The sequence below is a fragment of the Medicago sativa genome, chromosome 6 (genome assembly GCF_051527215.1).
Source record: "Medicago sativa cultivar Bolivia chromosome 6, Bolivia_mono, whole genome shotgun sequence".
Lineage (NCBI taxonomy): Eukaryota > Viridiplantae > Streptophyta > Magnoliopsida > Fabales > Fabaceae > Medicago > Medicago sativa.
In genome coordinates, this window is record NC_140754.1 from 35824341 (window position 1) to 35968519 (window position 144179).

Here is a 144179-nt window from a genome sequence, read left to right on the forward strand (position 1 = left end):
TATTATCATTTGATTGCTTCTATTCATGTGCTTACATTAGCATAAATCTAGTATTACTTGAAAAAGCAATTATTGTCAATTTGGATTTGTCTACAAATCTGACTATGATCTTTACCATCAAAAAAATTTGGTGTGAATGCATATAATTTCTCTATAGAAGACTTCCATGGAGTTGCTTGTGATTGCATTTTTCAAAATTATTTGCAAGTGTGTCTCTTGTAATTCAAGGAAGCGGACACTGAGTGAATGAGAAAGACATACAAGAAGCAGAGGCAAGAAATGGAAATACAATGTGAGTTAATAGCACAATGCTACCACTTGAAAAATGGGTTTGTATTAGTTTTTTTATTAGGGACATGGTTATTATTATCCCTTGGGTTGCTATCATACATGGTCTTCATCTCCTTATAGAAAGTAGTCTTAGGGTCCATATTATCATTTGATTGTTTCTATTCATCTGCTTATTGAGCAAGGGTTTTTTTTTTATTAATTTTTTTTATAGAGCCAATTCTCCCAACTTCCTTATCATCTCTTGCGGCAGAGAGATGTAATTACTATAACTTAGGGTCCATGTTTATATTTCTGATGATATTTTGTTTTCATGCATACAAATCTATTTTATTTATGATTTTGCGTTTAACTATTACGTTAGCAAAAATCCAGTATGTCGCGTCATTTTCCGGAGATCAAGGCTATTTGATTAGCTTTTGACTCACTTGATTATTTCACGACTGAACATTTTAAATTTTTTAAGAAAAGGGGAAAAAAGTTCAAACACCCCATATTTTAAAAAGATTTAGGGTTCGGGGGTTAGTTACACAAAGGGAAGGTGTTAGCACCCTTTATGTCCGTAGTACTCTACGGGAACCTCTTGGTTTTATTTAATTAATGTGCTATAACTTACTTGCTTTTTGAAGAAAAAAAAAGGATTTGAAATGATAAAAAGAAAGGAGACCTAGTTATCTACATTTTATTGATTTGGAAAGACAGATGTCCTTTGCCTACGTACCCGTGAGGGATCAAAATCACGTAGTTCGTGGTAAAAATTGACGTTTGATTGGTTGAGTGTTTTTTAATGTTTTGAAAAAAGGGTTTTAAAATAAAAGAAAGCCAAAGTCGCAAAAACATATTTGTTTGTGTTTTTTAATATTAAAAAAAAAATGGACTCAAAATAAATTAGATTGATCGATATTGGATTAAGAAAAGAAAATAAAAAGACGTCACTTGATTTAGGATCAAGGTTTATTTAAGAAAATATTTTTTTGATTTTTTGGTTATTTGCATGTTTTTGTTGTTTTCAAATAATTGGAATGAAATTAAACTAATGGAGCAGAAAAAATAAAAGCGTAGGTATCTTGTAGTGACGTTGGATCACTACAAGAACCTCTAACCTAAACTAGGAGCATAAGGATAAATCATACACACACACACACACATGCACCTAAGCTATTACAAAAAACCTATTAATACATTCTACGGTCTGCAATAAAAATAAATAAATTACATTGAGGCCTATTTACATTCTAATTTATGTGCAAGAAACAAAAATAAAAATAAATTACCTATTTATACATTTTAGGTTCTATGCGATGAAATAAATGACTAAAAATAAAAATGAGTATGCAATGAATAGAATAATAAACCTAAATGAAAAAGATGCATGGGGATCAAATAAAATGTGATGCTTATGAAAAGGAAAAAAAAAAAAGAACGTGAAAGAAATAAATTTACAGCAGGGGGTGTAAACAACATTCAGGGAGTGCGAAGTAACAGAGAAAGAATTGGGCTTAAAGGAACCGAACCGGGTTGGTTCGCCAAGAGGGTCGGGTCAGCAATAGAGTCGGTTAATTTAAGGAGCTGGGCGGGTCATTGGGTGTATGAATTTGAAATGGGTCGTCTGATTGATCAGACGGCCTGGATTTGACCAGGAGAGAGGCTCCAATGGCCACTGGATCAAAACAAACTATCACGGAGGTGAGGGAACACGCTGTTATCGTACACCCACATGTACGAGATCAACTATGCCTATAAATAGGCTGTGGGTCAATTTTCTTTCATTTTAAACAATTTTCCTCTCTCTTCCCTCAAACCGATCCCCTTTCTCTATGTTCTCTCTCCTAATTTCTTCATCTTCTCCGACGGCATCAACGGTGGTTCCGGCGGTGGTTCACCGGCCGGTACGGCGGCGCTACCAAGCCGGAACCCTAAAACTTAATTTTTTTTACCTTTTCTACTTGTCTTTCCTTCCTCTACTCTTTTATTGACCTAAAATCTCCAAATACTAAATATACAACCCTATATCTACAAAAAAAAAAAAAATCACTACCTTTTTGATTGATGGTGCGATCCCTTGTTGTGGAAATGCCCCTGTGGTGTTCGGTTCTGGACGGATTCGTCACTGTTGTGGTGGTTCGGACTTGATAGCGTCTTTGTGTGGTTTGCGTGATCCTTCTCCTTCTGTATGTGTGTCGGTTTTGTGTTGTACGAATCTGCGTTGGCGTGATGAATGGCTCGGTTGTGTGTGTGAATATAAGTTTGAGATGGGTTCTGATGTTTTGTTTTGCAGGTTTCAAATGACGAGTTTGTACGTCTCTTCTAGCTGGGAAATTGTTGGCTGTTTGTGTGCTTCAGATGAATTTTGGTTTGTGAATTTCCGCCCCCTTTCCTGGTTGTTTTGCAGGTTGTATTTATAGTGTTAGGATTATGAGTTAGGGTTTGTTGACAGATCTTAGAATGAAAACCAGCATGGAAGCAACCATGGAAAAGCTTGAAGCTCCTAACAAAGAAGAAAATAGGGAAAGAGAATTGTATTGATTCATTCATCTGAAAAACGGTTACAAGTTCATCTTTTATAGAAGCTGTGAGATTGTAACTAACTACATGCAAATGAAATGTAAAATGAAATTACAAATGAAATGCATGTGAGTTAACTTGGCGCGCAAGTAATTGGCATTGCTTCTTTATTCTCTAAGTATGCCTCTTATTTCTCTTCTCCTCTTTCCTCTAATACCCCCCACAAGATGGAGGTTGATAAATGTCAAGCATGCCTAGCTTGTTGATGCATTCATAAAACTGGCGTGGTCCTAAAGCCTTTGTAAAAACATCTGCAGTTTGATTTTGGGAAGAAACAGGGAGCAATCTCATAACACCAGCTTGCAGCTTCTCTCGTACAAGATGACAATCAATGTACAAGTGTTTGGTACGTTCATGAAACACTGGGTTAGCTGAAATGTGCAAAGCGTTTTGATTGTCACAGTAAAGTACAGGCAAACGAGATGGAGACTGCTGCAAATCATGCAAAAGAAAACACATCCATTGCAATTCACAGGTTGCAGAGGCCAAAGCTCTATATTATGCTTCTGTAGAGGAACATGAGACAATGTTTTGCTCTTTGATTTCCAAGAGACCAAAGATCTACCAATGAAGAAGCAAGAACTAGAAATAGATTTTCTGCTATCTAGGCAACCCCCCCCAATCAGCATCACTGAACCCTAACAGCTGAAGATCAGATGATTGGGAAAATAACAAGCCACACCCAGGAGATCTTTTGAGGTATCTAAGAACCCTAAGTGCAGCTTGATAATGAAGAGCAGTGGGAGAAGCCATAAACTGACTCAATTGTTGTGTAGCATATGCAATATCAGGTCTGGTGGTAGTGAGATACAACAATCTTCCCACTAACCTTCTATAGGCAAACACATCAGGATGAAGAGAACCTCCATCTTGGTGTAATCTAGTAGCTGGATCAAGAGGAGTGCTTGCAGGTTTACAATTTGTAAGCTTTGCATCCTCTAAGAGCTCCAAACAATACTTCCTTTGGCACAAAGTAATACCTTTGGAGGAACGTGCTACTTCAAGCCCAAGAAAAAATTTAAGCTGCCCTAGATTTTTAATCTTAAAAGTATGATGAAGAGCAAGCTTTAATGTATCAAACATGTCATCTACATACACTAAAAGTGCAGTAAAAGAGGAAGCAGTGGTTTTAATGAATAAAGTATGATCAGAAGCTGCTTGAACAAAACCTTGTGCATGAAGGAATTGAGTGAGCTTCTCAAACCAATGCCTGCTAGCTTGCTTCAGACCATACAATGATTTGAGGAGTTTACAAACCTGACCTGATTTAGGAGCATCTAATCCTTGTGGCACTCTCATGTATACTGCCTCATTCAAATCTCCATGTAGAAAAGCATTATTAACATCCAATTGATGGAGATGCCAGCCATGAATTGATGCTAGAGCCAGAAGTACCCTGATAGTTGACATCTTGGCAACAGGAGAGAATGTCTCAAAGTAATCCAAACCTTCAGTTTGTGTATAACCCTGTGCCACAAGCCTGGCTTTGTACCTTTCAACACTCCCATCTGCATGTCTTTTAATCTTATATACCCATTTACTTCCAATAGCAACAACATTTGGATGTAAATCAACAAATTTCCAAGTATGATTAGCATTGTGTGCCTCTATTTCATTCTGCATTGCTACTAACCATTTGGAATCTTTACATGCTTAATGATAAGTAGTGGGTTCTACATCATGTGTAATAGAGAAAACATAACTTTGATTATGGGGTGCAAGCTGAGAATAACACACATAGTTTGTCATGGGGTAATTATTAGATTGACAAACATAGTCTTGCAAGTAAGATGGAGGCTTGCTGGTTCTTTGTGACCTTCTAACAGATGAAGGTTGAACATCTTCAACATCATTGTTTAAGTGCTCAACTTCATCAGAAACACCATTATTATCACTGACATCTTCAACAAATGAAGTGTCTTCAACTGGTGCATTGGTGACAGCAGGTGCCTTAGCAGACAAGTCATAACTGCTGTCTATGTAAATGTGATTATGTGGAAGAGGATTCAATGATAGAGAATGAAAGGGAAATTCTAAATCAAAGAACTTCACATTTCTAGAAACCAGAATCTCAGTGTTATGAACATCAACTAGAATATAACCTTTCATGCCTGACTTATAACCCAGAAATGCACATTTCTTTGCTCTGGGGTCAAACTTGTGTCTGTTAACAGGTAGTGTGGAAGCATAGCTGAGACATCCAAACACTTTAAGATGACTCAAATCAGGAGCATGTTTATACAAAAGTTCATAAGATGACCTATTTTCTAAAAGTTTGGTTGGTATTCTATTCAAGAGATACACTGCATGCAAGACAACATATGACCAAAACTTTTTTGGCAATTTGGACTGAAACATCAAAGCTCTGCTGATGTTCAATATGTGCTGATGCCTCCTTTCCACTCTTCCATTTTGTTGAGGTGTGTAAACACAACTTCTTTGGTGTAATATCCCTTTCTCTGCATAGTATTCTTGCAACAAGAACTCAGGTCCATTGTCACTTCTAATGGACTTAACTTTCTTTTCAAACTGATTGTCTATCATAGACACAAAACTCTTAACCTTTGATGAAGCTTCTGATTTAGATTTCAACATAGCAACCCACACATGTCTACTATGATCATCCAAAATGGTTAAAAAAATATCTAAAACCATGTATACATTCTGTTGAAAAGGGACCCCAAATATCAACATGCACAAGATCAAACACATGCTGTGCATTATTTTGACTGATAGAATAAGGCAATTTTTTCTGTCTAGACAATTGACAGACATCACAAGCTACATGAGAACTAGTTGAAATGTAACTATACTTTTTATTCATACATTGCATTCTATCATGAGATAGATGCCCAAGTCTAAGATGCCATAAAACTCCAGAAGGGATTGAACTACTTTCTTTATTATGCAAAACAGAAATACTTGAAATTTTGGCTACTCTTTGTTTTTCTTTCTTAGCCTTCAAGTAATAGAGTCCATCCACTTCTTCAGCCAAACCAATCTTCCTCATATCCTTCTTGTCCTGTTTAATACACTGATTAGCTTCAAAATTCAGAACACAATCTTGTTCTTTGCATAACTTTGAGACAAATATGAGTTTCACAGCAAACTGTGGTAAGTATAATACATCATGAATATGTAAAGTATCAGACAACTTCACATTTCCTTTGTAACATGCCTCCGCAACACTCTTATTTGGTAAAGTTACTTTAATAGGGTTAATTTCATAGTAACTAATGAACCAGTTCCAATCATGACAAGTGTGATGTGTTGCTCTTGTGTCAACAATCCAGCTAGTGTCATCAAATTTACAACTAGCATTACTGGTAAAGAATTTACCTGCAGCATTCATAGTTGAGCTGCTTGCCTTCATCAAATTTGCAGAGCCTTTGGCTTCAGTATTGCTCCTTTCTAGGAAAGCAATTAGACTTTGATACTGGTCTTTGGTCAGCAGCATTCCACCTTCTTCATTTTTCACAGTGGAAGCATTCCCTTTAGACTCAGTTTCTTCAACTTCAGCAAAATTAGCATTGGCAAAAGTATTTCCTCCTCCTCTTCCCCAATTGGGAGGATAATCATGCTTCTTGTAACATGTTTCCACAGTGTGATTAGTTCTATTGCAAAAACTGCACATTCTGGGATTTCCTCTTCCTCTACCTTGAGGAGAATATCCTTTACCTCTTCCAAATTGTCTCTGGCCATCCATAGCGTTAACAAGACCAGAAGCTGTATCATCTATAGGAGTAGCAACAACATTATATTGCATCTTCCTTTCTTGCTGCAACACCATAGAGAAAACTCTGTTGATTTGAGGCAAAGGATCCATTAACAACACTTGTGTAGTTACACTCTGATAATCATCATTCAATCCCATCAGAAACTTGATGATTCTATCTTCTGCTCGAAAAACTTTGTTATTTCTCATAGCAAAGCAAGTACGTTGAATTGGACAGGTACACTGTGGCATATGCCTGAACTGATCCAACTCTTCCCACAAACCTCTCAAATCAGTGAAAAACTCAGTAACTTTCTTAGTTCCTTGTTTCAAATTTGCAATTTCTTCTTGCAATTGTGCAACCCTAATTCTATCACCGCTCATGAATCTATCCTTGAGATCATTCCACATATCAACAACATTCTCAATAAACACTACACTTTGAGCAATTGAAGGCGAAATAGAATTGATTATCCAAGTATGAACTAGATTGTTGCACCTTTCCCAAGCTGCGTATAACAAATCATCTTCTTCAGGTATTGGTATGGATCCATCAACAAATTTGAATTTGTTCTTCATCGCAAGAGCTCTTCGCATCTTCATAGACCAAGAGTGATAGTTTTCACCGGTTAGTTGAGGCGTAACCGTAACCGTTGAAGAATTTTCTGAAGGATGAACGTAGTAAGGATCAAGAGCTTAATCCTGATTATTGTTATTGTTATTGTTATTTCTCACCATTGTTGAACCAGAGATTCAATCACAAACTAAGAATCACAAAAGGTTCGAAGAAACAGAATCAAAACGCAATGAAATGAGAAGAAAGAGAAAAGATGAACTGAACAACGTTCTATCTATATCATGCGGAAGCAGAGCAAGATTCACTTGCTCTGATACCATCTTAGAATGAAAACCACCATGGAAGCAGCCATGGAAAAGCTTGAAGCTCCTAACAAAGAAGAAAATAGGGAAAGAGAATTGTATTGATTCATTCATCTGAAAAACGGTTACAAGTGCAGCTTTTATAGAAGCTGTGAGATTGTAACTAACTACATGCAAATGAAATGTAAAATGAAATTACAAATGAAATGCATGTGAGTTAACTTGGTGCGCAAGTAATTGGCTTTGCTTCTTTATTCTCTAAGTATGCCTCTTGTTTCTCTTCTCCTCTTTCCTCTAATAAGAGATGCAGAAAAATTGCACTTTTGATTAGAATGAAAGCTGTTTTCCGCAGATGAGGATGGAAGGGATTGAAAAAAAGGCGTGTGGCTTGTAGCTTGATGGAAAAGTTCCTGAACTTGGACGTTTTTTGACCTATGGACACTATTTGGACTCTCTTTAGATTTTATCAAATAATAACAATAAAAATAATGAAAATAAAAAGGGATAAATATGTGCATTTTGGATTTTTTATATGACATATCAAAAGAATGAAAAAATGAGATAAACAAAATAATGATAAAAATAAAGATTTAAAAAAGTGAAATTAATTAAAAGAATTTAAATAAAAGATGGGAATTAAGAATTAAAATAAAATTGAGAGAAAAGGGCCTGACTCGGAACCAAATATGAGGTATTTTAAAATACCACTTTGCCGAATTTTCATAGAAAAGTCAGAGACTGATCAAGGTCAAAGGACACGTGTCGGTGCATGAATGTAGGATCCTTAGGTCAAAAATTGGGGTATGACACAGTATTACTTGTAAAAGTTACTATTGTCAATTTGAATTTGTCTACAAATCTGACTATGATCTTTACCATCAAAACAATTTGTTGTGAATGTATATAATTTCTCTATAGAAGACTTCCATGGAGTTGTTAGTGATAGCATTTTTCAAAATTATGTGCAAGTGTGTCTCTTGTGATTCAAGGAAGCATACACCTTGTGAATGAGAAAGACATACAGGAAGCAGAGCCAAAAATGGAAATAATATGTGAAAGTTAAAAGCACAATGCTACGACTTGAAAAATGGATTTGTATTAGTTCTTTCTATATCAGAGTCTTGGCAGATATGTAAGCTGGTTTTGAATTACTGGTCACGAAGTATATAGCTTTTTTATTAGGGACATGGTTATTATTGTCCCTTATAACTATATACTCCGTGACCATTTATTCAAAACCAACTTACATATTTGTCATGACTCTGATATAGAAAGAACTAATACAAACCCATTTTTCAAGTGGGAGCATTTTAATTTTCACTTTCACACTTATTGTGAATTCGATGAAAAATCACACCAATAATAAACTTGATGTGTGGAACAAGTTAATCAAGCAACCAAACTCAAAGTGGATAACAATTAAACACAAGCAAAAGTAGAAAACAACTAGAGAAAGAAAGAGAGAACACAAAAAAATTTGTTGACCCAGTTCGGTCCAAATTGACCTAGTCTGGGGGAGAGAGCAGCCCTCTATTTCACTATAATGATGAATAACTTTACAAAAGAGATATCAATGGGTTACAAGAATAAGTCTCCCACCTAATTCTACCCAAAGCCCCAATCTCTTCCCGTGAGACTCAATCCTAATAGTGTTTCCCAAGGTGAATCAAACCAACCCCAGTGTTTGTTGCCAAGAGCAAACTCTATACAAACCCTAGTTTGATTCCTAAACCGTTGTTTTAGCCCCCTCTATCTCAAGGTTTACTCTGATACAAGGTCTATATTTATAGTAAATGTATAGCTCATAAATTTGGAACGAATATCACACTGAAGATACGTTTCGTTTTTTTTTCTCCTTCAGTGAAAGAATATTTGCATCAAAAATATAACATTCCCTTTCAAAATATATTTGCATCAAATCGTCCTTCATACGGTACAACAATATATTTATTGTCCATAAATATATTTTCAGCACAAAATATATTTGAAACAAATCTTTTATATTTTTGGCAACAATATTCTCCATCCATCAAATTTTGAGTTATACTACAACATTCTCCACCTTGACTCTAAATTAGTGATGATGCCAATTTAACATCAACCACCATACTGTTCTTTCCCTTGCTTTCCACTACACCAAGTAGCTCCAAAAGTTTACACCTTACGTCTTCAACCATTGGAATGCCTTCTGCCCTTTTGAAGATCCTTGCTTCCAACTACGCTTGAAATTTTAGGTAGCTCCACAAGTACACACCTTAACCTCTTCAGCCATCGGAATGTCTTCCGCCATCTTGAAGATCCTTGTATCCAAACTACGCTAGGAATTTCAGGTAGTTCTACAATAATATACCACAACCTCTTCAATACTGAACATCTCCCGCTTCCTTGAAGATCTACTTGTGCCCAATCACCCTTGGCCTTTTTTTAGGGTAATCCCGCAAGCCATGCTATACATTCTTCAACCTCCGGAATGCCTTTCCTCTTCATGAAGAAATTCCTTGCTCACCACTAGAGCATAGCACCCAAGGTCCTCCATAGTCGTACCATTACCGGCGTGTTCAACTCCACCTAAAGCTGAGCGTACTCTACCTCAATTAGCAAATGCGTACATCCCACTATGTATTCCACCTTGAAACTCCACCTGAACAGGTCGATCATGAGTATTGTTGCCTCCGCCTCTCCAGACTGATCATGAGTATTCTTACCACCGCCTCTCCAGGATGATGTTGAGTGTTTAACGTCTCTCCAGACGGCCACCGCTCCACTAGGCATCAATCCCAAGGTGAGAGACATCACCTTCATCATCCTCCAAACAACACACCACCAGAACACTTGCATCCTCATAACCCTCAGAGACAATATTCTCCAAGTCATCATGGATTCTGTTGAACCCCATAAGTTGCTCCATGATGGCCTTTGACTCCACCATCTTAAATGAGTAGAGTTGTTGCTTTAGGAATTGCCGATGAGCCAAAAACTTTGTCATATAGAAAGATTCAAACTTTGACCACATCGATGCCGCGGTTAGTTCCTTCGCTACTTCTCTCAAAACTTTATCCCCGAGGCACAAGACAATGGCACTCCTGGCCTTGTCCACCATCTCGGTCTTCTTCGCACGTGACATGGTGACCGGTAACGAACCTTCACCCTTCAAAGCTTTCTCACACTTTTGCTGTATTAACCCCGCTTCCATCTTTACCTTCCATAACCCAAAATCGTTATCTCCAGTAAACATCTCAATATCCCACTTTGAACCCATAGTACTTGATTATCCTTTGACCCTTGCCCCATGGTGGGCGCCAATTGTTGTGAATTCCATGAAAAATCACACCAATAACAAACTTGATGTGTGGAGCAAGTTAATCAAGCAACCAAACTCAAAGTGGATAACAATTAAACACAAGCAAAAGTAGAAAACAGCGAGAGAAAGAAAGAGAGAACACAAAAGAATTTGTTGACCCAGTTCGGTCAAAATTGACCTAGTCTGGGGGGAGAGAGCAACCCTCCGTTTCAATATAATGATGATTAACTTTACAAAAGAGATATCAATGAGTTATAAGAATAAGTCTCCCGCCTAATTCTATCCAAAACCCTAATCTCTTCCCGTGACCAATAGACTCAATCCTAATAGTGTTTCTCAAGGTGAATCAACCAAACCCTAGTGTTTGTTGCCAAGAGCAAACTTTATACAAACCCTAGTTTGATTTCTAAACCCTTGTTTCAGCCCCCTCTATCTCAAGGTTTACTTTGATACAAGGTCTATATTTATAGTAAAAGTATAACTCATAAATTTGAAACGAATATCACACTGAAGATACGTTTCTTTTTTTTTCTCCATCAGTGAAAGAATATTTGCATCAAAAATATAATATTCCCTTTCAAAATAGATTTGCATCAAATCGTCCTTCATACGGTACAAAAATATATTTATTGTCCATAAATATATTTTCAGCACAAAATATATTTGAAACAATTCTTCTATATTTTTGGCAACAATATTCTCCATCCATCAAATTTTGAGTCATACTACAACAACATTGTATTTCCATTTTTTGGCTCTGCTTCCTATATGTCTTTCCCATTCACTCGGTGTCCGCTTCCTTAAATCACAAGAGACACACTTGCACATAATTCTGAAAAATGTAATCACAAACAACTCAATGGAAGTCTTCTATAAAGAAATTGTATGCATTAACAAAAAACTGTTTTGATTGTAAATATAATAGTCAGATTTGTAGAAAAATCCAAATTGACAATAGTTACATTTTCAAGTAATACTGGATTTATGCTAATGTAACAGTTAAATGCAAAGTCATATATTAAATAGATTTGTATGCATGAAAACACAATATACACAAAATTATAAATATGGACCCTAAGCTATACACCCTCCGGTCACTAATATAAGCAAAAATCCAATTCTTAGATACATTCAATTAATGATGCATGTAGTCTTTATTATATGTCATATACATCATTAATTAAATGTATCTAAAAAATTGATTTTTGCTTATATTTGTGACCGGAGGGTGTAGTAGTTACAAATCTATACTCCAAAAGATGATAAGGAAGATGGGTGAATTGGCTCTATAAAAAAAAAAAACTAACTCAATAATTAGGACCCTAAGAGTCGTTTCTACTAGGAAAGGAAGATTGTGTATGACAGCAACAAAAGGAATGATGTTAGTAAAAAATTAACCAAACATATGAAAGATAGAAAGCCTACTAGTTGAGGCTGGCTAGAAATCATGAAGCTTATTTATTGGAACTGTCCTGAGTTGGGATACCCGTGAGAAGTCAGGGCCTTTAAATGGATCTTTTAGTTCATATCCTAGATTTTGTGTACTTAATGGAGTTCGTTTCCCGTGATCCAATTTACTCAATGTTGAAATCTATTGGTTCCTTAACCAATTGTTTTTCTGTTGACTGCAATACTACCCGTGGTGGTAAATCCACTACACATTTAAATCCTTCTAATATACTTAAAGAAAATGTTAACCGATGCCCCTGGGGAACTGGTTAAGGAAGCAAATGTAGAAGCTTTTGCATTGAAAATTGTGTAATTAAGGATTTAAAAGTCAAAAAAGTGTCTTTTTTTATTTAATATTTCCTTTTTTAGATACCTTAACCAGTGCTCCGGGGCACAGGTTAACACAACCTTTTACTTAAAACACAATAATTCATTTGTAAAATTATACTTCATGTCAATCCTGAAAAAACAGAATAAAAATCATTTGTAAATTTAATACTTTCAAACTTCCCATAAAAATTGAAACTAAATAGGTAAATGGTTCCACATTGAATCATACCATATGTAACTAATTAGTGAAAATTTTAATACTATGAACGTTTCTTGATTTCACAGCATCAATGCTAGTACATGGCTGATTGTTTTCCACTTTTGAAATCAAAAACTTAATGCATATAAACTTGAAAAAGATTATATTTTGTATATAGGAAAAAAATACGCTTTTAACTGTTCCAACATTCCTTCAAAAAAAAAAAAAAAAACTGTTCCAACATACGTTCTTTTACTGATAATTATTATAATTACGTTTGTTGCTTTCAACTCTTTGTAAGATCTATTGAATTTGAAGGTCACTAGCTAAGAGTTGAAGAACACGTCTAAGGATGAAAAGGTGTTGTAGGTATGTTACGTGGAAATCCTTTTTCTCCCTTGGAAACTATTTAGTAAAAAACTAAGAGATTCATTTTTGAAACAATTACTATACGGTCAAAATTCGAAATTTTGTTTTTGGGTTTGTTTACTGACTATTTGTTGCCCTGTAATTGATATTGAAATTGTAAAAGAAAATTTATACATTTCAATATCAGAAGTCATAATGAAACAAAATATACATTGACGATGTGGAATGTTTATTTTTTAACAATCTTATAACCCATTTAATAGGGTCTTTCAGCTTGTTTGACTCATGGAGAAAAAAAAATATCCTCTTCAAATGCAGACACACAATCACAAAACTGCCATGTCATTAAAATATCCACATTACAGTAGTCATGTAGCAAGATTCTCTGTCACATCATCGCCTTCTATGTGACTGAACTGTTGAAAGATAAACAACAGGTAGAATCTAAAATTTCAATGATAGAATATGCGTTTATTTTTGGCTAAATTGAATTTTCGGCCCTTAAGTATTTAATTAGTATCGCTTTGGTCCCTTAATTAAAATTTGATTTATTTTAGTATCTTAACTTTCTCTCCGTTACACATTTTGGTCCTATACGTTAGTTTTATTTCAAAAACGTTAGGGTTTCTTCATCTCCTTCTCCTCTTCTTCATCTTCATATCCTCTCCATCAACCTTCAACTACAAAAATCCTAGAAAAAATCCAGAAGAAAATGAAGAAACCCTAACGTTTTTGATGATGAAATTGTTTTTTTATTTATTTGATATTATGGAAAACTTTTATCCCTAAAAAAAATGGAAAACTTTTAGAATCGTAATTTATTCTTTTTGTAGAAGCTTAATTGTATGAAATGAGGTGAAATATGGGTGAATAATTATTTGATATAAGCACGTAAAATCTCAAATTTCGTTCGGCAATATGTCCGTACTAAAAATTCCAACATAAGTAGACGAATGAGTTTGGAAATTGGAGTTTAAAAATGTCCGTATTATAATAATCTCAAATTATTTGATATAGCTTTTGGTGTATGAGTTTGGAAAATGGATTTTCAAAAAACGTGAAAAAAAATTGGAGTTTTTAGGATATGGGTGAAGAGTTTAGTTATAGATGAATATGAAAAAAATTCTGCGTTTGTTTGGAATTTTTGATGAATGTATGAAGATGATGATGAAGATAAGGAGGGAAGAAGATGAAGAAATGTTTAAAAAATTAGATGTTGGCGATGCAGCGTTAGATACAATCGACCTTCATAATCTATCCGTCCTCTTTTTGAAAAAAAGATCAAAGGGCTGAAATTACAAAATTGATAAGGTGTACGGTGGACCACCTACAATGTTGGTCCACCTAATACATTTTGGGTTAAAGTAAACTGACATGGTTTAAACTGATTGATGGAGCATATTTGAGGGACCAAACGGAAAATTTTTAGAGTTAAGGGACCAAATAGAAAACAACAAATAAATTAAGGGACCATTTATGTAATTAAGCCTATTATATTTTTAGCGAAAAGATTTTAATACTCTTTCATGGTATTATATTTTTAGTGATTTAATATTTTCAATACCCCTAAAAAAACAAATATTGAGAAATCATTTAATTGATATGTTTTTATACTGCAATATCCTCATTTTTATCATTGACTTTTTTCTTTGACCTGATCGTTGACTATTTTTATTTTTTGGAAACTTTCTTTAAGGGGGTATTTTTTTTATCTGGTTGTTGACTATTTTTTTTGGGAACTTATTCATTGACTATGAATAACTACTTTATAAATCTCATTCTTTTATTTTTTAAGAGAAATTCTCTAAATGTACATATAAATAATTTACAAAGAATGATTTTATGAAAACAAATCATAATAATTATTGATAAAAAAGAATGCTAATTATGTGTGAGGGTAAATGGGCTTCATATGAGAATGAATTTGTTCTTTGTTGCAGAGAATTTAGTAGGGTTGTGCATGATATCCGAACCCACCCACAACCCGAAATAGAGAAAGTATTGCTTAGGTACAAACTCAAATGCAAAAAGTTTGGGCACATTCACACAAATGCTTCTTTTTTTTTTTTTTTTATAAAAAAAATTGGTGTAATAATGTTGAAAGATGTGATTAATTTATTTATCATTAATTTTCTTCATTGTTGTGTGTGTGCCCAAATAATTTTATTTGTGTTTGTATCTACGTAAGACTTTCTCCCCGAAATAACCGAGTCACCCGCGGGTCCTTCGGGGCAGGTTAAAATCGGTCTCGGTTGAATAGATAATAAAAAATGGGTTTGTCTGGGCTTAAATTGTCGAGCCCGGTTTTATTAAATCCAAAACCGGCCTAGTCGAAACCGACCGAAGATTCAACTAAGCCCAATATTTTTTTTTGTTACTTTCAGGCCCAAAACTAAAAGTCCAGTCCAACTGAATTATCCAACATATATATAGCCCTAGAAACCCTAGAAAGTAGAAAGATGAACTCACCACCAAACCTCCAGCGTCCCTCTCTACCTCTAAGCAGCCACCACACTCAGCAGTTCTCACACACAAAAAACTCTGCAACACAACACTCACCACAGTTTGATCATCTCTCTTTGATTCTCTTCTCCGATCTTGTCCGAAAAATCTCTGTTTTTTTCTCAATTTTTTTTGTCTAAATCTCACTTTTCGGATTGTTCAACAAGAGAAGAAAAAACTCAGTTTCAAGAATACTGGATTTAGATTCAAAAACATAAAAATACATGACTTAAGTAAAGAACTTGATTTACTGCTTCTTTGTTTTATTGTCAATATCTTCATCTCTTCTTTCGGAGCCCTCAAAACCCTCTATTCTCTCCATCTTTCAGAGCCATCATTTTTGTGAACTAAGATTTGATCTCCAGTGAGTCAGTGTTTTGTTTTCTGCCAATACAATTTTCTGCCAGCTCTATGTATTTAAATTTCTTATCATTTGTGTTTGTTAATTTACATATTTTCTTGGTTGCAGATCTGGTGTTTGTGTGAATTTCCATTAAATTTTAAGCTTGAATATTTCAGTCATCTTCAAAGATGGAATGATATTGTGAGTATCTTCTAGTTTTTTGATGTATAGATTATGTTTTTTTTTTGTGTGATTAAATTTGCTTCTTTAACTGTGTTTTGAAAATATTTTTGTTGTTGTTAACCATTAACGCATTCAAAAATCTATTCTTCATATCTAGATGAGAATTAATTTCAATCTAGATATTTTTATAAATTGGTTTGCTTAAATGGAAAAAGGAGGTTCTAAAAGACAATAATGAAATCATACCAAAACACATTTAGGCAAGAAATTATAAAGGATCTTAGAAGAATCATTCAAATCAGTGAGTATGAAATTGAGTGAACGGCAATAAGAGAGATCCCAAAAAAATGGAGTTACTCACAAATTATAGAAGAGAAGAGCTTCTTCACCATGTCTTGTCGCTACTTTTCTTTCATTTTTATTTTATTTAATTAAATATGTTTTATATATTTAAATTAATTTGTAACTAGGAATTATTCATAAAGCCAAAGAGTAGTTCTAAAAGTAATAGTTGATTGATAAAATACGTATGAGAACATAAAAAGGACTCTTAGGGTTTTTAACATCATTCCTTGGGTTGCTGTCATACATGGTCTTCATCTACCTATAGAAAGGACTCTTAGGGTCAATATTATCATTTGATTGCTTCTATTCATGTGCTTATTGAGCAGTTTTTTTTATAGAGCCAATTCTCCCATCTTCCTTATCATCTCTAGGGGCAGAGAGAGTTGTAACTACTATAGCTTAGAGTCCATGTTTATATTTCTGTTGATATTTTGTTTTCATGCATACAAATCTATTTTATTTATGATTTTCCGTTTAACTATTACATTAGCATAAATCCAGTATTACTTGAAAAAGTAACTATTGTCAATTTGTATTTGACTACAAATCTGACTATGATCTATACCATCAAAACAATTTGCTGCGAATGCATATAATTTCTCTATAGAATACTTCCAAGGAGTTGTTTGTGATTGCATTTTTCCAAATTATGTGCAAGTGTTTCTCTTGTGATTCAAGGAAGCGGACACTGGGTGAATGAGAAAGACATACAGGAAGCAGAGCCAAAAAATGGAAATACAGTGTGAAAGTTAAAATAACAATGCTACCACTTGAAAAATGGGTTTGTATTAGTTCTTTCTATATCATAGTCGTGGCAGATATGTATGTTCGTTTGAATTAATGGTAACCAAGTATATAGTTTTTATTTGGGTCATGGTTATTATTGTCCCTTATAAATGACTATATAATTCATGTCCATTAATTCAAAACCAACATACATATTTGTCATGCCTCTGATATAGAAAGAACTAATACAAACCCATTTTTCAAGTGGTAGCATTTTGATTTTAACTTTCACATTGTATTTCCATTTTTTGGCTCTGCTTCCTGTATGTCTTTCCCATTCACTCGGTGTCCGCTTCCTTGAATCACAAGAGACTCACTTTGCACATAATTTTGAAAAATGCAATCACAAACAACTCAATGGAAGTCTTCTATAAAGAAATTATATGCATTCACAACAAACTGTTTTGATTGTAAATATAGTCAGATTTGTAGAAAAATCCAGATTGACAATAGTTACTTTTTCAAGTATTAGTGGATTTATGCTAATGTAACAGTTAAATGCAAAATCATAAATTAAATAGATTTGTATGCATCAAAACAGAATATACACAAATATATAAATATGTACATTAAGTTATAGTAGTTACAAATCTCTACCCCAAAAGATGATAAGGAAGATGGGAGAATTGGCTCTATAGAAAAAAACCAACTCAATAATATGGACCCTAAGATTCTTTTATATAAGGTGAGGAAGATCCTGTATGACAGCAACACAAGGAATGATGTTGGTCAAAAATTCACAAACATACAAAAGATGGAAAGCCTCCTAGGAGAGGCTGGCAACCAATCATGAATCTTATTTCTTGGAACTGTCCTGGGTTAGGGTACCCGTGAGAAGTCAGGGCCGTTAATTAGATCTTGTTAATTCAAAACCTAGATTTTGTGTACTTATTGGAGACTAAGTTAGCTTCACGTGATCGAACTTACTCAACGTTGAAATCTATTGGTTCCTTAACCAATTGTTTTTCTATTGACTGCAATACTATACTAGTGGTGGTAAATCCACTACACATGTAAATCCTTCTAATTTACTTAAAACACAATAATTCATTTGTAAAATTATACTTCAAGTCCATCCTGGAAAAACATAGAATAAAAATCATTTGAAACTAAACAGGTAAATGGTTCCACATTGAATCAAACCATATGTAACTAGTTGGTTCAAATTTTAATACTATGAACGTTTCTTTATTTCACAATATCAAATCTAGTACATGACTCCTTGTTTTCCACTTTTTAAATCAAAAACATTATGCTTTTAAGTGTTCCAACTCTTTTAATTATAACTATTATATATAGGTTTGTTGCTCTCAACTCTTTGAAAGATCTATTGAATTTGAAGGTTACTAGCAAAGAGTTGAAGAACTTGTCTAAGGATGAAAAGGTGCTGCATGTTTGTTACGTGAAAATTCTTTTTCTCCCTTGGAAACTATTTAGTAAAAAACAAAGCGATTCATTTTTTAAACACATATTATACAGTCAAAATTCGAAATTTTGTTTTTGGGTTTGTTTACCGAATATTTGTTGCCCTAGACCCGATATTGAGATTGCCAAAGATTATTTATACATTTCAAATTTCATGTATATTATCGGAACAATTTGAACAATTAATCATTCTTTAATCAATCAACCATGTTTTTAAGGTCGTTAATAAAATATGTTTTTCATTATATATTGCTAAGATTCAACATAATAATGATTTATGGAGAAATAATTCATACATTTTTTTCAAAGGAATGGAGAGATAAATCATACACAATAGTATTTTTTGGGAAGTTTCTTTAAGGGGGTATTTTTTTTACCAGATCGTTGACTATTTTATTTTGGGTACTTATTCATTGAATAGTAATAACTACTTTATAAATCTCATTCTTTTAATATTTATGACAAATTCTCGTTCTTTTCTAAAAGTATATATAAATAGTGCACAATGAATCATATTATGAAAGCAAATCATGATAATTATTGATAAAAAAAAAAATCATGCTAACTATGTGTAATGGTAAATCGGCTTCATATGATGAGTTTTTTCTTTGTTGCATAGATTTTAGTAAGGCTGAGAATGATATCCGAACTCGTCCACAACCCGAAATAGAGAAAGTCTTGATTAGGGACAAACCTAAATGCAAAAAGTTTGGGCACACTCACATAAATCCTTATTTTTTAAAAGATAAATAGGTTTAATGATGTGATTAATTTATTTATCATTTAATTTTCTTTATTGTTGTGTGTGTACCCAAATAATTCTATCTGTGTTTGTATCTACGTAAGACTTTCTCCCCGAAATAACCGAGTCACCTGTGGGTCCATTGGTGGCGGGTTAAAACCGGTCTCAGGTGAAGAAATAAAAAAAAAAAGGGTTGTTTTAGCTTAAATAGTCGTGCCCAGTTCTATTAAATCCAAGTCCGGCCTATACTAAACCGACCGAAGATCCAACTAGGACCAGTATTTTTTTGTTACTTGCAAGCCCAAAACTAAAATTAAAGTCCAGTCCAATTGAATTATCCAACATATATATAACCTTAGACACTCTAGAGAGTAGAACAATGAACTCACCACCACACCTCCATCGTCTCCCTCAACCCCTCAACAGCCGCCACACTCAGCAGTTCCTACTCACAAAAAACTCTGCAACACAACACTCACCACACCTTCATCATCTCTCTCTGATTCTCTTCTTTGATCTTGTCCGAAAAATCTCAGTTTTTTTTCTCAATTTTTTTGTCTATATGTCACTTTTTGGATTGTTCAACAAGATAAGAAAAAACTCAGTGTCAAGAATATTGGATCTAGATTCAAAAACATAAAAATTCATGACTTAGGTAAAGAACTTGATTTATTGCATCTTTGAATTATTTTCAATATCTTCGTCTCTTCTTTCAGAGACCTCAAGACCCTCCATTCTCACCATCTTTCAGAGCCATCTTTTTTGTTAACTGAGGTTCGATCTCGAATGAGTTACTGTTTTGTTTTTCCCCAATACTTTTTTGCCACCTCTATGTATTTAAATTTTTATTATTTGCGTTTGTTAATTTACATATTTTCTTGGTTTCAGATCTAATGTTTGTGTGAATTTCCATTAACTTTTAAGCTTGAATATTTCAGTCTTATTCAAAGATGGAATGATATTGTGAGTATCTTCTACTTTTCTGATGTATGGATTTTTTTTCTTCTGATTAGATTTGCTTCTTTAATTGTATTTTTAAAATATTTTTGTTGTTGTTAACCATTAACATATTCAAAAATCTATTCTTCATATCTAGGTGAGAATTAATTTCAATCTAGATCATTTTATAAATTGGTTTGCTGAAATGGAAATAGAAGGTTCTAAAAGAAAATAATGAAATCATTCCAAAACACAGTTAGGTAAGAAAGTACAAAGAATCTTATATGAATCATTCAAATCCGTGAGTATAAAATTGAGTGATTGGCAATAAGAGAGATCTCAAAAGAATGGAGTTACTCACAAATTCAAGAAGAGAAGAGTTTCTTCACCATGTCTGGTCGCTACTTTTCCCCTCTAAAAATAACATTGGTGAATGAATGAAAGTGCGGTTTTTTTATATAACAATGAAAATACCGTTTTCTTTCATTTTTATATTATTTAATTAAATATGCTCTATTTATTTAAATGAATTTTTAACTAGGGATTATTCATAAGGCAAAAGAGTAGTTCTAAAAGTAATAATTGATTGAGAAAATATATATTAATGAGTACATAAGTCAGTATCCTTGTTCATACAAGTGGCAACATCAAGATTCAAGTCTTCTTACTGTCTGAAAAAAAAAATCAAGTTTTTATTGTTAGATTCGAGTCTTCTTTTATTAAGTGAGTTTTGAAAGTTATAATTAAATCTATTTGTTTACCAATTAAGTGAGTCTTCTTTCAACAATGACTAAATTGGATAACGAGAAACGAACTTAGTCTCCATTAAGTACACCAAATCTAGGAAGTGAGTTAACAAGAGCCATTTAAGGGCCCTGACTTCTCATCGGTGTCCCAACCCATGATAGCTCCAAGAAATAAGCTTTATTGCTAGCCAGCCCCTCCTAGGAGGCTTTCTATCTTTTGTATGTTTGATGGATTTTTGACTAACCTCATTCCTTGTGTTGCTGTCATACATGGTCTTCCTCTCCTCATAGAAAGGACTCTTAGTGTCCATATTATCATCTGATTGCTTCTATTCATGTGCTTATTGAGTTTTTTTTTTTTTTTTTTTTTTTGATAGAGCCAATTCTCCCATCTTCCTTATCATCTCTTGGGGCAGAGGGTTGTAACTACTATAGCTTAGGGTCCATGTTTATATTTTGTTTTCATGCATACAAATATATTTTATTTATGATTTTGTGTTTAACTATTACATTATCATAAATCCAGTATTACTTGAAAACGTAACTATTGTCATTTTGGAATTGTCTACAAATATGACTATGATCTTTACCATCAAAACAATTTGCTGTGAATGCATATAATTTCTCTATAGAAGTCTTCCATGGAATTTTTTGTGATTGCATTTTTCAAAATTATGTGCAAGTATTTCTCTTGACAACAATTATTTAATAAAAAACTTATATATTTAATGTTAAATGCAAAAATTACGTTTTAAACATACTATTTTAAACTTCTTAATATGTAGAAGCTTATACATGATAAAAAAAAATTATTCCATGGCTACTCATGATAAACAAAATGAGGAATCTAAGGAAACACTATGTCTCAATTATTGAGGTTGTTTAGCTATTAGCTTAAAAAATCGATTCCTTGGCTACTCATGATAAAGTTATTGAAGCCCAAATTTCCCAACATGTGGCTTTATCCTAAAAAAATCTCCGGAGGTGAAGGAAAATAAGGTAGTTGACTATGAAAGAAGTGAAAAACCAAACAAGTAGGATAGGATCATTTGGAATATACTTCTTGAAATGATGATCATATGAGGAAAATGCAAAAACTTTTTATATTTTTGAAATAATATTCAAAGAACAATGAGTCAATGCTCCTTCCATTAAAAGCTAGATGACATAGAGACGTCGGCATTGAGAGATGACATTGAGATCACCTCTTAACACACATATTTTAAAAACCACATTGGGTATAAGAAAATGATTAAAAAAACATAGCTTAGGATTGCTCTTTTTTTTTTTTTGAACAAGGATTTCTCATGTTCATAGATGAAATTACAAAATACATTTGAATCTCACACATAACTATGAGATACCGGAATGAAGATATTTAATCAAACAATATCAACATAGAAAATTGAGCTAGCACTTATTGACCGGACACAAATAAGCTTTATCTAGATGGCTTACTTCGTGTTTACAACATTGCACTTAGCACGAATTTCACCTTGATTACCCGTCAACACACCCAACTGACTCATCTTAGTAATAGCAATAGAAAACTTCTCAAAAAACAGCTTCTGATTATTGGCAAATGAAGTGACTAATCCCTTTGTTCTCTGATCATTAAACAAATCCTGGTCAGAAGTGAACAAACCACGACCATTCATTAATTCAAGGTAGTATTTATTATCAAACAATGGTGTTATCAAATCCAAGTTTGCTGTATTGTTTGAGGTTTCATTTGGACATATAGTTTTATTGGAGAATGTGCTACAGTGTGCACGACCAAATGTGTGTGCACCTGATAAGGCAACAACATCTGTGACATCAAAGCTTTGTGCTGCAAAAACTTTGAGTGTCACACTTGTTTTTTTAGAGGGTTGTGGAATATTTGATGTTGCAGTTGTGTTGAAGGGTAGACTATCTCTTCTTCCAAGTGGCACTTTGATAAAAGGGCCTCCAGACTGAAATATTCAAACATTAATTTTTATATGTTAAAGAAGAAAAACATACTATAAAGTTAAAAGTAAATTAACGACCAACATTTATAGATGAAATATGTAGAATCTGTTATAATTTCTTACTAATCAATTTGTTATGAAAAAACTTGTGACAATTAAATTTTTCTTTCTCATATATGTATGTATTCAACGATTAGATCTCTTTAAGGTTTTATATTTTTGTTAACTTATCTTTCTAAATAGGCTTGTAAGGTGAGTGACTCGTATGAGTCTTCTATTTTTTATGTGGGGACTTGAGTTTTTTCTAATAAGATAATTTACAACATCTACACAATGAAGCTTCTAAAATGAAGATTGTTTATACTTATAAATCTGTTTAGTTTATCTAATCCAACACATGACTCTTTAACTTATCCCCTCGTGCTTGAGATTAAACATCTATAAAGTGACCCTTTTTATTTTTTTTATTAAATCTATAATGTGACTTGAGTGGGCCAATAGTTGTGACCTCATAGTTGGCGGGTCATCTGATCTTGCATATACTTTAATGTCAACTTAAATTTTTTATTTGATTTAACTCAACCTTATAAAACCAATTTGTAAATAAAAATGGGTCTTTCTAATTTGTACCTAAGGGCACAAAATAAGAAATTAAATAAAGAAATTTAACTTTGAGAATTATGCATTTATAACCTTCAAAAGCTTAAAAACTTATCTTTTCAATACAATATTTATTGTTTAATTCTATTTTAAGATCATTATCTTGTGCCCTAAGGGTACAAGTTAACATTTCCCTACAAACAAAGGAGAATTTAGTAATATTAACAAACACAATAGACACGTTAATTGCACTAACAACTTTTCTTAAAAAATGTGAAAAATGAAATGGGTGCTTGCATACAGGGACAGGGACAGAGGGAGTATTAGCTAAGATGAAAGTATAGTTTAAAAAACAATTACTATCACTAGCAGCTCCCACGTGGCTAAAGTCACACATCCGGTCACGATTTTAGATTTTGGGTCGCTGTTTCACATCCATTCTCTAGAGTTATTTTTTATTTTTTTTTATAAATAAAACACACAATTATATGAAAAGACTTCTCTGTCGTGCAAAACAAATAAGTACAACACAATTGTTATGTTTATATGCTTTTGAAGTTGGTTTTGCTCTTTTGAGTAGCAACTACAAATGTTGTCCGTGTTTTTTCAGCTACGAAAGTTACGAAGAGTCAACTGTGTAACAAAATGAGTGATCGGTGGCTAAATAACCGTTTTGGAACTTATTTAGAAAAAAAAAATGTTCTTTTATTTTAGCTCATGTTCAACAAATTTTTAGGAGACAGTTTTTACTATAATTATATTACATCAAACAATGTTATTTATTTTCTTTAAAAATTCAGCCACACATATACCTTATGTTAGATCCGTCCCTTCTTTGAGTAGAAAAAAGAGAGCTAATTCTATATTAGTACTGTTAAATATATTTGAATATCAATCCTAATGTTAGTTCATAAGATAAATATGTCCAATTCAAACTCTTTAAAATTGTTCTTACTAGGAAAACAGCTTCACGAGCAGCTAAGACAGTGATATCAGCACATGAGACTATCCTTCCACACTTGTTGTGCACAATACCACGAATGTCATCAATGGTTTGCAATGCTTCCGTTCTTATTCCTCCATTTGCTATTTCATCCTTTTCATCTTTGCCTCCTTTTGCATCCAACAAAACTGACCCATCACATCCCTACACATATCAAATTTTATCACTCATGCATGGAACACGTTTCTATATATATATAGGGTTATGATAGAAGACACCTTTTATGAAGGTGTCTTTTATCAAGTTACTCTATGAGCATTTGTTAAAAGACACCAACTACTTTTTATGAAGGTGTCTTTTATCAAAGTTATAACTAAAAAGTGAAAATCACACCTTGAGGTGTGACTTGATAAAAGACACCACCAAAGGGTGGCTTGTAACATAACCCATATATATATATATATATATATATATATATATATATATATATATATATATATATATATATATATATTTTACACAAAGTATGTCCAATTTTCGTCAAACAAATCATTGTCTATCAAGCAATGAAATCACCCGTTATGTTTTTCTATATATATACTACCTCCATCCCTAATTACAAGATCCTTTTGAGATTTTTTTTTGTCCCTATCTTCAATTACATTAATTATTTCTTTACCATCATACCCCTATTTATTTTGTATCTTTTTCTTCAATCAACAATAATAAATATTATGTTGAAAACATAAATTAACTCTCTCTATTAAGGATAAAATTGTAAAAACAATAGTAATTATAAACAAATTTAATACTATTTCCAACTTTCTTAATTCCCGTGATTTTAGTAAAAGAGTCTTATATTTAGGGACGGAGGTAATATATTTTTTTTATATATATCTTCTTCCCTTTCTCACTAAATAAGACATAACTATAACTTTTTTTTTGTTTATTTTTTCATTTTCATTAAAAGTAATCTTATTCCCTCTCATGTTAGTGTTTTTTTTTTTGGAAACCGGTTGAGCTACCTCTCAAACCTCAAATCAACGACTGCAAAAGTTGAACTTAGGTTAATTTTTTGTGAGACTAATGTTACAAACTCTACCGTTGGTTATATTAGGTCTAATGTTGATTATTAGTAAGTCTAGTGTTTTTATTGAGAGCTATATAGTATAGGGATACAAGATACATATAACTTGGAAGTATGGTATATTTAGAACTAGATGGTTACAATTACTAACAGTTACAAAGCAATCATGAAAGAATATACGGAGCAAGCCAGGGACTTGGCCATTGTCCTTCTTCAACACCTTTGTAAGATGGTCTCTCACTACAGTTTCAAGGTTGGGACAGGTTTTGGAGAAGAAAGAAAATGAAAGTCCCTTGACTACTTGTGGCTGAGCTTGCGCCTCAGAGACATGAAAGTGAGAAGCTAATACAAGAGAAGAAATTAAAAACAAAACATATAAAGGAAAAGAGTCAAGGCAACAAAACCTTGCCATATTTTTACTCATTTAGTGGATGGCGACTTTAGATTACCAGTTGAGGAAACTTAGTGCATTTCATTCATAATAATAGTTTCGATACAAGATGAAATTCTAATAAAAAAACGGAAACTAGCATAACGTTGAGCTTCCCAAGCTAGGCTATGAGCAGCTTCATTGACCTGTCTCCTAATAAACCTCACATCAGAGGTTGCTAAATCTGAGCTAAGCAAGTCCCTACATTCATTAATAATTGCATTGAAATCTGACACCCATTGCTTATTCCCGTAGATGCTATCAACAACAGTTTTGGAGTCCGTTTCAAAGTCCATATTGAGCAATTGAAGATCACGAACCCATTGGAGTGCAAATAGCATGCCTAGCGCCTCTCCCATATCCACCTCAACCAACGGCGAGAACCATTATGTCTTGGCCAGGACGTAGCAACCTCCCTCGTCTTGGATACAGATTCCAATTCCTACCCTATTCAACGAACTCGAGAACGAAGCATCAAAAAAAGTGTATCCAAGACGAGGAATTCCATTTCTTACAAGAGCATTGAATTATCAGGATGAGCTTTGGAGGGAAAAAGCAAGAGATCAAAGGTTTATCCATGGGGATAGAAATACCGCTTATTTTCATAGAATATCCAAAATCCGTGCCGCAAGAAATTCCATTTCTTTTCTCCAAGATGGTGATATGATTCTAACCGACCCTGATCAGATTGAGGTACATGTTCTAAATTATTTTCAGGCCATCTTTAGTGTTGATAACAACTGCATTAATAATAACATGGTGGTATATACTATCCCTTCATTGGTGACTAATGAGGATAATATTGCTCTTCTTCGGCTACCTCAATGGGAGGAGATTAAAAATGCTGTGTTCGCTCTTAATGGTGACGGTGCCCCTGGACCTGATGGGTTTGGGGATCATTTTTATCAGACATATTGGGACATTGTTGATGCAGATGTCATTCAATCAGTGCAGGATTTTTTTATTTCCGGTCTGCTCACTCCAAACATTAACTCTAATCTGATTGTGTTAATTCCGAAGGTACCGGGGGCGCGGGTTATGGGGGACTACCGCCCTATAGCACTTGCCAACTTTCAGTTCAAAATAGTCACTAAAATTATTGCGGATAGATTGGCTGCCATTACTACGCGTATTATTTCTGTTGAGCAACGTGGTTTCATCCGTGATCGTAATATATCTGAATGTGTCATTTTGGCATCTGAAGCCATCAACTTACTTGAGAAGCGTCAGTACGGAGGTAATATAGCTTTAAAAGTTGATATCGCAAAGGCCTTCGATACTTTACACTGGAATTTTCTTATGGCAGTGCTTCGACAGTTTGGTTTTGATGGAAAATTTGTGAATTGGATCTTGGCGATTTTGCATTCTGCTCGTTTATCTGTGTTGGTTAATGGGAAAGCTGTGGGATTTTTCTCTTGCTCGCGTGGAGTTAGACAAGGAGACCCTTTATCACCGCTTCTTTTTTGTTTGGCTGAAGAAGTGCTAAGTCGGGCTCTCACCATGGCTTCGACAAGCGGCCATTTGACACCAATGTCTTACTGTCGTGGGGTCTCTCTTCCCACGCATATTTTATACGCTGACGATGTTTTGATTTTTTGTACAGGAACGAAGCGTAATGTTCGCAAGCTTCTGAATATTTTTAATAAGTACTCCGAGGTTTCTGGCCAAATCATTAATAATTCAAAAAGTCGCTTCTTCACTGGAGCCATGACTGGCTCTCGTGTTCAGATGATTGCCTCCCTCTTGGGTTTTAATGTTGGAACATTGCCTTTTACCTATTTGGGGTGTCCAATTTTTCGTGGAAAGCCGAAGGTGTCTCATTTTCAAGGTATTACTGACAGGATAAAAACAAAGCTTTCCACTTGGAAGGGTACCAGTCTGTCCATCATGGGTCGTGTGCAGCTCGTAAAATCAATTATACATGGTATGCTACTTTATTCTTTTCATGTTTATTTGTGGCCACGAAGGCTGCTCCGGTCTTTGGATACTTGGATAAAAAAAATTATATGGAGCGGAGATATTCTTACTAGAAAGGTTTGTACGGTATCTTGGAAAACGCTTTGCCGTCCGTGGTCGGAAGGTGGTCTTGATATAAAATCCACGCGGTTGCTTAATGATGCTTTAATGTTGAAGCTAGCTTGGAAGCTTTTTACCTCTAATTCTCAATGGGCAGTCCTGTTCAAAAGTCGGTTCTTTTCTCATGGGCAACCTCTTCGGTATTTTTTCCAATCTTCAGTTTGGCATGGTGCTAAGACTCATATAGACACCATTATTCAAAACTCTTTATGGATTGTAGGAACGGGAGAGCAGATTAAACTTTGGACGGACAACTGGCTTGGTGAACCGTTGGTGCAATTACTTAATATTGATTCATTCTTCCATTCTAGTTTTATTGGCACAGTTTCGGATATCATTGCAGATGGAGATTGGAACCTTCCTACTTCTCTTTTAGTCACTGATGTAACGTCCAGGTTGGCTGATATTACACTTCCGCTAACCCCACTTAAGGATTCTCTTATTTGGAAGCATTCTGGAGACGGACAGCTCACATCAAAGCATGCTATATCATTTCTTAGGCCAACTGCTCCGTTGTTATTTTGGGCAGAATGCATCTGGAAGAGTTGTATACCTCCATCTCATTCCTTCTCTTATTGGCGGCTGATGCACGGTAAGATGCCCACGGACGAAAACCTTCGGACTAAGGGCTGTGTTATTGTTTCTGTCTGCTGTTTCTGTTTTAAAGATGCTGAAACATCTGACTACTTATTCCTCCATTGTCCTTTTGCGGTTGAGTTGTGGACCTGGCTTGGAGGAAAACTTCACTTTGTGCTTGATTTTTCTTCGATTGCGTCTCTTCTTACTAGCATTCCTACCAATTGTTCATCACAAATGTCGGATATCTATGTGTCAGCAGTCATTCATACGGTGCATTCAATTTGGTTAGCTAGAAATGCTTTTCGCTTTCAGTCTAAGTTGCAATCAGTTCACTCCACAAAAGTTCGTATTCACTCTATGATTGCAATGTCCGGCAATGCCTCGAAAGGTAAATGTTTATCCTCAGACTCGGCTCTTCTTGTTGATTTTTCAATTGCTACTCACCACCGTAAATACAAGGAGATTATTTCGGTGATTTGGAAACCTCCCACTTCCCCTTGGCTGAAAGTGAATACCGATGGCTCCGTTATTGGCGGTTTAGTGGCTTGTGGCGGTCTATTTCGGGATTCATTAGGCACTTTCCTCGGTGCCTATTCTTGCAACATTGGAATTGCCTCGGTTTTTCACGCGGAAGTAATGGCTTTCATTTTAGCTATAGAACATGCGGCACAACATGGGTGGAGGAATCTTTGGTTGGAAAGCGACTCAACTTCTGCTTTGATGATTTTTTCGAATCCTTCCTTGGTTCCGTGGCTGCTTAGGAACAGATGGCATAATGCACGGAGACTAGGTGTTCAGGTTATTAGTTCTCATATTTTCCGTGAAGGTAACAGCTGTGCGGACAAATTGGCGAATATGGGTCATGGCATTCAAGGTTCCATCTGGTTAGAAACTCTTCCAGCCGAATTGCATCTGGATTTCTTCCGAGACAGAATTGGTCTTCCCAATTATAGATTTCCTTAGGCTGCATTTTATTTTTCTTTGTCTGCTTTTATTTTATTTTATTTTTATAGGGTTTTGGCCTAGTCCCCCCTCTCTCTTTGTACAGATTTTTTCCCCTTTTTATTGAATTTCAGAGTTTGATAGGCATAGGACGGAGGCTTCCCAGGGTGCCAACCTAGTTGGGATGTCGGTGTTGTCTCCTGATGTCGGTCTCTCTCCCTGCTTAGCAAAAAAAAAAAGACGAGGAATTGGAATCTGATTTGTATCTGCCTGGCTTGTACTATGTTCTAAAAAAAGTGTTTTTAATTTTTTTGGTACAAATTAAAAAATTATTAATTAATTTCATATGGTTAGTTCTTGGTTAACCCGTGTAATGCACAGACTGATAACTATTATTTTTCAATTTACGAAAAATGTATTATGTTTTATTTTGTTATTTGTCGAAGAAAATAATTTAGTTCGTGTTTTCTTTTTAAATTTGTCTGTGGTTTCTTATGCCGCAATGACACTTATGTCTTTTTATTTCTAGATTTATCAATGACAAATATTTTTCCTACATTTTTTTATGTATCAATGACTAATATTTTAATAGTGTTTTATTATTAGTAATAAGTATTCAACTCATAATATTTTTATGTATCAATGATAAATAATTGTCCTATGGTTTTTTATATTTATAATGACAAATATATGTTATATGTTTATTATTACCAAATATTTGTGTCATTTTGTTTTACATATTTATTAGAGATAAAACAATGTTATTGATTAAATAGGGACCAGAGTACTATGTCTCCATATCGAGCAATTATATTAAATTAGGACGAGAATGTTTTGGATAGGTTAAAGAGTTTATGATTGTGATAGTGTGTGAATAAAGTAAAGGTAAAAAGATCACACAAAAGATTTATAATGGTTCACCTAAAACATACTACTTCCGGTCTGCACACCCGACGATAATTTTATATAACAATAATCATGGTTTTAACGAAAAAGGATGTCACACCCATTCATTTATCTTTCACATAATAAAATAATAGAGAATCAGATAAAACAGCGGAAGATACTTCATAAAATTTCATAATTATAAATATATTGTCTTTAACATCATTTAGGAAAAATAGCATAAAACATCATAGTGCTTAAACTTCATAATTTAAGGACATTCAACATTTAACCCAACCCTAATGTTACATTTCAGAGTATGTATTTATTCGACTAATTAATATCACAAATAATAGCTACGGGAGTATATCCATGTCGCCACCTTCTAAGCTTCCCGCAAAGCTAAAGCTCCTCGTTCTGAGTAGTTGTACCCCAAGAGTACAAACACCAAAATACACAAACAACAGCAAAGGGGTGAGAATTCACATCATTACATATATTGGGATATATAAATAATAAAGTAGATAATCATATCGTCATTGGTCCTTCATCACATCATCATCAATCATTCATCATATCATCATCAATCATCCATCATCATATTCATACAATATATTTCATAAACATCATTAACACATACATCTAATATGACAGAAAAAGTCTTTTTTTTTATAGTGGAGGAGTGAGACTATTTGAAATGATGGATGTGTAGCTGTTGGTCAATGGTTATAGACGATGTGATCTGCAACTGTCAAGTGTTACGTAATAAAGACAATTGGAGGTGTTATGTTTCTGATGGAATCTGTTGTCACTAGCTATTTGCGAGCATACCTCCCTTATTAGGCGAGGGTGTAGGTAAATATAGTTTGGCCTAAGTGCATTGTGCCTGATTATTGGACCTTGGACGACTGATGATCGGTCATCTTACTTTATTTTTAATACGTTTATCAGTCATTTTATCAGATATTTTAATCATTATCTAGGAGATTTAAAGAAGTTGACCAAGATTTAAGGGATATTTTGTATTGGTTTCGATTGAATCTTGTAATTTTGTTTTTTTCCTTAAACGAGACAATTTCGTAGGTGGTTTGAGTATTTTATTGGAAAATCATGTAATTCAGCAAACAAGACGCCTCATGGAAGTTTTGGAAAATATTCAAGAAAGATTTAAAGACATTAAAAATTGGGGAAATGTAGCCATCTCTAGGGATATGCATCTTTCATCTATGTTAGGAAGAGGATATGCATCTTTAACAGCGAAGCTAGCAAAAAAATTACGCAGGAGCGAACTATAAAGCAACAATAAATATTGTTAAGATCAATATATTAATTTTAAGGATAAAATTTGTTTTTAGTCTCATAGATTATAATTTTTTAGGTTTAGTCCTTACAAAAAATGTATTCAATTTTTGTCTCGATTATTTAAAATTTTACAAAAAAAAAAAAGTGTTTTTAGTCTTGCATTTAATCTTTAACAAAAATTTAAGGACTAAAATCAAACAAAATCTTAGGAACTTAACTTAAAAACCACAAGTGTTGTAGTGACTAAAAACAAATTTAATCCAAAAATTAACCAATACATTAAAAAAAATCACAATAATTTTTGCTTATATGAAATGTAAATTAAAGCAACAACAAAGGATAAAAATTGACAATAGTTATTTAGAAATGTTATGAAAAATGCATTTCAAAAAGTCAAATTTATCCATAATTGACCGTTTACTAAATCGATTAATAATGTATTTTCCAATGTAAGCAAATAGGTTATTTGCAAGAAACTATTGTCCATTTAATTTGTTTATGACTATTGTCTTAATAATTTTTACTGTTGAAAAGTTTTCTCTATAACTATTATTGAGACCGGAAGCATCAAACCAATATAAATAAATCTATCAATCATATATTAATATCTTTACTTTCTTATTTATGTTAATTTTTGACAACTAAATTTGTTTGGGGTAGCTCAATATTTATTATTTGAGGTAGCCGGATACAATTATATACTAGCCAATTAAAGAATGGTGTATATTTTGGGATAGCCAAGGCTACCCGTTGGTCATGAAGGGCTACGCCCCTGTGCATCTTTATGGTAGTCACTCTTAAGATCGGTATAGTCAATACACATACATTATTTTCCATTAGAGTTTTTGACAAGTACAACACTGGAAAAGCCAAGTTGTGCACTTGGCCATGTAAATGAAATTTGCCTCTAGGAGGTTTTTAAATCTTTTTCTTCAACCTCTTCTTTTTCGGGATAATACTTCCTACATTGCTGAGTTACAACTCTAACCCTAGGGTTCACTGTCAACTTGTGTTCATATCCTCTTAGATTACGGCAAAATGTGTTAAGAGTCTCATATTAAATGAGACAACGTTTGAAAATGAGTATAGATACCGGACGATCTTTACTTTACAAACCAGTTTTTTAAGGATCGAGTCTAATGTGGCTGATGTGGGGACTAATTTGGGGTTGCAATACAGTAGGGAGGACTTTAAAATTTGTTATATTAATGCCGCAATTTAAAACCAATGCTAAGTATCTCATAATTAAATATTTGACACAGTAGTGATTTTAAGCACCTTTTGGGTAGACTTGTCTAAGCCATCGTAGCCACAGTAAGATCCAGGGCCAGGTTTCAAATCTTCATCAGAGCGCAATAATGTATGTGTCAATGGATTCCCATTATAATCTTCATCAGACCGCAAGTGTTTTCAAACACTTGGTCCATCCTGTCACAGCAACCACAGTCTCTATGTCTTGGAATCTCATTCAACTTAAAGCATAATGTACAGCAGTAACCTGCTCAACATTTCATTCAGAAGATAGACCGTGGGAGGTCCCAACTTTCACCTGCAAAATCAAATGCTACAATATTTTCTTCTTACTAATTAATTATTACAACAAAAAATTATTTGCCAAATTCACTATCGTCCAGTTTTACTTTATTCAATGTACTAAAATCATGATTTAATTAGTTAATGTTAGGTTATATTTTTAGGTGCTAAGATTCATGTGCGGATTGGGAATCACCCGCCTTTATATTTTTGCAATTCAAACCAACTGCTTGGCGCAATCAAATTATACATGTAAAGGTGCCATGTCTCTTGTGATCCATGCTAGGTTGGGATCTCAAGGGGGGCCCGCATGTCACTGAGTAAGCAAGATGTAGGTGTTGTGAACACGGGATAAGCTCCGCAAGGGGGGCCCGCATGTCACTGAGTAAGCAAGATGTAGGTGTTGTGAACACGGGATAAGCTCCGCAAGGGGGGCCCGCACGTCACTGAGGGAGTCCGATGTGCCTTAGCTAGGTTTTCATCGGTTATGTATGGGATTGCACTCGGGGTTACTCCACCCGGGGCACTCCGTAAAATGAATCAAGATAATAATGTTTGTTCAACGCTAACATAATGAATGTATGAATGAATGAATATGACACTACAAGAAAATCTGCATTTTGCGACACTTCATCTGCGACCCTTAGTTTGTAACTGCCTCAAATGCATTTTTGCAACAGTTGTTGCGACTGTTTGGGTCAACCGTCGCAGCTTTTCTTTGTGAAATTTATTAGAAGGCCTGCGTTCTACCAATTTTTTATTCTTTCATTCTCACTATCTCACTCTTACTTTCCCAAATTTTTCATTCCCAACTCTCATCTCCCGCTTTCTCCCCCAATTTTTTTCATCTCACACTCAAATTTTTCCAATCAGTCTAAACCTAACCCCCAAAATATTCATCTCGCACTCAATCTTCTCAATCGCACTTGCTTCTGTCTCTGCTTCCGTCTCCGCCGTCATCTCAATCGCTTCCATCTCCGTCGAGTTCAGTTTCCGCCGTCATTCTACTCCATCGATCTCCACCGCTTTACTCCTCCGACGTCTCCTCCATCACGGATCTGAACTTTTAACGAACACTTCCTGTACCAGCCGCCACTTCGTCTCCTCCGGCAACGAGGCCCTAACTCCGGCAACGAGGATCTTCTCACAGGTTCATCTCTCTCTCTCTCTCTCTAATTTCTTTTGTATGAAGTCCACACATGCTGATTAGGTTCATTTCACCTTTATGCTACGATAATGAACCTCTTAACCTCTTTCTCGTTCTTCAATTCCAATTGGGTTGAAACAAACAAGGGAACTTTTGTTGATCGAAATCAGATTGTGTTTGAAGGGTGAGTAGAGACTTTACTACCATTGCTACTTGTTTTTGCTGTGAAACATGGCCTGAATTGAATTGAAATTTGAGGTTGGTCTTGATATAACTAGTTTAGTGTTGAAGGGAAAGGGAAAATGCTTCCGTATTTAGCAATCCTATTAGGGGTGTGTCTACTGTCTAGGAAAGAACTTGTGGGTATAAACACGAAACTTAACTGCACTTTTTATATGTTAATATGTTATTATTCTTTATCTAAAAAAATTAATTTCAAACCATGATAATTGTAAAACCTAATTTTCAGCATTAATGTTTGTGTGTTTTTATATATTTTGTTCTTATGAAAAGTTGAAATAGTGATGAATGTCATATTGCATTCGCTAGATGAATAGTGATGGTAATATGTCTATCATTCATTACCTATTAGTGCTGTTTTTAGCTTGTGTGTCTTGTGTTGATGTAGTACCCCAGTATGGCTCTCCATTGAATGTGTTTTATTTTCTTTGTTTTATGTTGGTGTAGTACTTTAATTTTATAGTTATATCTAAGTTGATTTGTATTATAGCCGTCTTAAAATCTTTTGGGGTCATTGACAGAATGTGGAGGGCGAAACCTATGGTAGTTCCTTGACAAACAAACATGTTTTTGAAGCACAATCTGGTAATGAAGATTTACCAAAGGAGGATCTAGCAGCGTCAAATTGGTTCTCAGGTGAGAGTCCCATTCACTTTAAACCCTGATTTCTTAAGCTGTTTTTTTTTTTGTGTTATATTGTGGACTGATATAGAATGTGAATTAGTTCTCTATTCCTTCTAATTTTTGTTTTTACCACTTCGACAGGAGATGCAAACACTTTTGCGAAGCATGCCAACAGGTTGTTGGCCAACATACCTGCTCCACCTACATTTGCATCAGAGTTTCCTGCTAAGAGTTGGCTTGTGAGATACACCCTGCAGCTGAGTCATCCAATTCAGCTCATATAACTGCAGGTATGATCTGCATTACAGACATTACTTTTAGAGGCAATGCGATGGATTGGATGGTGGGCAAGAATGGAGGTTTTAACACCGTTATGTCTATTTTACTTTATGCATGTTAGCTTTGTTTTGCATATTGGGCGAAAATTAATTAGCCTCATTTCTTTTTCTGCTTACAGCTTCACCTTGGGTTCTGTATCTTAGCTGTTGTTGCCCCTCCTATAGTTTTCAAAGGAAAATCCTTGACGTAAGTTGACTTCATTTATACATACCTCATTTAACATTCCACTGTTGTTTATTCTTTATTGCTTATACATATGGCTTTATATGTATAACCTGGAGATTGAGAAATTTAAATTTGTCTTTCCACAGACTTGGTTTTTAAAATAATGGGGCTATTTGATCCATGTACTCAACCCTATTTAGCTGACGATGCATAAGAAAACATCAGGCTGAAACTATTCTCACCTGAAATTTGATATGTGTACATCTAGGTAAGGATAAACAACATGACAGAATAGGATAAGGGTTAAGATCTGGATAATGTTATGCAGTTCAAAAATCATATGATGAATGAAACTGGTTAGAATATACCGTATTGACTTGAGGCTAAGACTAGCATAAGGGTTAAGATCTGTCTGTCACAGACACGACACCAATCCGTTCTGTTCTATTCTGTTTCGTGTATTCTAAATTTGTAACTCATCTTACGACAGTAGAGGAGATGAAAAGTATAACCTGTGGTTTCTGTTCTGTTATCCAACCTTTTGGGAAGGAGTTATTATTAGTTTTATGTGAGAGTTTAGCATTGAAAAAGTAAATTGGACTCTGCAGCAAGCTACCTAACTACAACTTTAGTTTTTGCTAAAAGTCATGTGTTGTAAGGATATATGTTTTGCGCATTGATGTATGGATAACTCTTGTTATTCACTGCCTGAAAATGCTCTTTCTGTTATTCAGGTTGGGTTTTCTCATACGAACATCCTTAGGAGCATTGTTCACCATGCTTGCTTGCGGTTTCCAAATCCTGCTTCAGTCAGTGGCATATCAAGTCAGATTCCAAGTAGATCAAAATCTTCGGAGCCTAACAAGTCATTTCCCCATCGTGAAGGAGCTCAAAAAGTTTTTATCGACACATCAGAACGGCAAGTATCTCTCATGAGTGGTACAAATGTTTGGCTCAATTTGCTAGGCTTCAATGATGTAAGTATCCACAATCAAGAAAACCTTCAAATTTTTACAACTTTAGTTATGTCCATTCAATGGAAGTGTAATTATGTCCTCCAACTTCAATTCTCTTATTTTTACAAAGTTTTAAGGAAATAGATGTGTAAGTATAAATCTAACAATTTTTTCACTCATTTGTAAGTTGTAACCAAATATCAGAAACTTACCAATTATCTATTATTTTTGTAGTGTAAGTAGAGCATGGTTATTTTAGACTAAAAATGTTTTCATAAATATGAGATTTTGGTTTATATTTAGCCGTTAATAAAAAAAAAAACTCAAGATAATTTGCATGTCTTTGCCAATGACTAAGACATAAGTACTGTTTCATTCTGTCAACTTATGGCATCAATATGATTCAGCAACAATATAGATTGAATTAGAATGGAATGGAATGGATTATGTGACTGGTCCAAAGGAAACAGATACAATAACACAGTATTCAGTATTGAATCCTTAGTCATTACCTCGTCATCGTGTCTCGCTACTCTTCTCCAATTTTATATTTCTCTGTAGCTTACTACATAATTTTCACATATGGCATTACTGTTATCCAGTCATGCTCGATGCCCTTGTTCATTTGGGCTCTGATCTCTTACAGTTATTCATAATGCAAGGTTTCCTAACATTCTGAGGGATTATGTTTTGTATGTTTTGACCAATATTGCTTAAGTATCATTTTCACAGCATGTAGTTCGTTTGATAGTTAATAGCTCAATCCGTTTAAGCTCTGGAATGCAATGTTGTTGTGTTTTTCTAGTTTTGATTTCATTGTATTTTAATTTCAATTTCATTGCTTATTGATGTGTTGTTGTGGTTTGTGTTGATGATTACATGATTATATAGCTATAGTCCCTTCATTGCATCTAATGTTGGCTTGTTATTTTGCTTTTCAGTCTTTGTTGAGATTGATAACAGGAAATTCTGCTTACAACTTGAATGAGGAGACTGATGTAGCACCTTTTGAGGTGAGCATAATGAAAATTGAATTTTGATGTTGTTTGCTTTGGGCCCTGTTTGGCTAAACAGGTGTTTATAACATAAATGCTCCTTTTATGCTTATGTATAAATGCGCATTATATGATGACTGGACTGACCCCATTTCTCTATAATGGTAATTTTCATAAAACTTCAAAAATGATGCAAGCCTCTAACATAGTTGCTATAAACTTAATTGCTAGGTTGGAGCAAGTTGAATTAACTACACCTTTTCTTTGTTTTACGCAGCATCTTTACCTACCTAATTGAAGTTTGCTATCTTTGGTTGATTTAATATCATTCCTTTTCATCAAGTACACTTGTCTCTGAAAAGGTGAGATAATATTTCTAAATTTTAATCCATGTTATTTATTTTTTTCTTAAGGTATTGTGCTGGAGTTTGTGTCTAACTGCCAATGGAATTCCTTGTTATTCGTTTTGCTGGTGTAGCATGAGTATTTACTCTATCGTAATGTGAAAAGGTGATAAGAAATGTATGTAGTGACACCAAGGTGATTTATTAGGTTTAACATTTATTTGTTGATTTGAATGCTTGCTGCTTGTGAGAATTTTTTTGTTTATATAGCATATTCATAATTAACTGAATACTATCGACGTTTCAGGTTATGTGAAGGGGGAGAGCTATTAGACATGATATTGTCAAGGTAATTATTATGTTGTCAATAGCATGAAATAGAGCCGCTATCGGCGCAGTGCCGTGGGTGACCTCCCCCACATGCACCGTCTCACCCCAGAAGTGAGTAGCGGCCATCATAGCCGCGTTAGCGGCGTTATTTCAATAATAAAATTTGACTTAGTAATTGCACCTTGCCACTTACTTACTAGCCACATGATTTATTGCTTCTTCAGAGGAGGGAAATACTCAGAAGATGATGCCAAGGCTGTCATGGTACAAATACTAAATGTTGTTGCATTTTGTCATCTTCAGAGTGTGGTGCACAGAGATCTTAAGCCTGAGGTGAGCATATTCTTTCATTTGTCTTTCAGATGGTTAATGTCTTAGAGTCTGCTATAGTAAATCATATTTAAATATCTTAGGGTCATATTTCTCTGTTCTTGATGCCTATGCTTACCAAAGTTTCAGTCTGTTGTTGAGGATAGCAGCAGATGCGGTACCGATAGAAGTGCATGGATCGTGTTTGTGCAGTCAGATATATCTATTGTAATGAGGCTCTTCAACTTTTCCGGCCAACAATATTTAGGAATATTACTTAATCTAATTATTGGTAATGTTATTTTGAATGATTACCCACTAGTGTATTGGTTTTTCAATGTTTAAACTATGTACTTTATCTATTGTTTTGATTGTTACTCTTGAAAGAATTATATGAATGAGATTTTGATATTTTTAGTTATATATTTATGTATTTTAAGTATTTAATAATATATTTATTTAAATTGGCAACAAAAACTGCCCCATTCAATGTTATTTTTTTTTAAAAAAACTTAACATTTGCGACTGTTGGTGAAGGGTCGCAAGCCCCTTCAAAACCATTTTTTTTTTAAAAATTCAACATTTGCGACTGTTGGTGAAGGGTTGCAAGCCCCTTCAAAACCATTTTTTTTTAAAAAAAAATTTAACATTTGCGACTGTTGTGAAGGGTCGCAAGCCCCTTCAAAACCAAGTGAAAACTCTTCATTTGCGACTGTTGGGAACTGTCGCAACACCTTTTGCGGCAGTTGGAGCGGCTGTTCCACGAAGGGTCGCAAATGATAGTTGCGACCCCAACAAACGTGACTGTTGGGGAACAGTCGCAAATGTACATTTGCGACCCTTCTAACAGTCGCAATCAGCGTTTTTAAAAGTCGCAAAATGCAGTTTTTCTTGTAGTGTGACTATGTATAATACGATATGATTAGATTATGATATGATGGTAGCCATGAACAAGTCGTGCAATAGAGCAAGATACGAATGTATACCGATGACGATCTTAATCGTCCGGTTTAGGACCGTGTCATGAATATGTTATGATTAGGCCTCGATGCGTTTAGCAAGTCTTGGCATAGCGATCTTAGGTTCCCTTAAACCGCCATGACACGTATTATGTTAGTAAAGACCTATGACAAGTAAGATGAACCTATGACGGATCTAGTATGCACGACCGTCTAGGAAAGCATGACCACACACGTATAATCAACTGTCAGGTTGTATTGTAGACACGTGGTGACCGTAGGTTTCCCCCGTGGTTACCTATAGCCAAGGAGTAGGAAGAACTCGCTGAGACATTATGTCTCATCCCAATCCTTGTTTGTTTTAGATAAGCAAGATGGTTTGCAAGCTTGTAGCCGGATGAATATTTCAGCAAGTGCACGTTCGTAATCGCTACAGGATGTCATGGATTTCAAGGATGTATTTTCTAAATTTTGGACTAGTAGTAGAGTATTATTGATTGTACGAACGTTCATTGTTGTATACTCATTCGAAGTATTTATGTTGTAAATTTTAATGTATCCCGTACCAAAGATAACACATGCTAAATTTTCTAGATACGTTTAGTATGAGTGTTACACTTTTCATAGGTGCTTTGGTTTGTATCAGATTTAGGGTGATTCATCACTTTAACACATCTTGTGCGGGGTGAATCACTTTTCCGTTTGAGCAATATATTCCATTATGATTTGTAAAAAAAAAAAATTGTCAAAATATAAACATGAATATTGCGTTTCTATCAAATATATTTTTATTTTATATGCAAAACACCGTTCAATGATTGCACCGTACCCGTTGCAGATTTTATGTGTTTATGTATGCATAAATAAATTTTTATGTACTTATATGACAAAATCGATATAATAAAATTTTGGAAACTCTTGACTATTTTCAAAATATCAACATCAATATAGTGTTTCTATTAAATACTTTTTTATTTTATATGCAAAACATCATTCAATGTTTGCACCACACTCGTTGCAGATTTTATGTGCTTTATCTGCATAAACAAATTTTTATGTAAATATATGAGAAATTTGATATGATAAAATCGTGGAAACTCATTGATGTCAAAATATAAACATTAATATAGTGTTTCTATTGAATAACTTATTATTTTATATGCAAACTAGATTGTTGACCCGTGCGTCGCAAGAGTTTATTGTTAAGGTATTGACATACGAATAATAAAATGCAATATATAATTGGTAACTTTGAAAAAAAAAGAACAGGTGATAATCCATAGTAGACAAAATAAAACACTTCATAAAATGTATAAAATCTGAAAAATATTATAAAAGAAAATTCGGTGATCCTATCAATATTTCGGTAATCCTATCAAATATTAAATTGGTGCGCTGCATTTTAGATGGAATTTGTTAGGTTAAATTGCTGCTAACCTATTGCAGCATTTTAGAGGGAAATTATTCGCTTAAGTTGTTGCAGACCTAATAAAATTAATAAATAAGGATAATAAAAGTATGCATAGGAAATAAAGGCTAAAGAAACAAAATTCAGATTAAGTTCAAAAAACATGACATTACAAGACACAATCTGAATCCTTAGATAATAGACCAAGAAATTGCGACAAAACTAAATAGGAAGATTGCCAAAATTGGTGTAAACATCTCAAACTAAAACCAAAAAACGCAAAAAGGATATTCCAATTCTAAAAAAAAAATATGCATATCGATAAAATGCATGTTAAATTAGAATACCAGTTAAGCAGTGGTATGAGAGGAAAAAACAGTCGACAGAAACAATAGATATATACAAACGATGACACAACATGATAGGAATGAAAAGCTCATCAGTGAGGAGAAATATTAGGGATCGCTGCATTTTAGAGAGAATTTGTTAGGTTAAATTTATGCGCTGCATTTTAGATGGAATTTGTAAGGTTAAATTGTTGCTAACCTCATGCAGCATTTTAGAGGGAAATTATTAGGTTAAGTTGTTGCAGACCTAATAAAATTAATAAATAAGGATTACCGTTCAATGTTTGTACCGGACCCGTTGCAGATTTTATGTGTTTTATCTGCATAAACAAATTTTTATGTAAATATATGAGAAATTTGATATGATAAAATCGTGGAAACTCATTATTATTGTCAAAATATAAACATTAATATAGTGTTTCTATTGAATAACTTCTTATTTTATATGCAAATTACTGTTCAATGTTTGTACCGCACCCGTTGCAGATTTTCAAAATTGAGGAAACTAATTTTAGACTTGGAAGTGATAAAGCAAAAGAATTAGTTAGGCTTGGAAGTGCTAACTGTACAAAATGATGATACAGAGGTTCAAAGTTGATAACTACACAAAAGAACGATGTAGATAATTAGTTAGGCTTGGAAAAGATAAATCTGAAACAACGACGATGCATAAGGAATTAGTTCAGCTAGTAAAATAAACATAAATATATATAATAATTTTGTTATATCCACATATCTGTGGAAGTGCAGATTAATTACATTTTTTTAGAGAAAAAATTGGCTACACCTTTTTGTTTTTAATTAAAAAACAAATAATGTTTTAAAAGTATTCCATAAACTTATTAATTTTGCATCCCAAAAAACAAATATGCGTGGAATTTTTTTATATCCGTGGATAATTCTATAGTATTTGTTTTTAATTCATTTTTTAAAAGAACAAATAAATTGTTTCTATATTTATCCGTGAAAATTTGTTAGACTTGTGATAACCATTATCCATAATTTTTTTTAATAAATTAATTAATTTCATAGTCATCCATGGAAATTTGTTACAACTGTGATAAGCATTATCCATAATTAATTTTAAAAAATAAAAAACAATTAAATTAAATTTTGCAAAATGACCATTATGCACATAAAATTAAGGAGATTATGAGTTTTAAAGAGGACGATTATGAAATTTTGTTGTACTTCAACTTTCATATATTGTTAGTAGACATATATTGTTAGTAGATTATTATTTAGAATTTAATTGTTTATTTGATGTGATTGGTTTGAGTGGTTAGTGGATTATTATTAGAAATTAGGGAATGAAGGGAATTTTTTAGAAGTTATTAGAAAATAAGAGTTTTTGAGGAATTAAGAGAATATGTGTGTATGGTTAAAAAATTGTGTTGTATTTTCTTTATGAGAAATGAATAGAAACGAAGTCCATTAAGAGTTGTGAGAACTAAGCCCAACACAAGTGGATATAAATAAGTTGTAGTCTTTGTGAATTAGGGTTAGAATTTTTTTTGTATAATTTTGAGAAAGAGGCAAGAGTGGGGAAAAGAGGCAAGGGTAGAGAAAAGTGGCAAGAGGTGAAGAAAAGATGAGATCTCAAAGAATCGAAGAGAAAAGGAAGATCCAAGCTTGAGGGAGGCTAGCCTTGAAGTTGGGGTAGGGGGTGGGGGGTGGGGGGGGGGGGGGGGGGGGGGTTGGTTGAGAGTTTTATGATCATACATGTTGTTGTAATTATGGGTGTTTTGAATGTGTTGTTGTGGTGTTTTGAGTTTTATGTGAAATTGGTGAGATTCATGAAAGTTGTGTTAGAACAAGAATGATTCATACAAGTCCTCTAGGGTTTTGATGATAACAAAGTATTAAAGAACAATTGATATACTAACATATATGTTCACGTATGCAGATCAAAGGATGAACATATGAAGAGCATCAGAAGGAACATGAGAAGCTTAGAAGACTATGGTAGAAAATCTAAAGGAAGGTCAACCAAAAATCAACGTCCTTAGAAGAAGGATGTCTTACTGAAGCTGGAGAGTTATCTCAACAGAATATGTGTAGGACATCAGACTTAGAAGCTGACTTGCATACTTGGATGACCCTTAGATTGAGAAAATCCTAATGGACCTATAATCCACGTAAGCTTTGTCTTATTATGTGAAAATTCCAATGTGTTTTGAGCCTTTTATTTAAAAATCATGTAATTAGGCAAGCAAGACACCTCATAGATGTATTGGAAATTATTGAATGAAGATTATCAATATTAAAGAAAACTTTGAAGACATTAAAAATTGGGGAAATTTTATCTCAAGTCTGAAGAACAAGTCGAAGGAATAAAACGCTTAAAGAATAAATAAAAAGGGCAAAATTTGCACTTGAGGATGAAGCCACGTGCCCTGCACCCTAACACATGGGTTAGAGATGGACTACTCTATTTGATACTACCATGCACCTCACGCGCAACCTAATATTAGTGTGCGGTGTGGTTTCTTTATATGTCTATTTTGAAATTTCAACATTTGTCTCGTTTCAAGTACCTGCGAGAGTGTAAGTTTCCGCGTTAAATAATGATACCAATGTTTAAGGAACCCAATAGTATTGACAATTCTTTACTCTATTGCACATATGACCTTTTGGATGATGAGGAGAAACACGACATTTGGAGGGATAATATCCCACAAACCGAACAACATAAATATGATCCTTAGTTCATAACTGCTAATCGTATCTATCTATTGTTATAATAAAATTGTGAATAGTGTGCAAACCCTATTCCCAACCCTACTTACCTAAAATGACTATTTTGCCCTCAATTTTTGTCATGTCATTCCAATTGTCCTCATATTCTAATCTGGCATATGTGTTACAATTAGGCTTTAACATCATGTCTTTAATGCCATGTTTTGATTTCCATTTAATTATATATATATATATATATATATATATATATATATATATATATATATATATATATATATATATTTTGTAACAATCACTCAACTCATGGTTGACCGACAGTTTATTGCATCCATTCATTCTCCAATCCAATAGCCTAAATTTTATTTATGAAAAATTTAAGAAAGGTATATAATAATCCAATAAAAGATAAGTTACTATTTTTATTTTTTTTATATATTTATATTTATAAATTAGTACAATACAAACCTTCTCAATCTTTCTTATTTCCCTCCATTATAGTAGCAACGCTTTTAATTACATATGCAATTTATCATGAGACCACTGTTGTTTTGGCTATGCTTTATTATATACGATGTGTATTGTCACCAATCTAATATGGATTTGACATTGTAAAAAAAATTCAAGGAAGGATCAATAGTTTTTTTTATATTATTTCTCTAATACGCATTTGTCACGAAGAAAGAAGGAAAAAAACGGACCAGAAACCTATAGTGATATATAAGTGCTTTTATGCTTTGGTAATAGAAAACTATTTTTATTTTTATTCATCCAAGAGTTACATATGTTTGAACAATGTTAAACCATATTTTGTGTCTTGAATGCACTTATAGTTATTGTGTGAGTATATATATATGGGTTCATTCCAAGTTGTTTTTCTGGTGGTGGGTGATGTGTAGTCAATCTTACGTTTCAATGATCTAAGTGACTCAATGATTAAAAATTTCTTCTACATATGAAATCATTGGATCTGTAAATCGTAATTGTTTGGTTGCTTCCATGACCTTAATGATTCATTGCGAATTGAGAGAAAAATTATGTTGGAGGGAATTGAGCAAAGGAAAACAAGAAACAAAGTGAGAAATGAATTATGGGAAGTTGTTAGCCATGTGATGTGGTAGTTATTAATCACACATAATTAATTTTTGGAAGTTGTTAGTAATGTTATGTGGTTGTTGTAATCTATTTATATTATTTATCTATCTTTGCTATATTTCAAACTAAGCTTGAATTTTTCTTATGCAAGTATTGTTATGAGGTGACATGTCTAGATGAGCTCCAATTTCTCATTCTCTATTGAAACTTGAACTATTACCTCTAATTCATTACCTATTCTTCACTAAATCAATTTAATGATTATTGGGTTATATTATAGTTGATAAGACCTCTGCATCGCACGGGTCGAACGTATAGCTTACCTTAATCCCAACAAATAGGTAGAGGGGATTTGAGAAGACTATTCGCCACTAATAATCTGAAGTAACCCCTTTATATTTTAGAAAGTTATATCAATTGGTTGACCTCATCAAATCATACTTGTAAACTCCCGCCAATGTGACTGATTTAATAGGTTTAACTAATTGCCTTGTCGAAACGAAAATTCATATGGAGATGCTTTTACTTAATTTTTAAGAGCAATGATATTTGTACATCCATTTATTGACAACTTTAGAGACAACCTTGCTTTTCTATCTTTTTATTGGTTAAAAACAATGGAGAGAGAAAAAGGAAGAGAGGATAACATCATGTGAGTATGAGAGAGAAAGTTGTTCAAAAGTTGTTAGAAAATGGTTGTACAAATATCATTTCTCAATTTTTAATTCCTTAGAATCGATTCGGTGCACTTACAAAATTTTGTCATCAACTGCTTGTTGGGAGTCAAATCAATTTAGAACAGTTTCCTCGGATTTTGGTATATTCCAGTAAGTTGTATTCTTTTTATTTTTATCTTAATTTATTAATTAGATGCTCCAAGTGATATGTGGTGGCCTTGGATGACCATCTTAACAACTATTCCATTTTGTCATGTAATGTCTTTGTACTGTAATTTTTGCAACAAAATAATTGATATTTTGCCTTTCTTTGTCATAAAAGCGTATAAAATAATGGGAATTTAGTATAAAAATATGAATTCCTATTATTGGTGAGTTTTTAGATTACCTCTTTCTTGAGTATGCTAAAGGAACAAACATAAGACATTGATATATTTAAGCGACAATTAATGATGATTTTAATATTAGGAAAAAAATTACAAACCCAAAAGAGCCAAACACTATTTAATAATTGGTTGATTTAAGGAAAATTTTTGCATTATAAATTACAGTACTCAGTGATAAAACTATTTGTTACATGCAAATAGTGTCATGCAAAAGTATGGCTGAAATTGTTAAGTTTGTTTACTTTATGATTTTCTTTTTTTATGTATTTCTTGTTTCAATAAACGTTGATGGTAATACATTTTTTATCCATTTCAAATTTCATTATTTACTTTGTAAATAACATATCATGTCGTTTTAATTATATTCTTTTATTCTCTTTTTTTATTGCAGCATTTGCTGAATGTATAGAAGATTCTGATTGTCCACCTTCTATATATTGTGAACCTAGTTTTTTTTGGTGGTGGCCGGGGTTTGAACCTGGTTTTAAACTAGTTTGTTTTAATGGTGAATGTAGATGTTATATAATATTATCAATTTCTATTCCCACATGATTATACATTTAAGGCTAGACTTAATAGTGTACAGAAACACCCTACTAAAATATTTTACAAGCTGTCATTTAGTTATAATGTTGGCACTGAATAAGTTTTTGTACTCTAAGATAATGGTAACGAAATAAATAAGGCAGAGAATAATAAATAGTTTTTACGATTTTTTTTTTTGTTGATAAAGATAGAAAATGGTATAAATGAAAAGTCATGAGCTGCATGGACCTCTTACATAAATGAGTTCATATATACCCTTGAGTAAGGGTGACCTAAAGAATCTCTAGAAAGAAAAGAATTAACAAAAGAAGGTATGGAGTCCCACCAGTGAGAAGAAAATAGAGCAAGGCTTTGACCATTTTTGGCCAAAACATCAACCACCAAATTCTCTTCTCTAAGCACATGGGTGCAAACACTTCTGATTTGAGAGAAGAAAACCATACAATCATGCCCTCATTCTAGCCTTGAGATGGAAGCCAAACAGTAACTTCTTAAACCCTTAAAGAGATAAATCACAGAAATAATACAAATCATACAGAGGATTTAGATGCTACTTCTTCTATAACTCCGAAACATGCCTAAATAATTTTTCAAAACATCGCAACGAATTAATATCATATATCTCAACAATAGATAATAAAAATCTCCAAGTAGCCATGCAACATAATCATAATACATCTCCAAAATAAATATGACATCTCAACATACTGAGTGAATAAAAATCTAAACAATCTTAAAATGTAAATAGCAGACAAACACCCCTAATCAGAGCCCGACTCTAAGACTCCAAAAGCAACAGACGAGGTAGCTCCAAAGCTAGCCTCCAGCATACTCACCAAGCAAAGAAACTACTACTCCTGCACGCCGTCTACCCACCCATACGAATAAGGTAGACGGTCAACCAAACGACTACTGGGGGTTAGTTCACATTTCACAATTAAAGTATAATCAAATGAAAGTAAACAACATAATTAATTACAAATGGTTGAACAATACTTAATCAAATTATTCACGACAACTCAATATCATTAATAATCATCAAGCATACAAGTACAATAATCCACAAGCACACTTTCACATCATCATATATTCACCATATTTCACCAAGTTCACCAATGCACATAAGTCACCAAGGTTCACCAAGCACATAATCAAATATGACACACTTAACCAATTATCAACTGTATGTAATACGCCTAGACAAGACTTTATATGCATGTGGTACCAGTCATCGTCAAGGTCGTCACCTCAAGATACAACTGTATCATAAACATTGCCTCCAAATATGAAACCGTATCATAAATATCGCCTCTTGAATACAAAGTATTCTAAACATCGTCTCTGGACATATATGAATGCATGAACATATGACTCAACAATGCATACGTTCATACAACAAATCACCAACATAAACACCGACACCTTTATACATGCAATCACCAACAATTCACCTTCATTTTTGCATGTAAGAATTCATCACCAAAAATAAATCATCAAGATTAAAATCATCATCATAATCATCATCAACAACAATCACCTCAAAGAAATAACAAGGTTTCAATTTCACATTCCATAGAAAAGACGAACAACTATCCACATCATGATATTCATCATATTAAACAGCCAACCAACATTGATTCATTCTTATTCTATCATATCATCATGAATAAAAAGCCAATTGCATGTTATCCGATCATGAAACCGCATTTTAACAAAGTTCATCTATTTTCACAACTTTCTACATTTTCTAAGTAAATAAACAAAACAAGGTATACATGTTCAAACACCTCAACAAAGCATATACACTCCTCACATATGATCACAGTAGCATATGCATATATGCATCATCGGCCAATTCCGATTAATTCCAAAGTTTAACTAAGTTCGTCCCATTTTATCATTTTTCAAAAGAAATCCATTTCAAAGCAAAACCAAGTTAAAGCTCATGTAAACCATCGAAAACCATTTCATAAATCATAGTTACAATAAACAACCCTAACCCCACCCTTTTCTTTTAAGAAAAATGAGTTTCGTAAAATTATGCGTTCTTGAACATTTTTCAAAAAGTTTGATTCGATTCACAAAACCAAGTTCAATCCAATTAATTTTATGTTTCCAAAGGTTTATAAAGCATAACAACAGTTAAATACAACAAAAGAATCAATTTGGAAAGTCTGGATCGACCCCAAAGTACCCGGAACAACCCAAATCAAGGGTGTTGAATTGGGCAACTCGGCACTAGCTCGCCTGGCGAGTTGCACCAGAACAGGGAACCCTATTCTTGGGTTTCCTCTCGGGAACCCACTCTATTTTCCCCAAATATCTCACTTTTGATCCCATTTGACCCAAAGTCGTCCCCCAAACTTGTTTACTTTTTAACATACATCAAAAGGCAATCAAAACAACAACAAACTTAGAATCATAACATCAATTCTCTTCAAAATCATCATTATGTTAATTTTTCACCAAAACCCACATTTTTCTCATTTTTTTATTAAAACTTGACAAACAATCACACGAATTCAACACCCATCAACATACAAACATGTATAAATATTTATGAAGTGAATTTAAACATGTTTCAACAATAATCACTCATCAATTCATGATTTACACTCAAATAAGAAAAAAATCATCAAAACAACTTATCAACAACAACAACTATCAATTTTAAGCACATAACATAGCAAATTCATGAAGTTTAACATACCCATACATTCACATAAATTAAGAGCACTAAATTCATCATAAAAAATCACAAAAGTCACAATTAACAGAAAAACACTTAAACCCATAGTTGAAAATACGAGATTATAGCTTAATTATGAAAAGGAATCTATCCCCCTTTCCTCTAGCTTAAAAAATCCTAGCTATGGCTTCAATTTAGCTCCTAGTTCTTCAAACCCCAAGCTCTCCCTCTAGCTTCCTCTTCTTTCCTCTTGTGATCTACTTTCTCTCTCTACCTCTTATGTTTTTGTGAAATGAAATAATGAGTGGCTTAACCTTATTTCTCATAAGAGTTATGCTTATATAGTCACCTCATAATTGGGCTAGGTTTCTGAAATTCTAGCGCACTTGTTTTAATATGTTTTGTAAGATGTTTTAATGTTCGCATTGTTCGGATCAATGTTCCAATAAAGAAAGTAAAACAAGAAAATAAATGACAAGAAAGTAAAGAACACAGTGAGTTTGTTGACCCAGTTCGGTGACAAACACACCTTGGGGGCTACCAAGCCAGGAAGGAAATCCACTAGTGTAGTCCTTATTCTATAGCTCTCAGCAAACTCCTCGTTTACACTAAAGACCTAGGACCTACCCGTATAGACTTCATCCTAGGAACTCCTAGATCTGAGATCCCATTTCACTATCCTAATGGTCAGTCAGAGCCCCTGTGACTTATCTGACCTAAACACAAACTCAAAGATGAAGTTACCTTCAAACAAACAACTAACACCTTATTTCACAACTTTGGTGTAGTACACAAGAGTATCAAACTCAACCCACATACCTAAACAAGTATCACAAACGATACAAGAAAGGCTCACAATAAAGGTTCTAAACTTGCATCAGCATGATACAAGAGTAGAGCACATGTAGACTCAAAACCCTAAAAATCAAAACTTTTTAGTATGACTGCTTGAATGATCAATTAGGTCTTGAAGTCTTGTTTATATACTGAAGCAGCTTGGGCCAAATACTTTAGTCGGGCTTTAGAACAAAGCAGATCGGTTCTGCTAATCTGCAAAACAGAAATCAGAAACAAATATGGAAAGTCCTAAAATGTCGGAACATCTTTAGGATCATCCAAAACAATAACTAATATTTCCTAAAATATAAATACTACTTTAGGAATATTTCAAAACTGAATTTGTATGGATATGCACGTTGTTTCGTCAATAAGATAAGGAAATATTGTTTCCTTAAACAATAAAGGGTGCACGTACAAATAGGCATGAACCCATGCACACTGAACCGTGTCAGGATGTGGGAACATTGTATCCAACATCTTACAGGGATGCCTAAACACATGTTGGAACATTGGTTCCAACAAATCAGACAAGAATATTTGTTTTAGCAATAATGCAGCCAATACAAATACCCAACAATCTCACTCTTTGGCAAATTTTTGTGTAAAACAAATTAAGGCCAAATGCAAAGAGTAAAGAGGGATACAAAAGACAACCATTTCCCCAAGAGCATGAACACATATTCAAGAAGAAGAAGAAGAAGTAGCAGGGAGTATCACTACAAACATGTTAGAAGTGTGCATACAAGAATACCTCACATATTCTTCAATCACAGCTTCAGCTGTAGAGGTATTACACTTATCAAAGACATGCAACAGCGGATCAGATAAATAGCATAGTCTCCCAAAAGCAAAGGAAAAATAAATTCCTAAGCTACAAACAGGGGAAAATAAATTCCCACACAAAAATAGAGAGAAATAAACTCTCTCAAGAGTAGAGGAAAAATAAATTCCTATGCTACAATCAGGGAAAATGAATTCCCACATAGGATAGGATGTTTCAACATCCTTCATAACAACATACAGGAGTACTGGCACACATAGAGGCAAGGAAAAAATAAATTTCCCATACCTACAGAGTACTGTCACCAACCAACCAAAGAAGCAAGGGAAAAATAAATTCCCATACTTACACGTGACAAACATGGATGTCTACAGAGTACTGCTGTAACACCCATACTAGACGTATCTAGAAAGTCTAGCAAGTGCGTTAATTTAGTACTTGATACATTAAAATTTTACAACAGTAAAACTTCGAATGAATATAAAAGACAACAAGGGAATTCATACAATGATAATTCAACTTAACTTTCTAAGCATAATAAAAGCATCCTTTAAAATCCACACCATCCATCTGCAAGTACGAACAAACACTTGTCGCATCATCCATTCGGCTACTAGCTTGCTAATCCACCTGATATCTGAAACAAAAAAGGATTGGGATGAGACATAATGTCTCAGTGAGTTCCACCTAATCCTCGGCTATAGGCAACCTCAAGGGAACCTACGGTCACCACGTGTCTACTTTACAACCTGACGGTTGATTATACGTGTGTGGGGACTTGCATGATTAGACGGTTGTGCATACTAGGACCGTCTTAACTTCATCTTACTTGTTATAGGCTTACTATAATCTTATGTGTCATGGCGGCCAAGGGAACCTAAGACCACTACGCCAAGATACGGTAAACGCATTGAGGTCTTTATGTAATCATGTTCATGACACAATCCTAAGCCGGACGATTAGGGAAACCTAAGATCGTCTTCGGCATCACATTCTTTACTTGTCCTAGTCATTCGAAATCATAATCATATCATATCATATTCGCATCTAAGTTCATTAATCATTATGTTAGCGTTGAACAAACATCATTATCTTGATTCATTTTTTACGGAGAGTCCTGGGTGGAGTAACCCCGAGTACAATCCCATACATGACCGATGTACGTACATCGGACTCCCTCAGTGTCGTGCGGGTCCCTTACGGCTTAAACCGTTCCCCTTGAGTCGAGAACCTCCCGTATCCCCTTGATGTGGATAACAAGAGACATGAACACCTACGTCTTGTTACTCGGTGACATGCGGGTCCCTTACGGATTGAATCGTTCTCATATTGAGAACCCCTTGTATCCCCCTGATGTGGATAGCAAGAGACATGCCACCTACTTATACATATCATGATATTGTCGTCAATTTAAGTTAAACCTATTCATACATACATGTTTACCTCGGATCCTAGATCGATCCGATTAACGGTAAACGTTCTTACTTGTCATTCATATCATGGTGGAGAAATATCTATCCTATCCACAAATTAATGCTTGTTATATCGATCATAATCATGTGCGAAGATAACATACTTCACTCCTAATCACCCTAGTGATTCTTGCTATTATTCTAGTTCTCGACTACTATGTCGAGGCTCTAGTTTCCTTTTACTTAAGAAGTATCATGCTACCCGATTCTTATCGTATCATCTCTCGTGTACCATGCTTGAATACACTTGTCAAACAATTGCTTCATCTATAAGGGAGTTTTCTTTCAAAGATTAACATTTAGGATCTTGGTTTGAGGGGTTCACCTTTGTAAAAAGATACTACGGAGAAAACGCCTCGCGAAACGCCAAGCCTGCAAAAAGCAAGCAAAACAGTGAGTTTGCTCACTGTCTTACTCGCCATGGCGAGTAGATTTGCTGGGGAGGCGAGCAGCAGCTCGCAGCTGCGAGTTGGGGGCGAGCAGGACCCCCTGTTCGGCCCTCTAACTCGCCGTGGCGAGTTGTGACAGTCCAGCAGCCTCAAAATTGATAATGATGTTTGTTCAACGCTAACATAATGATTAATGAACTTAGATGCGAATATGATATGATATGATTATGATTTCGAATGAAACCATGTATGATATGCTAAGTACAAGACATGACTAGGACAAGTAAAGAATGTGATGCCAAAGACGATCTTAGGTTTCCCTAATCGTCCGGCTTAGGATTGTGTCATGAACATAATTACATGAAGACCTCGATGCGTTTACCGTATCTTGGCGTAGTGGTCTTAGGTTCCCTTGGCCGCCATGACACATAAGATTATAGTAAGCCTATAACAAGTAAGATGAAGTTAAGACGGTCCTAGTATGCACAACCGTCTAAGCATGCAAGTCCCCACACACGTATAATCAACCGTCAGGTTGTAAAGTAGACACGTGGTGACCGTAGGTTCCCTTGAGGTTGCCTATAGCCGAGGATTAGGTGGAACTCACTGAGACATTATGTCTCATCCCAATCCTTTTTTGTGTAACATCCCAGACTGCTGACAGGATTGCCGACTAACCCCACAAACCAACACGAGTCTTTTCAGCATGCTTTGTCCTCACTCACATGCTTACCGGGAAACTTCCCGGTAGGTCACCCATCCTAGTACTACTCCAAGCCAAGCACGCTTAACTGTGGAGTTCCTATGGATTGAGCTCCCGAAAAGAAGATGCATCTTGTTGATATAGGTAGTACCTAACAATTCTTATAAGCCTTCCTTCAACCATGTAGTCCCATACCTACACGGCCTCCGGATCCCTCTCATTCCGATGTGATTCGGTTCCTCCTATCAACGTGGGGTCATCCTGTAACAGCCTGGTGGTCCGACTCATCCCGCTTAAGTCCGGGGCCGGCCTGGCTCCGCCACTGTTACTGGGCCACGTTGTGGGTGTTACATGCCCACCAGCTTCCGCCTGGTTCGTCCCCGAACCACACTGTACTGGGAGAGGTCTGCTCTGATACCAAGTGTAACATCCCAGACTGCTTACAGGATTGCCGACTAACCCCACAAACCAACACGAGTCTTTTCAGCATGCTTTGTCCTCACTCACATGCTTACCGGGAAACTTCCCGGTAGGTCACCCATCCTAGTACAACTCCAAGCCAAGCACGCTTAACTGTGGAGTTCCTATGGATTGAGCTCCCGAAAAGAAGATGCATCTTGTTGATATGGGTAGTACCTAACAATTCTTATAAGCCTTCCTTCAACCATGTAGTCCCATACCTACACGGCCTTCGGATCCCTCTCATTCCGATGTGATTCGGTTCCTCCTATCAACGTGGGGTCATCCTGTAACAGCCCGGTGGTCCGACTCATCCCGCTTAAGTCCGAGGCCGGCCTGGCTCCGCCACTGTTACTGGGCCACGTTGTGGGTGTTACAACTGCCACCAACCACATATAGAAGCAAGGGAAAAATAAATTCACATACTTACAAGTGACAGACATGGATGTCTACACATCTGACTCAACATCCTGTTAACCAGCTTGATCTAATACAAACACACATAGAAGTATCACCCCCCCCCCCCCCTGAATATAAGAATCTATGAGTGACTACTTACAGAAATATTCCATTAATCCCCCTGAATATATGCACGATAAGAATCTTGAAACCCAAAACTCTCAACGCATAGAATAAGGGAAAACTTCAGGGCTGGGTCAACCAAAACTTCAAGGATTACTCACAAACTAGCAGACCTAATCTAGCAGACCTATCAAGGTCACACAAAAAGACATGTTCCATTTTCTTATAGCAACAACAGGGAACATGTACACCAAGATGTTGCAGCATTAGTGCCAACATCTACACAAGTCTTCACATACATGTTCCAACATTCTAGTGAACATCAACAAGGAACATGTACAAAATAAAAATTTTGAGAACATATTCTTATAACAGATTCTCAGATCATCATTAAGAACATCAAGATGTTGTAACATCCATGACAACATCTACGTAAAACCTGCAACAACATAACACATGTATACAATTCAGGTATACATAGAAATAGCTGCAGGAAGGCACACATACAAATAGCTGCAAAATAAATGCAGATAGACAAGCATATAGAGAGTATAGATATACATTTTTTCTCCCCCTTTTTAGCCACAAAATATGCCAAACAGAAGAAAGATAGAGGAATTCAGGAGTACTTCATTGCATGTATACCCCACAATTCAAAGACGTTCAAATAGGAGAAAATTGACAGCACGTCTCACAACACAGATGATCAAGCTTCCTCATGCAGGCAAATTCCCAACTTGCCCCTTAGCTTTTCAAATTGCTTAGCATATAAGGCCTTGGTGAAAATGTATGCCAGTTGCTCCTCTATATCAACATGCTCAAGTGTTACCACCTTCTCCTTCACAAGATCTCTGATGAAGTGATGTCATATATCAATGTGCTTCGTCCTAATATGTTGAATAGGGTTTTTGGAAATATTGATAGCACTCAAATTATCACAGTACCACGTTAGAACATTTTGTTCAACATCATACTCTTTCTGCATCTGCTTCATCCACACAAGTTGTGAGCAACTACTTCCAGCTGCTATGTACTCAACTTCAGCAGTAGATAGAGATACACAGTTCTGTTTCTTACTAAACTAGGAAATTAGATTATTTCCTAGGAAGAAACATCCTTTTTTCTGTCATCTGCACTCCCAGCCCAGTTAGCATCACAATAACCAATCAACATTGAGTTCTCACTGTGTGAGTATAAAATTCCATAGTTACTGGTGTTATTGATGTACTTTAGTATTCTCTTCACTTGAGTAAGATTACTCATATTTGGGTTAGCTTGATCATAGCACATACACCTACATCAAAAGTGATATCTGGTCTGCTTGCAGTAAGATATAACAAACTCCCAATCATGCTTATGTACATATTTTGATCAACAAATATACCATTTTTATCCTTTGTCAGCTTCAAGTGAGTAGCAGCTGGAGTTCTCTTGTGACCACCATTATCCATGCCAAATTTTTTCACAATGTTCTTGGCATATTTACTCTAGGAAATAAAGATAGTATCCTTCATTTGTTTGACCTGAAGGCCAAGAAAATATGTCAACTCAACAACTAGTCTCATCTCAAACTCAGACTGCATTTGCTGAATGAAATGTTGGACCATCTTGTTCGACATTCCACCAAAAACAATGTCATCAACATATATCTGGGAAATCATCAGTCTTCCATTATCATCTTTCACACGACAACAGTTAAATACATCAAAAGAATCATTTAAGAAAGTAGCAACTCGCCACCGCGTGCCATGAGCTCGCCAGGCGAGCTGCACCAGAACACGAAGCCTAGTTTTTGGGTTTCCTCTCGGGAACTCATCCAATTTCACTCCAAAAACCCCGATTTTGATCCCCCTTTGTCCCACATTCGTCCCCCATACTTGTTTATTAGTTAACATACATCCAAAGGCAATCAAAACAACTACAAGCATGGAATCAAAATCATCATCTAGTTCATTTTCCACTAAAAGTTCACATTTTCTCAATTTCCTTCAAATTTCACAATCAACCACACCAATTCAAACCCCATCAACATACAAACATATATAATCATTTATGAAGTGAATTTAAATATGTTCCAACAATAATCACTCATCAATTAATGGTTTACAATTAATTAAGCAAAAATCACCAAAAGAACTTATCACCAACAACAACTATGAGTTTAAGCACATAAACATATCTATTCCATGAAGTTTAACATACCCATGATTACACACAAATTAAGAACACGAAATTCATCATCAAAAATCACAAAAAGTCATAATTCACAATAAGCACTTATGACCCATAATCAAAAGAAGAAATTATATCTTAATTGATGATAGGAATCTATCCCCCTTACCTCAAAGTCTTGAATCCACTAACTTAAGCTTCAGTCTCCCCTCTAGCACTCAAATCCCTAACTTTCTCTAGCTTCCTCTTCTTTCCTCTTATCCAAGTTTGTGAATTTCTCTCTCTCTCTCTCTCTCAATCTCTCTCTCTCTCTCTCTCTCTCTCTCTCTCTCTCTCTCTCTCTCTCTCTCTCTCTCTCTCTCTCTCTCTCTCTCTCTCTCTCTCTCTCTCTCTCTCTCTCTAAGTTTGTGAAATGAAATGAGTGAATGATTTAACATAGTTTTTCTTCTAAGAGTTATGAATATATACTCCTCTTAACTGGGCTCAATCACTACACACCATAATGGGCTTACAACTCGCATTAATAGGTTCTAAAAAGTTTCTACTCATTAATCCGCTAAAAAACCGAATAATTATCATCTCTAACTAATTATGCCAACTCACTAGTAACTTAGTAAAAATAAATATTCTAAATGACTAATTTACTCTTGCTCATCAAATGACCAAAATACCCCTTAGTTTAAAAATAACTAAAATACCCTTCTAGACCAAAAATCCACTAATCCCAAATCAAATACACACAAAGAGAAATAAGCACATATAAACACACATAAACACGTATAGAGCCCGTTTGTTATGCCTTTTTTTAAAATAGATGTTGATAGTGTAATGTGGTTTTGTTATAATTTTTTTAACAAAGAAATTTTTCAACGAAAGCTTCAAATGAAAAATCCGTTTGAATAGTTTATCTTAAAATGTCATTCTAAGTATTTCATCATTTTGTTAATATTTTTTTTTGAATACCAAATTTTGAAAAAATCTCTAAAAAAATAGCTATTTCAAATAGCTTTTCATAAAAATCATTTTTGAAAAATTTCATTTTGAAAAAATATGCGATTTTTAGTATGTAAAATCTCGAACAGTGAATATTTAAGTTAGTGAATGTCAAAATCTCTTTTTTAACTTATACCAAATGTGTTTGAAATAACTTATACTATTTTTGACTAAATTTAAAAAAAAATCTATTTTTAGAAATACAAAGAACAATCCATTTTTTTAGAATCTAATACAAACGGGTCCATAATAAATAATTAAAATAATTCTAGTTAGAAACTTAAACACGGGCTGTGACAACAACTCTAACCTTAGGGTTCACTGTCAACTGGGATAATGTTTGAAAATGAGTTTAGATACCACACGGTTTTTACTCTACAAACATGTTTTGTAAGGGTTGAGTCTAATGTGGCTGATGTGGGGACTAAATTGCAGTTACAATAAAATAGTGAGGACTTCAAAATTCGTTATATTAATGTCGCAATTGCAGACCACAATTTAAAACCAATGCTAAGTATCTCATAATTAAATATTCTACGTACACAACATATATTAAAAAAAATATTCTACACAACATATACTAATGTTAGGGCTGGAAATGAGTCGAGTCGAATCGAACCTGTCTGAGCTCGACTTGACTCGTTTAGAATTAGCTTGGTTCAAACCTTGGTTCGAGTTTAACACGAACTTTTTTTTCAGCTCAAGTTCGGCTCGTTTAAAGTTCACAAACAGTTTGGTTCAACTCATTAGGTTCATTTCGTTTGTTCAAAACACATAACTTTAGGTATGAAAATGAGTAAAACCACTTAAACCACGTAACTCAAAAGTCAAAGAATATAAATTTTTGACACATAAATATATTGGAATTTATAACAATTTTTAATGGACTCGATGAGGCTATTATTACATTTAGTAATAAACACCGGTATGCAACCACCAAATCCTGTTTTGCCTCCTTGTGTTATGTGTTTCTCTTATTATCGTATCCTCCATTTTTCATGCATGTGCTGATGTGAGACTATTTTAGTTTTGAAATCCCAACACTACGCATAGCGTTGTCTCTCAGTTTTAATGTGGTTTATTTATATCCTTTTATTGCTAAGTGTATTTCTTAATTTTTAAAGTATTATATACATAATCAATTATCTAATTGTGTAAAATCAATTATATATATATATATATATATATATATATATATATATATATATATATATATATGTATGTATATGTATGTATGTATAATCGATTCATCTTGTGAACCAAACGAGTCAAACTACATATAGTTCAAGTTTAGCTCAATTAGTTGACGAACTTAATTTTCAGCTCAAGTTCGGCTCATTTGGTTCATGAACCAAGTTCGACGAATCAATTATCGAATCGAATTATGAACTTTAATCGAGTTGGTTCAGTTCATTGTCAGCCATAATTAATGTTAAAGAAGAGTGATTTTGTTCACCTTTTGGATAGACTTGTCTAAGCCAACATCATATGCCACAGTAAGATCAGTTTTGTAAAGACCAAACGCACGTTCAGATGCAGGGCCAGGTTTCAAATCTTCATCATAGAGCGGAAGAATGTATGTGTCAATGGATTCCCATTATAGGATTTGGCATTTTCAACACTTGGTCCATCCTGTCACAGCAACCACAGTCTCTATGTCTTGGAATCCCATTCCACTTAAAGCTGAATGTACAACAACAACCTGCTCAACATTTGATTCAAACCCAGATAGACCGTGGGGAGGTCCCAACTTTCACCTGCAAAATCAAATGCTACAATATTTTCTTCTTAGTAATTAATTATTACAACAAAAAATTATTTGCCAAATTCACTATCTTCCATTTTTACTTTATTCAATGTACTACAACAATAAATCATGGCCTGTCATAACATGCAATGATATTCTTATGACTAAAATAAAAAGAAGTGACCGCTGGCTAAATACCTATGTAATTATGTATTATTAAACTTTCAAATTGTTCACAAATCTTGCTGAATATATTAACCTTAAAGGTACATGTCTAGATGAGCTCCAATTTCTCATTCTCTATTGAAACCTGAACTATTACCTCTAATTCATTATCTATTCTTAACTAAATCAATTTAATGATTATTGGGCTATACTATAGTCGATAAGACCCCTGCGTCGCACCGGTCGAACGTCTAGCTTGCCTTAATCCCAACAAATAGGTGGAGGGGATTCGAGAAGCCTAATCGCCACTACTAATCTGAATTAACCCCTTTATATTTTAGCAATTCATACCAACTGGTTGACCCCATCAAATCCTACTTGTAAACTCCCCACAATGTGACTGATTTAATAGGTTTAACTAATTGCCTTGTCGAAACGAAAATCCATATAGAGATAATTTTACTTTTTAATTATTTAGTATCAGTTCGGTGCACTTGCAAAATTTTGTCATCAACAACTAGTAGGGAGTCAAAGCAATTTAGAACAGTTTCCTCGGGTTTTGGTATAATCCAGTAAGTTGTAATCTTTTTATTATGACATGTGGTGGTCTTGGATGACCATCTTATCTGCTATTCCATTTTGTCATGTAATGTCTTTGTACTCTAGTTTTTGCAACAAAATAATTGATATTTTGCCTTTCCTTGTCATAAAAGCGTATAAAATAATGGAAATTTAGTATAAAAAATTAATTCCTATTATTGGCGAGTTTTTAGATTACCTCTTACTTGAGTATGCTAAAGGAACAAACATAAAACGTTGATATACTTAAGAGACAATTAACAATGATTTTAATATTAGGATAAGTGTTTTACAAACCCAAAAGAGCCAAACACTATTTAATAATTGGTTGATTTAAGGAAAATTTTTGCTTTATAAATTACAATAATAAGTGATAAAACTATTTGTTACATGCGAAGAGTGTCGTCGAAGAGTATGGCTAAAATTGTGAAGTTAGTTTATTTTATGATTATCTTTTTGTATGTACTTCTTGTTTCAATAAACGTTGATGGTAATACATTTTTTATCCATTTCAAATTTCGTTCTTTACTTTGTAAAAAATATTTCATCTCATTTTAATTATATTCTTTTATTCTCTATTTTTTTTTGTGCAGCACTTGCTGAATGTATTGAAGATTCTGATTGTCCACCGTCTATGTATTGTGAACCTAGTTTTTATTGGTGGTGGCCGGGGTTTGAACCTAGATTTAAATTAGTTTGTGTTAAATGGTGAATGCAGATGTTATATAATATTGTCAAATTCTATTCCCACGTGATTATGCATTTAGGGCTGGACTTAAGGGTGTACAGAAATACCCTACCAAAATATTTTACAAGCCGTCATTTAGTCATAATGTTGGCATGGAAAAGTTTTCCTACTCTAAGATAATGGTAATGAAATAAATAAGGCAGAGAATAATAAATAGTTTTTACTCTCTAATTGTATAGTTTAATTAATATCGTAGTATTGTTATCATTGTGATTCTTTCTCGGTATTTCATATGCTATAGATGAATGTGTGATTAATATACTTTGATGTTGTAAAATCAAATATTTTATGATAAGAATAAGAAGTTTTTTTTTGAACAAACTAAAATGAGATACATTAATAACAACGGCGTTTCACCCCGCACAAGATAATCCAGAAAATTAAAAGAAAACAAAAACTGTAAGTTTAACTGGTGCCAAAAAGTTGATTAATATCACTAACTCCCCAACAATGGCGCCAAAAACTTTATAGGCCTGCAAGTGCACAATTCTACTGAGTAGTAAAAGTATTCGATCACACACAGAATTTAAGTGATTGCCAATCTAATATTTAGTTTTGATAAGGTGAAAGGGAATAATTTGATTATGAGGAATGTTTTGATTGATTAAAATCCATGAATTATTAAGTGTCTCAGGATCGTGGTTTTAATCATAATGATAAATCTTTGACATTCTTAATCCATTTCTCTATTTTTTAAATAATTTCTTTCCTGCGGACAAGGTGTTCATTTGGTATTTATTGTTTCCGCTCAGAATACATGATTATATCTCAAAACAATAATCAAATATATTTTTATGGTTGAATATCATTGAGACCCTTTGAGTGCAACCATACTGTCTCAAAACTCTCAAAACTATTCTCCATAACTCTTTAAAACCTGAGTTTTGTTCTGCTTGGACGTAACCATTGAATGATCCAGTGGCTCAGTATGGTTTAAGACAGATAACAATCAAACTGACCAAATAACCATTTATAATAACTGAGGGAAGTAGAAGAATAAATTCAAGGCTTAATTAATGATTTGGTCTCTTAAGTTATTTGTTGGTTACATTTTGGTCCCATAAGTTATTAACGTTACAATTTGGTCCCTTAAGTTATTTGTTGGTTACATTTTGGTCTCATAAGTTATTAACGTTACAATTTGGTCCCTTAACTTATTTTTTGGTTTCGTTTTGGTACCTTAACTCTTCCTCCGTCAACCACTCTGGTCCTTTATGTTATTAGAGTTAAGGGATCAAAACGAAACCAAAAAATAAGTTAAGGGACCAAAACGAAACCAACAAATAACTTAAGGGACCAAATTGTAGCGTTAATAACTTATGGGACCAAAATGTAACCAACAAATAACTTAAGGGACCAAATTGTAACATTAATAACTTATGGGACCAAAATGTAACCAACAAATAACTTAAGGGACCAAATCATTAATTAAGCCTAAATTCAAATATTTGAGAAACTGTGGTAACTCTTACCACATAGCTTGTCAATGTTTCATAACTTGAGAGCCAATCCTTCTAAGTATTCGGGAAAATTGCTAGAAGGGTAGTTAAATGTTTTAAAGTGATAAAATCCATAACTTTTATCAAGTTGGAAAGATCATCAAGCTGGAAAGAGAAAGATATCATTTTGGACAGCTAAGACTTAACGCTAAAATTTTGATGTTTAAGAGCTTGAGAGATTTGAGCTTGTATGTATTTGCAAGAAATATGTAATTACGGGACTAAATATGGTCAAAATCAATCTGATAAAAGAATGATAAAATTTGTCAATTGATTTTCTTTCTAGTTTCTAGTTTTGATTTTGTGTTACAGATAGGTAATCAAGTTCGACAGTGCCTCTCCCGTCGAGGATAAGCACATATTTCGGTTCAATATCTATCAAGTATCATTGTTTTGGATTTTGGAGATTTTCCTATACATGCTAAATGGTACACCTTAACAGATTGCAAGGAAAACAAAAATTAAATGAAGGATGATAATGGAAGAGCTAAGACAAACCTTGAAGAGCGAAGATTGAATGATTTCAGTGATGAAGAGTGAAGTTCCAACAAATTCAGTTATGACGAGTGAATATGAACAATATTGATCGCAATGAAGAGTGAAGATTGAACAATTTCACTAATTAAAAGTGATGATGAACCTTAATTAGTGGTGATCAAACAATTTCAGTGATAGAGTGAAGACGGATTTGGTGATTCTCGGCGATGAAAAGAATTTCAAATTCAAATGTAAAAGATCAATTCATTCAAAATAATTTTTTATCACCTTGTAATATAACATACACTTTTTCTATTTAACTTATGTTAAGATCATAACAACTTTATTTCACTTGCTCTTAGTTTCTTAGAGTTAGAGGTTGGTTATCCACACAAACTAAGCAAGACATGAGCAAGATCTCAGGAGATAGCTCTCCTAGCAGTAGCACCAAGGTATAATTTTGATTTCTTATTTTTGTTCTTTATCTAAGCTCTATTGAACTCTACTTATTTGCCATTTGGTGATAACAGTCTACAGCCAGAATCTGCCTCCACGAGGAGACAAACATGGTGAAAATATCTGCTGAAATAACTGAGAAAACCTCGAAGTGGAAGAATTTCAACGTCGAAATAGCGGTGGATGAGTACAATCGGAAGGAGCAAGAGATTAAGGATTTGGAAGAAGAAACATCGTTGTTAGAAGTTGAGCTAGACCGTCTCCGGATGGAGTTGAAAGGAATAAAAAAAAAAAAATAGCTGTGTTGTGTCTTGTTTGATTTCATTTATTCAGCTTTAACTTGTATTACCAGCTTCATGATGAATATGAAGATTATTAATGCCATGGTGGCACTCCAATGTGAGCATTTTTATCATAAAGATTTGCGTAACAAAGTGGCTTCAACTTAGGAAGGTCTGCTCAAATGAAAACAAACAAAATTATTCTTTTTTTTCCTTTCCTTCATAAATTACCTTTTTAACTTAACTTTTTCGTAATTCAATTGCTTTTCATGGCTCTTCGTCACCGAGAATCACCAAAACACTCTTCATTGTTGAATCATTCTTCATGCTTTTAGTTAAAAGTTAGCCAGCTATCAACGCATGTTTGGTTCTATTTTTAGAGGGGTCATAATTGAATATGGAGATGTAAAATTAGTTTTGAAATGTTTGGTTGCTTTCAAATAGAATTGATTTTCGCTACACATTGATTCTACTTGTAGTTAGGATTTGTAGTTTTACCTTTAGTGGGAAACAACTTTCAAGAATCAATTCACTCAAAATTAATTTTTTCCCAGCAAAACACCAAGCATACACGAAGATGGTTTATAAGTGGATTAAACAATAATTTTAGGTGTAAAAATCATATTTAAAATTAAAAGTGACAAATCCTAACTTCAAATTAAAATCAACATGCGAAGTTATGGGTTCAACTCTCGTCACTGGTGTCGGGTCGGTTTGGTTCTGGTTGGTTATGGGTCTTTGGAGCACGGTTGGGTCTGGTTGTTATGGATCTGGCTGTTGTCTCCTTCAACCATCTCTAGCCATCTAAACCTGTTTGTGTTTGGGTCTTTCCCAAACTGTTCGGGTAGGTTTGTTTCACGAGGTACCAGGTTGTGTTACTATTTATTGGATCTATGATAGTTGTCCAGGTATGCTGAAGTTCTGCAGGGTTCGTGATTCAAGTTCCACTAACGGCGCCGCTATATCTATATCAGTCTTTTACTGATTTCATATTGATTTCAGTTTTTTGCTGTTGTTTTTCCATGATGTGGTGGTGGTGTGGTGATGCGTAGTGGTGGTGATGTGTGGAGTTGTGGTGGTGGTGATGTGTGGTGGTGGTGTCTTTTCCTTGTCACCGACGACCACCTTTATACGATTGGGGTTGTGCTTCCGCTTCAAACCGGCGTCGCTGCTCGTGTTTTGTTGTTCGGTTTCGTCTTCCTCTAGATTCGTGTTTGTGTCGCCGTTTGTTTCTTGGTGAGGCGGTTTGGCAGGGTATTTTTTGTGGTGGTGGTGGGAAGGTGTGGTGGTGGTGGTGGTGGTGTCGGCGATGATGTGTGGTCATGGTGGTGATTCTGTTTGTGTGGGTGTACGTGGGGTTGTTTCGGTGTGGTTTGGATGGGGGGTCGCGGATCTAGTATCGAAACGCTTGGCAGATGGGAGCTTTTTCAGGGGGTGGTTGGTGTTGCTTGGTTTGGAGGAGGCTGCTTTTGTTGTGGTTGTTGTGGGAGATTCCTTGTGGAGATCGCCTATGTTTTTTGGGTGCTAACTCGTTATCGCTTTTTGTTCGCTTTTTTCAGGAGCTTTTTGGGATTTTGTTCGTGTTCTTTCGCTGGACCGGAGGCTGTGCAGTGGTGGAGGCATATATGTTTCATGGAATATTTTGTTGTAGGAGAATGTTTCATGGACACCCTTTTCTCCATACACATATTGTACCACCCCCATATGAGAGTGTGAGAGATACAAAAGGTGAGTTTTTTGTGTGTGTGTGTGTGTGTGTGTGTGTGTGTGTGTGTGTGTGTGTTGGGACCACGTGAACACATGTCACAATTGATGCGAGTGTACAAGTGGTATATGTCACCTAAGGTGGTCTATGTATCACTCCCCGTTTTTGTGTGGTGATGCTTGCATATCTGGGATTTGCGAGTAGACATTAGACAAAAAAAACAATTTTTTTGTTATAGTTGATGATTGCGACGAAAATTGTGATTGCATCCTAGTTTTTAGATCAGAACACTTCAAAATTGGAGGACAGTGGAAGTATATCATTGTTGCGCGCATAATTCATGAGCGAGTGAATGTCATAGTTGGTGCTCCAATGACAAGGATGAATAAGACACTGGAAGTAGACATGGCAACAAAATCCGCCCCCTCTAGACCCAACCGCCCCCGCCCCTAGTTAATGGGGAAAAAGCCGATTTAACTGGGTGTGGGTGCGGGTTTGGGGGGAAATTTGAGTTTTTAGTACGGAGTCGGGGCCGGGGCTGGGGGAGGCTTACACCCTCCCCGTACCCACCCCTGCCCCGCAGCCGCTTTTTGAATTTACTTTATTAAATTTTATAATCTTATTTTCGTAAGCACCAACCTATTTTAATATATTATTACTCTTTAGAAACATAATTATTAATAATTATTTTGCTCTTGTGAAAAAAGTTTATTAGATCTTTAATTATTAATATAATTATTGTTTTTTAATGCTATGAAAAAATATGCATTTTTTTTAAATATTTTAAGGAAAGATAGTTTTCACGGGTGGGGGTGGGGGCGGGGCCGGGAGACCCGTCCCCAATGGGGGCGGGGGTTGGGTTTTTGATTTTTATCCCCGATATGGTTTGGGGATGGGGGCGGGTGCATGGAAGCGGGGGCGGGGATGGGGATGCTTAAACCCGCCCTCGAACCACCCCGTTGCCATGTCTAATTATTTGTGAGTTTTCAGATTACCTCTTTCTTGCGTATGCTGAAGGGACAAACATAAGACATTGATATACTGAAGAGACAATTAATGATGATTTTAATACTAGGAAAAGTTTTTTACAAACCTAAAAGAGCCAAACACTATTTAATAATTGGTTGATTTAAGGACAAATTTTGCTTTATAAATTATAGTAATAAGTGATAAAACTATTTCTTACTGCAACGATTGTGGTGGACGAGTATGGCTCAAACTATTAAGTTGGTTTATGTTATGATTATCTTTTTTTCTATATTTCTTGTTTCATTGAACACTGATGGTAATACATTTTTTACACATTTCAAATTTTGTTCTATACTTTATAAATATCATTTCATCTCCTTTTAATTATATTCTTTTACTCTCTTTTTTTATTGCAGCATTACCTGCATGTATAGAAGATTCTGATTGTCCACTTTCTATGAATTGTGATCCTGGTTTTACACCACAATGTTCAAGTGGCGAATGCATATGTTTTATAGATATCACAATTCCTAAACCCAAGTGATTATGCATTTAGGGTTGGACTTAAGAGTGTACTAAACTATTTTACAAGCTGTCATTTAATTACAATGTTGGCATCGAATAAGTTTTTGTACTCTAAGATAATGGTAATGAAATAAAATGAGGCAGAGAATAATAAATAGTTTTCACTCTACTTCTAATTATATAGTTTAATAAATATCGTAGTATTGTTATCATTGTAATTTTTCTCGGTATTTCATATGCTACAGACTAATTTGTGACTAATATACTTTGATATTGTAAAATCAAGTAGTTTATCATATGAATAACAAGTTTTTTTTTTAAACAAATCAAAATGAGATATATTAAACCAACATGCTACCCCTCCGTCACAAGGTTTGTCAAAGGAGATAGCAAATAATACATTAGTGTCTGAAACAGTAGTAAAGCATTAGCCAGCACCCAAGCACAACATGTTATTTTAAACAAACTTATATTATTATTTGTTAAAGGATAAGAATGACAAAAGAGCTAAATTTCCAAGTTCAACTACAAATTTTGAGTATTATTGTAATCATATGTACTTAAGACTTTAAATGGAAACATAAAGTCATTTTTTATGCATGTTTATACTGACTTTTTTATAATTTAAGGATCCATGGACTTTAAGATCACACCCAAATAAATGCATAAGAATCCTTTTCGATTATAATCCACAATAGACAGTTGACAAGAAATATGAATATACTTTTCTATTTCCAATGTCAATTTTAAACTTAGTAACATAGAAAATGTAAAATAGTTTACACATAATTCCAGCCATTCCAACTGTACTATGTTTGAAAAAAATCATCTCAATTATATATACATTTCCTATAGTACAACATCTATGTTATGACGTAGTAACTATATACTGCCTCTATCAGGGTCGTCCCTATGAAATTGGAAGCTCAACTCTCATAAAATAAAAACACAATTCTGCGAAAAAGAAGGGATTGTTGTGATTCTTTGAATTTGCTTTAGATGGTTTGATATCATTCAATTCTTGTCAGAAAATAAGAACTAGAGTCTAGAGGATTAATGGATGTTGGATTGGTGGTGGTTACCCGTGTGTGTGGCGTTGCGCGGCTGAGAGATTGAAATCAGGAGTGAACGCGAGAAAGGTTGAGAAGAAGAAAGAAGTAGTGTGATGTCAGAAGAAACTGATATAACCATAAGATGGAAGGGAGTGTAATTGTCTTCATTTGTGTAATTGTCTTCATTCTTCAGGAGCAATTTGTTTTGATTGGCTTTGGTGTTTCTCTGTTGGATCGGGGGTGATGCGGCCTTCTGATATAGTCCTGAAGACTGGTTAGCTGATCACTTTCGATTCGAGATCGGGAGTCAGTTCTTTGTTCAAGTTTGGTTTTGGGATTTTGTTCGTGTTCTTTCGGTGGACCGGAGGCTGTGCAGTGGTGGAGGCATATATGTTTCATGGAATATTTTGTTGTAGGACAATGTTTCATGGACACCCTTTTCTCCATACACACATTGTACGACCCCCATATGAGAGTGTGAGAGATACAAAAGGTGAGTTTTTTGTGTGTGTTGGGACCACGTGAACACATGTCACAGTTGATGCGAGTGTACAAGTGGTATATGCCACCTAAGGTGGTCTATGTATCACTCCCTGTTTTTGTGTGGTGATGCTTGCATATCTGGGATTTGCGAGTTGACATTAGACAAAAAAACAATTTTTTTGTTATAGTTGATGATTGCGACAGAAAGTGTGATTGCATCCTAATTTTTAGATCATTGTTGTGCTCATAGTTCATGAGCGAGTGAATGTCATAGTTGGTGCTCCAATGAGAAGGATGAATAAGACACTGGAAGTAGACATGGCAACAAAACCCGCCCCCTCCAAGCCCAACTGCCCCCGCCCCGTAGTTAATGGGGAAAAGCCGATTTAACTAGGTGCGGGTGCGGGTCTAGGGGGAAATTTGAGTTTTTAATACGGAGACGGGGCCGGGGCTGGGGGAGGCTTACACCCGCCCCGCACCCACCCTTGCCCCGCACCCGCTTTTTGAAATTTACTTTATTAAATTTTATAATCTTATTTTCATAAGCACCAACCTATTTTAATATATTATTACTCTTTAGAAACATAATTATTAATAATTATTTTGCTCTTGTGAAAAAAGTTTATTACTCTTACACTCAGATCCGCCGCCCTTCCTCACCCTCCAAATCCTTTACGATGTAGCTACAAATATTGGTGGTGCGACGAGCTTCGCCTCCGCCTCGCCGGCTAGACCCCGTTTCTCTCCAGTCTTGGTGAATTCGGGTGCAGAGAAGTAGAGATTCAAGAACTGCCGGCGGCTTTCCGGTGGTTTTGCGTATGGTTTCCGAAACGTGTTGGTGGTTGGGTTAAACCACCATCTTTGCGTCTGTTACGGCCGGTCCTTTCACCGTGCCGCTGCAGTACACGGTGGTGCTGTTCAAGTTCCGCTCCAAAACTCGTCGTGGTTGCACCGTTTCTGTTTTTCCAGATCCAGTGTTGTTTCGTGTGGGGTTCGATAGGCTCGAAAGGGCTTTTAATGCTTGCTGTGATTTATCCAGGGGGCTTACATGGTTCGTGAACTTTTCCGTGTTGGCGGTAGTATCATACACCATACATAATAAAAACAAAAGTTCCATTGGTATAAGGTTGAATTTTACCTCGGTTGTGCTTGTATGATCTCTTGTTGTAGGCCAGAAATGGTTGATTTGCTGATCAGTTGGTGCACGTGGATTCGCTAATTACCATGTTGGCGGTCGAATTCACCCCATTTTCAAGCATTAGTCGATGGTTATCTACCTACCAATTAACATGGGACTGTATGGACTCGAAAGAGTCGTCAATGCTTGCTGTCGTTGTTGCGGCGAGTTGCTGGTACGTGATCCGATTCGTGTTGACGAGCGGTTCATTCACCAAACTTTAGACCCGCGCTTAATGTTAGAATTGTTTAGGGTTGGATCCACCTTGTGGATTTTTATTTTTTTTCTTTTATTTGCCCGTTAGGGTTGCTGACTGGGTCAGGTTTTATGTCCCCCCAGTTTTTATGTAATTTTTCCCTTTTTTTAATAATATATATGAGCAATTGGCAACAAATTAGAATAGGGTTCCAACTTAGTTGGACACTATTCTTTTTGATGTCATATCGCTATTGGCTTAAAAAAAAAGTCTATTAGATCTTTAATTATTAATATAATTATTGTTTTTTAATGCTATGAAAAAATAAGCATTTTTTAAATATTTTAAGAAAAGAGAGTTTTCACGGGTGGGGATGGGGGCGGGGCCGGGAGACCCGTCCCCAATGGGGCGGGGTTGGGTGTTTGATTTTTATCCCCGATATGGTTTGGGGACGGGGGCGGGTGCATGGAAGCGGGGGCGGGAATGGAGATGCTTAAACCCGCCCTCGAACCACCGCGTTGCCATGTCTAATTATTTGTGAGTTTTTAGATTACCTCTTTCTTGCGTTGCTGAAGGGACAAACATAAGACATTGATATATTGAAGAGACAATTAATGATGATTTTAATACTAGGAAAAGTTTTTTACAAACCTAAAAGAGCCAAACACTATTTAATAATTGGTTGATTTAAGGACAAATTTTGATTTATAAATTATAGTAATAAGTGATAAAACTATTTCTTACCGCAACGAGTGTGGTGGACGAGTATGGCTCAAACTATTAAGTTGGTTTATGTTATTATTATCTTTTTTTCTATATTTCTAGTTTCATTGAACACTGATGGTAATACATTTTTTACACATTTCAAATTTTGTTCTATACTTTATAAATATTATTTCATCTCCTTTTAATTATATTCTTTTACTCTCTTTTTTTATTGCAGCATTACCTGCATGTACAGAAGATTCTGATTGTCCACTTTCTATTAATTGTGATCCTGGTTTTACACTAGGCTGTTTAAGTGGCGAATGCAAATGTTTTATAAATATCAGAATTCCTAAACCCAAGTGATTATGCATTTAGGGTTGGACTTAAGAGTGTACTAAACTATTTTACAAGCTGTCATTTAATTACAATGTTGGCATCGAATAAGTTTTTGTACTCTAAGATAATGGTAATGAAATAAAACGAGGAAGAGAATAATAAATAGTTTTCACTCTACTTCTAATTATATAGTTTAATAAAGGGTTAATTATGTTTCTAGTCCCTATAAAATAGCGACCTTGTAAGTTTAGTCCCTACTTAATTTTAATAGCATTTTTAGTCCCTATAAACAAAATTTACTTATAATTTTAGTCCCTGCTAAAACAAAGTTTGATTAATTATCCTTAAACTCTTAAATTTTTGAACGATTTTTTTGAGACAAGATTAGAACACTATGAAAGGTTCGTTTACTAAAATTTAGAATTTTCTGACATGAAATGAATTAAATATGAATTTTTTAAAACGACAAAAGTTAAAGATAAAAAGTAATAAAATCTGGATGTAGAAATCAAATTTTGCGATAATTTTTTGCGGACGAACTTTTAGTAATGTTCTAAACATGTCTGCAAAAAATTGTTCAAAAATTTAAGAGTTTAAGCATAAATTAAACAAATTTGAATTGAGTAGGGACTAATACTCAGTGTAGAAAAACAAAATTAGGGACTAAAAATGCTATTAAAATTAAGTAGGGACTAAACTTACAAGGTTGCTATTTTATAGGGACTAGAAACATAATTAACCCTTTAATAAATATCGTAGTATTGTTATCATTGTGATTTTTCTCCGTATTTCATATGCTACAGACTAATGTGTGACTAATATACTTTGATATTGTAAAATCAAATAGTTTATCATATGAATTACAAGTTTTTTTTTTTAAACAAATCAAAATGAGATATATTAAACCAACATGCTACCCCTCCGTCACAGGGTTTGTCAAAGAGGAAAGCCAATAATACATTAGTGTCTGAAACAGTAGTGAAGCATTAGCCAGCACCCAAGCACAAGAAGTTATTTTAAACAAACTTATATTATTATTTGTTAAAGGATAAGAAAGACAAAAGAGCTAAATTTCCAAGTTCAACTACAAATTTTGAGTATTATTGTTATCATATATACTTAAGACTTTAAATGGAAACATAAAGTCATTTTTTATGCATGTTTATACTGACTTTTTTATAATTTAAGGATCCATGGACTTTAAGATCACACTCAAATAAATGCATAAGAATCCTTTTCGATTATAATCCATATTAGGCAGTTGACAAGAAATATAAATATACTTTTTTTTTTTTGAGGGATACTTTTCTATTTTTCAATGTCCATTTTAAACTTAGTAATAACATAGAAAATGTAAAATAGTTTACAAATGATTCCAGCCATTTCAACTGAACTATGTTTGAAAAAAATCATCTCAATTATATATACATTTCCTATGGTACAACATTTATGTTATGATGTAGTAACTATACTGCCTCTATCAGGGTCGTCTCTATGAAATTGGAAGCTCAACTCTCATAATAAGAAGGGATTGTTGTGATTCTTTGAATTTGCTTTACGAATTGATTGATTAAATGATTATACAAATCAGATGGTTTGATAGCATTGAATTCTTGTCAAAAAAGGAGAACTAGAGTCTAGAGCATTGATGGATGTTGGATTGGTGGTAGTTATCGGTGTGTGTGGAAGTGCGCGGCTGGGAGGTGGAGGTCAGGCATGAATGCGAGAAAGGTTGAAAAGAAGAAAGAAGCGGCGTTATGTCGGAAGAAACAGATATAACCATAATATGGAAGAGAGTGTAATTTACTTAAAACAAGGAATAATTTTTTTTGTCTTCGTTTGAACAGACTCCTAACTTGAAGCCACTTTGTTATGCAAATCTTTATGAAAAAAATGCTCACGTTGGAGTGCCACCATGGCATTAATAATCTTCATATTCATCATGAAGAAGCACACAATATGTTGAATGTTATATGAGAAATCCCACCATATGTCTTTTAAATTAAAACAACAAATGCACTGATTTTAGCCTCTTAAAAAAAAAAAAACAACAAATGCACTGGTAATAACAAGTTAAAGCTGAATCAACGAAATCAAGCAAGATACAACACAACTAATGTTTCTTTATTCCTTTCAACTCCATCGGGAGACGGTCTATCTCAACTTCTAATAACAAGGTTTCTTCTTCCAAAGCCTTAATCTCTTCCTCCCTCCTATTGTACTCATCCAGCGCTATTTCGACCAGAGCATTCTCAGCCGGCGTTGCAACTCAACCGTTCTCACCGGACATGTCAGAATGAATATCATTATCTTGTCAAAAAAAAAAAAAAATTAATGTTACCATAACTTGCGCATTTTTCATCTGCATTTTCTTTTTCAATTATTTGCATTCTCATTATAGAATTATTCTAACTTTTAACTTCATCTATGCGAATTCCTATTACGTAATTTCTGCATTTTAATGTCATTTAAGCGTCTTTTTAGTACATCATTTCTTCATTTTAATGTTGTTTGAGCGCATTCCTAATTAATACCAGAAAATTGTATTTTTGAATGTCATTTATGCGTCTTTCTGACACAAGTTTTTATTCTTTTAATGTTATTTAAGCGTCTTCCCATTATAAAAAATTTACATTTTAATGTCATTTACGTGTCTTAATATTATATAACAATTTTTTCTTTTTAAATTCATATATATGTCTTTCCATTATATAATTCATTCATTACTTAAACAAACAAAGTATGATAATTGTCGCGTCATTTTTCGGAGATCAAGGCTATTTGATTAGCTTTTGACTCACTAAATTTATTTCACGACTGAACATTTAATTTTTAAGAAAAGGGGAAAAAAGTTCAAACACCCCACATTTTGAAAAGATTTAGGGTTCGGGGGTTAGTTACATAAAGGGAAGGTGTTAGCACCCTTTATGTCCGTAGTACTCTACAGGAACCTCTTGATTTTATTTAATTAATGTGCTATAACTTGCTTATTTTTTTTGAAAAAAAGAATTTGAAATGATTAAAAAAGGGAAGACCTAATTATCTACATTTTATTGATTTGGAAGGACAAGGTCCTCTGCCTACGTACCCGTGAGGGATTAAAACCTCGTAGTTCGGGGTAAAAATTGACGTTTGATTGGTTGTGTGTTTTTTTTATTAGTTTGAAAAAGGTTTTAAAAATGAAAAGCCAAGTGGCAAACTAAATTTGTTTGTGTTTTTTAATATTGACAAAAAGAGACTTGAAGTAAGATTAAATTGATTGAAGTTTAATTAAGGAAAGAAAATAAAAAGAGACGTCACTTGATTTAAGATCAAGGTTTATTTAAAAAATATTTTTGTGTTCTGTTTTTGCTGTTTTTTGAATGATAATACTAAAAACTAAAACTATCGGAGCATAAATAAATAAAAGCGTAGGGACCCCATGGTGGCGTTGGACCACCACAAGGACCTTTTACCTAAACTAACAAGTATAAAAGTAAACATACACCCACACACGCACACCTGCACCTGAACTATTACATAAAAACCTATGATACATGCTATGGTCTGCGAGAAAATAAATAAATCACATTAAGCCTATATTTACATTCTAATTCCATGCAACGACATAAAAATAAAATTAAAATGCATGATAAACTGGACTAAAAATGCATGAGTTATTTACATTCAAACCTAATGTACACACTATGTCCATGTGATAGAATAAATAACGAAGAATAAATAACAAAGAGTTAAGTATGCATGATAATAAACCTAAACTAAAGATGCATGAATGAATTTATATTAACCTAATATGCATTCTAAGTCTATGTAATAAAATTAAATGCCAAAAGAAAATGCAAAATAATACAACGAACCTAGCTTAATTAAAAAATGGAATGTAAAAGAAATAAGTAATATGCAATGTAAATTAAATATGTATGCAATAGATAAATGAATTTTGAATATGCAGCCTAAACTAACACATATGAAAATAATAAAGTGCAAAATAAAAAAAAATGCAAGAGAAATTGAAATGTATGAATAAAAAAACAAAAACGATGTGATGCAAGGCAGGGGGTGCGGTCAGTATTCTGGAGGGTGTGGGAAATAAAAATGCATACTGGGCCTGAAGCAAACCGAACCGGGTCGGTTGGGTAAAGGAACTGGGTCGGGTTGGAATGGATATATATAGGGTATAAGACCCTTTCTTCAATCATTTCCACAAAAATTCCTCTCTCTTCCTTCTATCTTAACCGGTCTCTCTCTCTTCTTTCAATGTTTCTTCTCCGTCGAGATGGGGCGGTCCGACGCGGCGGGCCGACCACTTTAGGTGGCAGCGCCGCCGCTAAAAACTTATTTTTATTATTTTTTCAAGTTTTTTTTTTGTTCAATCTCCTCTACTCTTCTTCCTATACTCGTTTCTAACCTTAAAATTTCTCACAAACCTACCAACGCACCTAGATCTAAAAAGACAATTTAAACATAAAAACTCACCTTCGGACCGATTCTGTTTGTCTACTGCTTCGTGGCTTGACCCCTGATCCGTTGTCGTTGATTTGCGGCTAGCCTGGGCGGTTCGTGGTTGTGCCTTTGGTATTTGTACCTTTGTGGTTGTGATTCGTGAATGGATGCTGGGAACTGTTTGTTGTGATGCTTGCTGTTGTTGAAATCCGCCTGGATGTTGATTGCAAGGCTGTGGTTTTATGTACGGATTTGATATGGGCTAGGCTTGTGTTGGCCGATTGATGATTGGGTCTGTGGTTCGTGATGTGTCAAACGATTGTAGTTTGGATGTTTGGATTTGATGCGTGTAAATGGTGTTGGGGTGTGCGACGGTTTGGCAGTGGTGATGTTATGGGTTTTTGAATGGCTTGAGAGTGATTTTGTTACTGGTGTTTGTATTCGGTGTAGAGTGAATTGATTTTGCCATTTGTTTGAGCATGCAATTGGTTTTTTTTTGAGCTGCAGATTGTGAATTCCCCCCCCCCCCCCCCCCCCCTTGTTGTGTTCTGCAGATGTGTATTTATAATGCTGGATGTGGACTTAGGGTTTTGTTGAGAAGATGCGCAAAAGTTGTGCTTCTGGATTGGGATGAGAGGAACGAATTGTGTTTCTGTTCCTGAGTTTGTGTTGCAGACGACGTGTGCACTGGAACTTAATGAACGCCAGCATGTAGCTTGAATTTGGACTGTTTTTTGGACTTATGGACAAAAATAAAGCTAAAACCGAAGATAAAGACTAAAACAAATAATAAAAATAAATAATAAAAAAATGACAAGATATTTTAAAGTTTAATTAAAAGAAAGTAAAGATTTTTTTTAAACAAAATTAAAGTTAATTAAAAAACTTAAATAAAAGATGGAATTAAAAATAAGAAATTAAAATAAAAGAAAAGAGGGTCTGACACGGAACCAAAAATGAGGTATTTTAAAGTACCTCTCTGACGAATTTTTTACTGAAAAGTCAGAGACTAATCAGGGTTAAACGACATGTGTCAGTGTATGAATGTAGGATCTTAGGTCAAAAATTGGGGTATGACAGATGCCCCTATTTAAGTTTCTTCGTCCGGAGATTTAAAGATGGAATCTTTAATTCGATCGGAGCGAAGAGACTTAAATACAAAGTACACCAATTTTGGACCTAAGATGCTATGAATGCTCGTGAAATGCTTGTATGAATGCAGGACGACAAAGATGACTTGACTGAGATTAGAAACAACGACGGGATACCCAAATTCGTTGAAGAATGGGATCCGACTCCGCTAGGGAATGTAGTTTCACTGGGGAAAAGATTGTCTACTACCGTATCGGTTTGGAACGATAGCTTAATGAAGACGAAACTTTTTAGTGACATCACTTGAACAACTAAACTGGGGATGACAGTGAAGAAAATAAAATGTGATTCCAAACTGAAACATGACGCAAGGTAAACTCAAGCGGTCCGTTGTTTAGGACTGGCAGCTTGAAACAAGATAAAAAAGATTCAAGCTGTCCGTTGTTTAGGACTTGCCACTTGAAACAAGATAAAGGTGAAATCAAGTTGTCCGTTGTTTAGGAATTGCCACTTGACACAAGATAAAGTGTAGACTCAAGCTGTCCGTTGTTTAGGACTTGCCACTTGAAACAAGATAAAGGTAGACTCAAGCTGTCCGTTGTTTAGGACTTGCCACTTGAAACAAGATAAAATGTAGACTCAAGTTGTCCGTTGTTTAGGACTTGCCACTTGAAACAAGATAAAGGTAGACTCAAGCTGTCCGTTGTTTAGGACTTGCCACTTGACACAAGATAAAATGTAGACTCAAGTTGTCCGTTGTTTAGGACTTGCCACTTGAAACAAGATAAAGGTAGACTCAAGCTGTCCGTTGTTTAGGACTTGCCACTTGAAACAATATAAAGGTAGACTCAAGCTGTCCGTTGTTTAGGACTTGCCACTTGAAACAAGATAAAGGTAGACTCAAGCTGTCCGTTGTTTAGGACTTGCCACTTGACACAAGATAAAGTGTAGACTCAAGTTGTCCGTTGTTTAGGACTTGCCACTTGAAACAAGATAAAGGTAGACTCAAGCTGTCCGTTGTTTAGGACTTGCCACTTGAAACAAGATAAAGGTAGACTCAAGCTGTCCGTTGTTTGGGACTTGCCACTTGACACTGACGGGTGACATCTCTTGACCAGACACACTGGGGATGACACTTTTGATGATGAGAAGGTAAATGTCAGATGCTCATGCGTAGAAACTTGCAGCTTGACACAATGATAAGTAGAGACCAAATTGAAAAGACATAACCGAAATAAGATTTTGGTGACTAATGCAATCATGTATGAATTGATATCGCGTATATAATATGTATGAATGCATGAATAAGTGAAAGTATTTACGTATGATTGTATGAATGTATGATTGTATGGATGTATGAATGTAACTTGTATGATTGTATGAACTGTATATGACAGACGACTCGATGAAACGAGACAAGATATGTAGGATGGGAGGCGGACTGACATCGCAGTACAAACACTCGGCAAACTTCCTTGGAGATGATATTATTGTGAACAAATTGAGCCATTGATGGTATAAAACCCGGCACAAGGTAGCAACTGATGCCTCTTGGGGATAAGGCCCATTGTTGACCAAAAGTCTGGAAGAAGTCGCCATTTGTAAACTGGCGCAGAGTGTACTTCCATCCGCATGCTTCAACAGTCATCATTTTTTTTTGTATATATTTTTGAAAATCCCTAACTTTTGCCTGGACCGCTCTTTCGGGTTTTCAGTCCACCGGGAGTATCTTCCTTTTTTGTGCCCCTAATTTTTGCCTGGACCGCCTTTCGGGTTTTTAGTCCACCGGGACGCTCTCTATTGCCTAAGCCGCCTTTTCAGGTTTTCAACTTAGCGAGCATTTATTTTTGTATATTTTTTTTGTATATATATTTTTTTTGACTGTGAAAGCATCTTGCTCGAAGCGAAGGTCCTCTTCATTGTGCTTAGCCATGTTTCTCTTTCGGAATGTGACCTTTTTCGAGGGTGATGTTGATGTACGCTTCAACTACTCACGAGTTCAAAGAGAGTGTGTTTGTTGTTCACACTTTTCAAAAGATGTAAAAAAAAAGTTTTGTATTTTGAAAATTTTTGCTTCAAGTATTACCATCAAAAAGAAGAAATTTTGCAAATAGAATAAACGGGAGTTCCAAATAAATGGGCACAGGCTCAAATTTGATGAATTGAGTGGCGACCTGCCAATGGCATGGCTCCACGGATCTTTGAAAAACTTGGAAAATGGTAAATATATGGAAAGGTACATTGAACACAATAACCGTTATATTCCCTGACAACTTTGAATGCCCCAGTTCTGAGTCTTTGATATGCAGATGCTTCGAATCGGAGGTCTTTTGATAGTTGGATGCCCCAAATGGACTGTGCTGACTGATGCAGTTACTTGTCATGATCCTTAACTTTTGCATAGATCGCCCTTTTCGGGTTTCAACCTATCAGGATAATCATCATTTTTGTCTCTAATTTTTGCCTGGACCGCCCTTTCGGGTTTTCAGTCCACCGAGACGCTCATTTTTGCCTAAGCCGCCTTTTCTGGTTTGCGACTTATCGAGCTTCTATTTTTTGACAGAGTATTTCTTGACTGCACCGGCATTCATGGGGCGCGTGAGTTTGTCACCATCCATAGTTGCAAAAGTCATTGTATATGGGCCTTCATAGTTAAGCATCCACTTGCCCCTGAAGTCTGATTGAAAAGTATTACCTTTTTTAGGCATGAAGTCTTTTTCTTGAAATTCATGGGGACGAACCTTTTTGTTAGAAGCTTGTTTCAAACCTCTTTTGATATGTTTGCACAACGTCGTCATGTGTTTAAATTCGATCAAGCTTGGACTTTAGCAGAACTCCTATTGACGGGACTTCGACCTTCACGGAAAGCACGACCTCCATGTTGCATATTGGGGAAGGAGGGGGGCTGCCCCTATTGAAATGTGTACTGAAGTACGATATTTGAGCAAAGTGAATGGTAGCACGCCGAGCCAGTCTTTGTAATTGAATGTCATCTTCTGGACAAGCTCCTTGACATTTTGTTTGCAGCTTCAATGACTAAAATGCCCCAGTATGTGAGAGATCTCGTCGGGAATCTCTTCATTCTCTTATTCAGCTTCGGATACAAGGAACTCAAAGTTGGAAGAGAGTACATGATTAATGTGTTCAACGGGTTTATTAATGCATGATTTGATGATTGATTTTGACAATTGAGTATAAATTATGATTATGCGGATATTTGAGAATGATTATTTTTGGTTTTTTTGTATTACCATTTTTCCAGAATAAGCACAAAATAAAATCAAAGTCAGGATCAAAACGACCTTTTTATTAATGATGGAAAATACATGAAGCAAAAAGCCCTAAACAAGTTCACTTTCGTCTCGGGCGGGACGAGGATGTTTTTGAAAAGCGAAAAGCAACAAGCAAACATTATTTGAACAAATAAGCAGTAGAAGGAACATCAAAACGACCCCATTGCAGCTATCCACTCCATGTGTCACAATATTAGGCAATATAATTTGGCAGTGGATTAATTTGCACATCCGAATTCAACCTTCAAAGAGCAACATATTGGCTTCAATCAGCTTCTGGACTTCAATCTTTAAAGATAAACAGTGCTCGATGTCATGGTCGGGTGCCCCTTGATGAAAGGCACATGAGAGGTTAGGTTGATACCCAACTGGTAACTCGTTAGGCACTCGAGGGGGCTTTCTAGTTTTGACAAGGTTCTTCATGAGCAAGATGGGAAGCAGCTCCGCATACGTCATTGGGATTGGGTCAAACTGCATCTTTGGAGCCTGTTGTCGAGGCTGTTGTTGATGTTGGCGTTCGGGCCCCTGCTGGAACTGCGGCTGCTTTGACTCGGCCTGAAGCGTTGTGATCTCTTGTCCACTCCTCTCTTTTGTTTGCACTAGTGTTGTAGGTGCGAGTCGACTTTGGACGAGGACAGTCGGACTAATTTTGAAACAGATTGACCTTTTATGGAAAAGAAATTTGGTGTGAGACTCTGGATTTGAGACTATGAAATGCAAAATGATGCATGATGTTATGCAAAAATAGACACATTTTTTGTCATCGAAGGACTTATGAAAGCAAATTTGTAAACATCATAATTGAAAATTTCATTTACTAATTAAAGTACTACAAGATAATTCCCTTTTAACAAAACTGAGCCAAGGGATAGACTCCTAAGTACATCACAAAAAGCTAGAAAATAACATAAAGTAGTGAAACATCTGGGAAACTCTTGAGCTCTTATAGTAGACTACTCCTCGAAATCTGGGTGCGGACCGTCAAACAAATCCATCGAATTCATGCGCTGCTTCTTAGTGATATGCTTTTTAAGCAGCCTGTCCTTCTCTTGGAGTAGATCATCTCTCTCGATCATTTGTTGCCCTAATTTGAGAATCACACTTTCCTGCTTCCTTATTTCCTCATTTTTATCTTCCATCATGAGCATAGCCTCGTCATATTTCCTTTTCCAAGTGGCAATTTCTCGGTCTTTATCAGCCAATCGTTCTTGGTGCTCTCCCAGAGTCTTAGAGGGTAAAGGTAATGATGAAGATGGGATTGTTGCGGATACGAGCCTCGGTACCGTGTAAGGCATTTGATTCTGGATAGCTTTACTGATGACCCACTGAATGTAAGATCCATGCAGAAAATTGTCCCTTTTTCCCAGTTGGTTCCTGTTAAGCCTGTGAATACTCCGCCACGCTTGCACAAATTCCTCCCTTTTGCCCAGGTGATTTCTGTCATTGTAGTAAAACTCATTGGTTAAAGCAAGGTTACTTGGTTGGGTCTTCATTGGGTATCCCAATTGATGGCGGGCAAGGACGGGATTGTAGCTAATTCCTCCCTCCATACCAATGAGAGGTACATTGGGGTAGTCACCACACCTGATAATAATTGTCCCGTCATCCCAAGTTGGATGGTACCAAACTATATCAGTTGTTGTCAAGGCCATGATTTTTTTAGACCAGGGGGTACCTTCAAGGTTGGCTATGAAAGAGCGGGGTTAAGGTAGATGAGAGACAAACCATTTGTAGAGTAAAGGTGCACAACAAAGGATAGCTCCACGAGTTGCAAGAGTTCGATCATGGATGGAATGGTAGGTGTTTGCTAGAAGAGTAGGGACGGGGTTTTTGGTAAGAAAAACTTGGATGGCACGGATGTCAACAAAATTAGGAATGTTCGGGAAAAGCACAAGACCATAGATAAGTAGGGCCAAGACAGAGTAAAAGGCATGGGTGGCGCCAGCCTTCTCAAAAATGGAGGCCCGATCGTAAAGGAAATCGATGGAGAAACCTGAGGGACCCCCTTTGGTTTGGACAATAAGATTATCTCTTACAATGGAGGCTTCAAGATGGAGGGCTTTAGCAATGGTTGAGGCTTTAGGATTGGGTTCAAGGCCGCTGAAAGGTACTTTGTTAAGCACGGTTATACCGATCAAATGAGAGTACTCTTCTAGTGTAGGGACAAGCTGATAATCTGGGAAAGTAAAACAGTGACAATGACAGTCATAAAATTGAACCAAAGTCTCCAAGACACCTTTTGTAACATCTACCTTGAGGATATCCAGCAGTTTCCCATGAAGTTCGCGAAAATCATCCTGACTAGCTACCTTCCTCCCTAGCTCCCTTAATTTAGCCACATCTGGCTTATTCAAAGTATAATTCCTAGTGTTTCTTGTAGGAATTTCCATCTACGATGTTTACAAAAGAAAAAATTTCATATAAGTCCTTCGACATTTTGATGATGAAAAAGAAAAGTTTTATGAATGAATGCATGTATGCATGATTATGCTAAAATACGGAGAAAACATAGTGAGGTTAGGTCCACAATGTTGGAGTTAAGGGTAATAACGTCATTTGGTAAGGACTATGGTTTTCAAACGTACCTGTATCACGGGTTCTACCAAGTTCCCAGAGTTATCAACTACTTCCAAACACTATCAGGTTACGGAAATACTTCCGTTCCAATAATGTTCGTAAGAAAGTCTCGTCTGAGTGTGGTATCGCTTGTCAACTAAACCAAGATTACTCATGATTTGCCACCGCACCACATCCTAAAAGGCCAAGAGGGGTTAAAGGTAACTAAAGGTCCTCAACTTTCGACAGTCACTTAAAAATAACATGCCAAACACGAATACTCATGCCAACATAGTATACTTCCAAGATCCCTCAGCTGAGTGGGGTTATCACATGTGTCGCAGACCAAAATTCACTCTTGGCAAGGCACTATGATTATACCACCGTCCTATCTTAAATTTCTCTCAAGTCCGGGCGTAGGACTTATCTCACCACTCACGTTAGAAGAAGGAAGGAAGAAGAAGGGAGAACATATATACAGATATTTCCATCTTTTATTTTTGTTTTTTAAGCAAGTTATAGCACAAAAATTAAATAAAGCCAAGTTAGGCTCAACCCTCTTAGGGGGTCCCCAGCAGAGTCGCCATTTCCGTCGCGTCATTTTTCGAAGATCAAGACTATTTGATTAGCTTTTGACTCACTAAATTTATTTCACGACTGAACATTTAATTTTTAAGAAAAGGGGAAAAAAGTTCAAACACCCCACATTTTGAAAAGATTTAGGGTTCGGGGGTTAGTTACATAAAGGGAAGGTGTTAGCACCCTTTATGTCCGTAGTACTCTACAGGAACCTCTTGATTTTATTTAATTAATGTGCTATAACTTGCTTATTTTTTTTTGCAAAAAAAGAATTTGAAATGATTAAAAAAGGGAAGACCTAATTATCTACATTTTATTGATTTGGAAGGACAAGGTCCTCTGCCTACGTACCCGTGAGGGATCAAAACCTCGTAGTTCGGGGTAAAAATTGACGTTTGATTGGTTGTGTGTTTTTTTTATTAGTTTGAAAAAAGTTTTAAAAATGAAAAGCCAAGTGGCAAACTAAATTTGTTTGTGTTTTTTAATATTGACAAAAAGAGACTTGAAGTAAGATTAAATTGATTGAAGTTTAATTAAGGAAAGAAAATAAAAAGAGACGTCACTTGATTTAAGATCAAGGTTTATTTAAAAAATATTTTTGTGTTCTGTTTTTGCTGTTTTTTGAATGATAATACTAAAAACTAAAACTATCGGAGCATAAAGAAATAAAAGCGTAGGGACCCCATGGTGGCGTTGGACCACCACAAGGACCTTTTACCTAAACTAACAAGTATAAAAGTAAACATACACCCACACACGCACACCTGCACCTAAACTATTACATAAAAACCTATGATACATGCTATGGTCTGCGAGAAAATAAATAAATCACATTAAGCCTATATTTACATTCTAATTCCATGCAACGACATAAAAATAAAATTAAAATGCATGATAAACTGGACTAAAAATGCATGAGTTATTTACATTCAAACCTAATGTACACACTATGTCCATGTGATAGAATAAATAACGAAGAATAAATAACGAAGAGTTAAGTATGGATGATAATAAACCTAAACTAAAGATGCATGAATGAATTTATATTAACCTAATATGCATTCTAAGTCTATGTAATAAAATTAAATGCCAAAAGAAAATGCAAAATAATACAACGAACCTAGCTTAATTAAAAAATGGAATGTAAAAGAAATAAGTAATATGCAATGTAAATTAAATATGTATGCAATAGATAAATGAATTTTGAATATGCAGCCTAAACTAACACATATGAAAATAATAAAGTGCAAAATAAAAAAAAATGCAAGAGAAATTGAAATGTATGAATAAAAAAACAAAAACGATGTGATGCAAGGCAGGGGGTGCGGTCAGTATTCTGGAGGGTGTGGGAAATAAAAATGCATACTGGACCTGAAGCAAACCGAACCGGGTCGGTTGGGTAAAGGAACTGGGTCAGGTTGGAATGGATATATATAGGGTATAAGACCCTTTTTTCAATCATTTCCACAAAAATTCCTCTCTCTTCCTTCTATCTTAACCGGTCTCTCTCTCTTCTTTCAATGTTTCTTCTCCGTCGAGATGGGGCGGTCCGACGCGGCGGGCCGACCACTTTAGGTGACGGCGCCGCCGCTAAAAACTTATTTTTATTATTTTTTCAAGTTTTTTTTTTGTTCAATCTCCTCTACTCTTCTTCCTATACTCGTTTCTAACCTTAAAATTTCTCACAAACCTACCAACACACCTAGATCTAAAAAGACAATTTAAACATAAAAACTCACCTTCGGACCGATTCTGTTTGTCTACTGCTTCGTGGCTTGACCCCTGATCCGTTGTCGTTGATTTGCGGCTAGCCTGGGCGGTTCGTGGTTGTGCCTCTGGTATTTGTACCTTTGTGGTTGTGATTCGTGAATGGATGCTGGGAATTGTTTGTTGTGATGCTTGCTGTTGTTGAAATCCGCCTGGATGTTGATTGCTAGGCTGTGGTTTTATGTACGGATTTGATATGGGCTAGGCTTGTGTTGGCCGATTGATGATTGGGTCTGTGGTTCGTGATGTGTGAAACGATTGTAGTTTGGATGTTTGGATTTGATGCGTGTAAATGGTGTTGGGGTGTGCGACGGTTTGGCAGTGGTGATGTTATGGGTTTTTGAATGGCTTGAGAGTGATTTTGTTACTGGTGTTTGTATTCGGTGTAGAGTGAATTGATTTTGCAGTTTGTTTGAGCATGCAATTGGTTTTTTTTTTTGAGCTGCAGGTTGTGAATTTCCGCCCCCCTTTGTTGTGTTATGCAGATGTGTATTTATAATGCTGGATGTGGACTTAGGGTTTCGTTGAGAAGATGCGCAAAAGCTGTGCTTCTGGATTGGGATGAGAGGAACGAATTGTGTTTCTGTTCCTGAGATTGTGTTGCAGACGACGTGTGCACTGGAACTTAATGAACGCCAGCCTGTAGCTTGAATTTGGACTGTTTTTTGGACTTATGGACAAAAATAAAGCTAAAACCGAAGATAAAGACTAAAACAAATAATAAAAATAAATAATAAAAAAATGACAAGATATTTTAAAGTTTAATTAAAAGAAAGTAAAGATTTTTTTTAAACAAAATTAAAGTTAATTAAAAAACTTAAATAAAAGATGGAATTAAAAATAAGAAATTAAAATAAAAGAAAAGAGGGTCTGACACGGAACCAAAAATGAGGTATTTTAAAATACCTCTCTGACGAATTTTTTACTGAAAAGTCAGAGACTAATCAGGGTTAAACGACACGTGTCAGTGTATGAATGTAGGATCTTAGGTCAAAAATTGGGGTATGACAATAATATTCACTAGAACCATGACCCGTGCTGACGCAAGGGTCTTATTTTAATGTAGAATAAGTCATAATAAATTTAACAATAAGCCGTAAAACATAAAGAGTACAAAATTTATGATACATTCCAAGCTATGAATCATAGGAATAGTAGAACTTTCATTCTGTTAAATAATAGAAAGTACACAATCTAGGGAAAATTGTCAGGCATAAATAGTTTACAATGAAGAATATTAATTTCGGTCAATCCTTCCAAGTACACAATTTAGGATACATTGCGAAAAACTTCGTGATAAACTACATTAGAAGTTACATCAGTGTTTTCACCATCATCATCAGATATTAATATCTTCAAACCTTCTTTTGAAGTAACCCTCGACAAAGCCACATACAATTGTCCATGAGAGAAGATAGGCGATGGCAAATATACGCCAACAAGTTTCAAAGATTGACCTTGGCTTTTGTTTATAGTCATTGCAAAAGAAACGGTAAGCAGAAACTGCTTTCGTTGAAACTTGAGAGGAATTCTAGTATCAGACGGTATCAAAGATATCCTTGTTATAAAAACTTTATCACCTATGTTAGAGTCGGATATGACTTGTCCTTCAAGCACAAACTTACCCATCCTTGTAATGACCAACCTAGTTCTGTTGCACAATCCCAAACTCTGGTCTATATTTCTCAATAACATCACTGGAACTCCTACTTTTAAGCGCAACTTGTGATTTGGAAGTCCAGACGCAACTACTGTGTTGAGAAATTTAGGTGTGTGAACATCGTCCACTGCATCGGTACCTGTTTTATTTGCTAATGGGCTATCATAACTCAAATATATTTTTTCTTCTCCTGGCAGCAAGTCCAACACATACTCGTTTATCCGATCAACAATGGAATTTTTAGGGGCTAATATAGCTCTATTTTGGAAGTAATCTATATTGCTCATATCTTCTTAAAGATTTGGGTAAGTGTTAGAAACAATTGAAGCAAGAGGATCACCTGATGTTATAAAAAGTAAGTCAGATGGAATACTAACAGTAATATCCACATCATTGATTTCCCCAACTGTACCATCACCAATACTCAATACCCAATCTGAAAATAGCTTTCTTTCTTCAATGTCTGACTCACGTGCACCGTGTAGAATTCTCATATTTTTGGTGAGAGTGAGAACCTCACAAAATCTCCAAAGATGAGAAGAATTAATTGTCGCATGTACAACTTCTGGTTTGATACTTTTGGGTATTACTGGTAATATCTGTCTGAAGTCACCACCAAATGGAATGTCTTTATTTCGCGCGTCCACCTTTTTAAGAATATCTCTAAAAGAGCGATCAACTGCCTCAAAACAATGTATGTGCATCATCGGTGCATCATCCCAAATTATGAGCTTTGCCTTAGCAATTAATATCGCCAATGGTGAATCTGGTTCAATGGTACATGTTGAACACTCGTCAACACTTAAAGGAATACAAAACCTAGAATGCACAGTTCTACCACCTGGTATCAGCAATGCAGTAATTCCACTCGATGCAACCGCCAACACTATTTCACCTTGAAATCTCAGTGCAGCGCACATAGCCCTCCATATGAATGTTTTTCTTGTGCCACCGTAACCGTAAAGAAAGAACAGACCAGGCCTACCCTCACCAACCCTTGTCATTACCCTATCATAAACATTTCGTTGTTTTGCAGTTATGGTTGACATCATTCTTTTGCGTTCATCAACTAATGCAGGCCTGTTATAGCTCATCTCATCTTGTATCAATTTATTTTGCACGTCAGGAACTAATGAATGATCTGCTGTTGGCATTGGAGGTTATTTAGACAGAGTCTTCCCAAAACTTTGCAACAACATTTCAATTTCTGCTAGAGCGTACGCCTTCAACTGTTCATCGTTTAGCACCAAATCTGAAATACATATGCATATAAAATCGAAAGTATGAATAACCAACATTTAATAAAATATAAATATTATCACAAAATACAAATGATAGAAGGAAATTTTCTCACTTCAGTGCTCAGCTTAAACGGCTAAATAAACACTAAAATAATGTGTTAACGGGAGTAACATTAGAATGAAAGAAAGAAATCACAGCAATATGAACATTTAAATAATGTGTATATCAGTACCTAATAAGCAACATGTTCTGCAAATAGCTTTAATAATTGCATCAACATGATGCTTTAATTGTGTTAAACTTAAGTGATGTGTCATGAATCAGATGTAACTATTGTGTTAGTTTAATCACTTGAGACATGCCTAGTGAATATATGAGTTGTATACTAATCCAGAATTCATGTGTATCAATTCAATATAGACTACTGAACTAAATAGAATATAAGACTTAAAGCAATTGACACATGAATGACATACATTGATTCATATTATAATTACTTTTTTTCCCTGAGATACCTAATTTAATTTCTATATTGGCTGCTGTTAGGACATGAAAATAAATAAATATCCATACAATTCACCGAAATATAGAGTGAAGTGCATTGCATTATCCAATTATCTAAGCATGAAAAGCGGATTTGTATATACGTTGAGTTAAACGGTACACTACAAGAAATGTTGCATATTGCCAAGGAACAATGCCAGGAGCAAGAACTCCTGGCAAATTTGCCAGGAGCAATGCCAGGGATGCCCCTGGGAAAATGTCATAGGAAAATACTGGACCACCTTTTCATGAACCAGGGGTGAGCCCCTCACAAATTTCAATAACCCCTGGCAAAATTTAAGGCCCAAAATCAAATTCAAAGAGGGAACAGGAAAATGCAGGCATTGCAGTGAAAAAAACATGGGGTTGCCCTTGTTTATTATTATTATTATTACCATTGTTGTCAAAAAAACTCTTTCCTTATACTCTTCTCCCTGCTGCTGCCGCTGCCTTGCGACTTTTCTTCTTCTTTTTGCTTGAACCCCACTTCCCAATTCTTTCAGCCACCACAACTTCACCGTCATACCTCCTTCCACCAAACCACAACCACCATTGAGACCCTCTCCTCCCCCTCTTCAAAAACTAACCATTTATTTTATCGATTGGTTAGATTTGAAAAACCCAATCATCACCTTCTCTCTTAATTTCTAGTCACTATGATCCTTTTTTTGAGAAACCAAACCCACCATCTTCTTCCTCATGATGTTAGCAACAAAACCCCTTGGTTTATTTCATGATCGGAGAACTTTAACCCGCAACCACCGTGCCGGAAATCACTGCCACCGCGTCGGAAAAATCATTTGCGGCCATTTCATCCCTTTCTATTCTTCTTCTTGGTGAGTTCTCTCTTCTTTCTCTTCTCTACACTATATTTTAGAAGTTTTATATTTATTTTCAGATTTTTGCTTAGATACACTGATTGAACATGTTATTTTTGTTAAATTGATGATTTTTAAGCTTCCTAATAAGGCCCAAGGGGATATAATAGAATTGGTTGTTGTTTGGGTTTTGTTTGGTACTATTGTATCATTGAAAATCATAATTTAAGAGTAACTTAGACATAAACAATTTTCTTTGGAATTTGATAACTTGTAGACTTTGATGTGGATTGAACTTTAATCCTTGAATTGATGCTTTTGTTGGGATAACTTGTTGGAAATTAGTAATGGTGACTAATCGTATTAGTAAAATCACATTTAAAGTGATGTGGATTCAAAGTAATATGAAGAATTCAATATCTGATGTATTGATTCTTGTACTTTGTTCTAGTTTTCGTGTCTTTGTTAAGTTGTGTACGACTTACCGTCGTTTGAATTACAAGAAAAGAGAATCCATCCTTTGATGAGGAGGATTCATATGTAAACCAATTATATAGATCTTAGATTATACAGAGCAAGGTAATTAGTAAATGTTGTCATTGAGGGTTTGGATCCATGACAGCAAAACAGATTTACTCTGTTGCCACTCTGACAGAAGTGTGCTTTCATATTCAGTGGCATAATGTTTGGTTAGATTATGTTTTTCAGTAAAGAATAGTGTTGTAACTTGTTTGTAATGTACCTCTTTGAGGGTATGCAATAACCATTCAACAATATTGTTGTAATGAAAGTAGGATGTGTGATTTGCAATATAAGGAAGGAAGAAAAAGAAGAGAGATTGGTACATGTTATTCATTCCTTACCTACTGAGGTTGAATTTCAGGCTCCCACACCTAATCCTTTTTAGGCCTAACTATATTTCTAATCCATCAAATGTGGTAATTTTAGCTTTTGGCCTAACTATGTTATTATTCCATCAGTCACTGAATTTTGAGTTTGAGTTTGGTTCGCTTACATTATACTTTCACTTAATCATCTTCATCAAAACCTTAGGCACACAAGTCTTTGAAGCATAGGGCTCCAAATTCTTTATAATAAACTTATAGGTTTCATAGTGATGTAACATGGTAGGCACGTTTCAATATTGCAGAGATAGGATCTGAGATTATATCAGATTGTGCTAACTTCTAAATAATGCACTGCTATGTACAAAACTGAATTTTTGTGAATGTCTTGTGTCTTATCTTGTATTTTGATGCTCATGAATCACTGAACTTGTGTAATTTTGCATTGTTTCATGTCATTTATCTATGTGTACCTGAATTTCCTGTGTTAAACTTGAACTAAACCTTAAGTTAGATATTTTTTCATGTCATTTATCTATGTGTACCTGAATTTCATTCTAATTTGGTTTTGTTGGCACAGGAGGATACGCTACAAGATCTTAATTTAAGTGGATCTTCCTAAACATATGTTATACCATCCTCCCGCATAGAACACATCGCAACACAGTTATGCACCACTGATGCACCACAGTTATGAGGATTCGAAGAGTTTTCGTATGCAATTGGACTGATACGGACATCTAATACTCAAGAGTTGAAGCACTTGATTTGGTACACATCCAAGTTAATATTTTCTTCCTTTTTCTGTAGCTATTTCAATTAATAAATCAACTTTGTTATTTACCAATGGCGTTCTATAGTCCCCATACATTTGTGTTGTTGCAATCATATAGAAAAAAAATTGAATATGTTTGATGTCTCCGTTATCCATAATTTATTTTATTCATAAATGAATGATGTTATACTCATAGTTGTCAAAGCGGAAACGCGGCGCGACGCGGCCACCCCCAAAAATTGACGAGACCCGGTATGCGGGCGCGACGCGGGGGCTTTTACATGACGCGGACCCTAAAACTAAAAATTATATTATTAATAAAGGACCAAGAAATTATGGAAAAAATTATATTTGGTATTAGTATAAATGAAAAATTAAAGATTATTAATTGTTTTTAGTATTAAATACTATTATACTTAAATACTTTTAATGTTAAAATATCATATTGTTCAAAAAGAACCACTACTAGAAAACTGCCATTTAGTGACCGAATTAGAGACCCATAATATTTGGTCACTACAGAGGCCGATTTAGAGCCTATATTTACAAAACAATTGGTCAAGGACAAATTCGTCTTTAAATCGGTCACAAAATTATTTTTGTGACTGATTTAGAATCTGATTAATACCAGTTGCTACATAACATTAAAATTAAAATAAAAAATATATAATATATAGACTGATTTAGGGATATTCGCTTATTTTTTTATTTTTTCACTTTCCTCTCTCTTCGTTACTTTTCACTTTCTATGGAAAGTACGTAACCTAACCTCTCTCTCACAGCCACCACCGTTCAACAACTTTCTCTACCAGATCCAGCCACCACATGATGAGATCGGAGAAAAAGAGACGTTATTCGAGATCCCCATCACGAGATCTATTTTCTGGTCTGATTAGTTTTTGAAGAGTATTAATTTCATGGTCGTCCTCCTCCTCTTCTCCTTCGTGGTAAGGCCATTGACGATCACTTCTCCTCATTTTATTCGTTCTATTTCATGTTGGTTGTTGCACTGAGTTTTTTTCTCTTTCAATTTCTTTCAGATTCAGATTTTTTTTTTACAGGACCACCATGTCGGAACTCTACTTCCGCCGCCGCCGTGATTTTCTCTCCTTCAAGGGTTAGTCTTCAATTCTTATTTTGATCAGCTTATTCTTCAAACAGAAAAGCCCCAATTTTGTTTAAAACCTAATTTCCTTTTTTTTTTTATACAAAAGCTACTAGTTTTTAAGAGAGCTATGTTTGATACATGTTCTTTGTTGAATCCCTTCTCTATCTGAGTGTGTTTATTCATTTATTGCTTGCCAAGGTTTGTATATGAAATCTAATTTTAATTATAATTGGACCATACTCTCTTTTTTACAATGTTTGGAAAATATATATACTACAATTATTATGTAACTATAACATTCACTTTTTGAGCGTAAATTCACATTCCTCATCCATGTATACATGATTTTGAACTAATGGCTATTACTCATTATCTTTTAAAAAAAAAACTCATTATCTTTAAATGCATATTTTGTTTAAGAATGATATTTTATATCCTGTTGATTCCAATGAATAACCTTATTTGATCTATGCAATATTTAACTGAATATCACCAGTTTGTTTTGTACTTTAAGCTTTATGGTTTGTTAGTTTATCTTCTAGTTTCAGTGTGGTGTATCGGTTTTTGTTTTGCTTCAGTTCTTGTGTTCGGTAGTGTTGGGATTTGTTGGCTTATGTTGCTTGTGGTTACTTATTATAATTTTCAGATGCCTTTCTGCTATGTATCTCTAAAGTTCAAGATGCGTTTTTCCTTTGGGTTTGATGCATTTTACCGGTTGTGTTGTTCAGATCTGCTATGCTTCTAATTGTCCAACTAAATTGTCATTTTTGGGTTCAATTGGTGTCATTCGAGGGTTTGCTATCTGTCAAGGCTGAAGGAGTTTTGGAGCTTTGTTTTGCGGCTGTTTGAATAGGATTTTAAGTATGTTGTATATGATAATTACTTATTAATTTTTATTGTATTAACGTTGTGCAGACTGCAGATCTACAATAAAAAAGACATGCGTGTAATGGTGAGGTTCTTTTGTCAACTTTAATAAAGAGAAACTATGTGAATGATGAAGGAAAAGTCATCACTGTAAGGAAAAGCCGGCACCATTTGAGGTAATATGATGACAAAATATAATCTTCTTATTGTAACTCTGCTTATTGATTGATACATCTACCTACTTTTCAATCTTTGCACTAACTTGATGAAAACATGATTTTTATTCTTTCATTTATTTTACTTCATTGTTTTCAATCCATGTTTTAGCTTTTCTTATTTGAGTAGCACCCAATGATATTGTTGTCACTAGTCTTTGATTTCAAATTAATAGGAAAAAACTATAGGCGAAGTTGATCAATGCTAAAGAGGATTAAAAATGATTTGTTATAGAGAACAATAGGCTTTTTTGATCAGGATGGTAACAGAATCAATTTGCATTGTTTGCCTGTTAATTAAACTTTGATTAGACTTAGGTAACATTCATGTACTTAGGTGGGCGTGAGATGGAAATAAGACCCATGTTTTGAAGTAGTGTTTGTTTGTCTACTTGTGTAGGATTTGATCGATAAAGTTTGGCAAAGTCAAGTTTATTGCAGTGTATGGAAGGCATTTTTATGATTGTGATGTTCAGGTTTAGTTGGTGTGACATCTTGGGGATATTGTTGCGGATATTTCAGCTGCTAAAGCTTTTAATCCTTCCACAACTAATATATTGGATCCTTCCATACATCTAGAAACAGATCAGGTATTGTACTGATTCCTCTCCTAATTTAACATTAATATATATCTTTTCTCTTACACAAGTTGACCATGGTTTCAACCATATATTCACTAGTTTTCCTTTAAATTTTAAGTTTGTGTTTCTTCTTCCTTGCTTCTTTGTGGCTCCTGTTTTTTTTGTAGCATATTTTCTTCTGGAGTTTGGCTTTTTTGTTTTGGTTTTCAACCCCTATGAAGGGTGTTTTCCTGCTGGTGTAGGAGCCTGTATGCTACAAAAGTTGAATAAATATGACAAAAAAGTAGTACTTAAAAAGCCTAATAATATTGTTTTAAAAAGTAGTACTTAAAAAGCCTAATAATATGACAAAGACGTAACTGCAATTAATACGACAACGTACTACAAAACCATGAATGTTACAATCAATGATGAACTATATATAATGAAGTTTTACAAAGGGAACAAAGTAGTTGAATAAAAGTTTTTTTAATGGAAAATCGATAGTAGTACTTAAAACTTGAATAAATATGGCTTGTGCTTAAAAAATGAACAAATATAATTTGTTGAGTTTACCGATGCATATCTTGTACAAACATTCAAATCAACCTTATGTTTGTGTTTGTACATTATATTGAGTCTTTCATATATACAAGTATCTTGAATGTATTCTGTTATGATACTAAGTTACTTGATATTGGCAGGTGGTGCTTAAGAATAACATTGAAGTTATGGATGCAAGTAAAAAATAGAGATACAAGCTTTCCAACCATTTAAGAATATGCAGTTCATGGTTCCCGCTTTTCTTCTTTATTTCTTGATGAAGTTAGTTTATTGTGTTAATGTAATATTGTACTTTACAGTTGGTATTTGAATTATAATACATAAATGCATATTTTGTTGTGTATGATTTTATTATACATTTAGAGGTAAAATCATATTATGGCAGGTTAATTTTTTTTTTTTTGGCACAACATAAATTAGAGACTGGTTTAGTGACTTATTTCGTTTATTACTAATAAATTCAGTCACAAACTCGGTCTCCAAAATTGGTGAGAAAATCCGTCTCTGATGCAAGTCTCTAGTTCGGTCACTAAACTCAGTCACTAAATCAGTATCTAATCTTGGGAGCTCTTAATCAGTCGCAAATTACGTTTCTAATTTCTGTTTCAATTTCGGTCACTGAATTTCAGTCACTATTTTGGTCACTGAGGATCAGCGACCAGCATATCAACGACTGATATTTTTACTCGCTATTTCAGTCACAAACTGCGTTAGTGACCGATTTTTATGATATAGCAACCGAATAATCGGTCTCTAAAACGCTGATTTCTTGTACTATTAAAGTACCTTAAATAATATACTTAAACAATATACTTAAATACCATAATGCTAAAAAAAAAACTAAAATACCTTAAACAATGTACTTAAGAAACAAATTAATTGTATATACTTATTAATTTAAAAACTATATATCATACTATATTTATTTAAATACTATATATCACACTATATTTTTTTATAAAGAGAAAAATAATATATCATGTCATAATTTAAAAATAATATACTATACTATGTATTATTTATTATTCCTTTTAAAAAAAGTACTATTACTATTAATTTAGTAAAACAAATTATTATTATTATTATTATTATTATTATTATTATTATTATTATTATTATTATTATTATTATTATTATTATTATTATTATATGAGCGTGACTTTTTTAAAATCACATTGGCAATTAATTATAAATATTTATTGATAAATATTATGAAAAACATAACTGAATGCCTACAAAACTTTACCGCATATAATAATAATAACCTAAGGAAAAAGAACAGTGTAAAAAAAATTAAAACTGAATGCAAAAGTAATACAGCTGTGTGTTACCCACTGTATTAGAAGGAAAAGTACAGCTGACAGTTGCATTCTACCACAAAACCAAAACACAACACAAATCTACGCAGATCTTCTTTCTCTTTCCTCTTCCTTCACTTTTCTCTTTCTCTTTCTCTTTCCTCCCTTCTCTTTCCTCTTCCTCGCGTCATCTCTCTCCTGCAGATCTAACCGGAAACAACCAAAACACAGCTGTTTTGTGCTCCGACCCAGAAAAGCGGGCGATTTGACCCGCTACCGCTCCATGTAAAGCGGCCGCGAAACCCGCTTTTGATCCGTTTTTCCCTAACGCGCGACTCGGTCGAGCTCTGACGCGCTAAGCTGTTTTCGGCCGCGCCGCTCCGCGATTGCGCCGCGTTTGGCCGCTATTGACAACAGAGGTTATACTATTGTTTATATCTTGTAATTTTGTAATATGTATTTAGGTTTGTGTTTTTGTTTTGTTGAAGTTAATTTTAAAATGTTTTTTAAAATTATTTTAATTATTAAATTTTAATATTTTGATTTTTTAAACATTTAAAAAACTGATTTTTTAAAGAAAATTCGTACACATTTTGCCAGGGGTTAACCCATGGCAATTTCCCTGGCATGGTTTGAAAATGACTGATGTGATCATCTGCAAAAGCCTGCATTGACCAGAATACGTCAGAAAAGCCTGCAATCATGCAGACACAGTTTGCCAGGGGTTGAGCCAGGGCCTGTGCCAGGAGCGCATTTGCCAGGAGCTAAAGCCCAGGCAGGGTCATTTGCGATGAGCAGATTTGCTGGGCATTTTTCTCCTGGCAAAACTCCTGGGAAACGTCCACTTGCCAAGGCTTTCTGCATTTTTCCAGGGCTTCTGCCCCTGGCAAAATGCAACATTTCTTGTAGTGGTAATTCCATTTAAATAATGGTCCCATCGAAAAAAAGAAAATTGTGTTACAGTGCGAAGCCAATAATTCTTACGGCGGTATATTTATTTTTAACGTTAACCAAGCAGAAAGACACGGACGTTACTCTGTTCACAGTGCTTACAGGTTATGTGTAACAAAATTAACCGTGTGGTTTTAACCGTGTGGCTCAACCCCTTGCTTTATTAAAGAACTACGTTTTTTGCTTGCTTGGTTACGACAAACCTTTGTTCCCGTAAGAGGACCTCTGGTCTCTGCGTCTCTGATAAGCGATGATAGACCCTCTGCACTAATAATAAATAAATAAGGGGAGAGAGGATCCCCCTGGCGGAGACCACGGCCTGGAATAATAGGGCCAACCTACTCGCCATTAACAAGCACAAAGTAATCAACCGACTCTACACACATACGCATCCAATGAATCCAACGATGATGAAAGCCCATTTTACTTAAAACAGCCATTAAATACTTCCAATCCATGCGATCATAGGCTTTGCTAATATCAAGTTTGAGAGCAACATACCTATCCGGCCCACGTGTCTTAGCTTTCATAAAATGTAGAATCTCAATTGCGACCATGGCATTGTCGAGGATGGAACGACCCGGGACAAATGCGGATTGGTTGTCAGAGATGCACTGAGACAACACACACTTCAACCTGTTTGCTAGAAATTTAGAAACAATTTTGTATAGCATGTTGCCCAAAGCTATTGGACGCCAATCTTTCATGCTAACCTGCGTAGATCCTTTTGGAATAAGGGCAATGTTAGTAATATTTAAGTCAGGGGGAAACTGTCCCGTATCTAACCAATTACAACATTCCTTTAAGATGTCATCACTACATAAATTCCAAAAGTCGCTATCCTGTTGTTGAAAAATATTCACAAAATAATTGTGTGCTACTTCTCGCAAACCTTGTTCACTAGTAATTGTATTCCCTACATCATCTTCAAGAGAGATTATACGGTTTACCTTTTTTCGAGCAGTTGCCGATGCATGAAAAAATCTTGTGTTTCTGTCACCATCCTTGTACCAGTGATTTTTTGCACGTTGACGCCAATAGGCATCGTCTTGGGACAGCAGCCATTGCATTCATTTCCGGAGTTCAAACATGCGAGTTTGGTCTTCACCTGAAGCTTGCAGCCGCATTTCTTGCATTTGTTTTTGACAATTATCAATGTCACGCTTTAGGTTCTGGCAATGGGCTTTTTTCCATGCTGACATGTCCTCCGCACATGATGACAACTTAGGTATAATAGAATTAGTGGAATGTACCTGCCAAGAGTTAGTAACTAAATCCTTAAACCCCGGTTCCAATTGCCAAGCATTTTCATAGAGAAAATGTCTTTTATGATGAGTATGCCGAGGTTTAGGAGAGCATTGTAACCATATGGGATAATGATCAGATGCGGGTGCTACAAGATTTTCCACAGAAGCATTGGGAAACATGTGAAACCATAAATTATTAGCAAGAGCTCGATCTAACCTTTCTTCAATTGCAAGTGGTGTGCCAAGACTCTTGAACCAGGTGAAAGGGTATTCTTCGAAAGGTACATCTGACAAACCGGAATCAAGTACCGCATGACGAAAACCATTAATGAGCCACTGAGGCCTGATGTTGCGCCCCCTCTTTTCGTTTGCATCCAAAATATCGTTAAAGTCCCCAAAAATGCACCACGGACCTGCAAAACTATTAGAAAGTTGACGAAGAAAATTCCAAGCAGCGGTTCTACGACCATTATTCGGATAACCATAATAACCAGTAACTCGCCAAGTACCAAGCACAGTGTCAGTAATTTCAACAGTAATATGATTGTTGGAAAAATCAATTAATTGACAATTAAAAGAATTCCTCCAAAATAAAGCAAGACCCCCGCCTCTACCGGTGCGGTCTACATGAACACAAGAATCGTAACCAAGCAAAAAACGTAGTTCTTTAATTTTATTTCGGTGAGCTAGTGTCTCACTTAAAAATAAAAGATCCGGATTGAAGTGTCGGACTAGGTATTTTAAATCAGGAATTGTACTCGGGCTACCCACACCCCGACAATTCCATGCCACAAAACTCATTCACCTAGGCAGGCCTGATCAACAGGTCCTGCGTTTACAGCATTATCATCAAACAGAGGATTAAAAATTACATTCATTTCTACATCCCCCCCATGACTAACATCAGTTCATATTACATTGTTTCCCAAGTCCCCGTCAGCAGCAAATGATTTGTCACCATTCTGAAGGGCCAGCGTACGTTTCATTTTCTTCAATTCAGAGCCTGTGTCATCAAAAGACTCATCACAACCAGTTTGTGTAAAAGTAGCAGCTGGCAGGCCAAGCACAAAAGGCCGATTGGGCAGCAAGCTTGAGGACGAGTCCCCTGTTGAAGAAGAAGGCAGGAAGTTCATTTGGCAAGACAAACTAGCACCAGTACCTTGTTTTGCTTCGGCAGCGATCTGGGCAGCAAGCACATCATGTTTGATTGCAGTTATCTAGCTCTGGACAGCAAGCATTCTGTCATTAAAATTCGGTACAGTTTCAGCATCAACAGCAGTAACATTTTGAGCAGCAAAGCCGCCTGCAGCAGTGTTGTTTTGGCTCGGCATAACTACTGGGATCGGGTCTTGTAGCCAACGGTTGGTTGCAGCAGTACCAAACATTTGAGCAGCAGGCTTTAGGTAGGCACCCCAGTTTCTAACACCATCATCAGAGTCCAATTCGTACAGCTCCAGACACACCTTGTCCGTATGACCAAGCAAGCCGCACCTGGGACAAAAAACACCCAATTTCTCATATTTAAAATTAACTCTCACAAAAGAACCGTTACTAGCACGTACACGTCATTCTTTTTTCAGAGGAACTGTGACATCAATAGCCACTTTGATGCGCATATAGGCGCTATGGATTGTGTTACGACCATCGTATGCCTTAAGAGTACCTAGAAAACTTCCTATACCTTGACCTACTTTGGGTTGGATGAAACCAAATGGAAGACCATGGACTTGCACCCAAAAATCGATGTGATTCAAGGGCACAAAGCTGGGAACCACACCAGGGTTGATTCGATCCATAGCAATATGAAAATTATCATACAACCACGGACCTTCGTCGAGAACACGAGACGCATCCACCTTGTGGTGAAACTGAAACAAGAAACGATCATCGACGGACTTTGTGATCGTAACCCGTTTGACTGGCTTCCAGGCACGCGACATGTGCTCACTGAAATAGGCAAACTGGATTTCATGATCAGCAAGGACACGACCGATCAAACAGTGTTCAAGGATAGCAGTAGTTTCAGACTCGGTTTCAAGGTTTAAGGTTAGACCCTCTTCAAACAAAGTCAGACCAGCAAGGTTAAGGTTTGTGGGATCCATGGGATTAGCTTGCAGGAAGGAACGATGGAGGAAAACAGCAAGAAAACAAGTGGGCTCAATTTAGAAACAGTAAACACGTACAGACTCAAGGAGGCTAGGGTTTGGATGTGATGATCAGAATACAGGAGAAGAGACGGTATAAAAAGACTGTAAAGAATCATCTAGATCATGGATCAGATGTGGATCAACTTCTCACTAAGATGGATCCAGCCCAAGGTGCGGCGGCAGCCCAAGAAAGGGGAGGCTCTAGAAACCCTAGCTTTGGAAACCCTAGGAGAGAAAAAAAATATCGATAACAAGTGGTCATATTGTTTTAAAAAAAAAGTAAAATATATATAAATTCAGAAATTTAAAGTGAAATATATATAATTTTGGCACATTGTAATTGAGACTATTATTTATCAAATAAAACTTAACCATATCATAAAAAATGTATGTATATATAGCATAAAAGTCAGAAATGTATAGCCTCTAATGTGGTAACATGGATATCTCTAAGAGTTACAACTAATTAGTTAACATAAAGATCAAAATCTTCTACGGTAGCATGCAGTCTTCATCTATCTTCTTGGTCCTCTCAACATTTTTATCCAAAACAAGCAGGCAAATCATCATTCATTTTCAAATTTCGTTCACTCTCCTCCACCTGAATATATACCAGAAAACATCATTAGGCAATAACACTATATTATATTAGAGATAAATTCAAAGTACTACTGATCATGAGTACAGATTAAAGCAAGATTATAAATTAAAACCACTACCACTTCTAGCAAATATATTTAGAAACATGAAACTCACTTTATAATTAAAAAAATATATAACTTTTAGTCTGATCATGAACCGACACCATTCTTCTTGGATTTCTATTAGTTTATCTTTTGAGTATGCCACACACTTGAAACCATCAATGTACTGCATATATTATAACATAAAAGATTAATCATTATTAAAAAAAAATCATGGATTAACCATTATCAAAATCATCAATGGTAGCATGCAATCTTCATCTATCTTCTTGGTTGTCTCAACATTTTTCTCCATAACAAGCAGATATAGATCATGATGCATTTCCAAATTTTGGTAACTTTCCTTCCCCTGAATACAACAAAAAACGCATTAAGCAATAAACAACAAATACTTTATTAGAGGAAAATTCAAAACAAAGACTCGTGAGTATAAAGCCCGAGAGTAGTCCACACATTTTATTGCTTTAAAATTAAAGAAAACAAGTGAAACAACCATAAATAACAAGGATTCAATAGAGAGATTTCATTTCTAGTTTTTTCTTTCCAAAGAGAACACCAAACACTTGGCTCAATGGCTAAAGGATAAGATTGATATCAACACACACCTCTTATTCTTCTTATCATATTTCTTCTTTGTTCTTTTTTCAATTCATGTTAAATTCACCCATCAGACACAAAGCTCTCTTAACACTACATACCTCCCCGTGTAACACGGAAGGTGTGTTCTCTGAGAGAAGACCAACAATAATTAGCTACTGATCTTGATTGCTACAGATGTGCCTTAATAATTTGTATTTGAAAAACATATGTAATTCCCAATTCCTTTGCTCTTTGCATTCTTTAAGTACCTCTCCCTTACATTGTAACTTTGAGATGTTCTGATATCTCATTGAAATATTTTTTCTCAATCATAAAATAATGTACACTAATAATCATATATATATGCTTTGTTGTATATTTTTATTTGTAATTGTTGAAGAATGAACCAATGGTGTTAGGGTGGTGACAATTTATTGGATTTACTTAGCATCCGTTCTATAGGTACAATTATTGAAATTCATGCAAGGAAGCTTATGAGGATAATAATTTACAAGGACAGCCAGTATGGTATTTCTATATATACACACACACATAAAAGCATCAATTAATCATCAAAGTTAACCACTACTAAGAAAATTGTCCCAAGAAAACCATTTTAAGGAAATACTATTTCACTTATCAATAAAAATATCACCGCATAAATTCCGACTCTAAAGTTTGAAGACCAAAATCAACCCAACACCTAATACTACTACTAATAATTTTGCAGCTATAACATTATAAACTTCAACTACACGTCAAATAATTAGATAGTTTCCACAAAATTACAATTGAATTAAAATTGAACCTAATAAAAGGCAAACAACAATAAAACCTAAAATTTAATTAAATCAATTAAAATTTAAAATCATATCCAACATACTTAAACCTAAGATCAGTTCAACAAAGAGCTTACACGTTTGAAGAGTGAAGTTTTGAAGGGAAGGTCAAAACAAAGCTTTGTTGTGTTTGCTTCGATTCGACTACCACAGCGGCGGCTCCACGTCGGTTCGCAAGATGAACGGTTTGTGGATGAATAGATGGCTTGTGAATGGATTTGTGGTTGATATCGTACAAAGAACTGGTTTTGGTGATGAATCGTGCTGGTTTGGTGATGAAACCTGTAACTGGGTTGTGTGGAATCGTGTAGGTTGTTTTTGGAGATGGGTGATGAAGTATCACGTTTGGGTTTGGGGGGAAGTAAGAGATAAGCCTAATTTATTTATTTTTTTGACCAAAGAGAAAAGCCTAATCCCTTGTTTTATGGATAAAAAAACGTTAGGGGAATCTGATTTATTCTTTTCATTAAAAAAAAAAATTTCGAACACGCGACATCCAGATTTTTTTTTTTAGGGGGCGTTTTTCTATTGATAAAGAATAACAAAAATCCCCTAGTGGGGTTCGAACACGCGACATCCAGCTTAGAATGGATAAAAAAACGTTAGGGGAATCTGGTTTATTCTTTTCATTAAAAAAAAAAAATTTCGAACACGCGACATCCAGATTTTTTTTTTTTAGGGGGCGTTTTTCTATTGAAGAATTTTTTTTTTTTAGGGGGCGTTTTTCTATTGATAAATAGGGGGCGTTTTTCTATTGAAGAATTTTTTTTTTTAGGGGGCGTTTTTCTATTGATAAAGAATAACAAAAATCCCCTAGTGGGGTTCGAACACGCGACATCCAGCTTAGAACAAAGAACAAGCAATTAATGCCACTCGGCTAAATTGTATATTTTAATACATAGCGCTTTCTCTAGAAATATAAACGCTATTTGTTGTAATACCTAGTAATGGCGCTTTTAAGCGCTATTAATGATTAAGCCATAAATAGCGCTCCCTAAATAAAACGCTATCTTAAATTAAGCCATTTTTTTTTAATATTCATTATATTTTTATGAACCTAGGCTAACGCTTTTAGCTCAAAATGCTATATAAAGAAAGGTTCATATATAGCGCTTTTATGAAAAAGTGTTATCTAAGGCTTCCATGTTTTCATTTATAGAGCTTTTGGGGTAAAAACGCTGGTAAAGGGGCGCTATTTTTTCCACATTTTGTAGTAGTGATTGATTGGTTCTAATACTAAAGAAATTGTGTTATACAATTGATTGTGTGTTATTTTATTTCCATTATACAATTTTCTGTGTTATTTTCAAATTTGGGATGACAATTAATATGCAATCGTCTTATAAATGGAAGTTTTCAACCGTGAATTGTTATAGCTAATAAATATACAGTTGATTGTGTGTTATTTTATTTCCATTATACAATTTTGTACGTAATTCACGGGTCTAATTTTCAAGCTAGTGTTTTTTTTTCGTTTTAATGGTATCGTGTGCTATACTATTTTCAATGTACCTAATTCACATTTCAAATTTGGGATGGCAATTAATACGCAATCGTGTGTTATTTTTATAGACTTAAATTATAATAATATGCAATCGTGTTATAAATGGCAGTTAAAATTTTCTGCAATGAAATAAAATAATATGCAATCGTGTTATAATGGCGTGTATTAAAGGTGAGGAGGTCAAACCTACACATAAATGCTTGAGAAAGAGCGGGAAAAATCTAGGTTAGTTTTAGGGTTAGGGTTAGCTTGACCTGACAAGCTTTAGTAAGTAAGGTAATTTATGCAAATAAAATAAAGCAAAAATCAAATGAAACAGACATTTATAGTCGAAATTCGTTGCATTACTTAAACAAAGGAAGTATGATAATAGAAGAAATTGTTCTGAATACATCACCAAATAATGAAAAAATGATGAAGAAGAACAACGAACAAAGTACGTTTGACATTAAAATACAAAGTTTCATTCATCTTCACTCTTAGGGCACCAACTATGACTTTTTAGACCTCATGAATTATGCGTGCAATAATCATACACTTCCACACTATCCTCCAATTTTGAAGTGCTCATATAGAAGTGATCCAAAAATCACGATGCAATCCCATTTATTGTTGTAATCATCAACCATAACCAAAATAATATTCAGTTATCCAATGTGAACTCGCAAAACCTTGGATATGCATCTACACACAACATAAAAAAGTTCAATACAAATTAGGAAGATATATGATTTTATCTGATATATCTATAAGAGTTAAACAACTCACCAATAATTTGGAGACAATTTATTTTTTATAGGAAAATTGAAAATTAATCTCACCATGTTGATATGACAATGGTCCAAATTAGTTACCGGATGTGGATCTAGAGGTGGTAATGCATAAAAACATATAAGGTTACACATTATCAACATTAGAACAAATTAAAATACGAAGATAATAGAATAAAAATAGTGTTAAATGATGTTTACCCTATGTCATTTATACGGGTTTTGCAATAGCATGATTTTCAAAACAAGAGTGCACTTTTTTTTTCTTTTTAAAACAACTCAAAACCTTGCACTAATGGATTCATGACCGTCTTTAATTTAAAATCAGAGTAAGTAAATCAGTTTGAAAGGATTTCCCATATTACGATCTGAATCAAATGCCATTTTTTATAAACAATTTTAGGCAATTAGCTTTTTAAATCAAATCATGCACTACGAAATACATAAAATAATGTTTGAGTATTCATTTCTCATGGCAGTATCATTTACAACTAAGTCAATACAAAAGTACAGAAAATACACAAGACTCTGCAAGTAAACCTCTAAGTTGATCTTTAACTCTCAACTGAGATGACAGGGTACAAGAACCCATCAATGGCATCAAGCTTGGCTGTCATACTACTACACCTTCAAAGCCTTTGCCATTCCCACAAAGCACACTCCCTATTTGGATGTGGGGCAAAGCTCGATTCAGGGATTAAACTAAAGGGTCACGATCTAAAAACAACATAATTACAAAAATACAACATGCAAAAGCATACATGCTTGGTAAATGGCATCATCATAAACATTCCTCAAACAAAATATATTGATGCACGATTAGTCTAGCAAATGTAGACTCAAAATTTATGACACAACCTCCAATGACTTATCACATTTAAATGATTCCAGAATAATCCACTCTGCAGAGGGTCGTAGGCAAAAACTAAGAAGTTCATGATTGTCATACTGACACATCTGAGGTAAACCCCCCTCCCCCACAATGGTCGAATAATCACGTGGTCCTCATTCTGACACATCAATCCTCCACAATGCTCGAGCAACCAAGACTCAATAAATCTCATAGATTTAAGGCAGAATCCTTCATGACAGTCCACACCCCACGCGTCTCAACTGACTAACGCATACAATAAAATTTGTGCGTCTCAACTGAATAACATGTACTATGAAATGCATGTGCATATATTGTCCACTCAATATGTGGAAATGCAACTATTACATATAATTAAACATATGCATTAATATTAAGATGCCTCACCTGGCAGTTCACATATTTTTAACACGCTTTAACTGACATTTCACATATTTTTAACTTGCCTCAACTGACAGTTCACATATTTTCTTTCAATTCATATCAAACAACATTTCATAAATCAGAAGAGATTTCATATATTTATTCACAAATCACATGAAGCAACTAAGATTTGTTGGAACAAAATGTGTTTAACATTACCCTTTGAGTTTTGATGATAACAAGGTATTAAAAATTGTCAATTGGATATGCTAATATTTGTTCAAGTGTGCAGGACCATAGAAAAAATTTTTTGTCTCTTTAAAAGCCTAGGTTCTAGAAGAACAAATGAGAGCAGTTGGAATCAACAAAAAGGAAACTTGAAGCATCTTAAGAAAAGAGGTTCTAAAGACAAGCTCATCAGAAGCACCTCATCAGAAGCAAAATCACCAGAAGCACATTCTCATCAGAAGCACCTGAAGATCATCAGAAGCTGAGAAGAATTAAAGCTTCAAATGATGTTCAAAAGGATTTAATCATGCCTAGTACTGCAGAAGACCAGAAGAGTGAAGAAACGACTAATTCTAAAGGATTTGAAGGCATTTGATACTTTTTCATTGAAGAGCGTTGAAAAAGGACAATTGTACGAAGTGTACAACCACTACGTACGAATATGTCTATGATAGCTTTTCAAAGGATGAAGAAAAGATGAAGATTCAATGCCTAGATCCATGATGTCTCAACAAATCTTGGGTTGAATCTGCGCCTAACTACCTTGCTTTGTGTTTCTCTCTCTAGAAAAGCCCTAGTCTCTCTTTAAAACTAGAAAATAAAACAATAAAACAGTAATGGAATGGTTGGAAAGAGAAGAGAAAACTATTTATATGGGCTGAATTCGTGCCTGCACACTTAAGCGTGCAGTGGTCACTTAAGCGTGCCAGCAAAATATCTTCCATTGACCATTGATTAGTTGCCACGTGTGCCTTATCTTCTGCAGATGAAAGACTTCGCTTAAGCATTCTAGAAGCGCACAAAAGAGTTGCTCTCTGGAACTTGCACGCTTAAGCGATCTGAGGTCGCTTAAGCGTGCTCTCTGAATCTGGGAAGCGTACCAACAGCGTCCAAAAGGCTGCTCACGACATTTTGTACGCTTAAGCGTGTTGAGGACGCTTAAGCGTACTGACCTTGGTTCACGAGCTTCCTTCTTTGGTCCTTGCTTGTCATTTCCTGCATAAATTGGGTAGAATCAGGCATGTAAAACATAAATGGTACAAATACAATCAAATGGTAGTTTTTCCTTAGATAACTTTCAGAACAAATCACTAAAATGCCTAGATTAACACATAAAATATGTTACTATTGAGCACTTATCAAGACCATACAAAGACTTAGTGAGCTTGAAAACTTGATTTGGTTTAGAATGAGGAACACCTTGAGATATGGTCATGTAAACATCTTCCTGCAACTCACCATGCAGAAATGCATTATTTACATCAAGTTGATGTAAATGCAGTGATCAATGGAAACTGGATCAATGATGAATCTTACAGTTGTGAGTTTAGCTACATATGAGTAAGTGTCAAAATATTCCAAACCCTCAACCTGGTTATATCCTTTTGCTACCAAACATGCTTTGTATCTTTCTATGGATCCATCAGCATTGTGTTTGATTTTGAAGATCCACATGCCCCCTATAGGTTTGTCTGCAGGAGGTAAATCAACTATTTACCAAGTACCAGACTGGTTACGAGCAGTGAGTTCATTTTTCATAGCTTGCTTCCAACAATCATGTTTAATAGTCTCAACATATGTTTTTGGTTCAATATGAGTGGCAATAGACAAAGCAAACAAGGAATGAAAGTTAGATAAATGTGAATAAGAATGATAAGCATATAAAGGATATTTATTGGTTAAATGATTAGTGTGATTAGTATGGGAAGGTGGACAAATGAAATCCTGCAGGTAAGCAGGGTTTTTGTTTAGTTCTAAATGAAATGCCAATAGGTGGAGGGTTAGGAGTTTGAGGTAAAATAGGTGCAGTATGGCGTGAAGGTGGGGAAACGGATGGTTTGGGAATATCAACAAAAGGTGTTTGAATAGAGGAAGGTGTAAAATACTGCTAATGTGAAATAAAGTGAGGATTATGGGAAGTATAAGGTAAGATAGACTCATGAAAAGTAACATTTCTGTAAATGAACATTTCTTTGGTGTTAAGATCATATAGAACAAAACCTTTATATCTTGACTGGTACCCTAAGAAAAAAAATTTCTAGCTCTTGACTGTAACTTAGTTCTAGGAGCTTGGAGAGTTGAAGCATAACATACACAACCAAATACTTTGAATGAGTTGATGTCAGGTAATGAATCATACAAAACATGATAAGGGGATTTTTTTTTAAGAATAGTAGTGGGAACTCTGTTAATAAGGAAAACTGCATGTAAAACTGCATAAGGCAAAAATAAATTGGGAAGTTTAGACTGATAAAAGACAACCCTAGAAACATTGTCTCAACGCAATACTTTTGATGAATAATTCCCTTAGAAGCATAGAAATCTGACAATAAGAATTCAGGACCATTATTAGATCTTATGAATTTAGGTGTAACATTGTGTTAAGTTTGAATAAAGTGGACAAAATTTTGAATGTGAGATGGAACTTCAGATTTGGTTTTGAGTAATATCGTCCATAAAAATCTAGTGTGATCATCAACAATAGTGATAAAATATCTATGACCATGTATGGAATCTTTAGTAATAGGACCCAAAATATCAAAATGAAGTAATTCAAATTTAGAAGAAGCAATAGAAGTGCTTGAGGGATAAGGTAATTTTCTTTGTTTGGCAAAGTGGCATATGTCACATATGGATTTATTATCACCTTGAATGTTAGGATACAAGTGATTCATCTGAGATAGTCTTTGATTGGACAAATGTCCAAATCTAAAGTGCCAAAGAGCATTGGAGGTTATATGAATATTGAGATTACAAGAAATAGAATTACATGACTGAGATTGAAGTTTATTACAAGGAAAATTAACATCAAAAACTGAAGAATGACTAGAACTTGAAGTAGCAATTCTCAATCTATAGAGGCCATCACAAAGATAACCCAAAGCAATCATCTTCTGTGATTTCACATCCTCTACGGTGTATTGATCATTCACAAAATTGATACTGTAAGTCATGAGCTGGCATAATTTAGATACAGAAATGATATTGACTTGAAAGTGAGGTGAATATAAAACATTAGTGATGTGAAAATTAGGGGGGAAATGGCAGTACCAGCATGATGAACTAATTTAGACAGATATATCATTTGGAAAAGTTACACATGAATATGCTTAATTTTGTAAAATGAATGAAGTAAATTCATACAAGAACAAATGTGTGCTCATTAGCACCTAAGTCTATGAGCCAATGATGAGACTTAACATGCAAGGAACAAGAGATTATAGTGTTTATACCTGCAAAAGTAGTCATGGATGATGGTGTGGGAATAAGATGATTAGTGTTGGCTAAGGTGGTGGAAGATGATGGTGGAATCAAAGATCATTGTTGGAGCAAGGATGCAAGATAAACATATTGATCTTAAGTCAAACCAATCTGAGAAAATAGATGAAGAACCTGCACCCACGCTTTGAGAATCAGGGACACCATCTGAATTCACAGCATTGGTTGAAGAACTCCCTTTGTTAGCATTAGGGAAACCATGTTTTTTTATAACAAAAATCAACTGTATGATTGGTTTTAAGACAAAATGTGATGTGTCTGGAATTGTTCTTAGGTGGAAATGAACCAAAATTAGGTTTTCCACGCCCAAAAGGTTTTCTTGCATCAGAAGCATTCACCAAAATGTTAGAATCGTCAGTTGAAGAAGGAGTAGAAACACCATGATTGTTGTTTTCTTCTTGAACAATAAGTGAGTAGACTTTGTTAATTGAAGGAAGAGGATCCATGAGTAAAACCTGAGTTTTCTCAACTCCAAAATTATCATTCAAACTAGTGAGAAACTGAATGACTTGGACCTCCAAACGAAAATTGCTAGCTGATCTCATAAGCATTGGGCGATGATAATTAAGTTCTTCCCAAAGAGATTTCAGCTCAGTGAAGTAATCAAGTACAAACTTTGTTCCTTGTTTCAAGTTGTTAATAGCATAACGTAAAGAAGCAATTCTTACTCTCAACCTTGGAGAAGCGTTCTTGAAGCTCAATACAGACATCAATGGCGTATTCATGAAATATTATAGTCTGAGCAATCTGAAGAGAAACAGAATTCAAAGCCAAGAATGAATCAAATAGTTACAATGTTCCCATTGTAACACCCCGTTTTCCCAACATAAAAATTTGATAATAAATCAGAGTATTTTTCAATCATAAACGAAATGCTACACTTCTTAAAATCGTAAAATAGAATAGATAACAATTTATCCTTTCAAATTATTCAACTTAATCTTTAAAACTTCGCAGCGGAATTAGTTCAATATCATAAAAGTCTTTGGCACGCAGGCCTCATCACAAAAATCTCATAAAATCTTTGTTCATCATTTATTTCATGAAAATTCAAAAGCAATACGTAAGGAACAGAAAACAGTAGCATAATTCCCATCCCGTTACGTATCAGAGCACCTAAGACACACGTGTGAGGAGTCCACTCAAGACCGCAGCTAAACTTGATTACCTGCAAGTTACCCATACGAAGAGCAACATTTTCAAGCAGAAGGGGTGAGATTTCTCAAACAATAATATTAAGCAGGTAACTCATTAATTACATTTAACAACTTAAGCTCCATATAATTCGAAAATTATATTCAAATACATAGTTAGTCATCAATTCATATTAGCAATATATGTCATCACATTCATAAACATCTTCAAAATCGCCATCATATATCAACATAATACAATCACAACATCATCATACATCTTCATAAATGTAATCATAAAACATCAACTTATATCATCATATCATCATAAATACAATCATAAACGTCATCAAATAACATCAAATATTAATCATAAAAACATGATCGTATGTCATCAAATAATAGTCACAAACAATCATCTCCTAGCATCAATATTAATTACAACAATCATCACATTTCATCAAACTATCAAACTATATTTATAGCAACATCATAAATCATCGTCATATTAATCATAAGCATCATCATCTAACATCATTAACAATCATAAACATCGTCATGTAATTCACATAAGTATCATTATCAAAACATAGCATTATCGAAAACAACTTCATAATCAAATTCATAATCAACTTCATATGTCAACATAATCATAAACATCTTATCATGAATCACATAACATCATATCATCAACTTTTCATAATAATAATCGTGTGGCATTGTAGCATCAACATAAATATCATAATCATTCATCATAGCACTTCATTAATAACTCATCAACTTGACATCTTAACATCTTAAATCATCTTAAATCATCTTAGACATCTTGATAATGTAAATGCATGTGGTACCAATACAGGGCATCAAGCCCCCAACTTATATGAGCGTAAATAGGCTCTTTAGAGCATCAATCCCCCCACAAAAGTGAGCAAAAGATCCAGGGCATCAAGCCCTCACCAATCGTGTGAATGACTAAGCATTCCAGGGCATCAAGCCCTCACCAATCGTGTGAATGACTAAGCATTCCAGGGCATCAAGCCCCCAACTTTGAATGAGTACGCAATGGACTCAACTTCCTACAACTTAGACAACTTCATGAACATCTCTTATAATTCCATTATTATGGACCACTTCTCAAATCTTTACAACTTAGACCGACTTATACAACTTCACTAAGATTCAACAGCAACATATGACAGTCTTATATATCATATCATCATTGAAGAATGAATCACGTCAACATAAACATCATAACAATACATATAGTGCATATATAACAATATCTCATCACTAATAATCTTAGTCATCATGATCAAGGTTCAACAGCAACAAACAACAACAAATGCAGCATATAACAGTGCTTGAATATCATATCATAACTAAAGAATGAATTCGCATCAACTTAATCATCAAGAAGAACCACATAAAGCATATTTATCAATATCACATTAATCACAAACTATATCATCTTAGTTCATGCATTAATCACAAAAACTTAACAAGGTTGTCTGTCTTTTAGGTACTCGCGAGGCGAGCTCTTCTACTCGCCGTTGTGAGTTCATATTTCTGGGTTACTCGCCGTTGCGAGTTGGTTTGCTCGCGAGGCGAGCAAACTTCTGGGTGCTCTCGGGTTCCTGACATTTTTCACCAAAAAGTTCTATTTTTAACTTCCCTAGGTCCAATCTTGACCCCAAAACTTGTCTAATCATTCTTAGAACTTTTAAGGCACTCAAAACCATATAAAACTTTGCCTAAAATGTCAAAATTACAAAATCTGAATTTCTCACTGAGTTGCTCGCAGTGGCGAGCTCGTTCTGGGTTTACTCGCCGTTGCGAGTGGTTCTGCTCTCGAGGCGAGCGATGAAGTTCATCACTTGCGAGGCGAGCTAAGCTACTCGCCGTTGCGAGCGATGAAGGTCAATACGGCCAGAATTCGGTTTTCTCCAAAATTTCACCTAATCTCTTGGTTCTACTCACAAAACAACTTCTAACAATCATCCTATGGATTATCTAATGTCTGTTCACAATTTCTATATCAATTCATCCAATTTCCATCATCTAATCATCAAAACCGCTCAAACCCTAATTTCTTAAAATCTCACAAACTCATCCTAACTCATGTTAGATGCAATCTAATGAATCACATACTTATTATTACTGCAAGATAGTCTCACCCTTACCTTAATCAATGAAAATTGCAGCTCTCCTTGTCTTCTCCTCTTCTCTTGACTTTTCTCCCTTTTTCTCCTCTTTCTCCAAAAAGCGGTTTAACGTCCCAAAACTCTTTCTAACCTAAGCTTCCTTATTTATAATACCAATCACTCTCCCTAAATCTATTTAGGCTCAATAACTTATTATCCTTTCTATTCTAACCTCCAATTCTACTTACACTAATAACTCTCATATTCTAATAAATAATGGAATAATGCTACACAATAAAATACTAACACCTCATATATATAAATAAATCACATAAATAGATAAAAATAATTAAATAAAAAGAGGGCGTTACACCCATCCACTACAGTTCAAATCATCGGTAGGAGGGATTGGAACCGATCCATCAACAATAACTAGTAGTTTCTTCGCTCCCAATGCACGCATCATAGAACGATGACATGCGAGGTAGTTGGAACCATCAAGAAGAGGCGTAACTAACACAGAGTTAGGTCCTTCACTAGGATGCACGTAATAAGGAGAATCAGTGTTTGGTTGATGAAAAACTTGAGCTTGACTAGGAGGCATGATGAAGATGAAGCAGGAAAAGTATCAATGGCGAAAAACAGAGTGCGAAGAAAAACACAAACAAAGATGCGTGAAAAAGTGAGAAAGAAGATAAACGAAGAAACTCAAAGTGAAATAGAGATCGAAGCAAGGACAAAGGAAGAAGATCAAGCATCAATGGCGAAAGCTAACTGAAGATCAAGCATCAATGGCGAAAGCTAACTGAATCGTAACAAATTCCTCTCAAGGAGAGAGAGAAAGAGAGTAAAACTGATACCATATTATCAAATGAACAAAAGAGGGAAAAATCTTATCTTCATGTTGCCATTCCTTTTAAAACTAATCGAGTTTTAAAACTAATCGAGTCATTAAATAGTTGAATTCAAACGTGACTCATGAAAGACTGAAGTTCAAATGAGAAAACATGAAGATTTAAAAAAAAAAAAAAAAGTGTATTTGGATCTCTCCTTTTGTGATGGTGAAAATATTTTGGATGAATAATTAAATTGGTCACTCTTGTATGTTAAAAGTTAGATCTTCAATCAATTGAATCCTTCATTCTTCTCTTTTCATCCTCCAATTCAATCAACGAGTTTTGTTCCTCTCTCTATTCTAACTGTCCCTTTTTGCTCAGATCCCAAATCAATTGAAAATGATGGACAGTTGGATTTCTCCTTTCCATGAAATTATGTCAAGAATTATTTCCCAAGTATTACTTATATGGATAAACAACCTCTGTTGTGAATTGTGATGTGAAGAAGGGAAAAGTGGAATAATAGTGTTGGATGGAAAAGAGAAGGAGGAGCGATCGAAAAGGATAGGGCGAATTAATGATACATGAAGAAGAGATCAAATATGTACAAACTTCATCTCAACCATTAATTAATATTGATTTAACCATCTCATCTCTCATAATAAAAACCCTCTCACTTGATAACTTGATATGCCCTAATATATATATATATATATATATATATATATATATATATATATATATATATATATATATATATATATATATATATATATATGAGATACGCCAAAGTGCATCACACTACAGGAATAATGTAGAAAGAAACCAACAACAATATCTTCTATTCTTCCATTCTCAATCAATCATGGCCACAATCTCATCAGATTTGAATTTAGGCTAAAGTGCACTTTTCCCCCCTAACTTTTAAAAAGTTGCAATTTTGGCCCCTATGTACAAAAACTACAATTTTGGCCCCCTAAGATTTAGCCCCTTTGCATATTTGGTCATTTTTGACCAAGTCAACGCTGACATGGCATCTCATTAAACCAGTTGGCATGCCACGCGTGTAATTAACTATTTTTAAAAAAAAATAAAAAGCCATGTGTGTATATGTTCAATTAAAAAATTATAAAAAAGAAAGGAAATTGAAAAAACCAAAAAAAAAAAAAAAAAAACTTCTTTCTCTTCTGCGGATCTCCACTTCTTCTTTCTCTTCTCTCTCCATCAAAAACTCTATTCTTTCTCATCCTCTTATAGATGCTGATTCTTCCCAAACACTAACCAAAAACGACGTCCTTCTCTTCCTCGCTCGTAATAGTTATCTCTATCCTGTTTTCTTCCTCGCCGTCGCTTCCATCGGCGCAGTCACTTCCACCGTCAATCCACAATACACCACCGTCGAAGTTTCTAAACAAGTTAAAGATTCAAATCCAAAACTCATTATCACCATCGCTGAATTATGGGAGAAAGTAAATCAACTCAATCTCCCCGCTGTGCTTCTCAATTCCTCCGGCGTCGGGTTGAAACTGCCGAACGTTTCGAGTTTCCGAAAATTGACTTGAAGAGATCTGATGAAGAGATCCGGTGATTCTGGCTTCTTTGAAGGGTTGGGATGGTCCGAACTCAGTTCGGCAGGAGTGGTTAAGAGTGTGAGAGGTGAGTATGGGGTTTAAGGGATTTGTAGTTGGTGGAGTGGAATTTTACTCACCACTTGTGTTTTGAGAAGAAGAAGAAATCTGAGTGTGAAGCAACACTGAACTGTTAAAGCAAGGAAAGAAAGATACTGGTTTGGAAAAATTAGGGAAATTATTGTTGCTGGAATGAAATGAATGAATGAATTTTGTTGCTGGAATTTTGAGACAAGATGATGAAGAATATGAACAATGAAGATGAAGATCAATGAAGATGATGATGAACAAAATTATCAAGTATGAACAAGATGATGAAGATCAATTTTGCTGGATTATTTAATTTCTGGATTATCAAGAAAATGAACAACATGATGAAGATCAAGCCACTGCGCACAAAACTTCATCCTCTCAGATCCAATCCACGCGCCGTCACCATGGTGAACGTTCCAAAAAAAATGATGAAGATCAAGTTTTTTTTTTTTTTTTGTTTTTTCAATTTCATTTCATTTTTTAATTTTTTAATTGAATATATACACGCGTGGCTTTTTATTTTTTTAAAAAAATAGTTAATTACACGCGTGGCATGCCAACTGTTTAATGAGATGCCATGTCAGCGTTGACTTGGTCAAAATTGACCAAATATGCAAAGGGGCTAAATCTTAGGGGGCCAAAATTGTAGTTTTTGTACATAGGGGACTAAAATTGCAACTTTTTAAAAGTTAGGGGGGGAAAAGTGCACTTTAGCCTATATTTTAAGTATTGCAAGATGCTTTCCTGGTGGAAGAGAGTGTGGGTATTATTTTCTAGGAGATAACTGAAAAGTTGCGAGATTAGAATTTTTTTTAACGGAACTAGACTGCTCTAACAGCAGGGGAGGTATTTGTCATGTGAGAAAATAGAGGGGGTGTGAGTGACATTTGCACAAAGCTTAAGGGAGGTTAGTGTATTTTTCTCTAAAATATATGTTAACCTGGTTTAAGTTTTAGGGTACACTTTGATATATCGCCATTAAACTCACTTTGAGTCCTTTTGGATGATCATCATGCAAATTCACTTTATCTGAATTCCTCATGTGTTTATCTATCTTGATGAATGTTGTGAGATCATGCTTTATCCTCTCCTGTTTAAATTACACTTGAGAGGATCAATTCTGGGTTAACCGTACCATATTATCCCTGCACCAAAAAATCTAAATTAATGAAATGGTTACCACGAATTTGCACAAGACTTGATTTAAATGGTGTAATAAGATCACACTTTACCATCGTGTGTTCTTATTTTTAATAATGTTATTTACTATTTTCTCGGCGGAAGTATTTAAGACTATGTTTTGTTCTAAAAGACATTTGGTTTAATAGCAGTTTTTGCCCCTTAAGAAAAAAAACTACAAAACTGTCCCCTAAGTTTTGAAATTGTAGCAGTTTTGGTCCCCAAGGCCAATTTTTTTTTAAAAAAATAACACGTGGCACCTCACTTAGGGTGCCACGTCAGCATAGACCGAGTCAAAATTGACCTTGGGGGCCAAAACTGCCACATGTGCAAAACTTAGGGGGCGGTTTTGTAGTTTTTTTCTTAGGGGGCCAAAATCGCAACTTTGGAAAAGTTAGGAGGCTAAAACTGCTATTAAGCCAAGACATTTTGAAAACCTATGAAATGTTTGTTCACAAGACTAAAAAACAATCACCATTTGAATTGGATTTTAAAAAGCAGTGAGATTTTGTTATGAGTTGTATATGAAAATGTCAAATGTCATCACCTTTGACAACATTTTAACTGTATAGAGTACAAATCAAATCTAATCTAATCACATTTTATGAATTAATTAATCTCTTCCTTGTTCATAGTCATTGCATGCTCACTGAACAATTGACAACTTATAGCTTATATTGAATGAATTTGACTTTATTTATTTATTTTTTTTGTCGAAATATCTTTATACATTGCAATTTTATACTATAAACGTTAATTAATTAGTTTATCCAAACAGAAATAATGTTATATAAAATGTTAATCTTTCACTTACTCATACTTATCTCGCAGTGACTTTGTTATTCTTAAGATTAAACTTCACTGCGATGCAAGATGATATTTTTCTTGCGGTAAGTAATTAAATACTTCAAATTGAATGTATATATCCTGCTACCAATTTGCATATCAACGAGCCTTATCGTTTTCAGATTCTCTTGACCAACATTTTGATGAACTAGGTATACTATCGCTCTAAGTTTCACTTTTGGATAGCATATTCTTATAAGTTAACAACATAGTTTTAAATTGTGGTTAGGGTTGTTTCGATTGTAGACTCTTTATCGCTCATTTTAATCATTGCAGCATGAAATGTTATAGTTTGCTCCATATATATTCGTTGAGAGGTTCTTGACATACACAATTGTGAAAGACTTAAAAAGGTTCGACAAACATAATAGATGCACATTGACGCGGCAGTCACAAAAGCTAAAATGGTTTGATGTGGTGGCTAATGCAGTTACGATGCAGTCCGTGGGCGTGTTTATACCTACCTCAATTGCGGTGTGATGCGATTGAGGGGTCCGCTTCAACAGCAATAATTGCGGTTGCATCCACAATTTGTAATTATGCATTGAATTTTCACTTTTGAATAACATATTCTTTTAGAGTGGTGATGCGTTGACCACCATAGGTGGCATACACTTCTTCTGTCACCACGCAAAAATGTGACACATGGCCATGTGGCCTCACCACCCCACCTAACACTCTCTTTCACATGCGGTGAAATTAATAAAATGTCCTTTCACATTGGGTGTCAACATAACTTTATTGATTCTTTTAAGTTGACAATGGTTTTAATGGATTACTCTTATGAAAAGATTAATTAGCTTTAATTTTGTATGCATATTCATTTGATTTTCCCATCATTTTATGGCAGAATATAATGAAACTTTAAGAGCTGATCTGGAATCTAACACTGCTTCCAATACTCCTCCAATGACTAAGCAAGAGATAAATGCCTTGCCAATTTACAAGTATAAAGTTCCTGGAACAACAAAGTAAGATTTAATTATAATGAATTATTAATGCACTATTGGGTGATTTTAAATTCCTCCTATTATTGTACACCCTCCGGTCACTATTATAAGCAAAAATCTACATTTTAGATTCATTCATTTAATGATGCACATGGTCTTTATTATAGACCACATACATCATTAAATGAATGAACCTAAAATGTAGATTTTTGTTTATATTAGTGACCGGAGGGTGTATGTGCATGTTGTAAATCTTACACCTTGCAGGACTAATAAGCCTTAATTATTTTGCTAATTTTGAGAACTTAATGAAATATAGTGCGCATCAATTGCCATCTATATATTGTGATTCAAATTAAATATGTAGTGCTAATAACCATCCTAAATTTGTAATAATAAATTATATATTATGTACAAGAAACATAATGGCTTCTTAGGAAGAAGTATTTTATAATAGCATCTTGAAAAAACTGTTTCTAATTTTGTTATTTTTAGGGTTTTTTCCCGTTTGTGTGTATGCATCTTGTAAACAAGTGCTAAGCCATGATAAATAAGTTGACATAATTTGTTTATATCATCAGAGATGGTTCATCTTCTTCTTCAGAGGCAGCTGAGGTAAATATATTTACATCAATTTCTTTGGTCTTGCTAGGTTTTGTTCATGTAATGAAGATGTTTTTTTCGTAGCAATGATGTCAATACATTTCCTAATATGTGCAAAATGAGTGAGAAATTACCAAATTGGCACTCGTTCGTTACTCTTAATTACATGATATTGATCTCTCGAACCCTGCGTATGCGGGAGCTCTGGTGGAACAGGTTGTCCTTCTTTTTTCATTCTCCTTATTTACGCTATCCGTGTTTTTTTTCAATCAGATTAAAGAAGACTCTAAAGGAGCAGAGGGAAGTGGCAGAAGCACAGAAGATGAGCTGACATGTATTATACGTTTGGAAGATGTTAAGATGGCGGAAATTGTGTGTAGTTTGCCGTGCTTGCAACAGGTTTAATACTTCCTATCTATTGCTTTCCTTAATTTTTAGTTTTTTTATACACAAATTATTTAGCAGGAATGGACTAAGTGAATTAACCTTGATTCACTTGTATAAACTGTAACTGTTTTTGTTAAATTAAAGCATGATTGCTACCACTTTACTTCAAACATGCTAGTCATTGGTATATATCTATTTACTTCTTTCTTTATATCTAGTTTCATGCCGACTGCATCAATCGATGGCTTCTGGAACAAGGAACATGTCCTCTATGCAAATTTAGTATGGGATTAGGAAGGCCGGGACACACCGAGAGCGAGGGGGTCAGATGATTCAAATTTCGGTAGTATTATTCGGATATGGCTATAAAATGAGCAATGTTCTATATATATGCTTTCGGAATTGCATTAGCTAGGCATCGAATACACATGTGTGATACAATATTAGAGCATTAATTTGAAGGTTGTACTTCTTCCTCAAGCATGATTTTCGTTGTGTTAGAAACTTGATTGAAGGCTATACGATTTTAACTTTAATTATGTACTTCAGGAAGACAATGAATTTATGTTTTGATTTATTTATTGTTACAGAACTTGATCTGATGAAGGAAAAAATCTCATATTGATGAAATTATAATTGTTAATTGATGTACAAGGGGAGCGTGACCTGAGATAATATATATATATATATATATATATATATATATATATATATATATATATATATATATATATATATATATATATATATATATATATATATATATATATGGTCAACAACAGCAATAATAAATGGGCTAAATAAGGAAACAAATAACTCTAATGTAAATGTCTAATAGCCCCTCTCAAGCTGGAGTGTAGATATCCTTCAATCCCAGCTTGGAAATTAAATTGGAAAAAGGAAGAAGGTCAAGAGGTTTGGTTCGGACATTGGCTAGTTGCTGTGAAGATGACACAGGCAGCAGATGAAAAAGCTATTGTTGTAACTTTTCTAGGACAATATGACAGACCAATTCAATATGCTTCGTCCGCTCATGGAATGAAGTGTTGGCAGCGATATGACGAGTAGATTGACTATAGCAATATAGTAGAGTTGGTGTATGAAATTGCATATTAAAGTCTTGTATGATGTAAGTCAGCCATTGTATTTTACACACAACTGTTTCCATTGCACGATACTCAGCTTCAGAAGAAGATTTGCAAACAATGGGCTACTTTTTGGATTTCCAGAAATTGAGAGAATCGCCTAGGAAGATAGTGTAACCTGTGACTGATTTTCTGGTGTCGGGGCAAGTAGCCCAATTTGAATCATAAAAGGCCTTGAGTTGCACGTGAGTGGTAGATGGATAGAAGAGACCGAGACCTGGGCATTATTTAATGTATCGGAGTACTCTTATGGCAGCTTCATGGTGAGTTGATGTTGGGTTGCTCATGAACTGACTGAGTTGTTGGACAACATACGAAATATCAGGTCTGGTATTGGTGAGATAAATGAGTTGACCCACCAGTTGTCTATAAGAAGTCGGATCATCCAGGAGGGTACCAGAGTCCTGTTGAAGTTTAGTTCCTCGTTGCATAGGAGAGGTGGTTGGCTTGGATGCTAATAAGCATGTATCATTCAGAAGATCCAAAGCATATTTGCGTTGACAGAAATGGATGTCGTGTTGTGATCTTGAGATTTCCAACCCAAGAAAAAATTTGAGATAGCCCAAATCTTTGATTTTGAATTCTTGATGCAAGAAAAACATGATGATTAATTTCTGGAATCTCTAAGGCATATAGGTGTGTAACAGATTGTAACAGATGGCTGGAATCTCTAAGGCATGTAGATGTGTAACATATTGTAACATATGGTTGTAATGTGTGTATATATAGTGGTCCTGATCGATGAATGAACAGAGACACACAATTCAAAGAATTCTTGTTGTATTCGGACACCATCAGATAGAGGGAATAGACTATGATGAGACATTTGCTCCGGTGACTTAAATGGTAACTATCTGTACCTTCTTGGCAGTGGCATCAATTAAAAAGTGGGAAACACATCAAATGGATGTACACAACGCCTTTTGTTGGAACAAAATGTGTTTAACAATGAACCTTTAGAGTTTTGATGATAACAAGGTATTAAAAATTGACAATTGGAATTGCTAATATTTGTTCAAGTGTACAAGACCATAGACAAAAATTTATATTATACAAAGGTTCTGAATGAGCAAATAAAGAGCAAAGGAATCAACGGAATTGAAGCTTAGAAGCTCCTGAAGGCAAAGCGCTCCTGAAGTACAATGTCATCAGAAGCTGCCTCATCAGAAGTTGTTTTCACCAAAAGCTGAAGATCAACTGAATTTGAAAAATTCAAGGATTCAAGAGTTGTTTCATGGATCGAAATTCATCTAAAGATAGCAGAAGACTAGTGGAACTTTGCAACGGTCATTTCAAAAGTGTTTGAAGGCATTCGCTTGCAAAAGGAACACAAGCGTTGACATTGTACTTTGTACGAAATGTACAACCACCTTCTCCACTACTCTGTTTTGTGTCTCTGCTACAAGACAAAATAACAGCTCTGAATGTACAACCAAGCCTGCAGAATTGTTCCCTCTCAATTGGAATGAATTTTAAATTGGTTCTTCAAAGGACAACAACCAAATCAGGCAAAAGATCATCGGTGAAAGATGAAGCTTCAACAACGACTCTTTTGATGTGCTGGCAATTTCACAACGTCTCTTTCACACCTCTATATAAAGGAGTGAAGACTTAGAGATTTGGTAATGCCGAACAAAAGACTCTCAATATTTTTACAAGTTTCAAACCTCTTCTGAAATTGTTCTGCATTCACTTAGAATTTCTGTTTCTCAAAGTCTCATCTTAGAAATTCTTAAGTGTTAGAGTCTTATCTGATTTGTATTGTGAGCACCTCTGATTGTACATCAAGTGTTCAACCTCAAACATTTTTCTCTATAATTTTGTTTGTTTAGAAGTCTCTTGCAGTTATGCTTGAGCATAGAAGTCTCTTAATTGTGTTCTTGAGTATAGGAAGACTCTTGCTATGTGCTTGAGCAATTGTAATCAGATATTACATTTTAGTGAACTCTCCTTGGAAGTGCAAGGGGGACAGGACTACTTTCGGTTTGTGGAAGGAACCTGTATAGTTGCTTTGTGTCTTTCTTCTTCTCTCTCTCTGTTTTTATCCGCTGCATTTAGATTCTGATTATCACTTCAGAAGCTGTCTCACTTAGCTTCTGACCAGTGTGTTTCAGTTTTAGGAGAAACGAAGAATTTTTCAAAACACAATTCAACCCCCCTTCTTGTGTTTTTCTCACCTTCACCTTTCTCCGTGGTGACTTGGAAGAGGAGGTGTATATGAAAGCTCCTCCAGGTTTAAAAAACATTGACCCAAATCTAGTTTGCAGGTTGAAAAAGATTGTACGGTTTAAAATAAGCTCCTCATTGTTGGTTTGCTATGTTGGTCACGACATTGGAGCGATATAGATTTGTTGAATCCTATTCAGATTACTGACTCTTTACTTTGCACACGGGAGAAATACATATCAACGTGCTTGTTTTTGTGGATGGCTTGATTATTGTAGTGAATTATATTGCAACTAGGAAAATCTTTAAATCTTACTTAGATGTATGCTTTCATATGAAGGATCTGGGAGTCTTAAAATATTTTTTTGGGGTTGGAGGTAGCTCGTAATCAAGAGGGAATTTATCTATGCCAGCGTAAATATGCGTTGAAAATTATTGATGAAACAGGTTTATTAGGCGCCAAGCCTGCGGATTTTTCGATGGAACAACACAATATGCTAGCATTGGTTTCTGGTACACCAATTGAAGATCCAGAACCATATTGAATACTTACTAGGCGGTTGATTCACTTGTCTGTGACTAGACAAGATCTTGCGTATTGTGTACATATTTTGTCTCATTTTATACAGCAAACATGTGAAGAGCATTGGGAAGCAGCCTTAGGGGTTGTTAGATATTTGAAGAAACACTCGGGCCAAGGTATTCTACTTTGGTTTGATAGTGAATTGAAATTAGAGGGATGGTGTGACTCGGATTGGGCGAGTTGTCCCCTTACGAGATGTTCTTTGACTGGATGGGTGGTGTTACTTAGTCTCTCTCCTTTGTTGCTAATGATTGTTGCAGTCACCTTATCTTTAGGAGTAGCTTGATTATAGGTGTGAGTGTGATTAATGGATGGAATCTCTAAGGCATGCAGGTGTGTAACAGATTGTAACAGATGGCTGGAATCTCTAAGGCTTGTAGATGTGTAACAGACTATAACAGATGATTGTAATGTGTATAGTGTCAGAGACACACAATTCAAACAATTCTTTGGTGGTGAAACTTAACACATTGATATACTTAAGAGACAATTAATGATGATTTTAATATTAGGAAAAGTTTTTTACAAACCGAAAAGAGCCAAAAACTATTTAATAATTGGTTGATTTAAGGAAAATTTTTGCTTTATATATTATAGTAATAAGTGATAAAACTATTTGTTACATGCGAAGAAGAGTGTTGTGGAAGAGTATGGCTGAAATTGTTAAGTTTGTTTATGTTATGATTATGTTTTTTTATGTATTTCTTGTTTCAATGAACGTTGATGGTAATACATTTTTTATCCATTTCAAATTTCATTCTTTACTTTGTAAATAACATTTAATCTCATTTTAATTATATTCTTTTATTCTCTTTTTTTTATTGCAGCAAATGATGAGGGGTCTGATTGTCATGATGCTTTTAATTGTCCACCTTTTATGAATTGTTATCGTGATGAAATAATTGATTGTGTGAATTTCAAATGCTTATGTATATGAAAATCAAAGTTTTTATTCCCTACTAAAATATTTTATAAGCTGTCATTTAGTTATAATGTCGCCATCAATTAAGTTTTTTTTACTCTAAGATAATTGTGATGAAATAAAATAAGGCAGAGAATAATAAATAGTTTTTACTCTGCTTCTAATTATATAGTTTAATGAATATTGCAGTATTGTTATCATTGTGATATTTCTTTGTATTTCATATCCTATAGATTAATGTGTGATTAATATACTTTGATATTGTAAAATGAAATAGTTTATCATAAGAATCACACAATATAATAAAGAAAGGTTAGTTTTTTTTTTTGGTACAAAAGAAATGTTAGTTATTTGGCAAGTTTGTCATTTGTCAAGCAAATATGAGTGGTTTCTTCTTTTAAAATCGCTATGTGTGATAATTTTTTTACTCTAAGATAATTGTGATGAAATAAAATAAGGAAGAGAATAATAAATAGTTTTTACTCTGCTTATAATTATATAGTTTAATAAATATTGTAGTATTGTTATCATTGTGATATTTCTTTGTATTTCATATCCTATAGATTAATGTGTGATTAATATACTTTGATATTGTATTTGTCAAAAAAAAAATACTTTGATATTGTAAAATGAAATAGTTTATCATAAGAATCACACAATATAATAAAGAAAGGTTAGATTTTTTTTTTTTTGGTACAAAAGAAATGTTAGTTATTTGGCAAGTTTGTCATTTGTCAAGCAAATATGAGTGGTTTCTTCTTTTAAAATCGCTATGTGTGATAATTATTTTTTCCTTAATTGAATGAAACAAACTTGATTAAAAAATATCCCCTCCCTTCCAAAAACTTTCAACCAAACGGATCTTAAATCGAGTAAATATGAACTCCCAACATATCAAATCTAAAAAATAAATCTATTTTAACTACCAACTTATACTTCAAATATTTTGAAACGTCAATTTTAGGTTTTGCTGTAAAACCCAATTCAAACTTAGACTAACGGAGTTATTATATATCTATACTATATTAAATTCTAAACTTGAGCTAAGCTCCCGGAGAAGCAAAGAAAGCAACAACTATCAAATCTAAGCATCAATATTAATTTCAAACTAGAAAACTAGTTTAGAACTTTGAATCGGTAACCATAAAATCCTCTACTATTTACCGTAATTTCTAAAATTAATTTCCAAACCAAACTAAATATATTCAAAGATGCATTATTTGGGTTATATGTTGTGTATTTACCTCAAAAAGTTTCAATGAGCAACTACCTAAGGGCGAGTACTCTTCTCCTTCCTTGAGTACTAACCCTAACCCCAAAATCCAAACCAAAAGTACTTATAAAACTAGGAGAAAGATTTGGTTAAATGTGTAATTTTTCTCATGAGTTTGACTTATAGAAGAAACTTTGTCGCTTGAAAAAGAGAAATTTGATTTATGGAAGAAATTTTGTGGCTTGGAAAAGTGAAAAAGGTGAATATCAAGCAATACATTGTTATTTTCAATAAATGGTGTTGGTTACATCAATTATATACATTTTGAGGTGGATAAGGGTATTGGGAAACAAGTGGTTTGATATCTCTACTTCTCATAAAAGTCAAAAATTGATTAGGCAGTTCCTCCAAAAGAGCTTGTACAACAGAAATTTGTCCACCTGTCAAAACACAATAGGGTTCAATTAAATGAATGAAATATTTGTCCTCGTGAGCTTAACTCAGTTGGTAGGGACAATGCATAATATATGCAAGGTCTGAGTTTCAACCCCGGCAACCAACAAAAAAGAAAAAATGAATGAAATATTTTAGCGTGGTAATTAAGAATATAATAAGTAAAAAGTGTTTTTTAAGTAACTATAAAACAGTAATAATTGTTATATTTACATTTCCAACTTTAAGCTTGAAAATAGTTATAAGAATTGTAAGAGTATTAGACAAATTAGCTAGTACTTACTATGCACTTCTTTCATGGGGACAAACTGCACTATATCTCTTGTAGCAATACGACCAGTAGAACTTCTTAAGCGACGTCCATTATCAGCATCCAATACCTGTAATAATAAACCTTAGTACTAAGAACATTTCTCGAATCAGGTGTATCCTAGTGTCAGACACCGACACGACACTGGCATGTTTAATTACATTGAATTATATTATTTTCTCAAATTATTGTCGGTGTCGACATGCCAGTGTCTATGTGCAACAGAAAAAGAAACTTAGGCAAGGATATAAATAGACCTCCATGCTCTTGAAATCAGCGTTTCCAACACCAACTATAAGAATCGATAAGGGAAGATCAGATGCTTTAACCACAGCATTTATTGTTTCTTGAAGATCCGTAACAACGCCGTCCTATGGGAAGAAGATCATGAACAATTGATTGGTTATTTTTAATTGGTATGCGCGGTTAGTGTAAACTTTTTGCACACTGTCAATCAATTATAATCATTGACGGTGTAAAATGCTTTACACTAAAAATGTATCAAAATCATAGTACTTAAATGTCTTTAATCTCACCGTAATGATAAGTAATACATAGTACTTAGTGCTGTTATATGATGAAACGGACTCTGCAGCCATTTTTGCAGCCATGTTCATTACAGGTCCAAATAATGTGGGTCCATATAGACTCACACTTCGTAAAGAACTAGCATAAGCATCCATTATGCCTTCAACCTACACACAAGAAAAAACTATCATAATACTCTCTCCGGCCTCATATATAAGAAAATATTATTTTTGTCACATTTATTAAGTAATTAATGTATCTGGATTACAATATGGACTAGATACGTCAGATATTCAAAATATTATTTTTTCCACATTTATTAAGTAATTAATGTATCTGGATTACAATATAGACTAGATACGTCAGATATTTAATAAACCTAAAAAAATAAAGCATTTCTCACCTCAGAGTTGGTTGGGCTCCCATTCAGATTAAAACAATGCGATACGTTACCCCCAGGTAACTTCCCTCCAAACCCCCAAGCAGGAAACATTTTATTAGAATCGTAGAAATGAATAACACCTCCAACCTCCATGATAGCCTACATAAATTTTAGTATGTGGATTAGGCAAGACAATGATAATATCACCCTATGTTATTCAAAATAGAATAGAAGTTAAAAGAATTGTATGATCATAGTGAAATCTGTTGAATTGTGTAATACAAACTTAGTTGTACAAAATGTGAATAGATTTGTTTTAGTTAGTTAGGTATGACATGTAACTGACTTTCCTATTTTCGAGCTATAGTTTGTTAGATATGAGACGTTACTTGTTGAGCAAGTAACTGCACTGTAGGTGTAAAAATACTTCACTTTGTGAATAATCTAATACAAGTTTAACTCAACAATTTATTCACTTTGTAATCTCTATCATTTTCCCAATTAAGAACTTTTCATCCCCAACAAAATCTCGAAAAATCGATGTACAAAAATTTGGAATCTTCCATTGGCAAGTGTCAAGCTTACCTTTTGGTATGAATTTAACCGACCGGATAAATCGATGTAATGCAAAGAATCTGGCTTGTGAGGATCTCCATTTGAAGCTGGACATATAATGAATCATTTAACAAACTATAAATATGAAATTAGTACTATTATTCACCTTAGTCAATAGAACAATTTACACTTACCAGTGAAATCTACCGCAACCATGAAATTTAGTTCGAATCCACTAGATATGTAGTCAATAAAGCTGAATTGTTCCTTTTCACAATAATGATCCACAAATAGTTGACCCTTCAGAACCTATAACGTAGAAATTTTATTAAGTGCAAGCTTAAGCAGAGATCAATGAACAAAATTTGCATGGATCAATGAACACCTTCTCTTGTCCGTGTGTCAATGGCATGACAAAATTTGCGCCACTTCTCTCTTGGTAGAGCTTTTCAAGGTCTGCTACTGACTTTTGCAGTTTCCTGTTGACAAGAAAACCTTGATGTTACAATTGTGCATCTATAAAGTATGAACTAGAAAATGTAAAGCCTAAAGAAGTTTAGGCTAAACAAAAGAACCATTAATATTACATTACCCGATAAGTACATGTTTGCCATTACTATTGAAATCAAAGCACTCAATAAGTAATGGATTATCCTGCATAGTGAAAGAAATTTAAAAATGTCAAAGTAATCTATATATTAATATGATGTAACATTATATTCGTTCAGGAAGACCTGAGTTCGATTCCTAGTGGGAACAATTCTTGGCCAGGCTTTACTTACCGGCTGAAATCTGGATTACTAGGGTCGTTTTCCCCTAGAAACCGGATGGTTGACATAAAAAAAAAAAATTATATGAGATAACATCAGACATGTTGTGCACAAAGATGGAAAGCTTACATTACTTCCAAACTGCTGGAGATTAAGACAAAGTGGTCTCCATTTTGGATTTAAATTGTTGTCTATAACTTCAGTCTTTGAAATAGGAATAGAACCTCCACTCTCAACGATTCTTGATATCCTTAGAAAAGGATCCTACAAGAAAAAACAAGATGACAAGCTTTAAGAATGTAAAAAATAAAACAAATAACTATATAAACCATATATGATGGAGCTTGGTATTGAATATGTACACTTTTAGATAAACCGTCTTTGTTATCCAACCGAGAACAACGAAAGATAATGTCAACCGCACTCCTTGCTGCAACAGTCTCCTCAGCATGAATGGTAATTGCCCCATCATTTCTATTCCCTCTTTTCCTTTTAACCGTCAAGGTTAACCTTCGGCTTGGTTTGGTCACTATCTGTTAACCATAGTACACAAAAACATGAGAGACACCAATGTCACAAAGTCTATAATCTTAATTCTGCATGCAACAAAGTTAGCAAGAAGCTATAATTAAGCTGTCCAGCTATAATGAAATATTATACTGACCTCCGATAAAGTGCAACTTGCCTCTCCTAGGAAGTCTTGATCACTCAGATTTATTGACTGCATGAAGTAACATAACATATTTAAACTTATAGCTAAAGTTTTTCCTTTCAAGAATTTAGCAGACCACAAAATTACACCTTTCTAAAATTATCATAGTGAAAAATCTTGATTCAAACAGTACTTGCAGGGATAACTCATGGCACAATTAATCATAAAATGTTTACAAACCTTGGTGGGAACACCATGATATCTTGTGTCAATGTCATACACTTGAAACCTGAAAGAAAACAAAATGAGGGAGAGTGAGTTTGTTATATATATATATAGGTTATGAAATTAGTCAGAAGCTCATTGTTGTATGTTCAAAGCACAACATTTATGCATAATCTCAAAAATAGATGAAAGGTAGATGAAGGAATAGCTTACACAAGTGGTTGCACAATCTCAAAATGGAATGCAATACTAATTTTTTCTATCCATTCTGGATTCAAAGAATTCGGTATGACTTCAGTGCGTCCTAATTCTTCCAATTTTCCATCTCCTTTCATTGCATATGCCACAATCATAGGATCACTCTGAAATTTAAGAAAAAATATCAATAAAAAAGTTGGCAACCGTTTCAAGTCATTACGTAACATATGCATTGTCATATGTATGGGAATAATACCTTCGACGCAATGTCCCGATCAAGTAAATTACATGCTGAAAGAGATAGCTGCAGCAAAAGATTTGACGTGCATAAGTAATTATCCAATTCGTTACAACAAAAGGCGAAAAAATAGGAAATCAAACAAATGAAACTTCTAAACACATTCTTCATTGACAAAAAATTTCAAGATTATAAAATAAGGAAACCAAGATCTAAAGATACCATGAATACATCTTAAGTTGTACCTCAACTTGCGTGCACAATCGCTGAAACCCATGCGCCTCATAAAAGAAATTCACGGCATCATTGTTCTTCTCGGCTGCGTATTGACCAGCCACCTCTTGTTTGGCTCCATTCAAATCACTAAAGCAAGAGCCCATTATTTTGATATGAGCAATCGATACTTTCACTTCGATTATTTATATTAAAAAAAAATCTATTTTCTTTCACCAACAAACTATGAAACTGAAGACAGTTCTGAATACAACAGTGTTACAACAATTTTGTTGAAGGTATTACTATTTATAGTTTAACAGCGCTGTTATATGCAGCGATACTTTTAACTTTGATTATTTATAATCATTCATTTGCTATTTTTAGCATTATCCATGTGTGCAGACAGAATTGCATGGAACAAATTAAGAAAAGGTAGTGTCTCAGAGTTGTGAAACAACCCCCTAAATTAAATTGAAAGGTTGGTAGGGTTTAACACGTTTTATGAATTAGTTTTGGTCATCCAAAACTGCCCAATTTGATTTTATTTCATTTTTGTTATAAAAATAAGGAAATAAGAACAAGAAAAGAGAAGGAGAGGAAGAGAGAAATATTTTATTATTCTCTTGTGGTGTACAATTAGGTTATATATGAGCTCCAGAAATACAATAACTTAAGGAACAAGCACCAAAGACTTGGGGAGCAAGCACAATATGGCCCAATAAGCTAATAGTATGACCCAATAACTCAATTACTATACAGATATCCACTTATAATATTCATAGCACTCCCCCTTAGATGTTCATCGAGGATATGCCTCATTAAAACCTTACTAGAGAAAAACTCAATGGAAAAAAATTATATTAAAGGAAAAAGAATACAACATCCTTTTGTGTGATAATCTGCCTCGTTAAAAATCTTACTAGAAAAACCCAATGGGATAAAACTTTCGTCAAGAAAAAAAGAGTGCACAACACATTTATGTCTCCCCTCATAAAGACAATCGTATATGTGACGAAGAAAGTTAAATAATCTTTCATACTAGTTACTCAAAAGCTTTACTCGGCGGTGACTTTGAAGAGAGGTTTGATTTATCTCTATACTCGCTTGAGATATTATCTTCATATTGAGTTATTGAAAGAACATTCTCCAATTCCTTAATTATTTTGTTTTTCTAAGATACAAAATGTATGTTTGACTTTGTTCCGATATCTGTTTTTACTAATATTGACAAAAAGAAAATATATAACACAATACATATAATTAATAAAATATATTAATGTTCTCCTTTGAACTAAGATATGATATGTCAGGATCAATTAAAGTTGTTCATCATTTTCTTGAGGACGTGATATATACTAACATCAAGTGACATCACAATCATTCTAGTACACAAGTAACGAGATTTGTTCATATATCAAATTCTTTTAATACATATGCTATATAAGTTTCCTTATGCACAAAATCTCATTTAAATAATAAATTTGCAATTTCAAGCTAATATATTGCATCCAACATAATTCCTTTCAAACTTCTCTAAAATTATATAATCTTTTCAGGAGTTCTAATAATATTTATATCATCATCATAAAATCGATTATAACAAAACCATTTACAAATCTTTAAAATGCATATGATGTCATTTCTTTAATATTTCACGATAATTAACTCATTTAGAGAGTTTCATATACTCATCACTATCATGTGAGTCATACAAATACATTGCAACACATCTTTCATATAAATTGAGTCTTTCATGTGTTACTAAACTTAATCAAGCAGGAAAAAGTTCTTGAATTCTCTTCAAGTGAATATGTCTCATAAACATAAACGTTACACATATATCAACTCACTTCCAGTGAACATATCAAACTATATATGTATGCATTTTATCAATGTAATTCTCTTTTGCGCGAAAAATCATATATATTTAATTAATTTCACATCTTCAAGTGTGCGGACTACAAGTCCAAAAAATTTGACTTTACAAAACGAGTTTAATTTCATATAGTCTTTAATAGACTGTAATCCATGATCCTCATTATCACTTGTCACATATAGCGCTATGTTATAAGTAAAAACATCATCAACGTTGACTTTCATTTTGGTTCCACCTAATTCTATTCATGACATAATTTATCGAGATCTATTTTTTTTCTTCATAAATTTCAGGTACCTGATCAATTCTTCTGGAACTTAAAAATCGTTATGTTAGACGACTCTTTTAGAGTTTCTACATCCTCATTTGGGTTATCTTTCTATTTTAGCTACTTTTCATTTTGTGGATTTTTATATTTGGAACCAATTAGTCTACCATGCTTCATGCGCGGTTGAGGCTCATTTGCAATATTGTATTATCTGACAGAGATATCTATTTTGTTTGGAACATTAGCAGCAACTATTTTATTTGCTTAACTTTGCAAATGAGTTATATCTTGAGGATCAAGATAAGACAATAATATTTCCTTTCAAATGCTTCAATTGAACTTCAGGTTCACATTTTCAGCTACTTATCCTCTCCCCTTAATATTGGGAAAACTAATTAATCAATTGATATTCAACCTGCTGGGTTGTAAATAAGTTGGCTCAATACAATTTATAACAGACGAATATTCATATAAAATATACTTTCCCAATATTCTTTCAATATTTATCTTAGTGCATTATATTGGAGTAACTGTAATATACACAACACATCCAAAAATTCATTAGAAGGGAAATATTCGGATGTTAATCTATAATAATTTATAAATTAAGGGGTGGACTTACATATAATAGCTCGTTGACTTGATGCGAATAACTATTTCAACATACACAATTAGTTATTCCCAAAGTAGAGTTTTGAAGGTATGGTCTCATAAGTATCAATCATACAATTAACTTTAAATATCTAAAGAACAGATCTTTAAGTCCATTTTATGAGCATATGCTACAAGTTGTTCAATATAAATTTCAATTGATAATTGGTAATTATCAAATATTTTCTGAAAATTACATAAAACAAACTCTTGGTCAATTTAGTTGAGAAAACAATTACACAAACTTCTGATTGGGAGTTGACACCAAATATACATGTGATCGTAAGATTGATGCATCAATGAAATCATAAAATATCTAAGTGATTCACATGATCGATAAATTGATTTACAGTATCACCTTATATAAGTTCTATCAAATTGTCAACTTTCTTTGGGAACCAATAACACACAAATATTCTTGGTTTGAAGAATCTTCTTATTCTTTAATAAATGTCCATAGAAATTGTTTACTATTTTCGCATCATAGATCCAGGATATGTGAACTATTTTCGCATCACAAATATTCTTGTTTACTATTTTCGCATCATAGAAATTGTTTACTATTTTCGCATCACAAATATTCTTGTTTACTATTTTCGCATAAAAAAAAAACTTAATATAATATGTAAACTTCTAGTTTACAATAATATGTGCTTTCATTGCACTAATATAAGTGTAGTGAAAATCATTGACAAAACTAATTTTTTTTTTCACTACACTTATTTTCTTCGGAGTATATCTCATAATATATAGATATTTAACAACTCCTTTTTTTCTTTCAATATGATATCCAGTTAGATGAATATCTTAAAATGCAAGAAAAAATTATGAGACTTAGAGGAATATAATGCAATCTTAATTTGTAATTTTGTTTCTCCATGTAACAATGCATTTGTAATTTTATAGATCTTCGGGAAATATATCACTAATTATCAATAAAATCGCTATTTGAGCATCCTTCGGAGATTGTTTAATGCAATCAAGAATTATTATTTGAAACATGATTTGTAAACTGATTTACAAAATTCTGTCCAAATGAAACTATATAATGGATATTCTAGAACCTTGATTTATCTTTGACACATACTTTCTCAAACAAGTAAGCCTTTATATAGCATACATTGTTTTTTCTTTTAAAATAGTATTTGGACAACACAAATTATCAATACAATATCTTTCTAAAGTTTCACATCTCTAAAGTATATATTATATATAAAATCATGATCAAATAAACTTATTTTGTAAGAAAATATACATATCTCACAAGTAATATACGTATGTCACATATGATCTTTATAAACAATGATTGAGGAAAAAAATTGCTCTATAGACTATAGTGTTTATCCTTCAATAATAGTTTATTATGTATGGTTTATGAAGTAAAAGATAACATAAGCATCTCAATATAAAACAAAACGAAATCATTTCATATAATATATAAATATATTATTCCGGTCCTTCCATAAAAAATTAATCCGTATAAAAAATTGCAGGTATTTATTCCAGCAAATAATTATACCTTAAACCAAATCAAATACTTCCATATTAAACTACTTATTCCTTTCAGTCGTAAATCCCAATTTACTTTTACAAATTGCGAGGAAAATTATATTACCATGTGCAAAATTGTATCGTGATTTAGTTTATAAAAAGACATTAAGATAACCAAATATGTATTAATTGCTTTTACACTATTATTTGCACTAATAATTACGGTAGAAACTCTTTGAATTAATACTCGGTAAATTAATAAACTCTCTAAAATAATAAATTTGGCCGGTCCCGACTTGGGCCAATGTAAAAAATTGAAAAACTCGATAAAAGAATAAGATAATAATTTTTCGGGAGATCCCTTTATAATTTTCGGTCCCAAGAAAATCATAAATTAATAATTCATATAAACTGAAAAAAAATATATTAAGAATACATTGAACACATTTGTTCCTCTTGTTTACATTTACTGTACTTCAAAAGTCATTATTGATTTCCAATGCATATAAACACATTAGTTACTAATTTACGTTGAGTCCCAAGGTTCGCTGCAACGTAATTCTAAGAGGTATAGACTAATTTGCCTTTTTGTTTGGTATGTACAGTATAATTACTTAAAAACTCTTTAAATTAATAATTATTAATTTATCGATAAATTAATAACTCTCTAAATTAATAAATTTCTCCGGTCCTGACATTATTAATTTATAGAGTTTTAACTGTATTTGGTTTATAAAAAGGCATATCATGATATTATTTGCATTAATAATAATTGAGGCATCATGATAATTATTGATTTGCACTAAAAATCAGAGATGCAATAATAATATTATTCATTGTGCAATCTTTCGTAGATACATAACTATTGAATTCTATGGAGAATGAAAATATGAGTTTCTCTATTAAGTTCTTCAAAAACTATATAACAAAACTAATCAATTATTTGTATTCTTCAATGATGTATCAAATTGTGTTTTTAAGTTCTTCATGAACTATCCAACAAAAATTGAGACTTTTGAATTCTTTTGGAATTCATAGAAAATAAATTCGAGACTTTTATGTTTAAGCTCTTCAAGAACTATATAAATTTAAAACTTTTCTATATAATATGTCTTTATAATATAAGATAAACCCTTTTTGGAATGTAATCCTTCAAGGATGCATGCATGTCGAATTCATCAGGAATTCACAAGGAAATAAATCAACACTAATTGAGGTAATAGCTTACCAAGACAATGATCAATAGCTAGTATGAGAGGATGATCAGCCACATTGTGACTGAGACAAAGTCCAAACTCATACGGAGGCAATTTTCTTCAATGGGCGAAAGCCTGACTGAGCAATATCGCATGAAGGTAAAAGGCCTACGGGTCATGAACTTCTTTTCCTGGAGAAGAAACAGTGGCAATATCTGGAGAATAAGCATCGACAACTCTGTGCCTGCATCTGCAGTAAGATAGAGGATGCAAGCATTATTTAGAATGATTGGGCGTAAAGCGTCTGTAGGTGGCATTTTAAGTTCTCCGTAATATCCCAGGGCACAACCCTAGACAAGTGGTTGAAACTACTAAGCTAGAGTGCGATAGGGGCAGAAGGAATTTATGGTGGAGCTATGAAATTCGTAGAGATCAGAAGGAACACCAATGGTGAAAGCACTCTACTAGGTCGACACTGACACTAAGAGACGAAATGTATGGCAGCAAATGGGATTAGAGACCTCAGTATTTCTAGCCATAAATGATGGATACTAGGCGTTTGTGTGTATCGACCTGTCCAATGTTGTAGCTAACGCGTTAAGTATCCCTCCTTGGGAGCACATTCGCAAGAATGAAACTCAAAAGAATTGACGGGGCCCTCACAAGCGGTGGAGAATGTGGTGTAATTCGATGCAAAGTAAAGAACCTTACCAGGTCTTGACATGCCGTGAATCCTCTCGAAAGAGAGGAGTGCCTTCGGGAACACGGACACGGGTGGTGCAAGGTTGTTGTCAGATCATGTCGTAAAGTGTTAGGTTAAGTCCCGCAACGAGACCCTGGTGTTTTTCCAACGTTTAATTTGGAACCCTGAATAGACTGTCGGTGATAAGCCGAAGGAAGGTGAGGATGACGTCAAGTCATCATGCCCCTTATGCTCTGGGTGACACACATGCTACAATGGACATGACAAAGGATCGCGACCCTGTGAGGGTGAGCTAACTTCAAAAAGTTGTCCTCAGTTTGGATTGTAGGATGCAACTCGCATACATGAAGCCGGAATCGCTAGTATCCATAGAGCGGCGAATTCTTTCCTGGGCCTTGTACACAATGCCTATCACACTATGGGAGCTGACGATGTCCGAAGTCATTACTGAAGGTGAGAAAAACACAAGAAGGGGGGTTGAATTGTGTTAACTTTTTCTTCATTTTCTCCTAAGCAGAAAACACTGATTAGAAGCAAAGTGAGAACTGCTTCTGAAGTGAAGTATGCAGCAGATAAAAACAGAGAGAGAGAGAGAGAGAGAGAGAGAGAGAGAGAGAGAGAGAGAGAGAGAGAGAAAGAAGAAGGACACAAAGCAATTATACGGGTTCCTTCCACAAACAGGAAGTAGTATGTCCCCCCTTGCACTTCCAAGGAGAGTTCACTATAATGTAATATCTGATTACAATTGCTCACTGCTAAACTTCGCAAGAGACTTGAAATTGCTCAAGCACACAAGCAAGAGACTTCCTATGCTCCTGAACACAATCAAGAGACTTCTATTGCTCAAGCACAAAGAAAAATGTTTGAGGTTGAACACTTGATATACAATCAGAGGTGCTCACAATACAAATCAGATACAAACTCTTAAGACTCTAGAATTTCTAAGATATGAACTTGAAAACAGAAATTCTAGGTGAACTTTGAATGCAGAACAATTTCAGCAGAGTTTTGGCACTTGTAAAATGTTGTTGAGTCTAATGTTATGCATTACCAATATCTGAGTCTTCACTCCTTTATATAGAGGTGTGAAAGAGACGTTGTGAATTTGCCAGCACATCAAAAAGAGTCGTTTGAAGCTTGATCAATCACCAATGATCTTTTGCCTTATATAGTTGTTGTCCTATAAAGGATCAATTTCAAATCCATTCCCATTGTGAAGGAACATTTCTATAGGCAGAGCTGTTTTTCTTGTCTTGTAGCAGAGACACAACAGAGTAGTGGAACGCTTTTTGAAGATAAGCATCCAATGCCTTCAAATCCATTCAAAATGACAGTTGCTTTATATTCCCAGTCTTCTGCATTGCTTTCGAATCCATTAAACAGCTTTTGAAGCTTTAATTCTTCCATCTGATGAATTTCAGCTTCTGGTGAATTCCAGCTTCTGATGAGGTTGCTTCTAATGATCTTGCTTCTGATGAACTTGCTTCTGATGACGTCATCAAGAGCACTCTTGTCTTCAGGAGCACTTTTGTCTTCAGGAGCACTTTCTCTTCAGATGCTTTAAGCTTCCTTTTTGTTGATTTCTAAGCTCTCTTTTGTTCTTTAGAACCTATATATGATGTCAAATTTTGTCTATGGTCCTGTACACTTGAACAAATATTAGCTAGTCCAATTGACAATTTTTAATACCTTGTTATGATCAAAACTCTCAAGGTTCATTGTTAAACATATTTTGTTCCAACAATCTCCCTCTTTTTGATGATGACAAACAATAGTATTTAAAATGTGCAATTGTTGTTAATCTAATTAACAAGTTGACTAAGGGTTTGAGGTTTGCAAGCTCCCCCTGAATCTAATAGTTCTTAAGGAGAGTTTTGTAAGCTCCCCCTGAGTTCTATCCAAGTTAATTAAATTCATCATTAAAAACGTAATAACTCTCTGAATATTCTCACACTATATAGACCAAGAGATAAGAAGTTGGTCCTATTAATTTAACTTGATTAAAATTAAATTAATGGGGCTCAGAGCCTATAAATACTATACATACTACTCCCCCTTTTGTCATCAACAAAAAGTTTTTAAAGAAAAACTAAAGACAAAAAGAAAGAAGTAAAAAGATAGTGAGAGAAAAAAAATTTAAATACATAACATAAATTATAGATATATATACCAGAGCACAAAACAATAGATAAATCAGAGCATAACCATAAGAAAGTTCAAAGCATGATAAAGGAGTTTAGAAGCATATAGAATTGATCAGGAGTGCAATAAGTTCAGAAGCAAAAAGTGTTTGACATAAGCAAAAATAATATCAGAGCAAAAAGAAAGAAACTAAAACTAAACAAGCTAAATGTGTGCAACTAAGGGTTGGCTTGTTTATTCATCATTTCCATCATCTGTCTGATCATCAGTTGAGTTTCATCTTGCTTCTTCTGCATAGCTTCCTGCTGATTCTTCATCTCAAGCTTGAAGGCCCCATGTCCTGAGAATCTTGACTTCCTGCAGACTGTCATTGATTCCTTTCAGCCAGTCTTGAGGCTTCTGCTGAGCTTGATCTTGAATATCTAAGCAAGTAGTTTGGAGTGCAGACATGATGTAATCAACTATGTCCTTTAGTCTGCTCCATTGCTTTTCATAGCTCTCTCTGTGAACCAAGTCATTCCTAGCTTGAATGAGCTTGACTAGCTTCTGACCTATATCTTCACACACATTCTGTAACAGCGTAGAATCAAGGAATATGGTAGGTTGTGAGGGTATTTTTGTAGGTTTGGGTGAAGCTACAGGTTGAATAGCCAAGGATGATGATGATTGGCTGTTTGTAGAGTTTAGAGTTTGAGTGTTGCTGGTTGAGGGTTGTTCAGGAACAGACTCTATAACCACAGTAGAGACAGATTGCTCAATCTCCATATCAGTAGCATCCGATGTGATTATGTTGTCAGGTTCACTGATGGTTTCAGGAATAGAGGGTTTTAGTTATTGTCTAGGAACATAGTGTTCAGGAACAATATATTCAGGAATGGTGGATGAAAAGGTATGCTCAGGAGCAAGTTGTTCAGGAACAAAATGTTCAGGAACAACAGGCTCAGGAATTGAAACATGCTCAGATGTAGAGACATGTTCAGAGCTAGAGACATGAGCAGGGCTAATTGTTGTGGTCATCTGTTGGTTTGGTGATTGATGTTAGGGGCTTTCTGAAGCAACTTCCATAGAGGCTACTTCAGAGGCTTTCTCTGAGTGTTGTCTAACCTCTGGTAGTTCACCAGAGTAGTGACTAACCAGATTGTCTAGGACAGTTGTGTCTTGGGTTTGCTCAGGTGAGGATAGATGAGATGATGACTCAATAGTGACAGTAGGGTCAACTATAGAGAGTGGATTGATAATTTGTGGGTGAGATGATGATGAGGGTTCAATATTCTCATCAGAAGGAACCATGTTAAGTGGTTGAATCATTGGTGGTCTTAATGGATTAGTGCTAACAGGAAATCTATTGTAGAAATCTGCTTTCCTTTGAGATAAACCAATGATTCTATCATCTATATCAAATCTTACAGGTTCTTGAGAAATATTGGTCTTAGGCTTTTTGTGAGTTCTGGTTGTTGATGATTGGCCTTTTTGAGTGGTTAGGTATAGTTTGCCTAAGGGTACATCATCATAGTCAGTAGCTGATGATGATGAGGTGGATTGGGAGGATGATGATTGGGTAGAGTTTGATTTTACTTCTACAACAGAATGAGAGTGTGGAGAATTAGAGATACCTGTAACAGCTTCTGGAGCAGCAACTTCTGACCCAGCAGCTTTGTCCCCCTGGACACCTTCAGCAGCACTTACTACCATCAACATTTTGCCAGCTTCTGAAGTTGCTAAAGCTTTTACATCTTCAGTAGCTTCAACAACCTGCTGTGCTAAAACACCAGCATCCTCTCTTGCAAGGCTTGAAGTAGGGACTTCAATACCTTTAACCAATTCTCCTATCTTGGCTAGTGTTGCAGCATCCACAACCTTCTTCTTCTTTACCTCCCTGGTGACCAAACCAGTAGCATCTTCAACTTCTTCTTCTTCTTGAGTCACATAAGCAGACTCCTTCAGCTTCCTTGTTGTAACCTTCCTCTTCTTATTAGGGATTGTGGGCTGTTCATGAGCAGCTTGAGTGGAAGCAGCAGTTTTTCCACTCCTGGTCTTCTTGTTCAGAACCACATCAGTGTCCAGGTCCTGAACTTCTTCTTCAATTGATGGTAAGCCAGAACCACCAATTTTAAGCTTGTTAGAAGCTTTCCCTTTCTTGGCCTTAGGTTGTTCAGCTTCAAGATATTCTTCTTTGGAGGTCATCTTCCTCTTTGATTTTCTGCTTTTGGCCACAGGGAGTGCTCCTCCATACATTTCCTCAGGAACATCCTCAAGTCTGATGACTTTGCCAGAAGTTGCAAAGTGATCTTTGATGAAGTTCATCTGGATTTCAAGAGGATCCTTTTTGCAGATGGGAGGAAAATCTTCCATAAGGTTTGACTTTGCTTTGGTTTCACTCAAGTCAGTCTTTAACTTTGTGACTGTGCTGATCATCTTCATGTGCTTGAGTGTGCTCCCATTGATGAACCTTCCTGTCTTAGTGCCAAGCTGATCATCTGTAAAGATGTCGACACTGCTTAAAGTTGCCAGAATCCCTCCTTGATACAGGATTTCTGAGATCAATCTTCCATATGGAACCCATTGCCTCTTCTTTTGTTGGCTTTCCCTGAGTTCCTTGATCATGTGCTTAAAGATGTATTTAGGTACATTGACTCTATTCTTCTGAATAAAGTGGTGAAGGAAGACTCTGTGTGCAAGTGATGGCTGATCACTACCACCACCTTTTGGAAGTAGGTTTTCATTCTGGATTTTCAGAAGCATCTTCTTCTCAATGCTTAACTGACTGTACTTGCCCGTCTTCTCAGTGCCAAACACATAGACATGTTGACAGTCTCCTTCCATGGACTGGTCTTGGGGTTGGGAATTTCTGATCCATCATACTTACCAGAAGAATCTCTTCTAAGCACAGTTGCAATAGCCCATTCAGAGATAAAAACTGGAATTCCCATAACATTGGACCTTATCTCCACACAAATGAAAGGTTCCAAGCCCATTTATGAAAGGTTCCAAGCCCATTTCCTCTCTTGTGTTCCCTTTCAGAGTAGGGTCAAGTAGAATCTTCTAATTTTCTTCAGCTTCAGAAGCAGCTTTGTCGTAAACTGATGCTCTTACCCAAAAGTGCCTCACAAGGGCTGTGTATGTTGGACCATTCAACATATTAAAGTAGGGCATTAAATCTTCCTTCTCATAGTAACTTCTGATGTCGCAACCATGAAATGCTAGAGAGTCAAAATCTACTGGATTTTCTGTTTGAATCAGTAAATCCCATTCTTCTAAAGCCATTGTTCTTCCAGCAATTTCATAAGCAGGTGCTTCTTAAGAAGTTGATTCTGGTACTTCTTGTTGTTGACTTGATGATGTTGATTCAGTGATATCTTGTTGCGAACTTGATGATGCCATGATGATGATGAAGTTTTAGGGTTCTAAGATTTTGAGTTGCAGAGAGATTGTGCTTACTTCGCAAAGAAAGGTTTGAGAAGAGAAAGTGTTTGTTGTGAAGTGTGTAGTGTGTGAATTGTCTAAGTGTTTTTAGTAAAAACGTTTGCAATTCAGAGAAGGGGACAAAAAAACACAACATTAATGACAAAGGGGGCACGTGAAAGTATTTTTCAAAGCTATAATCATCATTGCCCGCTTACGTTATACAACGGTACACATAAACCATGTCAGAAGTTCTCAGACTAACTGCCAAGTTAGTGGGCCAGGTGTCACTAAAAAGTAACTTCCAGCATTTTCACTAACTCTGTTATTCAGAAGCACAAAATCCAGCTTCTGGACTTCAGAGGCTGACGTCATCATCAGAAGCGTATTTTCCTCAGATCCTCAATGAAGAGCTTCTGATGGACCATAGCTTCTGAACAGACTTCAGAACCTAAATTCCTATTCAGGAGCAAGCAAATTTTAATCAGACACAAAGTGCATGATTAAATTTTTCTTTATAAAATCAAATCTTTCCACAGTTAAAGGCTTAGTAAATATATCAGCCCATTGATTCTCAGTATCAATGAATTGTATATCTATAATTCCTTTTTGAACATAGTCTCTGATAAAATGGTGTTTGATTTCAATGTGCTTAGCTCTTGAATGTAGAATTGGATTCTTTGACAAACAAATAGCAGCAATATTATCACAATAAATGGGAATACTGTTAGCATTAATCTGATAATCTTCCAACTGATGTTTCATCTAAATTTGTTGTGCACACAACTTGCAACTGAGATGTATTCTGCTTTTGCTGTAGACATAGCAATAGTTGCTTGTCTCTTGCTAGCCCAGGATATCAGATTATCACCCAGAAATTGACAATTGCCATTGGTTGACTTTCTTTCAATCCTATCACCAGCATGATCAGCATCACAAAATCCAGCCAACTTATAATCTAAGGATTTCCTATAGAGGAGTCTAAGATTAGTTGTTCCTTTGAAATACCTGAAGATTCTCTTAACAGCAGTTAAATGAGATTCTCTGGGATCTGATTGGAATCTTGCACACAAGCATACACTGAATAAAATATCTGGCCTAGATGCAGTGAGGTATAACAGAGAACCAATCATACCTTTGTACAGCTTCTGGTCTACTTTTGTTCCGGTATCTTCTTTGCTTAAAGTACAGGTTGGATGCATCGGAGTGTTCATCACTTTACATCTTCAAGCTTGAACTTCTTCAGAAGCTCCTTAGTATACTTTGTTTGATGAACATATACTCCATCTTTGCTTTGATTGATTTGAATTCCAAGGAAGAACTTCAGCTCTCCCATCAGACTCATTTCAAATTCATTCTGCATTAACTTAGAAAATTCCTTGCAAAGAGATGCATTAGTAGAACCAAATATTATATCATCAACATATATCTGCACAACAAGAATGTCTTTCTCAAGAGTCCTTCTGAAGAGTGTTATGTCAACTTGGCCTCTTTTAAAATCATTTTTGATCAGGAAATTACTTAGTCTATCATACCAAGCTCTGGGAGCTTGTTTCAAGCCATATAGTGATTTCTTAAGTTTGTAAACATGGTCAGGATTCTTAAGATCCTCAAAACCAGGAGGTTGCTTCACAAACACTTCTTCTTCAATGACTCCATTAAGAAATGCACTCTTGACATCCATTTGATATGTTATTATGCCATGATTAACTGCATAGGAAAGAAGTAACCTGATTGCTTCCAATCTTGCAACTGAAGCAAATGTTTCAGTATAATCAATGCCTTCTTGTTGACTGTAACCTTGTGCAACAAGTCTTGCTTTGTTTCTGGTTACTACACCTTGTCCATTCAACTTGTTTCTGAATACCCATTTTGTTCCAATAATGTTCTTATGCTGAGGTTTGGGTACCAGATCCCACACATCATTCCTTTGAAACTGATTAAGCTCTTTCTACATGGCTAGTATCCATCCATCATCTGAAAGTGCTTCATCAACTGAGGCAGGTTCAATCACTGATAACAGTCCTATCATAGACTCTTCTTGTCTGAAGTATAATCTTGTTCTTCTAGGACTTTCTTTGTTTCCAATAATTTGATCCTCAGGATGTGAAGACTTGTATTTAAAAGTATTCTTGGATTGATCAGCTTGCTGAGACCCATCTTGACCTTCATCAGAAGCAACTTCATCTTGTGTTTCTGAGGTGAGTTCAGCTTCTGGACTGTCTTCAGATCCAGCTATCTGATCAGATTCTGGAGTATCTTCAGGAACCTGTATCTTTGCAAAACTTTCATCTTGCTCTGGAGTTTTACTTCCAGGCTCTTTGTCATCAAATTTAACGTGCATTGATTCTTCAACACATAGTGTTTCTGAATTGTACACTTTGTATGCCTTTGACCTTTCAGAGTAACCTAAGAAGATTCCTCTTTAGGCCTTGGCATCAAATTTCTTTAGGTAGAGCTTGTTATTTAGAATGTAACATGTACATCCAAATTGATGAAAGTAAGAGATATTGGGTCTTCTTCCCTTAAAGAGATATTGGCTCATTTTCAAATTCTCCACCATGATCACTTCTTACTTTCAAAATTTTCATTTCTTTTTCAGACTGTAATTTGAGTGCAGAAGTTACTGAATACATCATAAGCATTATCCTTACTTTTCATAAATTTTACCCAAATCCATCTGTTGTAATCATCAACAATAACCAATCCATATTTACTTCCATATAAGGATGCAGTGCTAACTGGTCTTAATAAATCAATATGGAGTAATTCTAAGGGTCTGGAGGTTGAAACAATGTCTTTTGTTTTAAAGGATGATTTCACAATTTTTCCCTTCTGGCATGCACCACATAGTGCATCTGAATGATAGTCAATGTCTGGTAGGCCTTTGACAAGTTGTAGCTTACTAAGCTTAGAGATAAATCTCCAGTTAGCATGCCCCAACCTTCTGTGCCACATCCATTTCTTATCATTCACTGACAGAAGGCATATTACCTTCTGGTCAACCAGTTCAGAGAAGTTAATTTTGTAGACATTTTCCATCCTCTTTCCCTTGAATACTATGGATTTGTTCTCTTTGTTGATTATAGTGCAGTTGGTCTTTTCAAACATCACATCATAACCATTGTCACAAAATTGATTAATGCTCAATAGGTTATGTTCAAGACCTTCTACCAACCACACATTATTGATTGAGATAGAGGAGTTACCAATAGTTCCCGTACCAATGATCTTGCCAGACTGGTTGCCTCCAAAATTTACACTTCCTCCTTCTTTCATAGTGAGGGTGAGGAACATAGACTTCTCTCCTGTCATATGCCTTGAGCAAC

The 144179-nt window shown here is 34.7% G+C and overlaps 6 protein-coding genes, 9 long non-coding RNA genes and 1 pseudogene across 37 annotated transcripts; 9 read left to right on the forward strand and 7 right to left on the reverse strand.

The window, feature by feature from the left end:
- Positions 1–22560: 22560 nt before the first annotated feature.
- Positions 22561–26100, reverse strand: LOC146914812 (peroxidase 12-like). The gene is made up of 3 exons (XM_085717516.1): positions 25840–26100; positions 24614–24805; positions 22561–23061 (listed from the first exon to the last, which is right to left on the reverse strand). The coding sequence occupies exons 1-3, from the start codon at positions 26098–26100 to the stop codon at positions 22561–22563; spliced, it is 954 nt and encodes a 317-aa protein (XP_085573642.1).
- A 50-nt stretch (positions 26101–26150) lies between these two features.
- LOC146914813 (uncharacterized) lies at positions 26151–26477 on the reverse strand. Its single transcript, XM_085721145.1, has one exon. The coding sequence runs from the start codon at positions 26475–26477 to the stop codon at positions 26151–26153; it is 327 nt and encodes a 108-aa protein (XP_085577271.1).
- Positions 26478–34194: 7717 nt separating this feature from the next.
- LOC146914814 (uncharacterized) lies at positions 34195–39305 on the forward strand. 19 transcript variants are annotated; one of them, XR_015014404.1, is made up of 11 exons: positions 34195–34585; positions 35344–35458; positions 35588–35736; positions 35904–35971; positions 36097–36218; positions 36685–36927; positions 37848–37919; positions 38179–38263; positions 38553–38594; positions 38800–38908; positions 39029–39305. XR_015014404.1 is itself a non-coding variant. In XM_085717531.1 (11 exons), exons 3-7 carry the CDS (start codon positions 35739–35741, stop codon positions 38197–38199), a joined length of 471 nt encoding a protein of 156 aa, XP_085573657.1. In that variant the 5' UTR covers positions 34195–34585; positions 35344–35458; positions 35588–35738; the 3' UTR covers positions 38200–38263; positions 38380–38441; positions 38553–38594; positions 38800–38908; positions 39035–39305. The 19 variants fall into 19 exon arrangements, 15 of the variants coding, with proteins under 15 accessions (XP_085573657.1, XP_085573658.1, XP_085573647.1 ...); XM_085717531.1 differs by lacking the exon at positions 36097–36218 and adding an exon at positions 38380–38441 and having other exon boundaries at positions 35588–35805; positions 39035–39305; XM_085717532.1 differs by lacking the exon at positions 36097–36218 and adding an exon at positions 38380–38423 and having other exon boundaries at positions 35588–35805; positions 39035–39305.
- Positions 39306–46591: 7286 nt separating this feature from the next.
- On the forward strand, positions 46592–47022 carry LOC146914815 (uncharacterized). The gene is made up of 2 exons (XR_015014409.1): positions 46592–46744; positions 46845–47022. It is a non-coding gene; the product is annotated as an uncharacterized LOC146914815 (long non-coding RNA).
- Positions 47023–47582: 560 nt separating this feature from the next.
- LOC146914816 (uncharacterized) lies at positions 47583–60587 on the reverse strand. Of its 2 annotated transcripts, none has more exons than XR_015014412.1 (2): positions 59476–60587; positions 47583–47867 (listed from the first exon to the last, which is right to left on the reverse strand). It is a non-coding gene; the product is annotated as an uncharacterized LOC146914816 (long non-coding RNA). The 2 variants fall into 2 exon arrangements; XR_015014411.1 differs by having other exon boundaries at positions 47583–47908.
- Positions 60588–60723: 136 nt separating this feature from the next.
- Positions 60724–61429, forward strand: LOC146914817 (uncharacterized). The gene is made up of 2 exons (XR_015014407.1): positions 60724–61000; positions 61104–61429. It is a non-coding gene; the product is annotated as an uncharacterized LOC146914817 (long non-coding RNA).
- Positions 61430–62588: 1159 nt separating this feature from the next.
- LOC146914818 (uncharacterized) lies at positions 62589–64216 on the forward strand. The gene is made up of 3 exons (XR_015014410.1): positions 62589–63485; positions 63597–63686; positions 63765–64216. It is a non-coding gene; the product is annotated as an uncharacterized LOC146914818 (long non-coding RNA).
- Positions 64217–66615: 2399 nt separating this feature from the next.
- LOC146914819 (uncharacterized) lies at positions 66616–67339 on the forward strand. Its single transcript, XR_015014406.1, has 2 exons — positions 66616–66961; positions 67062–67339. It is a non-coding gene; the product is annotated as an uncharacterized LOC146914819 (long non-coding RNA).
- A 3223-nt stretch (positions 67340–70562) lies between these two features.
- On the forward strand, positions 70563–71306 carry LOC146914820 (uncharacterized). The gene is made up of 2 exons (XR_015014408.1): positions 70563–70921; positions 71022–71306. It is a non-coding gene; the product is annotated as an uncharacterized LOC146914820 (long non-coding RNA).
- A 10347-nt stretch (positions 71307–81653) lies between these two features.
- Positions 81654–82340, reverse strand: LOC146914821 (uncharacterized). The gene has a single exon (XM_085721146.1). It carries the CDS (start codon positions 82338–82340, stop codon positions 81654–81656), a length of 687 nt encoding a protein of 228 aa, XP_085577272.1.
- A 3781-nt stretch (positions 82341–86121) lies between these two features.
- LOC146914822 (uncharacterized) lies at positions 86122–87765 on the reverse strand (annotated as a pseudogene).
- A 3659-nt stretch (positions 87766–91424) lies between these two features.
- LOC146914823 (uncharacterized) lies at positions 91425–94392 on the forward strand. 4 transcript variants are annotated; one of them, XR_015014413.1, is made up of 5 exons: positions 91425–91682; positions 91776–91852; positions 92490–92886; positions 93326–93515; positions 94190–94392. It is a non-coding gene; the product is annotated as an uncharacterized LOC146914823 (long non-coding RNA). The 4 variants fall into 4 exon arrangements; XR_015014414.1 differs by having other exon boundaries at positions 91797–91852; XR_015014415.1 differs by having other exon boundaries at positions 91426–91682; positions 92572–92886.
- A 5649-nt stretch (positions 94393–100041) lies between these two features.
- LOC146914824 (uncharacterized) lies at positions 100042–102247 on the reverse strand. Its single transcript, XR_015014397.1, has 3 exons — positions 101892–102247; positions 100449–100745; positions 100042–100293 (listed from the first exon to the last, which is right to left on the reverse strand). It is a non-coding gene; the product is annotated as an uncharacterized LOC146914824 (long non-coding RNA).
- Positions 102248–117427: 15180 nt separating this feature from the next.
- On the forward strand, positions 117428–119109 carry LOC146914825 (E3 ubiquitin-protein ligase SDIR1-like). Its single transcript, XM_085716189.1, has 4 exons — positions 117428–117596; positions 118157–118190; positions 118452–118577; positions 118784–119109. Exons 1-4 carry the CDS (start codon positions 117469–117471, stop codon positions 118895–118897), a joined length of 402 nt encoding a protein of 133 aa, XP_085572315.1. The 5' UTR covers positions 117428–117468; the 3' UTR covers positions 118898–119109.
- A 3795-nt stretch (positions 119110–122904) lies between these two features.
- Positions 122905–123581, forward strand: LOC146914826 (uncharacterized). Its single transcript, XR_015014417.1, has 2 exons — positions 122905–123185; positions 123287–123581. It is a non-coding gene; the product is annotated as an uncharacterized LOC146914826 (long non-coding RNA).
- Positions 123582–124845: 1264 nt separating this feature from the next.
- LOC146914827 (protein BONZAI 3-like) lies at positions 124846–129285 on the reverse strand. The gene is made up of 16 exons (XM_085716190.1): positions 129151–129285; positions 128924–128971; positions 128683–128831; positions 128485–128533; positions 128257–128313; positions 127955–128125; positions 127722–127856; positions 127415–127476; positions 127208–127301; positions 127017–127131; positions 126853–126929; positions 126280–126426; positions 125894–126052; positions 125615–125728; positions 125331–125427; positions 124846–125034 (listed from the first exon to the last, which is right to left on the reverse strand). Exons 1-16 carry the CDS (start codon positions 129283–129285, stop codon positions 124904–124906), a joined length of 1740 nt encoding a protein of 579 aa, XP_085572316.1. The 3' UTR covers positions 124846–124903.
- Positions 129286–144179: the final 14894 nt, after the last annotated feature.

What these genes read in the sequence shown, in the direction of transcription:
- LOC146914812 (XM_085717516.1), bottom strand. Translation starts at nt 26,100, where the DNA reads ATGGCAAGGTTTTGTTGCCTTGACTCTTTTCCTTTATATGTTTTGTTT. An exon ending in TTCATGATTGCTTTGTAACT is followed by an intron (nt 24,806 to 25,839) that starts GTTAGTAATTGT and finishes TGATATGTGTAG; the next exon opens with GGATGTGATGGGTCAGTTTT. An exon ending in CTCGTGAAGCTGTTTTCCTA is followed by an intron (nt 23,062 to 24,613) that starts GTAAGAACAATT and finishes TGAATATTTCAG; the next exon opens with TCTGGAGGCCCTTTTATCAA.
- LOC146914813 (XM_085721145.1), bottom strand. Translation starts at nt 26,477, where the DNA reads ATGGGAGAGGCGCTAGGCATGCTATTTGCACTCCAATGGGTTCGTGAT.
- LOC146914814 (XM_085717521.1), top strand. Translation starts at nt 35,739, where the DNA reads ATGATCTGCATTACAGACATTACTTTTAGAGGCAATGCGATGGATTGG. An exon ending in GATGGTGGGCAAGAATGGAG is followed by an intron (nt 35,806 to 35,903) that starts GTTTTAACACCG and finishes TTCTGCTTACAG; the next exon opens with CTTCACCTTGGGTTCTGTAT. An exon ending in TTCAAAGGAAAATCCTTGAC is followed by an intron (nt 35,972 to 36,684) that starts GTAAGTTGACTT and finishes TCTGTTATTCAG; the next exon opens with GTTGGGTTTTCTCATACGAA.
- LOC146914821 (XM_085721146.1), bottom strand. Translation starts at nt 82,340, where the DNA reads ATGGAAATTCCTACAAGAAACACTAGGAATTATACTTTGAATAAGCCA.
- LOC146914825 (XM_085716189.1), top strand. Translation starts at nt 117,469, where the DNA reads ATGGCAGAATATAATGAAACTTTAAGAGCTGATCTGGAATCTAACACT. An exon ending in CTTCTTCAGAGGCAGCTGAG is followed by an intron (nt 118,191 to 118,451) that starts GTAAATATATTT and finishes TTTTTCAATCAG; the next exon opens with ATTAAAGAAGACTCTAAAGG. An exon ending in GTTTGCCGTGCTTGCAACAG is followed by an intron (nt 118,578 to 118,783) that starts GTTTAATACTTC and finishes CTTTATATCTAG; the next exon opens with TTTCATGCCGACTGCATCAA.
- LOC146914827 (XM_085716190.1), bottom strand. Translation starts at nt 129,285, where the DNA reads ATGGGCTCTTGCTTTAGTGATTTGAATGGAGCCAAACAAGAGGTGGCT. An exon ending in CAAGTTGCACTTTATCGGAG is followed by an intron (nt 128,126 to 128,256) that starts GTCAGTATAATA and finishes TATGGTTAACAG; the next exon opens with ATAGTGACCAAACCAAGCCG. An exon ending in AAGACGGTTTATCTAAAAGT is followed by an intron (nt 127,857 to 127,954) that starts GTACATATTCAA and finishes TTTTTCTTGTAG; the next exon opens with GATCCTTTTCTAAGGATATC.